At 41.0% G+C, this 144,179-nt stretch overlaps 2 protein-coding genes across 4 annotated transcripts; both read left to right on the plus strand.

The window, feature by feature from the left end:
• Positions 1–19,339: 19,339 nt before the first annotated feature.
• pou2f3 (POU class 2 homeobox 3) lies at positions 19,340–83,944 on the plus strand. Of its 3 annotated transcripts, none has more exons than XM_028808415.2 (13): positions 19,340–19,363; positions 30,022–30,081; positions 53,681–53,715; positions 61,004–61,090; positions 61,222–61,318; positions 61,538–61,626; positions 69,700–69,882; positions 72,688–72,829; positions 72,919–73,052; positions 75,053–75,214; positions 77,614–77,680; positions 81,298–81,382; positions 81,488–83,944. In XM_028808415.2, exons 2-13 carry the CDS (start codon positions 30,033–30,035, stop codon positions 81,528–81,530), a joined length of 1,173 nt encoding a protein of 390 aa, XP_028664248.1. In that variant the 5' UTR covers positions 19,340–19,363; positions 30,022–30,032; the 3' UTR covers positions 81,531–83,944. The 3 variants fall into 3 exon arrangements, with proteins under 3 accessions (XP_028664248.1, XP_051788104.1, XP_028664247.1); XM_051932144.1 differs by lacking the exon at positions 19,340–19,363 and adding an exon at positions 29,444–29,516; XM_028808414.2 differs by lacking the exon at positions 19,340–19,363 and adding an exon at positions 29,472–29,795.
• A 6,134-nt stretch (positions 83,945–90,078) lies between these two features.
• Positions 90,079–106,468, plus strand: LOC114656841 (TLC domain-containing protein 5-like). The gene is made up of 3 exons (XM_028808416.2): positions 90,079–90,242; positions 100,533–100,735; positions 104,946–106,468. Exons 2-3 carry the CDS (start codon positions 100,540–100,542, stop codon positions 105,488–105,490), a joined length of 741 nt encoding a protein of 246 aa, XP_028664249.1. The 5' UTR covers positions 90,079–90,242; positions 100,533–100,539; the 3' UTR covers positions 105,491–106,468.
• The last annotated feature ends 37,711 nt before the right edge of the window (positions 106,469–144,179 follow it).

The raw sequence follows: 144,179 nt of genomic DNA on the forward strand, positions 1-144,179 counted from the left end.
TCCGAACACAGGGTCACGGGGGTCTGCTGGAGCCAATCCCAGCCAACACAGGGCACAAGGCAGGGAACCAATCCTGGGCAGGGTGCCAACCCACCGCAGGACACACACACACAAACACACCCACACACCAAGCACACACTAGGGCCAATTTAGAATCACCAATCCACCTAACCAGCATGTCTTTGGACTGTGGGAGGAAACCGGAGCGCCCGGAGGAAACCCACGCAGACACGGGGAGAACATGCAAACTCCACGCAGGGAGGACCCGGGAAGCGAACCCGGGTCCCCAGGTCTCCCAACTGCGAGGCAGCAGCGCTACCCACTGCGCCACCGTGCCGCCTGCCAGTGAAATTGTCCTTTAAAAATGACGAACAAATTCGTTTTTCGTAAGTCTGTTATTAACTCTTATTTATGGAACCTGTTCCAAATCTAAATAAAGGTTATTACTGCAGCCACTTCATGTGAATGATTCTTCTAGGAACTAAAAATTGTCCCCTAATGGCATCGCTTGAAAGAACCACTTTGACAGATTTATTTTTTTTTACTGTGGATTTAACAGTTTGCTTTTTTTTCCTTCTTTAATGTCTTGCTCGTTTTAATGAATACGCATTTCATGAATGTCTTCTGAAAGCGAGACAATTTTAAGAGAGCATCCCACCTTTTAATTGAATTGCTGCGCGTTAATCCGGAATGCAGATCAATCAAGAAGAAGTAAATTGTGCAAGAAAGACTGCCAATTGTCCACAGTAATAGACACGGGTGCAAGAATTAATTTGGCTTCCAGAGTACCAAGGCAAAGTGTACTGTAATTTGCTTATAGAGAGTTCAAGCAAAATAGAAAAGAGGCTTTGAGCCAATGTCAATTAAAAAGTTACAATGTGGTTGTTTTGTTCCTTCTATTGCATTTGGCGGGTTTATTTATTTATAATACGTTTTATTCCTTTATTTTGCCCGTCTTAATGGCTACGCTCTTCACGATCCCGCCCTTTTAAAGCGGTATTGTAATATTCAATTGTCTCATTTTTGAGATCCGAATAGTTTAGGTGCAGGTTTATTAGCCCAGTACGGTAATACTCGTATTTGTACAGTATGTGATCGCCAATCAATTAGTCATTGTCCAACCCGCTATATCCTAACACAAGGGTCACAGGGGTCTGCTGGAGCCAATCCCAGCCAGTACAGGCACAAGGCAGGAACAAATCCCGGGCTGGCACACACACACACACCAAGCACACACTAGGGACAATTTAGGATCGCCAATGCACCTATCCTGTATGTCTTTTGACTTTTGGAGGAAACCGGAGCACCCGGAGGAAACCCACGCAGACACGGGGAGAACACGCAAACTCCATTCAGGAAAACGAACCCAGGGCAGTTTCTGGGCATAGGCGATCTAGGTAAGCGGCTAGGGCGCCCTTTAGTGCACGGGGCGCATTACTGCAGCCCAATGCAGAGACGCCTTTCTTTATTTTGTTTAGAAAAAATCGCCCGGACCAGACAGGAACACAAATGTTTATGTTGTGCGCCTCAACAGACTGTGCAGATTACGAAGCTACCTTAGGCGACGCGACATTTTTTTTTAAAACCATACAGACCTACGAACACTCTCGGACCCAAAGCGAATGTCCGACTGTATTGTTTATTGTTATTTTCACATACTAGCGATGTTTGGTCTTGACGTCTGACGACCAGCACAGTCCAACAATAACACAAACAACAACAATGATAATTATGCCAATAACAATAATCCATAACCTGTAGCTTAGAAGAGACCGACATTGTGAAATATCTTAAAGGATCAAAATGGCAACAGGACTGTCTTGAGTGAATTGCTGAAAGCTGATTTAACCCAAACTATGATCGTCTCTCAAATGAACATACATTAGAACTTGAGTAAAAGCCTACCAAATATGGTCCTCTGCTGCCCACCACCATGTGTGTGATTCGCTCTGGGCGCGCTAAAGCAGCTGTGCGTTTTGTGTTTTTTTTGGGTAGATACTTTATTAATCCCAAGGGGAAATTCACATACTCCATCAGCAGCCTACTGATACAAAACAATATTAAATTAAAGAGTAATAACAATGCAGGTAAAAATAGGCAATAACTTTGAATAATGGATAGGTAGATTGCATTGTGTGCATACATGAACATAAGGTATATAGGAATTGTGGGTAAAGATTCAGATTTAAAGATAGTAATTGTATTCTCAGTTTCACAGAATGTTGTCATTATGCTAAATTTTCAGATTATTTTTATTAATATAAACGACATGTATAGCCTATGTTACGGCAATGTCTTAGTGGAGAAAAAAATAGTATGTCCCCATCATTAATAAACACGCGTTTAGCTGGTGGTTTAAATAGAAAACTACAGAAGACATTTCGCAGGTTCAGTAATAGTCTGAGTATGTCTCCATTTTGGTTAGAAAAGCGTTGAAAGCATTAAATAGCCTAATAACACTGTCCGATTCCTACTCATTTTCTGGTGTGGCACCTCTCAAGCGCCTATTTTTCTGAGACAGTCTTGTAAACAGACGTTGCTATAACTCTACATCCTCAAATTGTGACTTCAAGATCTTACATACTTCACTGCCCCCGGTCCTGTCTCCAGGTCTTAATGTACAGGTATGTCGGTGATCATTCCTCTCAAAGTAAAGGATCGCCATGTACAACTTCGCTTAGGGCAGCAAACAAACCCTACAACCGGTATTGCTCACGGCAGTTTGGCGCTCTAGATCCTCTTTCGGAAAGTCGAATGTACCGTACTGTATATAGTAAAATCTCACTTAAAAAAAGGTGAGAAAAATGACATTTTTGTATTGGGCAATTGCGTGGAGTTTTCAATAACGAAATTGCCTTAACCTGCAATTGCTCCGTCCTGGGTATGACGTTAATCTGCATCCATCCCTGCATGTTGGCCCTTCAGCCTGCAGGGAAAAACTTGGGAGTTGGTGGCAGAATTGGCACTCCAGCCCCCATTTAAAACCTCACACTGTTCCACTCCATCTGAACTCGTGTGGTGCTGAGGTGTCACCCATTGCATGGCTGCACTCGGGTCCTAATCTGGATCCTGAGTTGGTTTGTCATGTGGTGGGTGCGGCAATGCGCGATGGCGCGTGTTCCTAACCCAACCCCCCCCCCCCCCCCCCCCCCTTCTCTCTCTCTCTCTCTCTCTATATATATATATATGCATATAAAACATAAAACATGTCTTGTAAGCATTTCAATCATTCTACTCTAGTTGTCAAACCAGCAAAATTAAATTCTGGGTCGCGCGGAGCCCAGTTTATGCCGCACTCACTGGGCACAAACAGACATTCGATCGCCGTGTCTTTTATGTTACCATTAATTTGGCCAGTGACGATGCCCCCGTGCACGACTTCGCATCGGTCAAACTTTCCAAGGGCGCATTTTCCATCATAAACACGAAGCCTAGGTTCAAGTCCAGGCCCGAAGCAGTAACTCGCACGTTGTTCCATGTTAGTCCCATCTCCTCCTTCAGAAATGTTGATGAAATCGACGACTGTAAGTTGTCCCGGTGTTTTTGGAACTGACGCTTCCTCCTGGTCCGAGTCGATGTCTCTCTGCTTTAGCGAAACGGAAAGGGCGGGTTCAGAAAAATGGAAGACTCAACATCTTACTCTTATCTTCTAGGAGGCTGGGCTCTACACTTGGATTTTGGGAGCACGTAATGATCCGTTATTACTTTTTTCTACGTGATAATATTTATAATAATCTTGAATTTATTTTAGTTTTTAATTTCTAAAATACAAATTCTTCTTTAAATGCATTTTAATGTTTGTACGATGTTAAGTGAAACCTGCCTTTAAGTTGAGTCATCAGTTGCGTATGTAATATCTAATGCTTTTAGCTTCATTTTTTTAATTGCTAGTATAGCTTGTTGCATCTCTCTATATAAAAGCAAATATAAAGTCTTATAATCTATTTAAATGTCTTGTTACGTTACACTACTTACGCGTTCCTCATTATTTCAATTCTCTCATTTTCCGCTGGTGACAGGTGGCGTTATTTAGGAGTCCACACCTGTCTACTAATGATCTTGTTTCTGAGATCCTTAGTAAAAAAATAATTTTCAAAACAGACCCTGTCCCACACTTAATCACTTTAGATAACAAAAACACTTAGTGGGGATTCAAAGAGTTATGAGTCTTATGTGTGTGTGTGTTTTATGACATAAGCAGACTGTAAGTATTCATTCCAGCATGATCTCATTTCCCACAGTATCATCTTATTCTGTGCTTGCAGAAACCTCCTAACTCATAAGACCTCTGTGTCCTTTGAAGGCTGTTGGCCTCTTTTTTGTGTGCGTCTACATCTTGCTCTGGGTTTGCTTGTGGAGCACCACAGTAGCTGTAGTTTTTTGTTTATCAGGTGTCTAAAAGTGTGTCTCTTATAAATACATTAATGTCTTTTTGATATTTCTATGCAGTAGCAGGAGCTGCAAGTGGGATGTGGTATGATTCTAAATATAACACCAATTTGATTTGGGGTAGCACAGTAGCTAATGTTTTGTGCCTAATGAATTCTGACAGTAACATGAGTAAAATTACTAAGGAGGAAGACATGGCAGCATGGTGGTACAGTGCATTGCACTCCCGCTTCATGCATCCAGTGCCTGAGTTTAAATTCCACGTGTAGTTTCATGTTTTGCCTGTTTATCTGTGAGATCTCCTTCGGGTACTCTGAGGGGCGGACATACCATCGGGGCATTCCGGGTTCCACCCTGAGCTGTATAAAATGGTCTAGCAGTGCCCCTGTGTCTAAATCACCAAGGGAGCCCCCAACCCCCAAGGTCCCCATTTGATGAAATGATGATCAAGTGTCTACATGCTAACATCAAGAGTGGACTGTGTGCTGAAATCAATTTCTAAAATGAGATCAAGTCCCTGCTCAGGGGCATGTGGGGGTCTGGCATTGAACAGTCTGTTTTTTCTCCCACTTCTCTAAAGACATGCAAGTTAGCTTACTTGACCACTCTAAATTGGCCCCATTCCTGTCCTGAATTGGCACTATGTCCAGGGCTTTTTCTTGTCTTGCACCCAGTATTGCCAAAATAGGCTCTGGACACCCATAATCATGGCTTAGCTTCAGCACCTTTAAGAATGTCCTGCAGGGGTGTTAAACTCTGGGCCTGGTGGGCCGCAGTGGCTGCAGGTTTTCATTGTAACCCTTTTCCTAATCAGTGCCCAGTTTTCACTGCTAATTAACTTCTTTTTCCCTTCATTTTAATAGCCCTGTTTTTAAGGATTCACTGCTCTGAATTGATTCAGACAGAAATGAGACGTGAAATAAGCCAACAGCTGACCAACTAAATTGGGACTTCAAACTCCAACCAATGAGATTATTAATGAGATATTGAATCTATTAATTAAACTCGTTATTTAATTCCACGGCTCTGCTGCTCTCATTTTCTCATAGCAGACATTTCCATAACTGTTGCTTTTCTATTTTTTCTAAGAACAACAACAACATTTACTTATATAGCACGTTTTCATACAAAAAGTAGCTCAAAGTGCTTTATATAATGAAGAGAAGAAAAATAAAAGACAAAATAAGAAATTAAAATAAGACAACATTAGTTAACATAGAAAGGAGTAAGGTCCGATGGCCAGGGTGGACAGAAAAAACAAAAAAAAACTCCAGAAGGCTGGAGAAAAAAATAAAATCTGTAGGGGTTCCAGGCCACGAGACCGCCCAGTCCCCTTTGGGCATTCTACCTAACATAAATGAAATAGTCCTCTTTGTAGTTCGGGTTTTTCACGGAGTCACTTGATGCTGATGGTCATACAGACTTCTGGCTTTTAATCCATCCATCATTGTTGGAACATCATGGTGCTTTGGGTAGATGGTGCCACCAACAGGACACCGGAAAAGGAAACAGAAGAGAGAGTAGGGGTTAGTACAGTTTTTGAATGAATAGTTATTATAATGAATTGGATATACAGAGTATGAGGATTAAATTACAGTGAAATTATGAGAAGGCCATGTTAAAATAATGTGTTTTCAGTAGTTTTTTAAAGTGCTCCACTGTATTAGCCTGGCAAATTCCTACTGGCAGGCTATTCCAGATTTTAGGTGCATAACAGCAGAAGGCCGCCTCACCACTTCTTTTAAGTTTTGCTCTTGGAATTCTAAGGAGACACTCAGTTGAGGATCTGAGGTTACGATTTGGAATATAAGGTGTCAGACATTCCGATATATAAGCCGGGGCGAGATTATTTAAAGCTTTATAAACCATAAGCAGAATTTTAAAGTCAATTCTGAATGACACAGGTAACCAGTGTAGTGACATCAAAACTGGAGAAATGTGTTCGGATTTTCTTTTCCTGGTAAGGATTCTAGCAGCTGCATTCTGCACTAGTTGCAAACGATTGATGTCTTTTTTGGGTAGTCCTGAGAGGAGTGTGTTACAGTAATCTAGCCGACTGAAAACAAACGCATGAACTAATTTCTCTGCATCTTTCGATGATATAAGAGGTCTAACTTTTGCTATGTTTCTTAGGTGAAAAAATGCTGTCCTAGTGATCTGATTAATATGCGATTTAAAATTCAGATTACAATCAACAGTTACCCCTAAGCTTTTTACCTCCGATTTGACTTTTAATCCTAATGCATCCAGTTTATTTCTAATAGCCTCATTGTATCCATTATTGCCAATCACTAAGATTTCGGTTTTTTCTTTATTTAATTTGAGAAAGTTACTATTCATCCATTCTGAGATACAAGTTAGACATTGTGTTAGCGAATCAAGAGATTATGGGTCATCAGGTGCTATTGATACATACAGCTGTGTGTCATCAGCATAGCTGTGGTAGCTCACGTTGTGCCCTGAGATAATCTGACCTAATGGAAGCATGTAGATTGAGAAGAGCAGTGGACCCAGGATAGAGCCTTGTGGAACACCATATAGAATATCATGTGTCTTTGAGTTATAATTACCACAACTAACAAAGAATTTTCTCCCTGCCAGGTAGGATTCAAACCAATTTAAGACACTGCCAGAGAGGCCCACCCATTGACTAAGGCGATTCTTAAGAATATTATGATCAATGGTGTCAAATGCGGCACTCAGATCTAAGAGGATGAGAACAGATAAATGGCCTCTGTCTGCATTTACCCGCAAGTCATTTACTACTTTAACGAGTGCAGTTTCTGTGCTGTGATTTGTTCTAAAACCTGACTGAAATTTATCAAGAATAGCATGTTTATTGAGGTGCTCATTTAACTGCATAATGACTGCCTTCTCTAGAATTTTACTTAAGAAAGGCAGGTTAGAGATGGGTCTATAATTTTCAAGAGCAGAGGGATCGAGATTATTTTTCTTAAGTAGGGGTTTAACTACCGCAGTCTTAAGACAGTCTGGGAAGACCCCCGTGTCTAATGACGAATTTACTATGTCAAGAACATTATCAATAAGCACGCCCGATACTTCTTTGAAAAAATTTGTTGGTATTGGGTCAAGGGCACAGGTGGAGGGTTTCATTTGAGAAATTATTTTATGTAAATCAGGTAAATCTATCCTAGTGAAAGACTTTAATTTGTTTATTATGGGGTACTGGGGTTTAGGAGGATCCTTAGTGTTGGGGAGATATACTATGTTATTTCTAATATCATTAATTTTTTGATTGAAAAATACAGCGATAGCCTCACAGGTTTTACTGGAAGTACTTAGGAGGCATTCCTTTGAGTTACCTGGGTTTAACAGATGATCAATTGTCGAAAATAAGACTCTGGGATTACTAGCATTGTTATTTATAATCTTAGAGAAATAGCAGCGCCTCTCAAGACGGACTGTGTTATTGTATTCTGTTATTTTAACTTTTAATATTTCATAGTCAATAGTTAGTTTAGTTTTCCTCCATTTACGCTCAGCTCTACAGCATGTTCTCTTTAAATCAGACACTCTTTGGGTCTTCCATGGTATAACAATGCTAGAAGAGTTTTTTAACTGTCTTTTCAGGTGCAACTAAGTCAACAGCAGCCCTCACTTTAGTATTAAATCTTTCCACCTTACTATTTACATTCTCCTTGCTATTATAGTTGGCACTATAAACGGACTGATTGGTTAGAATGTTTGAAAGTTTTAAAGCTGCTGATGAGTCAAAGAAGCGTTTTTTTAACAATATGCTTCTCATGAGTGTTTTCTATCATTATTTCTATATTAAAGAGTAGAAGAAAATGGTCTGATAGACCAATATCAATGACCTGCTTTATATCAACTTTTAGTCCTTTAGTAATCACTAAGTCTAACGTATGACCTGCTTTATGTGTAGGCTGATTAACGAGCTGTCTCAAATCAAAAGAGTCCAGGAGGTTCATAAATTCATTTACTTTTTGGTCACATTGATTATCTATATGAAAATTAAAGTCGCCGACTATTAAGAGTGTGTCATAGTTCGTAATTAAGATTGACATCAAGTCAGAGAATTCCTCAAAGAAAGACGCGTTGAATTTTGGAGGTCTATACACGGATAATACGAGAACGTGAGAATCTCCCTGAATAATAATGGCGAGATACTCAAAAGACTTGAATTTACCAAAACTGATATTTTTACTTTTTAACCTGCTTGAGTAAATGTTTGCTAATCCTCCACCTCTCTTTCCTTGGCGATCAGCATAAGTAAAACTGTAATCCGGAGGCGCAGATTCGATTAAAACAGCTGCGCCATCTGAACTAAGCCACGTTTCACTTAGTGCAATAAAATCTATTTTTTTTATCACCAATAAGATCGTTGATAAAAAACGTCTTGTTAGTTAAAGCTCTAATATTTAATAGTGCCATATTCAATGTTTCAGAGGAGCAGAGATGAATACTATGTGCGTTATTGATATATGGAACAGGAATTAAGTTATTTTTATTAGCGCCGCTCTGCGTGTATTTTTTGTTTAACCTATGATCTGTTTTTATAGTTTTAATACATTGTTCATCTAAAGTAGTAACTTTAATTAAATTATTGGTGTTTATGCCGTATTGCCTAGATTTTCTATGTGCATTAAGATTGGTTATTACAGTATTTATGTTGTGCACTTTTATGGAAGATTTTATTAAACAACATTGTCAAAATGTTTTGGTGACCTGAGAGATCATCCTTACTGAGACCTTCACCTTTCTTTATGTTCAGATATGGTGTGATGGGCACGGGTGAGCTGGTCATGTGGCACCTTGTTTTGTATCTCATTATTGTTTGACAGCTAATTAAGTAAATAAGAAACAACTAAGGGGCCTGAGTCAAGTTAATTAAAATTAAGGCAAAAGAAGTTAATTAGCAGCAAAAACTGAAGGAGAAGATGGTTAGAATGAAAACCTGCAGCCACTACCACCCTCCAGGACCGGAGTTTGACACCCATGTCCTTTAGGATCTGACTTGTGTTTTATTGTTTTATACCATTGGTTTAAACAGTTTGTCAAAAACAAGACTGGCTATAGTTCTAGAAACAGATAATAATAATAATTCATTACATTTGTATAGCGCTTTTCTCAGTACTCAAATGATCCTATCAGAAAGAGAGAAGCATAAATGACAATGTGTTCTCTGTGAAGAAATGGTAGTCGCATTGTCATTCTTATTAGCCACTTTTGTCAAAAACTAAACTGACTGCATCCTAAATAAAATGGTTTCAGTCAAAAGTAGCTGTAAGTTGAAAAGTGTGAAGACTCTCAAGCTGTATGATCTAAAATGCAAAAGGGATTTATAAGAGCTTACCTTTTTATTCTGTCTGCTACATTTGAATGGAAACAATGCACTAAAAATATTTCTTCCAAGAACGGGGTAGAGATTAAAGAACAACAAATTGAAAAACCTGGACACAGTAGCCCTCCAAGATGGAATGTGAAAGGTTAATATTTTCTATAGTTCTTTTTGTTTTGAAATGATGTCATTAAAGCATGGAGTGGTGGCTCTGTGGCTAAGGATCTGCGCTGGTATCCTGAAGGTTGCCGGTTTGAATCCCCGTCACTGCCAAAAAGGCCACAGCTCTGCTGGGACCTTGAGCAAGGCCCTTAACCTGTAATTGCTCCAGGGGCGCTGTACAATGGCTGACCCTGCGCTCTGACCCCAAGGGGTATGCGAAAACTACCAAATTCCTAATATAAGAAATTGTATAAGGCGAAATAAAGAACAAAAAAAAAAAAAATAATTGCAGTCATCAGCTTCACTGCCTTGAGATTTGATTGCGGAGCTGGTAGCTGTCTGTGTGGGGTTGGCACATTCCTCCTGTGCACATGTATGGGTGGCTTTTCACAAGGCACTCTGGCTTTTCTGCCACATCCCGGACATGCGGATTAGTTTGACTAAGTGGGTTCTGTCTATGAGGCAATGGCACCCCATCAACAGTTTGCTTCTGTTTTGTGTTACAGGCAGGGTGGCCCACTAGTGCTTTAAACGCTGTGACTCCAAACCTCATGAGTGCTACTAAAGTCTTCTTATCTGTGTCATAGTGTAGCCCTGAGCAACTTGCTTTATGCATCTGTGCTCCTTTTGTAAAGAGCTATATAAGTTGTATTGTAGCTTTGGACTTGCAAAGCATCTTGAGGCTTTGGTAACTGAAACCATACCATGTTCTAAGCCTGCTTAATCCTGAGAGGAATCGAAGGGGACTGGAGCCTATCCCAGCAAGCAGAGGTGAAAGGACAGGAACAATCCCTGGACAGAAACGTCCTAGGAATTTCAAAACCCACTTCATCTAAGAAAGGGTTGTATAAAGGGTCAAAGTCAGTCCCTGCAGTGGTGGGTGCTGGGCAGGAAGAAACCCTGGACAGAGGGCCACTTCATCACAAGGCCCAAACTCTCACACGCGCACACACACACACACACACATACCGGTGCTAATTTGAAATTGCCATTCAACCGAAGCAGAACTTTTTTGGGAATCTGGGAGGACAACTGAACTATTGAAATTGTACGACAGCTCTGTACTTGTAAGGCCCTTTCGGGTGGTGCTAACTAAAGTAATGCATTTTTTTTTTTAGAACAACGGTTGGTGATCATCTAGTCATGTTTCTGGGTTATATTTCATTACAGAAAACAACAAAAAAAAAAACACATCTATAACTCTTTCTAAGAAAAGTGTTTTGAAATGGTGCTAACTATGAAAAGGCAGTTTTTTAAAGTTGTGTTGTTTATCCTACATGTGCTCTACTAGTTAAGGAATACATAGATAGTTATAACTAAATCTCTCAGTGTATAAAGTGCTTTGAGACCGTGTTGTGTTTTTGGGGGGGATCAATATTGTATTAATCCAAAAACAAAATATTACAACTTTATTATATACAAAATATTGTATCCTTTATAACCATAAACAATAAGAGAGAAAGGAACCCATCCACATCCCACCCTATACCATTCTAGTAGTAGTTTTTTATTGTCATTTCAACCATATACAGTTAGTACAGTCCACAGTGAAATGAAACAATGCTCCTCCGGGACCTCTGTGTTACACAGAACACAGGAATACAGAAAATCTACACCTTTTAACATAAAGTGCATGTATGCATACATGTGCAAACATTACAGGACAGTGCAAAGACAGACGGTGTTACAAACAAAGACAGTGCAGTGCTGACCAGTTCACATTGATGAGATCTACAGGTACAAAATCTCAGCAGGCTGTTCCAAAATGTGACAATATCTTAATAGAAGGAACAGATATAAACATGGCACTGGAAGTAGGAATGTAAGAGCCGTTTTACTAGTTTTATAAGATTCCTAAATATTTTACTAGATGACAAAGTATAATGTATGGGAGGTTCCTATAAACCCCATAAGTAGAATTGTATTGGTATATTTTTGCCATTTTAGCTTCCAAACCCCTTTGTATCATTCTCCTTGTATCTTTGTTGCTCTGGAAGGATAAAAGTTCATTATTTCGCCTTTTATATTCCATTCTCAATAATTAATTCTATAGTTTCACAGTAGTGTTATTCCTTTTGTTGTAAATCTTTTACGACCTTCATCGTATTAGATATTTGTTTGTATTTGTGATCTATCATTGACTGAAGATTAATTTGTCACAGAATTGAACGGCTTTCTGTCGTCATGGTGATGGTCCTTTGTGACATCATATTCAACGCGACTTTCACTCTGCGTTTGATATTTCCTCTGGCTTCCGGATTCAGGTGCCATGACAATCTTATTAGGTGTTTAAGCTCCTTTATAATTTATAAAGTCTCGCGAGGATAGCAATTCTCAAATGTCCAACTCGGACAATACTATCCACTTGCAGAGCCACAGCACCATACGTCACCGCAGTTTCAGACCCGCAGTTGTAGACCCGCAGTTGTAGACCCGGAAGTGACGTTTCAGGACTGACTTCGTAACATTACTTTCGGAAGGTTTCGGCCGGTCTCGGCAAGTAAGTCTTCTCCAAGTCAGAACTGACGTCACCGCAGTTTGAGGACGGAGAATCGGAAGATAACTTTTGGAAGGTTTCGGCATGTTTCGGCAAAGCCCGGAAAGTAATGTCGGGTCAAGCACCCGTTCAGAAATTAAAAGATAAAACTGAGAAGGAAAAACAGTACAACAAACTAAATAATACACATCCTTGTGAAGTTCAGAGGGTTTCTGCCATCACCTCGTGTCATACATCAAACTAAACAATACGGATCGTTTCTGTGAAATACACTATTAACATTTACGTTGTGTTCGGGTGTGTAGGAACCATTTAACATATCGACAAAATTAAAATCGTTAAGATTTGTGTTACTTGAAAATAGTTTTTCGTTTACATTCATAAAACGAAATATACAATATAATTACAATGTTTGCACCACGTTAGATTTTAGTAAAGCATTAATAATAAAAGTGATTACATTTTTTAAAATGTACTATGCATGCGTGCAATATTGTTCTAAACCAATTTAGAATATTTAGAACATCATTTGACACTACTTCACTGGCTAAATAAGAAAACATAATTTATTATAAAGTGGTGTAGAATTTTGAAGCTTGTCCCTAGATTACTTTCTCATTTAAAGACTTAATGTTCACTTCTTAACCGAACAGGAATATGTTTATTGTTTCATTTTCATTTAAAAAAGTCGCGCCCACCCCCCAAAAAAGAAAAGAATTAAAAGTTAAATAAACACCACGTTAACATTCGTTAGGAAATGAATGGATGGATGGCTGGATGAATACAATTTATAAAATATATAACACACAATAAAACGGAACTTAAAAGATCTTAATTTAAGTTAAATATCGTCTTAAAATACTGGGAATTTTCCGTTCATCAAGAACATAGACTGAACTTTGGGAAAAATGCATTTTTATCGTATTTTGCTGACAATGCAACATTAAGTGTCGATTTCCCCAGTTTTTATGATGCAAACCACCGTAACCAGTGTTGCAGTCATTAACAATTAACTCGCCTGCCAAAGATTACATACATGTAAACGTAACGTTAACTTTTTAAACTGTTTTGAAAAACGTTTTGCAAAATGTACAGTTTTATAATTATAGTTAAGAATAACAGGAATAATAATAATAATAACAATACCGTGCTGTTTTCTGTCATATTTTGTTTGTGCTCGAAAATGCTGCGCTCGAGCTAAAAACCAAGACTTGTGTTCGATAAATGGAGGTGTTGTTTTCGGCTTGCCTAGAAATGGTAACGTCACTTCCGGGTCTAAAACTGCGGGTCTACAACTGCGAGTCTGAAACTGCGGTGACGTATGGTGCTGTGGCTCTGCAAGTGGATGCTTCTCAACTCGGATCAAAGACAAAGATTAAAAGTACCTGTCGAGTCTTTTCAAGTTGTCGTTGCTTTCTTTCATCGCAGTCCGGTTTTCGAGCTTAGAACACGCAGGTTTCTTTCTTTTAATCCAAGGCAGTTTTCAAGCTTTCAATCTTAGGCAGGTTTTAAACTTTAGTGTAGCCGCCGAAGTATAAGGCGAGATCAAGCACGGGTAAAACGTGTGCCGAAAGAAATCTCTCAGTCCAAAAGTTTGTTTTAAAATTATTTAGTGACAGTTAAAAGCAAATAATCCACAAAAGAATAAAGTAGTTACACAATTAGATTAAAAGGCAAAACAAGGAAAAATATATCTTCTCTAAACTTAGCTTTTCTTGAGAAACTTTAGTTATTTCTGTACTTAAAGGTTCTTTACTTCTTCTATACTTAAAGATTCTTAGCTTCTTCTTCTGTACGCTTTAAACGTATGGCTTTGCACTTAAATAAGCATGAGTTACTTCACACACTTAAAAGGTCCATAGGCCCGTGGGCACATAGGCACTGGCACGGTTTAAAACTTTGTGCCCTCTACTCCTTACACATGGCAAGGCTGGTCACTAAATGAGAATAATATTTAGTCAGAGCTATTAAAAATGGCAAGAATATACCAATACAACTCTACTTATGGGGGTTATAGGAACCTCCCATAGATTATGCTTTGTCATCTAGTCAAATATTTATGAATCTTATATATCTAGGAAAATGGCTCTTACAAGGAAGAAAGTAACAGTATGATGATCAATGTGAAGACATGATGTAGTTGTGTGGAAGGTGTGTGTATGTGTTATCAGTCTGAGTGTTTAGGAGTCTTATGGCTTGAGGGAAGAAACTGTTACACGTTCTGCTAGTGAAAGCTGGAGTTCTAAGGAGGATTAGTGGTTGCAAAGCACCACTTCTTTGACAAATTATTTTTTTTATAGCAAAGTTTTGCTGAAAATTCAGTTTCATGTGAATCTTTTTGCCCATCACTGCTGATCTCTTGTTAGTCTGGAGGTCTTGTCTTTAACTGATTTGGGTTCTGGAGGGACATTCACCTATGAGTGGGTGTGTTTAAATAAGAAAGACACAAAGCCATGGTGGTGAAGGAAGCCACATGGAAGGATCTTGATGTTGAGGGACAGCAGAACACACACTGAAGCTAGCTAGCTCTGGCAGAATTTCAGCTGTGCCATGCTTTCCATTTCTTAATGGTCGATTTAACTGGATATTCAGTGACTTGGATATTTTCTCATCTCCATCCCATGACTTGTGCTTTTTCATGGAGTTGTTTGAAGTGGTCTTTTTCCTTTATTGTGCTGGTTAGCCCACCATACTTGCTTACCACAGGTTGGTCCTGTCACATACAGGAGCATTTAGGTGACAAGCATATGAGAACCCAGACAGATGACCTCCACTGAAATAATTCTCTAGTCAGAATTTAGGGGTTTCCTGTTAAAAAGGATGAATAATTTTGTCAGTGTTTCTCAACCTTTAAGTATTTGTAACCCGAGTTTTCATAACAGTTTTAATCGCGCCCCCCTAACGTTTTTTTGAAACCCTAATAAAATTTATTCCTATATTTTTCGCTGCCAATACACCGCTACAAGTTTAAAACTTCCCTACGAATAGCGAAATTACACCACATATGGCAACATTAGGGGGGCGCGCCCCACAGTTTGAAAACTGCTGAATTATGTGATCAGTTCTTTTGTGTTTTATATTTCTAATTAATGTTAGACCACTTTGCAGAGATCTGTTGTTACTTTGACATTAAACTGTGTTTTTTTTTCTGTTGATCGCTGTCAAAAATGCCAAACTGTGTTTCAATCTTGCATAACAAGAAAATGTGGAAACTTCCAAAGGGGGGGGGGGGGGGGGGTGAAGACTTTTTACAGGCCCAGTATTTTGCAACAGAGTGCAATTGCAGACCACAGCACCTATGAGGTCAGTCACATAATACCCCATCATCAAGAAACACCCGCAACGTCAGTCACGAAACGCATGCCCCATTACACTGTGGTTAGGATTAGGGTTGTGTGAGGGTTATCTGATGCAAAGGTCAATTTCTGACTGACTTTGTGACCGTTACTTGACCTATGCCACAGACTGCATTTAGACCCATCTTGTATTCTGACAGAGTGTTATGGATTTTCGATGTAACTCTAGACTGCCTCCTGCTGGTTTCCAGCCATACACACCTCTGTGTTGAGGAGCTCGGCCTGATCATTTGACTGCATAGTCTGAGTGGGAGAGCAGCGGAGGTATGATGGTGTACTTGTTATGACCCGCATAATGAAATGTCAGCAGAACTCACTTTTTCAGATAATTACATTATCATGTATTATAACACAAAGATGAAAGATCTCAGATTTAAAAAGAAAACCGTACACTCTTCTGTAAGTGTGTACATTACACCATCTGCTGGAGGGCTGGCATTGCCAAGTGCTGGTCAAAGGCCCAGAAGGCTAACAAGGGCTGTAAGCCATGCAAATTCAACCAGTGTGACAGCATTGTCGGTGATTCCATCCCTGTCTGCTACCACTTGCTCCTCCGAGGCTCTGTATGCAAATCAGCCCTGTTTGCATGGGCAGCCTGCCCTAAGGTTGATTGATGGCAACAGAACAGGGTGTGTCAACAATCTGCCAGAATTTCATTTTCGTGATCGGACAGTGGGCGAACTTCCCAGCTCTTTACAAACACTGTGGAAGCCTCCTTTTACAGAATGCCTTGATGGTGCTGAGCTTGTTGTCTGATGTGAAGGGAATGCATTTACAATTAGGGTCTCTAAATATTAGTATGAGGCCCACAGGTAAGAAGCCCAGATGTTTTAACAGTCTCTCGCTGCTGGGTGATTATTCATTTCTTCCTGGAGTAAACCAAGTGCTTAAAAATAAGGCAAATATTACATTCTCCTAACAGCTATGGAGCTGACATGGTGTTCATCACTTCAAAACGTCAATTTGCCTTCATTTCTATTTGTTTTCTGCCATCACACTATTAACCTTCAGAAACTGTCTGTGGTTGTATTCCTGATTTCCAGTAGAGTTCATATGTAGCATGAGTCTAACTGGTCCTAAATGAGGCAAAGAAAAGGTATACAGGCACCACATCTCCATATGCTTTACCAGGATCCTGGACATCCAGCCTGGGACTGCGTGGTTGGTGCCTACAAGACATTGAGACAAAATGACAAAAGCTGCACTAGAAGTGATATCTAACAGGCACACGTCACAGAGAGGTAGGCCGGGGCGCAGTAGTAGTGCTGCTGCTTTGCAGTAAGGAGACTGTGGAAGATTGTGGGTTCGCTTCCCAGTTCCTCCTTGTGTGGATAGAGCTTTGAGTACTGAGAAAAGCGCTATATAAATTTAATGAATTATTATTATTATGGTTTCTCAAAATAAGACCACTGGAGTCTGACACCCAAACAAATTTGGATTTACAGAGTTGTACTTGGACCAACCTACAGGGGTTAAGGCCATCTGCCCGTATCCGGCTCTTAATAGTGGAGGTGCTGATTGAACTAAAACTTTAACAAAACTGTAGAAGGCCAAAATCTGACCAGAGAAGAAATTTGACTTGGTGATGTCCCAGAGGGTTGAAGATAACAGATTTTGGTTTTTGGTTGGATCATAAGAAGTAAAGCTGTAGCATGTAGAGAACTGGTATCAGCCCACAAAGAGGGAGAAAAGTTACGTAATACTGAAAAGAAACCAGCCAAAGAAGTCCAGAAGAAAATGCTACAAATATCTGTTTGCATCTGACTGCTGGGCCTAAGGTCATAGAACACCAGCATCTAGCCTGTGCAGGCCTTAGGCATGTAAGAGGAAAGTTCAGACTATCCACTTTAATAAAAGGATAAGTGTCTGTGTGTTCATTCTGTTGCTATGTGTCTGTCATGCCAAAAGATGGCACATCACAAACATGAACACTGCTTTTATGAATACCACATACCTAATAGCATATAACAGAGACGCATGCATTGGAGACTGGCCAGCAGATGTTAATACTGAGTTCTATGTTAATTGCTTAGATTTCCACCCGTCTTAGATGAGTAATACAGCTAGTAGAGAATAAATCTAATTGAGAGCAAAATCTGAATAGATAATAATTCAGAGGTTAGAAATACTACTGAGATCCGGTGGGATCTCGTCATAAGAGATTAAGTGTAGGGGATGGAAATCTAACCGGATCTATCCACAGGTGAAAAAAATTATGACAATGAAATTAAATCAGATAAAGAACCTCAAATTGAATGCTGTATTTTATTTAACTCAGAAGCTGGATGGCAGAGCTGTTAATGACATTGCAGCCAAGTTGACCGCATTCCAGTAAAACATTCAGAAAACCAATATGGACACGTTCAGGAAAACCTTTTGTTGTAGTTGCTCCATCGGAATAGATAGCAGGTGATAACAACGTTTTATGCTGTATTTTATGCATCCAAACACCATAAAAATATGTCCAGGACTGATTTAATGAGATACAAATAGACAGAAGTGCTAATAAACTGTATAATACTATGGCTTTCAATAAAGTCTGTGGCGTACGTCACCATTTTGGATTGACATCATTATATGAAGTTGGACAAACTAGGACTTGACAGACCAGCCGTGAATTTCCGAATTGAAAATCCGACTTAAGGGCATGTTCCAGTTAAAATTCTGACTAGGAACTCAGAAATTCCGACTTCCCACTTCAAATGGGATGTAGCAAATTACACTGACTCCAGACTGAATTATGAATCTGCTGAGAACCACAAGACATATGGATAACGAGCCTCAGATAACGACAATCTACACTGCAAGGCGGATTTGTCTTGGAAGAACGAAAGCACAAACTACCATAGAATTAAATATCAAGTTTCATTACCTGCTAGGCCTGACTTCTAATTATGAAACTTCTTAGAATGGAAACCTGCAGCCACTGCGGACCTCCAGGACCAGAGCTGAGCACCCCTGCTATAGGATAGTGTTAGCCATTGTTAGACATGGAGGTATTTGCCTACAGAGCTTTGATAGTGATTTTATGTTGCTGGTCCTTATAAAAATTAAATGCATGTTAAAATTGATTTTTTTACAAATATTGCTACTGTGAATACATTTTAAATGATGCTGTTAAAAATGTCAAGGATAAATAAAAATATCTTGCAATATACTGAAATGTAAGTTATTGCCCGTTTTTAAATATTGCAACACATTTTCCAAACAAGCATACTTCTTAATATATTTTAAAATACTAGGAAGGATATGCTATAAGATACAATTTAGAAAACCTTACCTGCACTGTAAATTCTAGTTCTAATATATCTTACAATATATTTTAGTTTAAGTTACAATGATATTTCTCAATTTTGTGTATTGCAGTATATTTTAATGATACATTAACCTGCCATTGAAAATGTCGCCCAGTAGACATCTCTTGGGTGTTTCTAAAGCTTTTTTTTTTCCTTTTATAGACCAAACCGCACAAGTTATGAACTGATTGTCAGCACAGTACTTGTATGTAAGTCATCTGAATGGAAACTGAAGCCCACGCATGCCTGTGCAGTTACCTGCTTGAACTTCTTTTTATAGTGACTCACAAGGAGTTCAAAATAAACTGAACTTATTGAGAAGGCTGGCCTTCGCTTTTTCCAGGTAAACAGATTGAACGTGAATAAACTGACTTGGTGAGGACACACTAGCTTCCATTTCTTATACTCAGTATATTTGCACATTTTTTTGCTATACTATATTAATGCTGCGGTGGGCTGGCGCACTGCCTGGGATTTGTTCCTGCCTTGTGCCCTGTGTTGGCTGGGATTGGCTCCAGCAGACGCCCGTGACCCTGTGTTAGGATATATTGGGAATGACAGACTGACTGACTATATTCATGAGAACATATGTATTTATATTTCATATATATTATTAAACAGTATTTTTTTTTAATAACATACCCTGCTTTTGCTTTTTACATATTTTATTGTATTTCAGCCTTGTGCTAAAAATCGTTAAAGTTCATTGTTTTTCCTCATGAAGCAACACTCAGTACCCAAGAATGCAAATGAAAAGTAAGATTTCAGAAAATATTCTTTTTTTTTTGTAAGAAAACTGAAATATCTCATTGAGACTCTTTACTCAGGACTTCATTTGAGCACCTCTGGCAGCGGTCCCAGCCTGGAGTTTTCCTAAGATTGACACATTAAGCTTCACACATCTGGATTTGGGGATTTTCTGCCATTCTTCTCTGCAGATCCTTTTGAGCTCGGTTACGTTGGATGGAGACCCTCAGTGGACAGCTGTCTTCAGGTCTCTCCAGAGATGCTCGATTGGGTGCAAGTCCAGGCTTGGCAGTTGAAGGACATTCACATAGATGACCCTAAGCCACTCTATTTATAGCTGTCCCCTGCAGCTCTGCCCGCATAGTAGTGAAAAAGGACAGTGAGAAGGGTCCTGCCTGGCTCCCCACTCCTGACGTCACGCTCCCCTCCTCCACAGCCCGCAGCTTCTGTCTTGGATTAGCGCATATAAATCGCTCCTGCAAGTGAACTATGATTCTTAGTATGATGAGAGAAGTCGCCAAATCAACCGGAATGTTCAAGCAAATTCTAGAAAAAAACCCAATCTAAATACGTTAAGCAGTTCTGTCATTCGCTAGCTAAGCGGATGTAAGATACGCACTGAGGCTGGCGCGTGAGTGAGGAGGGTCCCGTCCCTCTCCCCTCGGCCCACTGCGTATCTCTCGAATTTGTACAAATAAATCGGCACAGCAAGTGAACTATGATACGATGAGAGAAGTTGGAAAATCAACTGGAATGTTCAGGCAAATTATAGAAAAAAAAAAAAAACTATCTAAATCCATGAAGTAATTCTCTCATGAAAAGTGGACAGACATACAGACAGAAAGACAGATGTTGGATTTTATATATAGAGAGATATATAACACACACTTATTTGGCTGGTGACTTGCAACATCTGAGATATAACATTCAGCATTTCTTTTGGTATTCCCACAGGAACACAGGCAGGTGAAGTGACTTGCTCATGATCACACACAGTGTCAGTAGTGGGATCTGAACCCACAACCTCAGGGTTTGGTGGCCAAAGCCTTAATCACTACACCACACTGCCACTGCCATGCCTGTGTTGTCTTTGTTTTGTATTATTGAAAGGTAAACCATTGGTGTAGTCTAAAGTCCAGAGTGGAAACCTGGAGCAGATTTCCGTTAAGTACATCTCTGTACTTTGCTCTATTCAGCTTTCCCTCGACTCCAACTAGTGTCTAAGTCCCTGATTGTGCCACTACTGTGCTCCATTGTTGGAATGGTATTGCCTTGAACTGGAGATGGACAGTATATAGTTTCCTCCAGACATGACACTTTGAACTGTTTGATCTCAATTCTGTATTGGTTTCTTCAGACCAAAGAATTTAGTTTCTCATAGTATGAGAGTCCTGTAGATGCCATAAAGCCCAAAACTAGTGGAGTGTTGCAATGCGGGTTGTCCTCCTGGAATTTTATCCCATCTCTGCAAAGGTTCTCAGGAGTTCAGCCAGAGTGACTATTGGAGTTTTTGGTCACTTCTCTTACTAAGGTCCTTCTCTCAGTTTGGTTGAGCAGGCAAAGGAGGAGTTGTGGTTGTTCTAAACTTCTTCCATTTTAGACTTACAGGACCACTGTGCTCCTGGGCACCTTCAATGCTGCACAGTCCTTTTGGTCACCTTCCCTAGATCTGTGACTCACCACAGTTCTGTCTCTAAGCTCTGCAGGCAGTTCCTTTGACGTTGTGGCTTAGATTCTGTATAGGTTGCTGTGTGCCTTTCCTAGTCAGTCCTATAAATTGAATTGACTGATTTTGAGGTGGACTCCAAAGGTGAAGAATCATCTCCATGATGATCAGTGGAATGGGATGCACCTGAGCCATATTTCAAGTGACATGACAGGGGGTATGAATACTTGTGTCAGGATATTTTATTTCTTTTTAATAAACTTGCAAAGGTTAAGTGTGTGATTTAACAAAGGGGGGGGGAAATAACTTTAAATGGTTTTAGCACAAGGCTGCAACTTAGCAAAACGTGAAAGAAGTCAGGGGGTCTGAATTCTTTCTGAAGGCACTATGGTTGATCCCATAGCTCTGAGAGCTCCGCTCTCGTGGGCAACTCCTTGAAGCCTGCAGATTTGAGAGCCTGCTGCCAACAGGCATTTGGTATGCTGAGCATCCCACATTCTTTCAGCTTCTGGCAAAGTCTGAAGTTGTTTAATTCAAGTAGTGTCAAGTTTTTGGTCTTTAATGCTAATTCAGCCTGGAACAATGAGAGGTGGTGCCCACTTTGCCAGAGGGCGGAAAGTGTGCGCAAATCACCAGTATGGAATCTTCTTATATAATACACTACCGTGGCTGTCCGTTTGTCTATCCAGGATTTTAAATTACCTGTAGCTCACAAACCATTAACCTGAAATTTGGTACACAAACACTACGTGACGTCTACTATCCGCTTTTGGGGTGATGATTGACCTCCAAGGTTATTCCTCTTTTTATTTTATTTTATTGTAGAATCAACTCTCAGCAGTGGCCAGCAAGGCACCGTGTGGCGCGTGCGTACGGGCGCCGTTCTCATTCCGTACCACCTCCGCTGTCACTTCCCCTACCTCTTCATATCTTAAATCATTCTTAAGTCTGCCTCAAGTGCCAACTTAAGTGAAAAATTAAAGAAAATGTACTAAGTAATTGCAACACAGACACTGACTTAATCAGTTTTAAAGCGGAACGACGCCGATGAAAGAAAAGAAATAGAAAACAGCTAGGGAGGAGAACAGAAGAGCTGCTCAGGAAGCAGCAAGCACATCAACCTCTGAGGTAATGAATGCTAAACGTACAGAGAAAGAGAATGAAAATTAGGAATGCTCAAGTCAAGTGTATTCGCGCCGTTACTGGTATTAAAGAAGCAGCCATTTATTACAAGCAATGATTAAATCGCTAAACCATAATTGTTTTTAAAAACTGGAACCTGATTAGGCAAAATCGCTTGTTCAACCCGATATATTAAGTCTGTGGCCCTGTAAGAGGCCTGTCTAGTCATAGGTGCAAGCAGCTTATTTGGCTTAGAAAGCTCCATATCATTTCAGCCATTCATCCACCCTTTTGGTTACCACAGCTCCAGAGTTCTGGCTTGTGCGTCTTACCCTGCGTACTCCCAAAGATGAGCATGTTAACTTGATTGGCAATTTGAAATTGTCTGAGCATATTAGTAAGCCTGTAATGGACTGGGGTGCCATCCATTTCCTCCTGCCTTGCGCACAGCAATTCTGGTATCGTTGCCTCCTTCCTTGCCAACCCGAATTCAATAAGCTGACAAGAACTTAATGAATGGATAGGAATGTCACCTGTCTAAGCATTGTTATAATCAACAAGCTTCGGCTCTTTACTGCTTAATGTGTTTGCCACTGGGTGGCGCCCCAGTTTACTAAACCAGCTTTCAAATCACAATTGCATACGCTGATAAAGTGAGCACTAACAGGTTAGTGAGTCTGTGATGGCTGCCTTGTGATTTTTATTTTATTCTTTTTCTAGTCTAGTGCCTGTACCACAGTAGGTGCATATATTTGTGAATTTCCCATTGGGATTAATAAAGTGTCTATCTATCTATCTATAGTTTGCAAATGCCCAGCTATTTTCTAAACATGTCTTTTTTGTTTCATGGTTGTATAAAGATTTGATGCAGTTGTCAGCATGACTGTTTTACAGGTGCAAAGTCCTTTTGGAGGTTCAAATCCAAGCTTGGACACTGTTTGGGTCTTGCTTTGTCCACAAGGCTCAATTAAAAGCTCAAAATGGACCCACCGTAGACAGCTGCAGGAGTCTGTACCATCCAGGGTGTCTGCCTTAAACTCAATGCCACCTACTTAGCCTGCAACTGCCCTATGCAGACTAAGAAGGCTTTCTGATCAGCTGCCAAGAAGCAAACCAACGTGAACACGACTGCAGTCCATAACAGCCTTGAGTGGCAGTTAACCTAACACTCTTATGGAAGGAAACTGCAGAAACAAATCCTATGTGGGGACTTGAATAATGGAGAAATTCAAACAGAGCAGGACTGGTATGGAATTTGGTCCCAGTACTCTAAAGCTCTGGGGCTGTAATGTTAACCACAGTGCCACCCTCTTGATAAAAATGACATTCGGACAGTAAAGGTTTAATTGTGTTCATATTTCTGTCATACTGACATCCTGCATAAAGCTTGCATGTTCTCCCCATGTCTGCATGGGTTTCCTCAGGGTTCTTCGGTTTCTTCCAACTGTCCAAAGACAGGCAAGTTAGGTGAACTGGTTGCGCTAACTTGGCGTGTGTGCAGGGCCGGATTAAGGTGGGTGCTATTGATGCTGCAGCATTAGGCCCTTTCCTGAAATAGGCCCAGATGAAAACAGACGAGTGAGTGTCGAATGCACATGCACCAATGATGCCGAGAAAAAATAGGCCTTATTTGCGCTGCAGCATCAGGCCCAATTTCGTCTTAATCCGGCCCTGCGTGTGTGTGTGCGTGTGTGTGTTCGGCTAGTGATGGACTTGTGCTCTCTCCTGGATTTGTTCCTGCCTTTCCCCCTATGCTAACTGGGATTGACTTCAGCCCGCCAAACCCCAACCTTAGTCTGGATTAAGGGAGCTAGAAAATGACATATTTCTGTCACAGACATTCAGCCCATGGAAGACATTTGGTCAAAGTCGGTCAGTGAGTCAATAGGGTCACTAGTGGTGCTAAACCTGTGACCCCTTGAGTTTTACAGTCTTGCATCCTACACATGGAGAGCAGAACTTTCTTTCAAAGTGACGTGCAAACACATTGACAGAATTATTTATCTACAGTGGACTCACTTTCTACACCCTTTATTGTGCTGTAGGTCTCATTTTAAATGGATGTATTTGCCATGTTTGCCCATCAATCTACACTCCATAACCCATCTTGACAAAACGAAAGCAGGTTTTCAGAAAGGCTTGCAAATTTATTAAGAGGCAAAAACTGAAATGTCTGCTACATGTAAGCATTCCGACCCTTAGCCGTGTCACTCCAAGTTGTGCTCAAATGCCTCCTGTTTGCTTTAATTCTTCCTGAGATGTGTTGCAAACTTGATGGGAGTCCACTTTTGGTAAACTGAATTGATTGGTCATCGTTTAGAAAGGCACACGTGTACCTGTGTATAGTAGGTCCACGATTCACAATGAATGCTGGGACATATCCAAGCCATGAAGTGCAAGGAAATCTGTCTACGTCTCCACAAGCAAACTGTGGTAAGGCAAACCTCAGGGCAATGAGATAAAACCATTTCTAAAACTTGGAGTGTTCCCATAAGCACAGTGGCAGAGTGGAACTGAAGATGTTTGGAGCCACAAGGACTCTTCCTAGTGTTGACTGTGTGGCTAAACTGAGCAACCAGGCAAACGGGGCCTTGATGAGGGAGGTGATCAGGAACACAGTGGTCACTCTGCCAGAGCTTCAGGAGGTCTCCTGCTGAGATCGGAGAACCTGTCGGAAGGATGGCCACATCAGCAGCACTCCATCAATCAGGTGTTTATGGTAGCTTGACTAGATGGAAGCCACCTTTAAGTAACAGGCTTTTGACAGTTTAAAGGACGCTGGGAGCATGAAGAAAAGAGTCTCTGGCCCATTGAGACAACACATGTACTCTTTGGGCAGAACTCCAAGCACTATGTCTGGTGAAGACCAGGTGCTGCTCATCACCTGCTTAATACCATCCCTGGTGCTGGCAACATCATTCTGTGAGGGTGCAGGGATAGGGAGACTGGTCAGAACTGAGGGAAGGATGAATGCAGCCAAATACAGAAAGGTCATTGAAGAAAACCACCTCCAGAGTGCACACCACCTCCAACTGGGGCGACGGCTCACCTTTAAGTATAAAAATGACCTGAAGCATACACTTGAGTGGCCTCTGGACAAGTCACTGGCTCTCCATGAGAGGCCCAGACTTAAACCTCATTAAACTCCTGTGGTGAGACCTGAAAGTGGCAGTTTAAAGATGTGTCCCATGCAGTCCAATGGCATTTGAAATGATGTGTCATGAAGAAAGATGGGGAAACTACCCAAATCCAGGTGTGCAAAGCTTATAGAGACTTACAGAAAAAGCTGTAATTGCATCCAACTGGTATCTACAAAATACTGAATTAAGGGTCTGGATAGCTCTTGGAATGAGAGATTCCAGTTTTTTATTTTTTTTTTTAATAAATTTAAAAACATTTTTAAAACTGCATTTCTCTTTGTCATTATGGACTATTAAGTACAGATTTTGGTCAAAAATGGTAAATGTATCCCTTGAAAACTAAATCAACAACATAATAAATTGTGCAGAAAATAAAGGGGTCTGAATATTTTCTGAATCCACTGTATTTTGCAGAGAGATGTCAGAGTTAGATGGCTGGTAAGGAAACGAGCCTGCAGTTTTGTGGTTTAAAGTTCAGTGAAAGCAGTACAGCATTTCCAAACCCACTTAATCCAATTCAGGGTCACTGGGGACCAGGGTCTGACCGAACAGCACTGGGCACAAAGCAGGAAACAGCCCTGGCCAGGCTCATGCATAAATCCACACTCACTCTCACCATTTCAGGAATGCCAGTAAACCTAAACTGCATGTCTTCAGAGAACATGAGAGGGGGAATGACGGAAAACCCCAGCATGTAGCACACTGTTACTTACTGTTTCATCATGCTGCCCTGAAGCATTTAATCTGTTTAATATCATTCTGGGTCATGGCCCATCCTGGCAGAACTCTGCTCTGGATGTGGGACCAGTCTCTCGCAGGGACCACTTGTATGCATTATGCACCCAGGTTCCCATGGGGGGGCAGTCTGGATTCATTGTCCCGCACCTCTGCCTTTCATACTTTAATGGTTTCATTATTTTCAAATTACAGTAATTAAAACCCTTCCCATTGAAATTGTTCAAGGTGAGTCAGTCAGTCAGTCAGAATATTTTACACTTTGGTGTCTGGGCCATGCTATATATCAAAGTGACTTTAAGTCCACAAAGCAGATGCTCTTTCAACATTTCTATAAAGTGAGCACTAGATAGAGAAGGGTGTAGCTGCAGCTTGTAATACCTATGACATACTGTAGATCAGGTAATGCCCACAACGTCAGTCACAAAACGCCCTTTGACTCAGATAACCCTCCTACAACCCTAATCTTAACCATAGTATAACGGGGCCCTAATGTTAATCATATTCTAATGTGATGGGTGTTACATGACTGACGTTGAGGGCGTTTCGATATGTTGGGGCATTACATGACTGACCTCATAGGTACTGTACTGCTGTCTGCAATACACTCTGTTAACTAGATCAGCAAACCTTCTTGTCTGCAGTACATCACTTTAGCCACTAGGGGCCACACCACTTGAAAGATCTAACTAGACCGAGAGGTTCGTTGGGTCACTGTCACTTACAGAGTTCAATTATTAATTGAAAGTGCTATTCAAAAGTCAACACTCCATATTACTAAAATATGAGACCTAAAAGCTGAAGGCAGTTAATCCATCCATCACACACTGGGTCTTCAATTGGTCATTGTGTGGATAACAGTACAATTTCTTAGTTAATAAGAGTGCAGAAAGGCTCCATGTTTTTGGGCATGTCTTTTTCATTTTAGGTGAGACTTGTACAAGCCCACCCCAGAGAGAAGGTTCTCTTCTTGTTGTGCAAAAGATGACCCTACGGCCAAGGCTTAAGTAAAGTTATGAGAGCAGGCATGCCACATACTAAGGTTGGTGACTCAAAGACTACACTCATGTTGTGAAGAGTATACTATATGGCCAAAGGTTGGTGGACACCACACCTATATGTTCTTGTTGGACATATAATTTCAAAACCATTGATGTTTAATATGGAGTTGGTCACCTCTATAACAGGGAAGGCGTTCCGCAGGGTTTTGGAATGTTGTCCGTGTGAATTTGTGCCCATTAAGCCTGAAGAGCATTTGTGAGGTCAAGTGCTGATGTTGGACGAGAAGACCTGGCACATGATTGGTGTTCCGATTCATCCCAGAGGTGTTCAGTAGAGGTCAGGTCAGGGCTTTGTGCAGGCCACTTAAGTTCCTTCATGTCTTTATGGGCCTGGCTTTGTACACAGGGGCTCAGTCATCCTGGAACATACAAAGACCTTCAACAAACTGTTGCCACCAAGCTGATAAGCACACAATTGTATAAAATGTCTTTGTATGCTGTAGTGTTAGCAATACCCTTTATCAAAATCAATGGGCCTCCCTCAGACCCTGACAGATAACCCATTATGCGTCCTCTACCAAACTCTACAGAAGGCTATGCAATCCAGAAGTAGCATCCACCAAACCCAGATTCATCCATCAGACTGCCAGATAATGAAGCATGATTCTTCACTCCACATGTTTTCCCAGTCCCAGAGTCCAATGGCGGTGTGCTTTACGCCACTCTAGTCAATGCTTGCCATTGTGCACAGTTATTTTAGGCTTGGGTGCAGCTGCTCAACCATGAGAACCCATTCCATGAAGTTCGCGACACACAACTCTTGTGCCAGCATTACTTCCAGATGCAGTTTGGAGCTCTGTTGTGAGTGATGCCACAGAGGACTGACCATTTTTATGCACTCAGAAACCCCACTCTGTGAGTCTGCATGGTCTGCCACTTCACGGCTGAGTTCCTGTTGCTCCTCAATGTTTCCACTTCATAATAATGGCACTTAGAATTGAACAGGGTAGATCTAGCAGAGTAGAAATTTAACGTAGTGACCTGTGGCAAAGCTGGCATCTTATGAAAGGGCCACATTTAAAGTCACTGAGCACTTCATTCTGCTGCCAATGTTTGACAATTGAGGCTGCATGGCTGTATGCTTGTGCTTATGCGCCTGTTAACAATGAAACACCTAACTCAGTCATTTGGAGGAGTGTCAAAATACTTTTGGCCATATAGTGTACAAGGAAAAGTTTCTGGCAAGCCAAACACTTAGCAATAATGGATAGGCTAATATTTGTATATTTATTAAAAAATAGAAAATGCTCAAGTGCCAAAGGTCTTCTCTCTGATGCAGCAGAGCTCCAACTTGCAAATGTGTTTAATTTTATAAAATTCAGTCATCTTTAAATAGAACCTTTCATAGCAAGCACCATTGCCAAGCTGATAATATGACCAGGTTAAATGTTGTGTATGGTGACCACAAGCTGGCCAACATTTGGGCATTGTCTAGAAAAGCGGGGCAACCTCCCCCATGCTTTTTGTTGATTTCATTGCCCATTTTATAGTGCTAGTTTGTGTTTGAATATGATGATAACCCAGTTAAATGTGCAGCTGTTACCGTCCTTGTTTCATGAAAATGAAGATAATTGTACTTTTTTTCCTTAATTATCAACTCCTTATTATTACTTCCTGTCTACGTTCTGCAATAGTTGATGTGAGAAACTAGCAATTCATTAGTGCCCATTAAATATCTCTCATCTCATCATAGGGTATATATATATACATATATATATATATATATATATATATATATATATATATATATATATATATATATATATATATATATATATATATGTATATATATATATATAATATGCAAATGCATTTATTGTAAATAAAAATAGATCAGGAGCAGAAGGGCAGTTTTCAGTCTGAGAAGACAGAGGCTCCGGTTTTCAGTGAGCTTGAACGAGTTTTTATGCAAAATAGAACTCGAGCGCGATTGGCTACTAACGACGTTATGCAAATCAAGTCTCTTCATGGCGACTGATTCCAGAAGTTCTATGGGGACCCACCTGGAGGAGAACTTTTGTGCTGGTGAGGGGCATAGAGGGAGATCATTTGAATAATATATTCGGATCCATTAACCGACACTGGCTGTTAATAGACGGAGTGAGCGAAGTTAAACCGCAGCCACCCGTGTGCATCACACACACACATACACACACACACACACATCTAAACGCGCGGACGACAGGTAACCGGCTAAAAGAGTGAAACCCAAGAGGTTTGTTAGCTGTCAGTCTCTTGGCTTTTTGGAGAAAAACATCCCAAGTCTTCGAGCGTGTCTGAAAGCAAACAAGTTAACCCGGCGAGGTGAGTGAAATGGTGAAAGAGGAAAAAAGGTGTTTGAGATAGTGGTCACGGGGCGCGGGGGAAGCCGCTACCTTATGAATATTATAGCAGCATTTGCCTGCTGCAAAGTATTTGGCAGTACAATGTATTTAGAATAATAAGATAATTTTCCTGCTGCAACACACAGTGAAGGGCACTGCACAAAGAAGTGACCCTTTAGTAAAATCAGGTGTTTTTATTATTGCAGATATTATTGAGATGAGCGGTGAACCAGTGGAGCAGTCGGAGACCCGACACGAGCACGCAGGTAAGCAGGGTGTGAAGCACGGCGAGGAGAGGCGAGGGTGGACGCAGACCAGTTTAAATAAGAAAGCGAAAAAAACTACTCAATGTCAATTGACTGAGAGATGATAATTTTCAAAACTCGATATGATAGTTGGGCAAAGTTTTATCTTCCTCACAGGAATGTCACGTTTATGTTTGTGTAAATATCGGTGGGTTATTGAAGAACGGTGAATGACGCTCATCAGATATCAACAGCAGTTCATTTTAACTACTTTAAAATTAGGTCTTCCCTACAGAAATGTAATATCAATATGTTTTCTGTTGTAGAACCTTCTCCATTTTCGTTCCATAACTGAACTTGCATTTACGAATTTTTTATGTTTTGCCTAAATAAAAACGATGGGAGGCTCCTTCAGGTGTAGCCGATTGGTGTGATATAAATGTAGTTCAGTGAAGTTAAGTGAAGTTTTATTAACTCGACTGTTTATTTCAAAACATTTGTTGAACATGTATGTATTGATTTCTATACTATTTTATTCTGTACATGATTTTATTGGAAGTATTGCTCAAAGTACTGTTTTAATACCAGTCTAAAATACAATGCTTTCGATTGTGTCTTAACTATCTAAAGACGATTATTATTGTTCATAATAGTAATATTGTGAGATTAATAATCCTCACAGTAGCATCGTGACTTCTCAGTTTTCTTATTCATTAACCTTTTTTACATTGATGTGCTGAAAACGTCAATATCGTATTGCTTAGGGTGATGCACAGGTTTGAAACTGAGATGAGTCATTTTGAGTAAACCAGAAAGAAAAGGATAAACACGCGTCATATTTCGTTTGTAAGCCCATTCTTAGAATAAGCAGTAACAACTGCATTTCCAGCTGGTCTACGATTAATTTAGTCCTCTTTCCATCCATCCGTTTTCCTAACGCACTTATCCAGGGCGGGTAGCGAGGCAGCTGTCGTTTTAAATTCAGTTTGCAGTACCTCTTTAAATTTTTTATTGATGTGTTTATTTACATATATTTATTATATGTTCTTGCAACAAGTTGTGTGTTTATTATTTTATGTTTTTTAACTGTACTTTGTTTCTATATGTGTAATTTGCAGAACACTCTGCTTGTTAATGTAGGTACAGTACGCAGTATAAATAACGCTTATGTAAATGTCAGGAATCGATTTTTAACGGACTTAAGTTCTATTTTTTTTACCCTCCAAATATAAGATGATCTTAATAGAAAAACACTCGTTTTAAAGTAAAATTCTTTGGTGAAGAACTCTTCTTGTGAATAGGAGTCTTAATGTATTATTATTAATTATTATTATTATTATTATTGTTAGCAGGAGCAGCAACAGCCGCCTCCTCTAACGATGCCTTTTTGGGGGGATTACACAAACTAATTCTGCAGAGATGTGTGGCCTCCTTTAGCAAAATGTTTATGTATAAATGTTAACACAATCACCCTTATGACGGAGCTGTATAAACATTGTAGTTATGTAAAGATATGTGTGTGTGTGTGTGTGTGTGTAGATCCTGAGGAAATGAGAGTTAGCTAATCATGGTTATTCATTTGGTTTTGAACGCCGGAATCTTTTCAGGTCCTACAAAGGCTTTCCTTTGAACTTTTTCTCCAGATGTGATGTCCTGCATATTGCACTTTTTTCTCGTGATGTGCACGACTGCAGTATATACACTCTTAAGAATGAAGGGTCCGTAATGGCTGAGTGGCTCGTCGTAGAGCAATCCTTTTCATTCTGAGAAGGGATGAAGCTGCAGGTCTTTGGGCTTTGAGGAGGTTCCTAAAATGTGGAGAAAACAGAAATCTCCACGGCTCTGGAATGCCCTACCAGAGAACCTGAGCACACAACAGATTGTGGGACGTTTTAAAAAACAGTTAAAAGACTTTTCTATTTAGGAAAGCATATTGCCTCTAATTATTGTTTTATTTTTGTTTTTATCTTGTTGTCTATTTTTTTTTATGTAGCATTTTGAGGTTTACTACAAATGTAAAGTGCCTTACAGATAAAATGAATAATTATTAATAGTATTATTATTATTATTATTAGGATACAGGGCACACCGAATCAAGAAAACATGAACGTATGGAGAGCGTGGTTGTTGGTACCGTTGGTATTTCAGTCATCGGTTATTTATTTCATACGTTCATCTATTGAATCTGACGCAGAACTCAATAAATAAAGGTTCTGTCTGGACTTTACAGTACACGGTTCCTCAATGGCATCGCTCTAGAACGAATGATTCCTTAATAGCATTTTATGAGTTGTGTGGTTCTATTGCTTGATAACGCCATTTCACTCTGGGACGGGTTAGTTGCATATGACGTGGGATCTTTGTGCTTTGAAAAAAATCTTAGTACTGTATGTAGAAAAATGCAGAAATGTTTCATTTATGGTAGACTAGTTAGTAGGACACAGACAGTTTAAGTAAACCTGAACTTAGCAAGTGTTATTGTATGCAGTCTATTTAAAATCGTGACCGTTGCTACTTCTCTAATCAGTTATCATCTCTTCATGGTTATTTACTGTATAGAGCCAATTTCATATCTAAATCAATAAATATTCTTTCTGAAACCGCCATGTGGATTGGTTTGTTGGGAACCGAAAAGGTTCCCCTACGTCATCGCCCTGAAGAGTCACCAGGGCACCTTTTATTTTTATGAGTGTTGTGGTGTGTCTGATGTCCCTTCCTAAACGCATTCCTGCCTTGTGTCCGATTCTGTAGGAAGATGCACCGGCTACCCATTTGTCTAAGCAAATTAACAAATGTGCGTGTGTGTGTGTGTTTTAAGAGTTCCTGTCCATAACCTCACCTACTCGCACAAGGCCAATATGGACCTGAATATTAACGCGCTTTCGTACGTATACTCTGACAAGAATTAAGTTTTTTGTAAATGTTTAGCGATACCCACTTTTTGTCCAAAGAAATTAGAAATCAAATTAATCCGTTATGAACCGGGAACTGGTGGCAACTGCCCTGTAATGCAGGTGGCAATTGACTGCTTCCACGATATGAATTGCATAAAGGCAAAAATCAGTGAATTCGTTCCACTGTTTGTTCATTTCCTGATTTCTGATTAATTCATTTCTTGATTATTCAGATCGTGATAGGAAGTGCTGTATTTGTTTGCAGTCATTGCTATATTTTGAATGAAAACCTTTTGACGCATTTGATCAAATATCCGAATATGTCGGTGGCCTTTCTCTCAAGGGCTTGAATGCCCCAATCTCTGGTGGCTTTTCACCGAAAGCCATCTTATCCGACAGTAGTCTGCCTCGGTCTCTCATAGTGCTCTCTGAACACAAGTCGAAAGGCGCACTTTGGTGTGTTGACGCCATGTTGACTTTTGGGTGTTCCGTTTACAACGCTGGCGCCCGCCATTGTGTGGAGTTCTTAATGCGTTTAAACCAACTGTCTCTTTTAAAAACCGGGGGCGCTGAACCGGATATTCCAGTGCAAGATCCCTTTTGAAAAGTATCGATTCGATGTCGGATGTAACCTGTAATATTACCTTTAGGTCATAAGTTTTACTTGGCCATTATTATATTTCATTCGTGTATTTTCTGTTACCGTATAGTTTGAAATAGCGAATAGTTCTTTTGTTTTCTCCAATAGAATTCACAGTTGGGCAAACTGGAACTGAATTTGAGAGATGTCTCCTGAAAAGGAGAACTTGGAGTTCCTCTGTTTGCTTAGCCTGAATTGTTTTGACACACACAAAATGAATCATTTAAATGAAAAGGCAGTGAAGAGCGGGTGGAGAGAAATATCACTGTAAAAACAGAAACTCATCCTCTTTAGTATTATTTTTTTCTCGCTATTGCTCCTTTTAGCGATACTTCAAACGGACTCTCATCCTCAAGAACTACTACAGCCATACGAGCCTTCTGTCCCGATTTAATACATTTACGTGCACTCCACACTTGGATTGGGTGCAAAATGTGCAGGCGGTGGTCCAGATAACGTGTCATCAGGGATCACCGAGGCTCATATGACATTGATCTGAAATTCTCTTTTTAATTGGGAGAGTATCTGTCAGCTCCAGAAAACATAATCAGTTTTTTTTAAAATAAACCAAAACTTAAGACAAGTATCAAAAGTACGGTGTATACGTGAAACTAAACAGACAATGTAGGAGAGCCACTGTCACCTGGGGGGGTACAGATACGAAACCCAGCCTCCTGATAGAAAAATCCACACCGCAAAAAAGGTCTCGCTGCCCCTTCTGCACCAACACGATTTAACCGTTAAGGTATCAATCAGGGCCACAGAACAAACGGACCTGGTCCTAAGGACCCGTTAGCTTAAGATCTATAGTATTTAGATAGATATCACATCGCATTCGTTCCCAGGGGGAGACTTGACTTTTTGAATACTGTAACAAACAACAACACAAACTCCCAGGCACACAACAAAGTAGCAAAAATAAAACTAAATAGAAAAACAGGTTTGGCTAAAGATAACAGCAGTCCTGCGTTTACTTGCGCTTTAATAACCCAATTATTCACAGAAAACAGGTTTTAAAAATGCCATGCAAATTTCTATTCCTATTTCGGTTAGAGAAACCTGGTTAAAAGGGCCAGATTCCTCCGCGAGTAACCCCACTTTTCTTGTCCATGCAAAAACCTTTAAACGGTTAAGGTTATGACGTTCGTGGTCTGCGCATGTCCGCTGCACTCTGTCAGCCTGCGCGTGTGTTGACGTCACGCGCGCCTTGAGCAGCCACAGGTGGAAACGTCCACAAGATAAACTTCCTGAGGGAAATGATCAGACGATCGCATTATTCCTTATCAGTCTCAGTATTTTAGAGAACTTGCAGGGCTAAATTCAGCAGCACAAGAGGAATATATATATATATATATATATATATATATATATATATATATATATATATATATATATATATATATATATATAATAATGTATGATGTGTGTGTGTGTGTTTTAACAGGGTTGTGTGGTTCCTTGTACAACCATTTCTTGACAAAGCACCATTTCATTCTGAGAAGGGTTCTTTGCATATGAAGCTGGTGTGGTAGGCTGCCTAGCAGGACACTAATTAAGTATCTATCTATCTATCTATCTATCTATCTATCTATCTATCTATCTATCTATCTATCTAATTAATTAAGAAAATCTGTTGTCTGTGTTAATTTTTACAGTGCAGCTAGTTAGTTTCCAGAGCAATGCTGGAAAACTCTAAGAAAATTGGCAACTTTTTTTTATTAATCGCCCCCAACATCCCAAAGCCCCCCAACCATACCCATCCACCCAACCGCACAAGCGTTTTGCTTACCCCGATGAGCCAGAGTTGGATTTATCAACGGGTTTATGTCAAAATGAACGTCCTTTGTGGATCACTTATGTGCTCCTAAAAAATGTCAAAGTGGTTCTTCATAGTGATGCCATTGCACGGGTAATCAACGCCGCTCTTGGAGGTCTGCACTGGCTGCCTGTAATGACGCTCAGTATTGAATCCTATGGCTTGTTTGTGCTTTCGTTCTTCTGAGAAAAAATCTTTATCACACTGCAGATTTTTCATTTTCTGAGAACATCATCCATTTGTGGTCCAGAGCAGATTTGTACAACTCGGTCCTTCCCTTCTCTCTCATATTTCTAAAGATTCTTTTAACACAGATACTTTACATACACAGGTTTAAATGGAAGCATGTCATCTGAAGAGCTTTGTCATTTGCACCTCATTATGTACTGATGGCTGATTTAGAAAACAGGCACCAATTAAAACCTTGATGCAGCAGTTTAAAACTAAAATGGGCAATTAAGGGTTCTGAATCCTAACAAATGAGGTAGCTAAAACTAAGCCCAGCAAACATATCACTTTCGTAATAAATGAAAGGGTTCTAATTAAAAACTTGAGTCGGTTTGTGTGTCCGAGTTTTAGTCTACCAAGATCTCTTCCTTCAACCACCACCCAGATCAAATCGCTCCAAGCCCCTGTTCCTCCAGCAAATAAGAATTCTGAATCACAACAAATGAGTTAACTGAAACTGAGCCTAAGAAAACATATTGCTTTAGTAGTGGAAAACAAGTTCTGATTAAAAATTTGATTAAAGCAAAAACCTGTAGCCATTGTGGACCTCTGGGACCAGAGTTGAGTACACTTGTCATAGGACAACCATCCACAAAAAGAACCATCCACATGAAGCTTCAGGGAAGAAGCTCTATTTATTTAGATCCACAACAGACTCCATTAATAGCCATGCAGAGATGATAACAGATTTGTGAAATACCAGCGAGTTCCTGATTTTTGGAGGACCCTCATTACATACAGTAGCACTGGTGAAGTCTGAGTGTTCTTGATCTGTCATATCTTATTGGCTAGCCTACTATACATTTAAGATTTCTGTTTTATTCACTTATTAGGACCCTTTTTGAAGCCCAATGCGCCAATTTCATATTCAAAGAACCCTCAGAATGAAGTAGTTCTTGGTATACAGGGAACCACACAACCCAGTAAAATGCCATTGCAGAACCATAACTTTAAGAGTGCCATCCATGAGTCTTTGAAAACCGGCCCACATATAAGCACCACATTAATCACCCAAGTCACAAGCCAGTCCTCTGCTGGAAAAGACGGCCATAAGTTTCATGAATTAAGTTAATTTATCCATCATTGCTTAATTTGCAGTCTTATCAAAATCTGTACCCAGTTTGCATTTGTTTGTATAGGTTGGTGTACCCCATATTCGTTATGATGAAATGAACAAATAAAAGATAAGTCTGTGAATTTAATGTTAGTAAAAACTGCAAAACACATTGCTTCTGTCGCATCCAGAGCTGGGTCTTCTCATCCTTCCCATTCAGTCAGATGAGGCCTCTGTGACTCCTGCCAGTGATCTAAGAGGATTTGTAAACCAAATAAATAAATGAATTAGATGAAACCAAAATTATGCATGAAGATGTTTGTGTTTAGGATGCTGGAACCATGAGACAGGATCACCATACCCACTATGCCTGCATGCAAAGAGGTTCTTTGAAAAGATAACATAATACTATGAGAAATGGACTGCTATTACAATTATCTGTTATAAACATCGGCCCTTATTATCTTGCCTTTTCACCTGTACTGTTTGCTATATTTGTACATTTGCTTAGATAAACTTTATTTGTCCTTAGGAGGAAATTTTAGGTTTTTACAGAAGCTCTTTAAATAAACAAATACATATGTAGATAAATAAATAAATAGATATGCATACCAGAATGACTAAAAAGAAAGTAAACTTCTGACTTGGCAGTCACATTGAGACATTGTGCAGGTGTATTGCCGTTTGACTTTAAAGGAGCCCCCCCATAGCGTTTCTTGACGCACTTCTGCTGAGTAATTGGTTAGCTGAAAGTCCTCAGTGTTGGTGTGTCACAGAGAGAGGTTCAGAATGGCATTAAGTTTTGTTTTAATTCTCTCCTCTAATACCTCCAAGGATGCCAGAGTACGTGCCATAACTGAGCTTGCCCCTTTAATTAGCTTGTTGATTCGGTGGGTCTCTCTTGAAGTGATGTTTAAAGCCCACCACGCCACAGCGTTGAAAAACACATTGACCATCACAGAGTTGTAGAAGATGTGAAGGACGTCACTTCCCACATTAAAGGAACACATCCAACATAAAAAAATAAATAAATGCGTTGACCTTGGTTTTTGACTGCTCTGTTACTAGCACTCTTTACAAATATACACGGCCGAGTTTGCTGAAAAGAATGGCAGTGCTAAGGACACCCTGAATTCCAACCTTGATGATTATTAATTCACAAATGTTTCCCAGATCAAACCATTGTAACTAAAATAGCAAATTCAGTCTTTGTAATCTACATGCTCACCAACCCACTTGTTCATTGCTGAGCGGTTCGTCAACTGACTCACTTTTTGCACCAACCTTGTCCACAGACAGAGCTCATTGAATTCAGGTCAGGTCAGATTGGGGAGCATGCACTGATACAGCATTTTGCTGCACCCACCACGTGATGAAACCGCTTGAGATCCCGGTAAGCAACCCCCACAGGCAGAAATGGTGTCTAGTCCCACCCTCCAGAAATGACCATCTATCTGCCAAAGCCAGGTGTTATGTAGGTGTCCCCTTGGCCTGGTCCAGCCACTCTGGTCCTCAACAATGAGTGTCCTATGAGCCGGGGAATTGCGCCACATGGTCATAGTGCCGTAAAATACGCTCCCTCACAATGCAGGTAATGTGCCTCATTTGGGACACCATGAGCAACTACTCATTGGACACAAAGCCAAACCAGCGGTACCCAAGGATTCTCTGAAGAGACACAATACCGAAAGAGTCCAGTTTTCTTCTCAAGTGAATGGATAGCGTCCATGTCTCGCAACCATATACCAAAACAAGAAGCACCAGGACTCTAAAGACTTGGACCTTCGTCCTTTGAATTCACGTCATTTTAGTTCTCTGGAAATTTTTTCTTCATCTTTCCTTCTAAGCTATTAGATCATTGGTGTTTCTGGAAGTAGAATACTAAGAGTCATGCTTAATAAGCATAAATGAAAATGATATCATATAGTTAACAGATGGTAACTAACTGCCCACCTGGTGGTCCAAGAGCAATGTAATGCAGCACATTAGCAAACCCATAGTGTGGTGAAATGCAGCATTGTTCATAATGAAAGAAAATTCACTTCTGCTGTCTTAATTATTCAATGACTAGTGTCAGATTTTCACCTCAGTGGTGTTGTGTTGTGCTAGATGTTTGTGTAATGCTACATATCCTTGGTGCTCAAACAGCCATACCCCTGCCCGGTGGAAATGAAGAAGTGATGGAGGTTTGAAATGTTGAAATTCTTAATCTTAGAGCAGAGGGTCCATAACAGGTTGATGTTGAAGTTGGACAGGTCATTATCAACTATTATTTCTACATAATTATTTTGTCTACTTCATTGGTTTATAATTGAGAGAAAGTGTTTGCAGTTCATTACTGGTATTTCATGGATTCAGTTATTTCCTATATTCCTCCCCTAGCACAGTGTTTCTCAGCCCACTTGTGACCCACTTTATGCCATGTAAGTGTCTTTACGGTCCACCTTGGTGAATTTAGTGTTATCGTCCGAGTGCTTTATGAAGTCTTGGTGAATCGAGCACAATCGTCGGAGTGACCCACCACAACCCACTGACATTATAAAACAATAGGAAACTCGCAACCCACCAGCAGCAGCCCACGACACTGCTGTAGGTAAAGGGCAATAATGTTGTTCCTTGCCCCCATACAAGTGCATTTTCTTTTAAGAACACAGACATTAGTCTCCATTTTCACCTTTCGTTCACTCTACCCTGGCATTTTTAACCTCAAAAACGGAGACTTTTGAATGCGCTCTCCAGAGCTGTATATTTCTGAATATGCCAGTCCAGAGTTCTCGTGTGGAGGAAAATGGGGAGTTTTGAAATCTATTTGCCCTCTGTTTGATTCTTGCTTAGTACATGGCTCTTCCATGATTGGATCCTTCTCATTACATTTTCTCATCCTCTTTGTTCACCTTATACTTGTGCATTACTCTCAAAACTTCCACCTTATCATCAGTCCAGACAATACAATCTGTTTTTTTATTTAGGTTACTCTCATTCACCATTGCTGTTCTTCTGTGTGTAAATGTAAGCTGCAAATGAATGCCTAACACGAAGGACACTTCCCTGTCCTGTTTGTGCCCAGTGTTGACAAACGGCTTCTTTGTATATATTTTCAGTCATTTTAGTGAGGACGGATATAGGATTGCCAGATTAGAAAATTAGAAATATGGGACACTCTTAAAATCTCTCTCTATATCCTCACAGGTAGCACAGTTGTAGTGCTGCTGCTTTGCAATAAGGAGGTTGTGGGTTCGCTTCCCGGGTCCTCCCTGTGTGGAGAGTGCTTTGAGTAGTGAGAAAAGTGCTATATAAATGTAAAGAATTATTATTATTATATTACAATATATATATATTTATACATGCCCCCCACACACCAAGACTAATATATTATATAAAAGTAGAGACATAAGTTAAAAACATAACCCATTAAAATCATTGCTTTATGAGGAAAACAAAAGTAAAATCATTTGAAAATTATTTCCTGAAAGTGCAATTACATACACCACAGTTAGCTTCAAAACAGCTTCTGCCTTGTTTGATAAATGTCCATTCGCTGGAATATTCATCACGAAATTTACACTTATGTTTTGGCATCTTCGGATAGATGGATGGATTAGTTTTTAAGTGGGCCGTGGCAAGTAGTAACAACACACTCTGTTGATGCTGTATGTTGCAATGCTGATCCAGAACTGCACAGCGGCGCGGCTGGAGAACAAAACGGTGACAGTGCCGCTGTCCTCAGCCAACCATAATAATAATAATTCATTACATTTATATAGCGCTTTTCTCAGTACTCAAAGTGCTATCCACACAGGGAGGAACCGGGAAGCAAACCCACAATCTTCCACAGTCTCCTTACTGCAAAGCAGCAGCACTACCACTGCGCCACCTGTGAGGACATAGCAACTGAACAAGTTGCAAGCAGGCAGCAAACACGAGTTTCCTCGTTACATTTGGGTTATTTTCATCAACAGAATCTGTGAAAAGAAAGTATAATTACCTATAAAGTTACAACTAAGTACCATAAGAAGGTAGTGAAAATATATTTTTATTACGAAATTTGAAAATGAACTAAATACGGGACATTTGGGTGTCCCTGAAAGGTCAGTACAGGACTGGGGACAAAATTATCAAATATGGGACATGTCCCATATGTAAGGGATGTCTGGGAACCCTTAGGAGATCCTTTCATAAGCAATGTGAAAATGCTGGTGTGAACGGATGTCTTTTTTTGTTGTTGTCGTTTAAAAACTCCCATTTTTAAATGAACATTTAGTAGTGTGGAAGTGGCCTTCATAAATAACAAGACTCTTCTTTAGAAACTGCATGATTTTCCTCAACTGCGTGCAGATGTTATTTAAGTTTGCCTCAGAAATAGTACATGTTTCATTTTGTGTCTGTTTTATACACTTTTGCTTATTTGTTTAATACATTATGATGTTATGATGTCATGTTCAGTTCGTAATGCTTTTTAATAATAATGACAGCACCATATTGTGCATTGATTGCTTTTCTGTTGATTTGATGATATTTTTTGTTAAATAGCGAGGTTATAGAAAAATACTCATAAACTGTCCAGGATAGGATGGATTTGAGGGATTACTCCAAAAGACAGCATGTATGTAATGTGCTTACAGGTACAGGTGTGATTTTTTTCAGGAAACTCACTCCAGGTCTAAAATGACATCTCTGAACTGCAGTCCAAAATCGAACACACAGCTTCATGAAAAGGAAAGTTTCTTTACCTGGATGAGATGTCTTCTTATTTCTTTCCTCAGGAGAGGTCTGGGAATTTTTAGTCAAACCAAAGTTAATACTGTATACCTGTAGAGTACGCTACAAAATCCACAGTTTAGTATCTGCAAGTTGTCATTATTTGGGACAACCATGTTCATTGCTACTACTGTTGGTCCAGTTTAATAAACCACAGGGTTGTGAGAGTGAAGCATTGGGTGCAAGGCAGGAAATCACCATGGACGGTGCACTTTAGTCCATCGCAGGGCACATTGAGGTTCACACTTGATTGAAGGCCTTTAGGAATGCAGGAGGTAAAGCTGATGTGACATGAGGATTACTTGGAATCTCCACACAGGCACAAGGATATTGGAACCGTGAGGCAGCAGCACTACCCACTACTCCTGGACACAAAGAACTCTTTGACAACGTCGTGTAACATTAGGATGCATTATGCATCATTAGGCATATTAATTCATTAGCTTGAATTGGTGAAGGTCTTCCTTAACTGTTTCCTACTGTGGGACATACAAATAAATGTGCGAATTAGATGGTCCACTTTGACATAACAAGAATGATCTGCTGTTGACCCGTCTTTACAAAGGACATTCTTTCTCAATCCCAATCGATAAGAGTCACCAGAAAAGCATCCTGCTCTGAAGCTTTTTGAATGCGTGAAGAATTAACGTAGATAGTTAGATGGAGGCACAACTGGAGAATATCTCCAGCCATATTAACTGTCTAATGCAGCAAGTCTTCCTGAGTGTGGCCTTTTACAATTTCTCCTGATAGATATGCAAGTTGCATGGCAGTGATACTATCGCTTGTGCCAGGCAATCAGTTGGTACTCTTACAGAAACCAAACACATCTCTGCAGATCAACCTGAAAGTCAATAGTAGCAAGCCTGATGGCCGAGGCTGATAGTTTTGTTACTTTAATCAGCTGCAGTAAAAGGAGGACAATAAAGCAGGAGAAAATGGTGGACTTCTTTGTCCAGAGATGAAGCTTTGTCAGATATTGGACATGTGGAGAAGGAAGTGAGGGAGGTAAGACCCACAGCTAAGTTCTGAAGGTATGAAAATGGGGAAACGATGGAAAAACACAAAGTCTGAGTCTAGTGTATGAAGTGCATAAAATGGCCCTTAAAGTCTGAAGAAGAAGAAGAAGAAGAAGAAGAAGAAGAAGAAGAAGAAGAAGAAGAAGAAGAAGAAGAAGAAGAAGAAGAAGAAGAAGAAGAAATGGTTATTAACACAGCATGTCAAAAACATGATCTCAGAAATTCATGGTGCAAGAAAAAGTACAATAAAAAAACAAATCTAATGTGTACCAAGTTTAATTCTGATATAGCTAAATAGCAAATGACAATTTTAACAAAAGTGAACCTTTTTAAATAAGCTGACAGAAAGGTTAATACTTCATGTTTCTATGGATAAGCCATTTATTTTATCCATATTATCACATTTACTTTTTAAACTTTAATTACATCTTGTCCGAAAATGGGGCCTGAGTTGCCTCGAAAGCTTGCATACTGTAATCTTTTTAGTTAGCCAATAAAAGGTGTCATTTTGCTTGGCTTTTCTCTACATTCATAATGGCTAACACGGTACAACACCACTACTTTTTAAACTTCCTAATGTTTCTTATTGAATATTAGGTGCTGTTGTATTGATATTATATTTAATTATAACTATTTGCATTTTAAACGAGATTTGTAAATTAGCTAGTCAAATGAGTCCTTTTTGTCTTGGCCTTTCAAATAAAATGTAGCCAAGATTAACTTTAAATCTCATTTCTATTTATTAACTCTGAATTTAATTGGAACTGGAAATATGATACTGGGACAGAAACATTAGTGATTGAGATTTTAACTTAATTTCGAGGTTTACTGACTTGAACTGTTCATGAGCACATCCAGTAAGTGCTTATCTGAAAGATATAATTTTGACTAAAAGTATGTTGAATGTTTAAATACTCTTCAGTGGGTTGCGTGTGAGCATCTGACTGTTACTGTAAATGCAGGTGTATGTATTTAGCTAGGAAGAAGATGATTGTGGATTAACTCAGTTGATTGGTTAATTTAACATTTAAAATTGAGGTGATTATTTGTGTAAAACATAAAAAACAGGATACTAGGAAGGGGCAAACACTTTTTTACAGCATCATGAGCCTGCACACGTTTTGTTTTTGTTTTTGTATATTTGTTTAATTTCTGCCCTCTTTTATCGTTTCTAACTCTATTTCAAAACTTTGTGTCTCATGTATTATTCTATTAGTTGGTATTTAATGTTTATATACGATCGTATCCAGTGCTATTTATATGATTTTCTGTGGTTTTATTCTTATTATGTTCTTATCAAATATTTGTGAAGCAGTCTAAGTATGGGAAAGGCGATATATAAATAAATTTTACCCTCCGTGTGTGTCTATGTGTTTGTGTATGTAAAAAAAGCGTAGGTATGTGTGGTTGTGCGTTTGATTTATTCGTCTGCGTACCTGATTACTGACTGATTTTAATGTACATTTTTGTTTACGCAAAGAAGCTACACATTCTTTGTTCGTGTATTCATTTATTTTTATTGATGTGTATTTTTAACGTTCCTTTTAAACATTAGATTCCTGTACTTCTGATTATATCTATTTTTTTACTGTTCGTGTTCTCAATTTTGTTGGTAACCCTGGTGTCCCAGCTTTTAGCACCACAAGACTTCAAGCACATGGGTTGGGGTTGGTTCAGCAAGTACAATGCCAGATCAGTCGTTGTCTGTGTCTGATTTGCATGTTCTCCCCGTTCTAGTTTTGTTCGTGTTGGCGAGTACACTGGTTTCATGCCACACACATGTTTAGGAGGGATAATTCTTCGCTGGCCCCTTTTGTGTCGATTTGTCAGATATGCACGTATTTAAAGAAAGTAGACAGACGCAACGCCGGATTTCTGCACAGGCTAAAGGTGCCCCGAAATTAATCAAGGTGTATTCAACAATCAGTTTATTTGTTTTTTCAAAGAAACATTCATGCCGCCAGGCCGACCGACCGATCCCGCCCTCTTTTAAGCCCTTTCCCGTAACCCCGAAGCTCGCTAGTCTCACTTTCGCGCACGCGCACCGTCATCCTTTATTTACGCGTCTCTAGTGACGGAGGACGGCTGTTGGACCGTGTTCGGGGCAGGAGGGAAGCTGAATACGTGTGGTAATGGAAAACGAAAAGTGTGTGATGAAGAAAGCGATTTTGTCGTGTTGTAACAGTGACAGTCTTCTACAATGACCAGTGCATTATAGATTGTTGTAGGGCCGGATTAAGACCTTTAGAGGTTCTAAACATTTTGTGACCCCATATGAGCTGCACTCACGCTCAGTGCTCGACTGAACGGGATAGCAGACATGACCAAGACAAGATCGATCACGTGAGCCTCGGTGCACCTTGTGGCAGTTACCAGATTCTAATTTGGTTGTATTCCCATGATTACTACATCTCTTTAGCCTCTATTATTACTGTTTTATTATTTTTATTATTGTATTAATTTATAAATATATATACAGTATGTATATGTTTTTTCATTTAATGTGGGAGACAATTTTTTTGGAACCCACATGCACCATTTGCAGTTTTGCACCATATGGTCCATTGTAAATACGGCAATGGAAAATTTCAGTAGTGCCCCCATTTCCCTTGATGCCCTAAGCACGTGCATGTTTTGCTTAATGGTTAATCCAACCCTCCTATAGTGATAATGAAGCAGATGAAGGTGGTGATTTTGAATAAACGGTAAACTCTGACGGGACTTCTGAACTGTGTGACAAAAGCTCCGGGAAGAGCTGCCGAGGATCCCTTACTGAATTCCAGCGTGTTTGTTCATAAGTGACGGCATGTTAGTTGTAATTGTGAGTAAAGCCAACACATACACACACACACACGCCAATCCATCCAGCACCGCTCACCGAAAACAAATTACAGGTGCTCATACGGTCTGTTTTTTTCAGTTATGACGAACTGTTGTCGTTGTTTGCATTTATTGTATATAGTAAGTGAGATTGGTACGTCCTGGTCGACAAAAAAACCCTTTTTAAATGCCTAATGGACGGCAAATTACGAGTACGTTTGCGCTTTGCTGACAACAACTGACCTGCCACTTTGCACAATACTGAGAAACCGTTTTTAAAAATAAAATCGTTCTCTGCGTTTTACATGCTGTACTTGTATGGTGTTGTCTGACAACGAAGTGATAAAAACATACTGGACCTCGTGCAACTACTGAGCGGTCAGTATGTGTGTTGTTATTTATTTATTTATTTATTTATTTGTATATGTATGTATGTATTTTTGGTTTTGCCAAATGTTTCAGATCAATCAAAAAAAAAGTTAATACAGCTAGAGCTTTGAGTTATGTCAGCTTCTGTTAAAATTACGTAGATCCAGAACACTTCAATGAGTAAGGTGAGTAAGCCTTTCCTTTACATTTTAAATTATTTTTAATTATACAGAGTAGGATTAATCATTAAGCAAAATACGCATTTAGGGCATCAAGGGAAAGGGGGACACATTTTCCATTGCCGGATTTATGGACCACATGGTGGAAAACTGCAAATGGAGCAGCTGAACCAGGTTCCACAAAAAGGGGCTCCCACATTAAATTACAAAAATTGTATATATAAATACAAATAATAATAAAAATGGTAATAATAGAGGGAATTAAAGAGGTTAGTTTTATATATTAATCTTGGGAATACAACAACTGCCACACGGTCCACCGAGGCTCACGTGATCGTTCTTGTCTTGGTCATGACGGCTGTCCCGTTCAGTCGTCCATTGAGGATGAGTGCAGCTCTTATGCACGGGGGCACCAAATTCTTTTAAGTGCTTAGAGCCTCTATAGGTCTTAATCCTGCCTTGCACAGGTTTAGTAAGGACTGACGCGGGTGGTGGTTGGAGGTGCGGGTTTGGTTTGATTAGGTTCGGGGTGCAGTTGTCGGCAAATGTTTTTTTATGCATTGTTACTTTATCTGCCTAACCTGTTGTTTGGATTGGCTTATTTGGTTATTTATTGGCGGATAATTTATTTACATAAAAATGTATTCAAAGAAACTTATAAATTAAAAATGCGAACAGAGAAGACCAGCATAGATGAAGGTCCGTCTACTCTAGACCAAAGTCCGGCAATGCGAGCGTGTGTGTGTTGTTATTCCAGAAAACGCGTCAATGCTGGTCCAAAAGTGCAACGCGCCGCCTTTTTGGGGGCTTCCTCCTTTTTCAGGACGATCAGATCCCGTAAAGTGCTACTTAACGAATGTGATTATTTGAGGAGCCTGATGAAATTCGGACATTTCGCGTCAACTCCTCTCATAGTCCCAACCACCCACGGATTTGGTTTAAAGGCTGCAGTATATGGATGGACGCTCTTGAGCAATCCAAGCAGCTTGAGAAGTTCTTATGCATGTTCCTTTCTGACGGCATAGCCGTGTTATTTTGCGATTTTTTTAATCCAAATGTTTTGAAGCCTTCCTGGTAGACCCGCGAAGCAGGCTAATTGAGACACTGTGTACCAGGGTGAGCGGGTTTGTTCAGTTCGCTCCACGAGCCTCAAACTCCGCCGTCGGCTCCACCTGACACCTGTCCTGCGGAAAGGTCCCAGTTGAAGAGCAGCGTCTCGGGGGCCGCAGAACAGCGTTGCCTTGGAAACCAGGGCCAGCCTATTTGCATGAGCAGATCATTTCCATACTGGAAGTGAAGCCCTGAAAGATTGATTTTCATAATGTAGGACAGCAGACCTGGGGCGAGCGAGCAAGAGACGGGGGTCGAAATTTGCATTTCAAATTAGGATGATGTGAGGAGCTTAATCTATCCCAACAAAGGCATGTTTCCCCGTTGTTGCTATATTTTTTTTTCTTTGTGAAGCTTAAAGTTTTAAAAATAAGGCCCATTGTAGACATTTAATGGACGAGATGTTTTTTTATGCTCCCCACATTAGAAAGCTCCTCACCTTTGTAAAAGTCATCCCTAACTTACAAACTGGCAACTACACACCTTTTTTGTTATTTAATACTAAGACAAGATATCTCAATTTTTAAATGTTTTAATTCTGGTTTGGCATTCAAAAAGCATTTAGACCCCTTAGTTGTTTTGACACATTTTGTTATGTTGCAGCCCTATCCTAAACTGTTAACTTTTCCCACCACATCAAGTAATACTGAATACCACAGAATAACAAAGCAAACATTGGATATTTCCAATTTTTTGCAAATTTATTAAAAATGAAAAACTGAAATATCCCACTCATAAGCACTCGGACCCTTTTCTCTCCTCTTATTTGAAGCCCCTTTGGTAGTGATTCCAGTCTGGAGTCTTCTTGGGTTTGACACCAACAAGCTTCTCAACCCTGGATTTGTGGACTTTCTGCCATTCTTTTCTGCAGATACCCTCAAACTCTTGCCAGTGTGGTTGGAGACCTTAGGTGGACAGCTATTTTCAGGTGTCTTCAGAGATGTTTGATTGGGCTCTGACTGGTCAACCTGATGGGCATACAATGAGTTGACCCTAAGCCAATCCTGTGTTGTCTTTGCTTTGTCCAGTTTAAGGTGAACCTTCAGCCCAGTGTGAAGTCCAAGGTGCTCTGGAGCAGCTCTACATTTGAAATATCTCTGTGCTTTGCTCCATTCAGATTTTGCATGGACCCTGACTAGTCTCCCAAGTCCTTGTCACTGAAAAATCAACCCCACAGTATGATGTGGCCACCACCATGCTTCACTGTTGCTATGGTATTGCACGGGTGATGAGCAGTGCCTGGTTTCTTCCAGATGTGATGCTTAATGCTGAAGCCAGATGGTTCAAACTTGGTTTCATAAGACCAGAGAATCATGTTTCTCATAGCATGAGAGTCCATTAGGTGCCTTTTTGCAAACCCAAGTGTTGTCTGGCCACTCTGATTGGTGGAGTGTTGCAGTGGTGGTTGTCTTTCTGGAAGGTTCTCCCATCCAGATAACTCTCTAGACCTCAGCCTTAGTGACAATCAGGTTCTTGGTTACTACTTTTATCAAGGCGTTTTCCCCCCAGTTTGGTCAGTTGTTCCAAACTTATTTCATATAAACATTATGGAGGCCACGGAGCTCTTGGGAACCTTTAATGCTGCAGACATTTTTTTGTATTCTTCCCCAGATTTGTGTGTCAACACAATCCTGTCTCTAAGTTCTCTAGGCAGTTCCTTCGACTTTGTGGCTTGGCTTTTGCTCATCCTTCTGTAGACAAGTGTCTGCCTTTCCTAATCTGGTCCAGTCATCTGAATTGACTACAGGTGGGCTCAGACATCTCTATGATGATCAACAGAATGGAATGCATCTGAGCCAGATTTCAAGTGTCACAGAAAAGGGTCTGAATTTTTGTATCAGTATGAGATTTCAGTTTTTATTTTTATTAAATTTGCAAAACTTCCTAAAATCCTCTTTTCATTTTGCCATTCTGGGTTATTGAGTGTTTGATGAGTGGCACAAATTAATTTAAATGATTTTAGCATATAGGTGCCATAATAACAAAATGTGGAAAAAAAGTGAGGGGGTTTAAATATTTTCAAACTGCACTGTATATTAATTAATAAAGAAGTCGGAGGGTGCTGCTCTGCAGTTATTAAGAAGCATGTGAAGATGAATACTGTAGTCTTTAATCGCCTGGAGAGTGTTTCCTTTAATTTATTAATTAATTTTTGAACTTTCTTAATCCAGTTCACAACAGAGTGAGGCAGGCTCTGCACATGGGAGGACACCAGTCCATTTCTGGGCCACCTCACATACACACTGACGTTCCGACCAGATCTGCAAATCTACTCAATGCTGTACGTCTTTAAGGATGTGGGAAGAAAACCGCAGAAGTCAAACCCATGCAGACATAAGTAGAACGTGCAGCATCTCCTCACACACAACATTTGAATCTAGTAAGCAGCAGCATTAGCGTCTGTGCCATCATTCTTCCCTTGATTTTATTGTAATAATTATAGCTGTCAAGCAAACTAAAATCAAAGTGGGTATAAACAGGTGCCACTCATTCAGTGCCCACCATGCCTGTGTGATCAGTGACATACACCTAAGCTTTGTTTGATTTACATATTTATCACTAATACGTCATCTTTTTGCAAATAAAGCCTAGGAAATTAAATTGTTCAGAAAATAACAACCCTTGGATATTATAGGGCATAACAAAGTCCAAAAAGTGGTAAACAAATATTATAAAGTCATCTCAGATAAAGGAGCACTGGAATCATTGGCTGGAAGGGTCCTTTTAATCTGATTGGCCATCCCAGCAGTGACTCAACTGTAGAACGGCCAATAGGAGGGAGGCGGTTTGTTGACTGAAGTCTCCAGGACTCCGACTGTGTCTGGCCGTAGTTCTAAAGGGTAAATACTGTTGTTTTTCATCTTATGTTCATTACTTTTTATTTTGTTTTTACATGTATTTTAAATACATGCGTATCCTCATATGTGATGGTTCTATATTTCGTGAGTGGTGTATTCTATCCTTGCATTTTGCTTTGTGTCTGCACTTGGTGAGGAGTGCTGTATGAGAACAAAGTAGTTTGTACTGTTGTATTGTATTTCTGAGGTGGCCATTGGCCATCAGCTCTGTGCAGAGGATTACTTGTGTTCTGTTTTGTGTGTTATATTTATGCCATTATTTTGACACCCATTGCATGCCCAACCTACCTGGAAATGGGTTCTCTCTTTCAATTGCCTTTTCCAAAATTTCTTTCATTTTTGTCCTACAAGGTTTTTAGGGAGCTTTTATCTTGATTACTTAGAGAGTCTCTTCTTAGAGAGGGTCTGTTAAAGCCAATTGAGGCATTCCTTGTGTGATTTTTTTGGTTATGCAAGGAATAAATTGTTGTTGTTATATTACACGGGACTTTGCACCAAGTCTATTAAAGAAACGGTTTACTTTGAAAAATCAGCAGAAACAGTGCCACAGAAATAAAGGAAGGTAAGAAACTGTGCTTGCCATAGAGGTACTGGGAGGACATGTCGCTGATGGATGTTGTGGCCGGGTGCTGGAATGACAGGTTGCAATGACGGAAAATAGTTGGGACACCAACCGGGTCGTCCTGTTTAATATAACAGTCCAACTCAAATAAATGCTTTTCTGGCTTCAATAAGCAGCCATCTCAGGGCAAAACAAAGAACATATAACAGGCTCCAAATAGGGTCCTACACAGGAGCTTGAAAAGACACCTCCTTCCAGGCAGCTGGGCTTCTTACATAATGCAAGGAGGTCCTCGGACGCGTCTGTGTGACAATGTCTTTCCTCTCTTTAAGGCTGTTCAAACAGGTCTTTAAAGTGTGAAATTATATAACAGTGTTTTGTGTTGGTTTTTTTTTTCCAATGTAATATATGCAAACTAAATGCACTTAGAGAAGCTCAGAATTGTAAAGAACTATCAGCCTAATTTATTTGTTTATCCATAAAAATGCAAGTTTCCTGGAATCTGACTTGATGAAACATCAAACCAATGAAACAGTCCTAAGAACAATGTTTAATCCGTCTTTCCCCAATAACTCCCCGATCGGCACCACCAAAACCAGCAAGTGAGCACCAAGTAACTAAGAGGCTAAATTAATCAGTCTCACAAGTAAGTATTATAATGACACACTTTGCTCCTAGTGTTGATGGATCTAATGCACAGGTGTCGAACTCTGGTCCTCGAGGGCCGCAGTGGCTGCATGTTTTCATTCTAACCATCTTCTTCATTAGTGAGCCGTTTTTACAGCTAATTAACTTCTTTTGCTTTAGTTTTAATTAACTTGACTCGGCCCCTTAATTGTCTCTTTTTCCTTAATTAGTGGCCAAACTATAATGAAACATCAAACAAGCCACCATATGACAGAAAAAACAGAAAAATCAACAGATTTGGAAATGTCTGCTGTGGCAGAATGAGAGCAGCAACAAGCCATTGAATTAAATAACGGGCTTAATTAACAGCAAGAATCAGCTTCTTATTAAGAGACTGGTTGGAGTGAAATTGGTTGGAGTTTGAAATCCCAGTTTAGCTGGTCATCTGTTGGCTCGTTTCATGTCTCATTTCTGTATGGCTGCCATTTAATGAAGAAACAAATCAATTCAGAGGACTGAATCCTTAAAAACAGGACTATTAAAATGAAGGGAAAAACAAGTTAATTAGCAGTGAAAACTGGTCACTGATTAAGAAAATGTTTAGAATGAAAACCTGTAGCCACTCCAGCCCTCCAGGCCCGGAGTTCGACACCCCTGATCTAATGAATAGAAATCTTTTGAATATATGCTGTAAAGCGTCTTCCAGAAAGAGTCAATATCCACAAGCTAACATTTTCTTAGTCTTATTTTTTTTTTAATTACTCAAGCCCCAATATTTAGTGTGTTTCTTTTGATCCACCAGTTTTTTTCAGTGGATTCAAAAAGTACACAGGCTCCTTAATTTTCTGCACACTTTATTGTGTTGCAGATTTCATTTTAAATGGTTAATTTAATACCCATCAGTCTGCTCTTAATAGCCCATAATGACAAAGTGAAAACATCATTCTCAGAAAGGTTAGCAAAGTTATTAAAAATCAAACTGAAACCTCTCCATCATTCAGGAACTTTGTAGAAGCCCATTTGGTAGCAACTTTCAGAGCAAGTCTTCTTAAGGAAGTCTCTACAAGCTTTGCACATCTGGATTTGAGCAGTTAATCCCATTCTCCCTGGTAGATCCTGTCAAACTCCATTTAAATTGAATAGGATGGTAAACTACCATCTTTAGGTCTCCCCACCGATGTTCAATGGGATGCAAGTCTGCATGTTGGATGGGCCACTCAAGAGACATGTCCTGAAGCCACTCCATAGGTGTCTCGGATGTAAGCTTTGAGTCATGGTCGTGCTAAAAGGTAAATCATCGACCCACTCTGAGATGGTGTGCGTTCAGCAGCAGGTGCATCTCTGTGTTTGCCTCCATTGTCTCCCTGTTCCTTTACCCCCATAGTATGAAGCTGCCACCACCAGGCTTTACCCTAGGGATGGTATTAGGCAGGTGATAAGCAGTGCCTGGTCTTCACCCGACATAGTGCTTGGAGTTCTGCCTAAAGAGTTTCCTATTTCTCTCATCAAACCAGAGAATCCTTCTTCACTGCTCCGAGTCCTTTAACATGTCAAATGCCTTTTACTCTACTTCTGTCTTGCCACTTTACCATAAACGCCTGGTTGACAGAGTGCTGCTGTGATGCCTGCCCTTCTGACAGGTTCTCCCATCTCTGCAGAGGACATCTGAAGCTCTTGTACAATGACCATTGTGTTATTGATCACCTCCCTGACCATGACCCTTCTTGCCCGATTATTTGATTTAGGTGGACAACCAACTGCTAAATCTACAGTAGAATTGAGGTCACTGTGCTCCTGGGAACACTCAGAGCTTTAGAAATGGTTTGATCCCCTTGGCCTGAAATATAACTCCTCACCGTCTGATCATGGATACCTTGAACCTCATGACTTGGTTTTTGTCCTGATGTGCAGTGTGAATTGTGTGTATTTTTAAATGATGTCCGCTCAGTTCAGTTTACCTCAGGTGGACTCCACTCAAGTTCTAGACACGTCTCAAGGAGAATTTAAGCAAACAGGATGGCGCTCAGCACAATTTGGGGTGTGACAGTAATGGGTATATGAATATTTAGAGCATGAGAGATTCCATTCTGTGATGTTTAATAAATTTGCAAACCTTTCTGAAGACATATCTTCACTTTGTTATTATTATAAACCAGTGTGTTTCTTCGTGCCGGTCCCAAGCCCGGATAAATGGGGAGGGTTACGTCAGGAAGGGCATCCGGTGTAAAATTTTGGCAAATCAATATGCGGACAACAATTTTGGACGATCCACTGTGGCAACCCCTAACGGGAGCAGTCGAAAGAAGAAGAAGAAGTGTAGACTAATGAGCAAAAATGGAAAAAACAAAGTGTGCAGAAGGTGAAGGGAACTGAATACTTTCTGAATTCACAGTAACCACAGGACCTTTAGATATATGAATTCTATTTTAACTGGAAAAAAATACAGTATTACGATACTACAAAGAGAAAATTGTGTGTGCAACACAGCCGTTGTAGACCGGTAGATAAAAGTATTGAGTGGGTTGCTTTGCAAAACATTTTCTCTGTACTTTTTATTGTCCCAAAATAAGCAGTGAATATTAAAAAGTCTGCCTGGAGCTATACTGCAATGTGTGTTCAAATGTATACTATTGGAGAGATCGGGTAGCTGGCTAATTTATTGAAATATTTTTATTTCTTTTCCCAGACAATGGTCGAAATGGCTTGGATTTCTCAAGGCCGGTAAGTAGCTTAAAAGTCAAAGTTAACATCTGAAATCTGTGAAGGAAGTGAGGAGCAAACTAATCAGAAATAAAGCATATGGCCTGTAGCAGACAATCAAACCCCAGACACAATTTCACCACAGCAATCCTGGATTCAAATAAACTTATTTTTACTTTATCAAAGTATCTTCCAACAGGTTTCTTATTCCAAATCTGCACAATACAATGCACAATTCTTTTATCTCTTCCATCCTTGCTTGCTTTGTTCCGCCAAGCATTGTCTAACTGCTCTGAATTCTCGGAGTGAGGTTTGATGGCTACCATTATCCTGGACCTGGAGCACTTCCAATGCCACAGCATTGCATGAAGGCAGAAGCCTACCCCCCAAAAAAATACAATCTCTCGGCAGCTCCCTCTGGTGGCCCTTGGGGAACTCCAAAGGGCTGGCCGACAGGACTACAATTCCCAGGTTGCTTTGCAGGTATGTGCATGGGTGATCTGACGAAAGGTCTGAGAAACCTGAATCTGCCAGTCCACAAAACACCTGGGTAGTGCTCCCAAAATAAAGAAAAGCAACAATACTGGATATGTATGGTAACACAATCATAATCCCCGTCACTACCAAAAGAGATGCTACTCTGCTGGGCCCTTGAGCAAGGCCATTAACCTTCAATTGCTCCAGGGGCGCTGTACAATGGCTGACCCTGTGCTCTGACCCCAAGGGGTATGCGGAAAAAAAACAAGTAATTTCCTTCGGGATTAATAAAGTATAATAAAAAAAAAATTACATGGAGACAAAATAGGTCTCTTCCTGAAACTTAGTTTGAGACTCCTAATTATCTGTTGGGTTGCTTTTTCATTTCATTGTGGTTTGTCTGCTGGTAAAGAAAAAAAAGAATCAATTTAAAGGTTATGAATTCTTTTTTTTTGTATGATCTTTTTTATATTTTTATTTTATTAATTTTCATTGTAATCATTCCATACAAACAGATCAATTTATAACCCAACAAAATTTGAAGACAAATCAAACCCCACCCCTGAGAAGGAGAGCTTAGCTAAAGGAAAATTGCTTAAGGCTTTTTAATAAGGCAACATTAAACAAAAGAAAGGGAGAAGTAAATATCTATGTAAATAAGAGATGGAGAAGGGAGTTAAATGCGATAATAGTTATTTCTCTTATTCTAAAATAATATTGATTAAATATTGCCATGCTTTGAAAAAATGTTGTACAGATCCTCTAACTGAAAATTTGATTTTTTCCAATTTCAAATAATATAAAACAAATCGGTTTCCCACTGACTTATAAGAGGAGAATTAGGATTCTTCCAATTTAACAAAATAAGTCTGCGTGCCAAAAGTGTAGTGAATGCAATCACCGCTTGCTTGTCCTTCTCCAATTCAAGTCCATCTGGAAGAACACCGAACACAACTGTTAATGGGTTAGGAGGGATTGTGGTACCAAGGCTGTCTGAGAGGCACTTAAAAATTTTTGTCCAAAATGATGTTAGTCTAGTGCAGGCCCAAAAAGGTTATGAATTCTTTAAAAGCAAGTCTGTTAACGTTTAGGTAAAAGAAGTCTGTCCTCTTTGCAGAGGGTACTAGTTGAAGTGACGGGAAAGACAACTGGCATCCATTTGGCATCCCTGTACTACAGTTACAGTGCAACCAGAAAGTATTCACAGCGCATCACTTTTTCCACATTTTGTTATGTTACAGCCTTATTCCAAAATGGATTAAATTCATTTTTTTCCTCAGAATTCTACACACAACACCCCATAATGACAATGTGAAAAAAGTTTACTTGAGATTTTTGCAAATTTATTAAAAACAAAAAAATTGAGAAAGCACATATGTATACATAAGTATTCACAGCCTTTGCCATGAAGCTCAAAATTGAGCTCAGGTGCCTCCTGTTTCCCCTGACCATCCTTGAGATGTTTCTGCAGCTTCATTGGAGTCCACCTGTGGTAAATTCAGTTGACTGGACATGATTTGGAAAGGCACACACCTGTCTATATAAGGTCCCACAGTTGACGGTTCATGTCAGAGCACAAACCAAGCAGGAATTGTCTGTAGAGCTCCAAGACAGGATTGTCTCGAGGCACAAATCTGGGGAAGGTTACAGAAAAATTTCTGCTGCATTGAAGGTCCCAATGAGCACAGTGGCCTCCATCATCCGTAAGTGTAAGAAGTTTGAAACCATCAGGACTCTTCCTAGAGCTGGCCGGCCATCTAAACTGAGCGATCGGGGGAGAAGGGCCTTAGTCAGGGAGGTGACCAAGAACCCGATGGTCACTCTGTCAGAGCTTCAGAGGTCCTCTGTGGAGAGAGGAGAACCTTCCAGAAGGACAACCATCTCTGCAGCAATCCACCAATCAGGCCGGTATGGTAGAGTGACCAGACGGAAGCCACTCCTTAGTAAATGGCACATGGTAGCCCACCTGGAGTTTGCCAAAAGCCACCTGAAGGACTCTCAGACCACGAGAAAGAAAATTCTCTGGTCTGATGAGACAAAGATTGAACTCTTTGGTGTGAATGCCAGGCGTCACGTTTGGAGGAAACCTGGCACCATTCCTACAGTGAAACATGGTGGTGGCAGCATCATGCTGTGGGGATGTTTTTCAGCGGCAGGAACTGGGAGACTAGTCAGGATAAAGGGAAAGATGACTGCAGCAATGTACAGAGACATCCTGGATGAAAACCTGCTCCAGAGCGCTCTTGACCTCAGACTGGGGAGATGGTTCATCTTTCAGCAGGACAACGACCCTAAGCACACAGCCAAGATATTAAAGGAGTGGCTTCAGGACAACTCTGTGAATGTCCTTGAGTGGCCCAGCCAGAGCCCAGACTTGAATTCGATTGAACATCTCTGGAGAGATCTTAAAATGGCTGTGCACCGACGCTTCCCATCCAACCTGATGGAGCTTGAGAGGTGCTGCAAAGAGGAATGGGCGAAACTGGCCAAGGATAGGTGTGCCAAGCTTGTGGCATCATATTCAAAAAGACTTGAGGCTGTAATTGCTGCCAAAGGGGCATCGACAAAGTATTGAGCAAAGGCTGTGAATACTTATGTACATGTGATTTCATCGTTTTTTTATTATTAATAAATTTGCAAAAACCTCAAGTAAATTTTTTTCACGTTGTCATTATGGGGTGTTGTGTGTAGAATTCTGAGGAAAAAAATGAATTTAATCCATTTTGGAATAAGGCTGTAACATAACAAAATGTGGAAAAAGTGATGCGCTGTGAATACTTTCTGGATGCACTGTATATACGGCCACTTCTCAGGATGGCAAGCCGTCTGATTGGGCAGTGTGATCGGGGGCGCGGATTGCCACCTCTGTAAAGAACGACTCTGTCCTTTAGTTTCTAGGAGTGTTACAATGTCTTGTTTGATTATGTATTTCATTTAATTTACTCTTTTTTTTAATTTTTGCATTAGGTACCCCATACCTTTTTGTATTAGCACAGGCCTTTTGACTTTATAATCGTACCAGCTTTCTCTCACCTGGACAGATTTTTGTATTGTAATATCATCTTTGAAATAGGATCAAAATTGCATTCAGCAACTCAGAGGCGGTCTATATAGTACAGTGCCGATTTATTTAAATTGAAAATATTGCATTTTAAGTATGATTTGTAAAGTGAAGTCTCAATGGGTGTACACCATTTGTTAGAAGAACCAGTTGAACAACAAGAGGAAATTAGATGTGTGGAAACACCGTGTCATTTTCAGTACTGGAAAAATTATAAAACATAGTGGTTTATGTTGTTGTACTTGTTATTTTTTCACCTTTTTAGTATATTTTATAAAGGTCATGGGAATAAAAAGTGGTGTATGATGTCATGATGATCATTTAGCCCATAAGGTCTGAATTTTGCTTACATAATGGAAAGACCAAGTAAAAGAAATTCAGTTCCTAAACAACTGAATTCATAGGAGTAGTTTCAGGCTCTGACCGATTGTTTGACTTGGAGATTTGTTGTTTTGTTTTCCACGAGCTTGTTTCCATGTCTCTGATTTTTAATTTTGTGATTCTTGCTTACATCTCTCTACTCTCATTGGGTTGCTTTTACAGTGTCTGCCACTCTGATTTTTATTTCTGTCTTTATCCTTGCATGAATCGATCAGAATGGTCACAACAGGCTTCTGATTCAGAAGTTCATAGAGTCAAGTGGCATTAGATACAATAAGAGTGGAACTTTAATGTGGGATGTCATCGGTTTAAGCCAGGGGGTCTCCAACTCCAGTCCTGGAGAGCTACTGTGGTTGCAGGATTTCATTCTAACCCTTTTTCTTAATTAATGACCAAATGTTGCTGCTAATTATCTCTTTGCTTTAATTTTAAATGATGCACAACTTAAGACTCAGGCCCCTTAATTATTTCTTTTTTCCTTAATTAGCAACCAAACAATATCCATCCATTATCCAACCCGCTATATCCTAACACAGGGTCACGGGGGTCTGCTGGAGCAAATCCCAGTCAGCACAGGGCGCAAACACATGAACAAAACCCCAGGCAGGGCGCCAGCCCACCGTAGGGCACACACACACACACCCAGCACACACTAGGGACAATTTAGGATCACCAATGCACCTAACCTGCATGTGAATTTCCCCTTGGGATTAATAAAGTATCTATCTATCTATCTATCTATCTATCTATCTATCTATCTATCTATCTATCTATCTATCTATCTATCTGTCTTTGGACTGTGGGAGGAAACCCAGACAGACACGGGGAGAACATGCAAACTCCACACAGGGAGGACCCAGGAAGCGAACCCAGGTCTCCTAACTGCGAGGCAGCATCGCAGAGAAATCTCAAAAAGATATTAATGTACAGTATTTGTAAGAGACACACTTTTAGACGCCTGATAAACAAAAAACTACAGCTACTGTGGAGCTCCACAAGCAAACCCAGAGCAAGATGTAGAGACCACACAAAAAAGAGGCCAACAGCCTTCAAAGGACACAGAGGTCTTATGAGTTAGGAGGTTTCTGCAAGCACAGAATAAGATGGTACTGTGGGAAATGAGATCATGCTGCAAGGCAGCAGCGCTACCACTGCGCCACCGTGCCGCCAACCAAACAATATTAAGACACAAAATGTACCAACACATAAACAACCTGCGTCCATCACACTGTAACTGAAGATAAAGAAAGGTGAAGGCCTCAGTAATGTTGATCTGCTCAGATCCACAAAACATTTTGACAGCGCACTTAAAAAAGAAAATCAACAGTTTTGGAAATGTCTGCCATGGCAGAATATGCACCATATGGAAGTAAATAACGGGTTTAATTAGCAACAAGAATTGGCTTCAGATTAAGAAATTGAATGAAGTAAAGTTGGTTGGAGTTTGAGGCCCCAGTTGGTCATCTTTTGGCTCACTTCACATCAAATTTATGTTTAGGTGCTGTTTGAGGAAAAAACAATCAATTCAGCAGTCAGAGTCTCAAGAAACGTTAATTAAAATAAAGGGAATTAGTTCATTAGCAGCAAAAACTGGTCACTAATTAAGAAAAGAGAATGAAAACTGGGGGCGGCACGGTGGCGCAGTGGGTAGCGCTGCTGCCTCGCAGTTAGGAGACCTGGGTTTGCTTCCCGAGTCCTCCCTGAGCGGAGTTTGCATGTTCTCCCCGTGTCTGAGTGGGTTTCCTCCCACAGTCCAAAGACATGCAGGTTAGGTGGATTGGCAATTCTAAATTGTCCTTAGTGTGTGTGCTTAGTGTGTGTGTGTGCCCTGCGGTGGACTGGCACCCTGCCCGGGGTTTGTTTCCTGCCTTGCACCCTGTGTTGACTGGGATTGGCTCCAGCAGACCCCCGTGACCCTGTAGATAGGATATAGCGGGCTGGATAATGGATGGATGGATGGAAACTAATCATCCACAGTAGCTCTCCAGGACTGAAGTTGGAGACCTCTGGTTTAAACACATCATAGGAAACGTGCTGTATCAATAATATGTATGTATTAATATTATCATGATTGGTCATTCCTGTTGATGAACAATTGGTTCTAATTTCAGTTTTTTTAAGAGACTCCCCATAGGTCAGTGCCCACTTCTCATCTCAGACGGTTTCTCCCATGGTGCCCTTTAGAATTGCAAGGTTTCTCATCTAGCCGAAGAATGGCCCCTAGGGTCTCTGTTAGCCACTTTCTCGCACATCTTTGTGCAATAAAAGATGGCATATTACTGTAGCATTTCTTCATGGAAGTGAGAGACTGACAGTAAAATCAGAATGCGTGACCGTGTTTGTTCTCTACAGGTGTAGTTTCAATAGACTGGATATGGTTGAGAGCTGCTTCATCACATCCTTCAGTTGCGTACAATGAGGCTGAATGGGTGAATTCTGGGTGTGTCTGCTCCTGTTCCCTGTCTTTATTTGCGCCAGGACACAACAGGAAGTGGCTCCGGAGCTCGGAGTGTTTGGGGGGGGTGGTGTTAGAATTTGCATAGTGCAAAGGAACAAGCGATGTGAGCACCTGCATGCTGCCAGACTGGTTTTAATGTCAGGTGTTGTGCTTTGAGGAGTACTTCAAGTGCGCATTGCTGCAGGCGTATGGTTTAGTCACAGCCTTAACTCCAGCACAATTTAATGTTCACCAGTCTTGTCCAGACTGGATCATTCCTCTTGACAAAGTTATTTTTTTCTACATTATTTATGATTGTCAATATCAATAGTCATAAAAAATGTAAATGATCTCACCCACAATACTTAGTGGTTTTATGTTGACTCATTTGCTACCTTCTCCTTTACGAAAATAATATCTGTGGTGCGGCCAAGTATAACTCTGGAATGTAATAGCTGAAGAAGATGGCATCCCCTTAGGGTTCCATTGACTGGCACAAAGTTCTTCACTGCATGGCAACACCTCCATCCAGTCCTAAACCAAAAGTGAGCCCACATGCGAGCGTCCGACAATATGAAACTCTTCTCAAGCCAATAACTACACTGGGGTTCCACCAGGGACTTGCATGATCTTCACTATAAGCCAAAACTTTAGATTCATCTTTCCTTTTAAGGATTCACTCATCACAGTCTGGAGTTTTGATACCTAATCTGAAGGAATATTTCAGAGCTGCCGGTGTGTGTTGACTTAGCTGCACCAGCAGGGTGGGGTGGTTAGTGGTTTGTTTTAGAGGAAATGATACCAAGATTTGTAGATTAGTGACTTTGTGTCTCTATGTGAAAATCAATCTGGATATCAGCTTTCCGTCCTTACTTTCTCTGTGGGTTCCAAGCCTCAGCTTGTACAGGGAGGCCACATTGGTCATTCACCTTACAATCACTCCAATGTTTCAGATCAAGACTGAGGACATCTGCGATTCTCCACAATCCATTTCCAACCACAAGATCTGCCATGTGTCTCCTAGCCCTTCACTGCCTGGGGTAAGCTGGGTGTGGTGCCATTTCTCTGCTCCCCCTTACTATCCCTTGTAAGGTGGGCTTCTGAATGATTTGCCACTGTTTTTTCTCTCTCTCTCTTTATTTTTATGTCTGTCTGTCTGTCTCTGTTTAAGGAAATTCAGCCTCTTCACCAACTGGTTTTGGTTCCTGGCCCTCACTTGCAATCAGCCTCCCAGTTCCTGATTTCACAGCCTCAACCAGGTCATCAAGGTATGGAGAGATTCCTTTGATTGACCTTTCTTTCAGAAGTAATCTGACGATGAATTGTCATTTCTACGTCCTGAGCAGGGATGAGGTCTGTATACAACAGACCTAAATCCTGACTGCCCCCTGACTTTGGCAAGTGGAAAGATGTCAACAACTGGTTACCTATCTGCCCACTTTTTTCCCCCCACTTACAGTTTGTTTTTTGTTTTTCTTGCCTTTCAGCTTTGCTACAGTCCAACCTCTTGCCACTCACCTCCCAGCCACAAGGAACGCTGCTCCCACACCAACCTGGATTAGGCCTGACAGCACAGGTAAGAGCCCCATAGCTGCTGCCAACTTCTTCTCATCAATACATGCAAAGATTTTAAGAGGGAAGATTCATCGGCCGTGTCCTTGTGACTTCTTACAAGCAACATATTTGAAACCAGTAGGATCCCAATTATAGTTCAGGCTGTGAGCAAGATCCTTAACACTTCTCAGTTACGCTCTGTAATGAAGGAGAGAGTTGGAGTTGGAGAGAGCCTGCTGTTGCCTAATAGGACCCCCATGTAGTGACAAGTAGAAATCATAAACCCATTGGCTTCCTTATAGCTCAGCTGGGTAAGCTAGTGCTTCTCGATTACATGGCCCCGTGTTTGTGTCCAGGACGTAAAGTGGGCCCTTTGTGATTTCTTATGCATGACACTTCCTGGTATTTATTTTTTTTCTCTTCTGTTTATATAATTGCTGCACCTCCCAGTTTGCTGCCATTCTTCTTTCCCTCCCAAGTCAGTCATCCTTGCTGTGCTTCTCTCCACTAATTTCTCAGTTGAGCTAATAATTCCCATTATCACCTCTTGTGTTCACCCCTTCTTCCCCCAAGTTTTATCTAGCATTTCCTTTCCTCCCAGTCCCAGTACAGACACTTGTTTTAATTGTGGGCATAAAGTTCTGTCACCCCTCCACCCCAAATTAAGTTCTGTCTGCCATACTGTTGAACCAATGTAGATGCTTGCCTCTACACCACTTCTCAGTTTAGAAGCCAGTATCCTTTTCCATCTGTTCATTTCCATAACCTACGTAAACCAATATGGGCCGGACTCTGTGCCAGCAGAAGTAGCTGCTATGAACGAAGCCTGTCTTTTAAATGTATTCACAGCTACATCCACAATTGGCCAATTCAGTCTCCAATCCGCTAAGCCCACACATTCAGTGTGTTTTACAAAACCAGGATCAGGTGAGTAACCCGATTAAGGCAGAAACCTGCTGCCCTAAAAAGCCCCGTTTACATGCGCAAGTCCACTTATGGAGTCGTCCTTTTTTAAAACACTCCAATGTCGTTAAACTGGACAAAAAGGGGTTAAACGTCTTCATTGGCCACCATGATGCCAAAAGCGAACATGGAGCCTGTGTCTCCTGAGCAGTGTGGGAAAGGTTACTTTTTAGAATAACTTACAGTAGTGATATTACTCATTACTTAATGAAAAAACGTAACACATTATGTTATATACTGTACAGTAGATACTTATTACAAAATGCAATGTGCAACAGACAGTACTTTATTTTTTATTCTTTTGCATGAAGAGCTGCACATTTGACTGCCCAGCATCCTTTGCCCATATATGAAACAAACCAGAAACAGTCAAAATGTCATTTTCTTGTGTTTTATAAATACATTTAGTCCTGCATATGCTACGAAGTAATTCACATCCATCGCCTTATTACATCCTCGACCTGAAACCCCAATGATATTGCGGTTTGAACACTGGCAGTCGCATCACCTGGTCATGCTGTTTCAACATATCTGCAGCAAATATCGGGATGACCACTAAACTGACGCGTTTCTTGTAGGTTTATGTTACCGGATTGCACGCGGCTCACTCTTCTGCTTGGCTGTTTGATTGGATGCTGCAGAAGAGCAACATACCCATACGTGTGATCCTTGACTTGTACCCGGTGCTGCTGGGATAATAACACAGGTGTTTTTACTTCAATAAAATAAGTATAGAGTTAGGTTACTAGTTACTTCAAAGAGTAATTGGACTATGTAACTCACGTTACTTTTATCACATTAACTCCATAACTGCTCTGAGATTGTGCTACTGAGCGTAACACTGTAAGTTCATCTTATTAACTTACATTTAACAATTTCTGAAATCTGGAGACAGACAATTTCAACCAGGACAAAGAATAATGCAATCGATTGAATATTAGCCTCAGGAAATTTATCTTGTGGACGCCTACACCATTTTCTACCCGTGGCTGCAGGATACAAGTGCAAAGCTTACAGAGTGCAACAGACATGCACAGACCACAAAATCCTTATCTGTAACCCGGTTAAGGGTTTACATGGCCACATAACCGGGTTACTTTGTGAGAAATCTACGTGGGGTAACCTGGTTTCTGAGAGACTGATATCCCAGTTTCTCTAACCATGTTTCTATGAATGACCGGGATATTAAAGCACATTTAAAGGCACTCATTGCTATTATTTGAGAGGGCAGGGCAAACAAGTTGAGGGCCAAGAAATGGACCATAGTAAAAAAAAAATATGGAATAGTTTGTACACAAAAAGTCAAACCAATCTTATGTTAAAACCAAAACAGAACCCAGAAAGCGTATGTGCGAAGCAAAAAGATTCTTTAACAGGCACTCGCTAATTGTTTATCTTGGAGATCAAGAAATGGCTGTGCAGGACTTTATACCATCTCATTGATGACATCATGTGTTGCCCGCTTCTGGGTCCTTTTTGGGGAACATTGTGGTAATTGTGCTTCAAAATGGCTGTATCCACGAGAACAAAATGGTGCCAGAAAATAATGCCATAAAATCTAAACTACAAGAAAACTCAACTGAAATAAAAAAACTAATGCTGGAAATGAAATCAGCACCTCAAAAACTATAACTGCCCCAAAGTAGTGGAGAAATATTACTAAGCAAGAGAGTGAAAATTTAAAGCCAAAGTAAACTGTTCACAAAGTGAATTCTTCTCCTCCAAGGAGAGCAGAAGACCTTACAGACTCTACACAGACACTAGCTGATCTGGGAACTGTGTCCAGGCTTGGCTTCTGATGAGATGGGATCGCTAACCAGTATGCGGCAGAAATAAGGCAGTGTTGGTTAAAGATGGATCAAGAGATGAATGATAAACCATAGATGCAGTCAAATTCAATACTGGGAAATCTCAGAATCATCCATCCATCCATTATCCAACCCGCTATATGCTAACTACAGGGCCATGGGGGTCTGCTGGAGCCAAGACACGGTGCAAAGCAGGAAACAAACCCCGGGAAGGGTGCCAGCCCACCTCAGAGCAATCTCAGAATCAGACATAACAAATTTGACAAACGAGATGAGGCCATTCAGTCCATCAGGCCCGGTTGCTCAGTTGATAGCTAAGTTATCCCAATATCTCATCCAGATCCTTCTTAAAGGTTTTCAAGGTTTCTGCTTTAACTCCATGTCTCAGTAGTTTGTTCCAGATTCCCACAAATCTTTGAGTAAAGAAGTGCTTCCTGGCTTCAGTCCTAAATTTCATTTCCTTAAATTTCCATTTATGTCCTCGAGTATGTGATTCACCGTTAGGCTGAAATAATTTTGATGGATCTACTTCATCAATGCCTTGAAAATTTTGAAGATCTAAATTAGGTCCCCCTTGTAGCGTCCTCTGCTCAAGACTAAATAGGTTTAATTCATGAGTATTTCATAATATGACATGTGCTTAAGTCCTGAGATGCACAAGTGCTGTATGTTTTTCTTCTTTCCAAAATGTTAAATTAAACTCAAAGGATTGACAAGTCATTTAACCAAAAAAAAATCACACCAGGACTGCACACAAATATTTTTAGAATTTATCCACAATCTCGGATGCTATCAAGCAATGCAGAGTTGGCTTTTAGAGTGCGGCACCAGCGAGTCACACATGAAACCTTTGGAAACCATACCCCTAGTGACTGTGTGATGCATCGTGGTAATGAGAACACAAAGAAACGAAACAGTGGATTGGTAGAACAAAAACATGATGATCAAAATGATCAGCTTAAGTCCAGAGGCAGGTAACTGTAAAAAAAAAATAATAATAATTATACATGGAGAATCCTTGATGTACAAAACCTTCAAAATGATCAAAAATACCTGACATAAAAATGTATTGAAAGTAAAAATAAAAGTAATTTTGTTCGTATCGTAGCAAATGCTACTCCAGTTAAAATTCTCTTACTACTATTTCGGTCAGTATCTAGCCCTTCGTCTCCCAGTTTAGTCACTGGTTAGTAAGTGAGGTCCTGTTTCTTATTCTCTCTGCTCAGTACATCCTCCAGTTCCCATCTTGTCCCCAAGTTGGATCCCCTTTGCTGGGTGGCTCTCTGTTAGTCTTTCACTAAAAGCTGCAGGCAGGATCCAGCACATTGTTCGTTCCCACAGTGGTGGCCATTCAGAAACCTCCTGCTTGTTTGAACTCTGCCAGAATGTCACTTTATGTGTGTGTCTGTGTGCGAGATCCTCAGGCTGTTTACCTATTTCATAGGCTTTTCAAACATGGCTGCTGTGTCTACAAGCATACTGATACCTTCAGGGGGCTCAGACAACATGCGTGGGAAAATTTGAAGGTCTGTACATCTAGAAGGACATTCCAGGCTTTCTGGTTGGTAGGCAACCTTCATTTTAATGTGCCAGAACTCTGGGTGGACCCACTTTAGTGTCTTATTAAAATGTTTTCATCCTGTCAGTTATAACATAGATAAAATGGGAACAAACTGAGAATAGGGGCTACCCATGTGTAGCTATTAGTCTTTTACCTGTAAAGAGGTTTGTTAGTGGTACATGGCACCACAGATGCACTGTAGTCAACACCTGTTCTAAAGTTTTACCCATAAATCAAATGTTCATCCAAATGTAGAAATAATAATAATAATTCATTACATCTATATAATAAAACACCAAGAGACTTAAAGAAAGGTGAAGGTCCTTTTGGGAAGTGGGAAGACCCCTCTTAATTTAGATTATCATACAGGTGTCATAAGAACCCATGAGCATCTCCTGTGTACACTGTACAAAGCGAAAGAGTGATGGTTCTCATGATCATCGTGGGATAATACTTGAGCCTCACAGAACTCTTTTTAGTGCAATCTGAGGTAGGAGTGGCGAAGTGCAAGGATGTAGAAGGAGTTGGCCAAGGGAGACAGATCTTCTACTGGGTTGGCAACTTCAGAACTACAAAAGATAGGCACGTTGAATCCTCTGGCTTTTTTTTGCAACCCTTTCCTGTGATCCTCTAGGCTTGTATGAATAATCACACCTAACATAATATTTGGTCAATAGAGAACAACACCTGGAGATAAGCTAGCCAGTGGCAAAACTAGCTAGAAGAACAGGAGAACATCAAGCAACACAGCCTGGCCCCCAAGTAGGTAACCATCTCCCCTCCCACAAGGAAACTATTATGTTAAATTATTATCTTCATCACAGCTACTCCCTTATGACAGTAAGCTTAACTCAGAACAGAATTAAGAATTTATATAATAACTAGTAATACTCAGACCTCTGATCCTCGTGCAGGTCACTCCTCCGAGGTTGCTGCCATCTTTGTTGTACAGATCAATCAGCCCGTGCAATGTCCTTCATCACCATCTGATGCCAGTATGGTTCTTTTCATGACAGATATGCTGCATGCTTGTGTGGCTACTCTTGTCAGCCTTGTGTGTCCACATCACCATGTAAAGGACCTGAAGCTCCATAGCTTATACCTCCATCTCTTTGGTCGCATATAATATTTTGTTGCGCTCAGAGTGTATGATTTGCATTTGCAATAAAATGATCAGTCAGCTTGTACAACATTCATTGTCAGTTCCTGTTCAGCCAGAATGCTGTCACTTGCCATGAGAAGGACGTGAAGTCCAGTTTTGTGCCCACATTCAATTCTTGTGCCGTGTTACATGTATCGTGTTATAATGTCTAGGTTAAGACCATTGATCAAGGTTCAAGGCCCAGTGGTTCACAAGCTTTTGTGCATCAGACAGGCAGTCTTTAGCTTTTAAGATATATAGTAAGAAAACATGGGCTCAACAAAAGAGTGCTGGGCAGTCAACCGAGAGACCCATTTAATAAGGTCAAAAAATGAGTTAAAGCAAATGAAAAGGGTCACAAGGCTGCAAAATACAGCAGTGCTGTCTAAGGGTACGTAGAGAGCGCCTAGAGGGTCAGGTTGGTCTCCTGGCTCAAAGTAAATGCTGACTTCCAGTAGCTGTGGTCCTTTTATATGTTCTGTACAGAATGTGATGGGAGATTATGGTAGAGGTAGAAGTACTTTCATGGCTCTTCTGGTCCTGAAGCTTCTGGACTGCGGACAGAGAGGAAAGATGCTTTAATGCTGGTGCCACCTCTTGATTCGAGTGGTAGTGCTTACCTTTCCAGGGCCCCAAAGATAACTCCGACTAACCTGAACTGACCCTGGAGGAGGAATGATGGTGCTGTGGTTGGCACTCTAGAATCTGCTTTCAGATCAAAGCCTCATTGCCCTCTGAGTGGCATTTTGTGAATTTTTCCCTTTTTCTCATGGGTTTTATTGTGAGTGTAATTTTCAATAAACTGGCATACCATCAAGTAGGTGGAGAGCTGGAATACCCTCTGGCCACAAGCATATATTGGAATAAGTGGTCATGCAGAAGGAATGAATTGATCTTGGCCTGCTTTGTTATCCAGTGTTGGTTTCTGCCTTGCACACAATATCGTTGAAATAGACTCCCACCATAACACGAGCATATTTTAGAATTAGCAAGTATGGAGAATGAATGAATTGATAGTAAACTGCCCTGACATCCAAATAGTTTCTGTTTTGGATCCATCGCTGTCAAAAAATAGTTGTGATGAGTGATGGAGTCTATCCAGGGATATGTGAACATGGAGTCCGAATGAATAAATTCAGGAATTGATGCTGGATTGCCTTGCCATGCAGAACTGGGTTTTGCCTTGCACCCAGTTTTGCCAAAGTAGTCTCCAGCCCCCATCACCCCCATGTATTGAGAAAAAAAAAACATGGGCAATAAATTGATATTGGACTGGCATCCTACGCAGTATTGATTGATTGGAAGCCATGAAAATGCACACCGGCCTCTTTGAGCCTCTAATAGAAAGTTCAGAAAGTATTTGGATAGCTGATTGAATTAATATTGCATTATGTTAACTTCGGTTTGAATAAAAATTTCATGAAAACAAATAGCAGTAAAGTAGTTTACTTTTTAGAATAGTTCAGAAGTTTAATCAAATGGTGTCTTATTTGTATTGGACATCAATTCCTTGTCACTTGCTAATTTTTTGTAGACCTGAGATGAACTGTAAATGAATTGATCATTCCTCACAGTGCTGGGCTTGAAGGGTCAGGACCCCTCGAGTATCCTGTCTCAAATCCACTGTGAATGAACAGCAAACCCTTTAGGGGGCGCCATTGTCACCTAACTTTGCAATATACCAACCCACTCTCTCCAGTTTTTAACTGGTAAAAACACAGTAAGTGCTAAATTCACTTTGTAGGTGGTCCCCACCGCCATTTTCTCATTAAGGGCTTCAAAAGAAAGCATTTGTGGTTCTCCAGTGTTTGATATTTTGTTGTGTGTGTTTTTTAATGCGGCTTTTTCTATTTTAATATTCATATCTTGAGGACAGATGACTTTTACTTAGAATTGTTTGTCATCTTTTTACATATTTAGTGGTTTTAAAGAGTATTCAGATCCTGCCACTTTTTTGCACACTTTACTGTCTTTTACATTTGATTTTCAATGAATAAATTTGCCATTTTATATGAAGGAGAGATTTTGGCTATTAATAAATTTGCAGGGAGGCACGGTGGCGCAGTGGAAGCTCTGCTGCCTCGCAGTAAGGAGACCCGGGTTCGCTCCCCGGGTCTTCCCTGTGTGGAGTTTGCATGTTCTCCCTGTGTCTGCATGGGTTTCCTCCGGGCACTCCGGTTTCCTCCTACAGTCCAAAGACATGCAGGTTAGGTCGATTGGCAATTCTAAATTGGCCCTATTGTGTGCTTGGTGTGTGGGTGTTTGTGTGTGTCCTGCGGTGGGTTGGCGCCCTGCCCGGGATTGGTTCCCTGCCTTGCGCCCTGTGTTGGCTGGGATTGGCTCCAGCAGACCCCCGTGACCCTGTGTTCGGATTCAGCGGGTTGGAAAATGGATGGATGGATAAATTCGCAAACTATTCTGAAAACATTTTTCACTTTGTGATGATGAGTTATTGAGTGTAAATTGATGGGCAAAAATTACAAATTAATTTATTTAAAATGAAATCTCCAACACAATGAATTGTGCATTGTGTCTGGATACTTTGGGCCTACTCTAAATGAGTGCTGTATATAATAAATTTATTCTGTCACCTGTGAAAATAATCTGCTTCACTTTCCTCAGACTGTGGGCCGGTCAGGCCTGACGGGGACATCGTTAGATGGTCACTTGGAAATGCCTCCTCACCTGACAGTCCCCAAGCACTTGGGCATACCGACTCAGCCAGAGGAGCCGAGCGACTTGGAGGAGTTGGAGCAGTTTGCCAAAGCATTTAAGCAACGGCGGATCAAGCTGGGCTTCACGCAGGTATTTCTTCTATTTTGTTTTATAACTAGGTATGCCATAACCAAGAAAATAAATGAAGTTCTTCCTTCCTTCTTAAGTCTATCCATTTTCTTAATTTACTTTCACAGCCATACCTTTTCTCTCTTAAGTTCACATTGTCAAATCCATTTTGGGCCACGATGGGCCTATTCCAGTGGTACTGAACACAAAGTATGAAGTAACTGTGGAGAGGATGATGGTCCATCATAGTGCCAACTGTAGTATGGATGCAATTCTATGTGTGTATTTTTGTGTGATTTTGGGTTCTTACATTGATAGAATCTTACTCTGATGTTTATCATGCACTTTAAATACAATTTTGAAAAGTCTGAATTAGCATAAGCCGCTCTAACTCAAAATGTTCATTAAAAATGTGAGGATTTACTTCATGGGGTTGCATATTTGAATAGTAAAATGTACATTTCAGATTAAATTTTAAAAGTCATTTGTCACCCTCTGACAGAGGTCCATAGAGAGCTAAATAACAAATGATGATAACATTTAATAACATCATCTTCATAATCACTGACCTTGACATAGTCTAAAATGATACCCCACTTGCTTGCGAACCATTCACTGGTCAAGAGTTCTGTCTTTACTTCAAAAGTGTGGCCAAACAAGAGTTTCCTGTTTATGGACTTTTTTAATTTATTTGACAATTGTGGTGTGGGGCTGGGGGTGGTACCCAGCCGGGACACACAGAAGGACCGGAGGAGGGCTTATGCCTCCTCCAGACCACAAGGGGGCGACTGCCCTGGTGGCTTTGGGGACCACAGGAACTGAGCTTGGCAGCTCAACCCTATAAGGGCCCGTGGTCATCGCCAGGGGGCGCCCCGATGCCTGGAGAGCCCTGGTCCTCAGTACTTCCGCCACAACCAGAAGTACTGGGGGGAAGAAAACCAGGGACACCCGGAGTGCGAGTGCTTCCAGGTGCGCAGCCGGTACTTTCGCCACACTGGGGAGTGCCGGCGGAAGATTATCAGGAGACACCTGGAGCATGTCCGGGTGATTATAAAAGGGGACGCCTCCCTCCATTCAGTGGCTTGAGTCGGGAGCGGAAAAGGACGGAGCTCGGGAGGAGAGGAAAGGAGGCGGCCTGAAAAGAGAGAGAGGAATTGTGAGTCCTGGACTTTGGGGGTGTTTTGGGGTTGTGTGCACTGTAAATATTGAAGAGAATGATTAAACGTGTGTTGGGTGATGAACTATCGGTGTCCGCCTGTCTGTGTCCGGGCCAGTTTCCACACCATATTTTAGCAAAATACATGCTTTTTGCACATTGGGCACATGCAACTGGATGACATGACGTGAGGATTGTGAAACTTGAGTAATGTGAGATTTTTTTCATGAACACTTTTATGCTGTTTGCTATTGTCCTGCATTGGTCACAGTTGGCTCGTGTTCTATCAGAAATATTATTTCCGTTGTCCACGAAAACATGAACTTAAAAGTTTTTCTTGGTCAATCACTACAAACTACATGGGCTGTCTAACATACACAAAAATATAATGTTTTGGGTGTCACATACATTTAAGGGCATTTCTCCTGATCTTCTCCCTACATGTAATCTTTTGATCAGCCACTATAACTTAATCACCATACTCCTCTGTGTTCTGAAACATACTGTTTGTGCAATCATCTGCAACTCCTTACAGTTTTCTAGAGGACGTGCATTTGTTCTTGTAAGTTTCTGTCTAAACAGCCTCCCCAATCCTACACACACACACACACTCATCCAGGTGAGATCTTTTATGTCATTATCAAGTCCTTTGGATCAAACATTTGCCCATGCTTCTTTCTCCACCGTTGAAATCACATAGTTATGGGGGAGACTGCATATGCAGAGTGGCTGAAATGGAGCAAAAGACCTCCAGATTGTCAAAAGCCCAATTAGTGGCTTCAGGTGACAAACTTCTGTTTTGCCTTAATGGTCTAAGTTGGCTTTTTTTCCTAACTACTCACATGGGATCTGCTCCCCAAGGGAAGAGATGCCAGTTACATGAGTGGCATGACTCAGATTTGTCAAGGAAAAGCAGTGTGAGAAGAGTTCTCCACATAGGGCAATATTATGTGAGGAGAGAGTGTTGCAGTACTAATACTTGAAGATGTTGGTTTGGATACTCTCGATGGATGGACAATCTTGTTGGGCTGAATGGCTTGTTCTTATCACAGGTTCTAATAGCATTGTCACATGTACAGCATGCAGTGTAGCAGACTCAAACAAGTCCACTGCAAAGATGAGACAACCATGTAGTCAGAGGCCCAATTAGTCATTTGAGCCAACTGAGTTCTCTTTTAAATTGACTAGCTGAGATGGTTGCTCTACACATTCTACTTGGTGTACAAGCCCAAGTGGGGCCAAATGGTTATTGGAGTGGTGCCCAAGTGAAGACAACCCAGCTACACATTGTGATGGAACAAAGTAAGATAAAGTCTGTCTGTCAGTAAGAATCCACTTATGAAGAATCCATATCAGTGCTAGGAAGAGGAACTCAGTGGGTTCAGCTAGAGAATGATCACTGCTTTGGCTGCAAAAGATCACAAAAATCCGACACATATAAAGGCTTCTCTTGCCTGGGACAGATGTGAAGGTAGCTTGGGTCTGGTAAGCATGAAGTCCAAATGACTTACTTGATTGGCACATACAGTTCTTCATTTGTATAAAGGGCTTGGTCCCTAGCCCAGGTATCTTGAGGGGGCCATGTTGTTCCTCTACACTGTAGACCTTTTCCATCATTCACCTCATTTTAATTCCTTATATCTCTCTCTCTTTCTCTTTTGCCTGTCCAGGGAGACGTTGGCTTGGCCATGGGGAAACTGTACGGCAATGACTTCAGCCAGACGACCATCTCACGGTTTGAGGCTTTGAATCTGAGCTTCAAGAACATGTGCAAGCTGAAACCACTTCTAGAGAAATGGCTGAGTGATGCAGGTAAACAAAAAAGGAAGAGTGTAAAACCACTGCCTCTCTTGCTGCCCTGAACCCCTTAGTCTGAGCAAGCGTCTTTGTCTTCTCTTCAGAGAACTCCCCCTCAGATGCCATGAGCAACACTTCTGCTATGCCACCATTGATTGAGGGCTTTGGGCGAAAGCGCAAAAAGAGGACGAGCATTGAGACCAACATCCGACTTACCCTGGAGAAGCGCTTCCAAGATGTAAGCATGAACTTAGACTTCCAAAAAGCCAATTACTTCTTGTGACAACTGAAATCTTGAATAGGACACTCAGTGTTAGGACTTGCCACTGGACGATGGAGACAAGCCACTAGTTACACACTCAGATAGACAGAAAACACTGTGTTTGTACCAAGGGTGAAGTTTATCTTCTTAAAGAAGCACATGAAATCTAGAAGTATTGTAACAAACAGCCAAAACCACCTCCTCAAACACACACAAAAAAATCCAAAAATGACACAATTTGTGACTCACAAAAGATAAGAGAGCAGTCATAGCGAGGCATTCTAAAGGCACATTACAAGGGTATTTTGACACCATCCATCCATCCATTTTCCAACCCGCTGAATCCGAACACAGGGTCACGGGGGTCTGCTGGAGCCAATCCCAGGGCACAAGGCAGGAACCAATCCCGGGCAGGGTGCCAACCCACCGCAGTCCTGCAAATCATTTGAAGCCTAAAACGTATAATTATCAGTGTGTCAGATTTTCTATTAAGTTTATTATTAAATCAAACAGTGCATGATGTAAATGGAAACAAGCTAGATGGAGAACTGCTGGCTGCTTTGTCATTTAAATTTTTTTACTAATAGGGTGCCATTAAAAGACTGAATGCAGCAGTTTAAAATTGAAATAAGCAATTAAGGGTGGGAAACCTTAACATGTGAAACCACTAAAATGAAGTATCATAATGTCACTTAAGCAATAATTGACTTCTCATTAAGAAACTGTGTTGGAACAAAAACCTGCAGCCACTGCGGCTCTCCAGGACTGACTTTGCCCACCCCTGTTCTAGAACATGTACATTAAAGAAACGTGGTCTCCTCAGAAAGAGAGTCTGCTCTGTCCTTTCTTCTGTGTTACAAGACCAGTTCAGCCATTAATTGATGAGGACTCCAACTACTTGCAGCAGTGCACCACCTCCTCGTCTACAACCTAAGTAGTGACTTGAGTGTAGATGCTGTTTGGTGTGGTGAAAGTCAATAAGCAGTTCCTTGTTTTTGCTGATGTTGCATTGCAGGCAATTCTCAAAGTTCTCCTATTGTCTTTCTCCCAACCCCCCTTGTCAACACACCCCATTAATGGAGAATCATCTGAGAATTTCTGGAAGTGTCATGACCTGTAGTCCTAGGTGTGCAACTTGAACAGGAAAGGAGACAGGACTGTTCCTTGTGGTGCTCCAGTGTTGCTCACAGTCCTTGCGCCTCTCAGATGGCATACAGATAGTCCCTTATGCAAGACACCACAAGCTTATCCACCTGCATGTCCGTGAGCTTACACCTTAACAAGCATGGCTGGACGGTTTTGGAGAAATCAAAAAACATAATCCTTACAGTGCCACCTTCTTTGTCCAGGTGGGAGGAAGCATCATGGAGCACGCAGAAAATTGCATCTTCCACTGCAGTTTTTGTCCAGTAGACACATTGAAGTGGGTCCAAGTGGTCTTCGACTGGAGGACTCACATAGTCAGGGACCAACCTCTCAAAGATCTTCATGCTGTGGGACACACGGGCCACTGATCTGTAATCGTTAGCTGATAAAGGCACCTGCCTTTGTTGGAACTGGAACAGTGCAGAGTGCCAGGATCTCAATGTGCCAAACCTGCAGATAGAAATGCAAATCTTTCGTGGAGGAGTCATACTGTTTGAGACTTTGGCAGAGGTGGGTGCTGCCCGTTCAACAAACAGAACCCTGATTTTGCATGAGACTAATATTTCACTTGATACCATCCGGCCCATTTTGATTTTCCATATTGTACAGATATTTGCACCATGGTAGGCCAACCATTGGCTGGCTGTGGACAGTAAACTTCACCATTCCCTCTCTGACATTTGGTGCTACACCTTGAGATAGTAACATAGTCATTTAGTAGCAGACATGGTAGCCACAGTGGCTTTATAGGAGCTGGAAACTCAGTGGTGAGGTTTTAGCAGCAAATGGGGCTTTTGGATCTTTCGTTGAATTTTTATCTTTTTCTCCAGAACCCAAAGCCAAGCTCGGAAGAGATCACATTGATTGCAGAGCAGTTATCCATGGAGAAAGAGGTGGTACGGGTTTGGTTCTGCAACAGACGGCAAAAGGAAAAGCGAATCTGCTGCCCTATGTCATCCCCTGTGAAGCCCCCTATCTACAACTCTAGGCTGGTAAGCAGATATTTCAGGTTATGATGGGCTCAAAGACAGTATGGCCCACTGGTGGTGAGAGTTTCTGGTTTAATTACCGCCACCATCTCCCTGACCTTAAGTGAGTCACCAAACCTAACCTGCTCTCCAAGTGCAGAAACACAACAGTGAAATTTGTTAGTCACTTTGGTAAGCAACGTGGTGCCCAAGTGGCTAAAATAGACACATTTAAAGAATACTTCACCCAAAAATATTTTGTTACCCCATGTAGTTTGTGGTGATGGCTGAGAAAAAAATTTAATCTCATGTTTTCATGCAGAATTAAAGAAAAACATTTGTGGTAAATTGGAACCCACCCAATGGCACCCCATGCAGTACAACAGCAAACAATGTGAAAAATGTTCATGGAAAAAAGAAAATTTCACGTTAATGATGTTCCATAATCAACGTGTCCAGTCATATGATCACAACACGTGCAGTTACGCGTGGAAAAAGCAGCGTACGTTGTAAACGGACAAACACATTCCCATTATTCTGTACTTCTGAATTGAGGACAGGCCTCTTGACCAATGAATTGAGTGGAGAGTATGCTCAGTACGTGAGCAGGAGTGACCTGTCATTCAGATAGATAGATAGATAGATAGATAGATAGATAGATAGATAGATAGATAGATAGATAGATAGATAGATAGATAGATAGATAGATAGATAGATAGATAGATAGATAGATAGATAGATAGATAGATAGATAGATAGATAGATAGATAGATAGATAGATACTTTATTAATCCCAATGGGAAATTCACAATATGTATATATTATGTCTATACATAATATATATACATACATATATATAGATATATAGATATGATGACAGTTTGCTTCTGATGAAGAACTGGTTGATATTAAAATTAGCTTAAGGTATCAAAAGCTGACACTGAAGAAAACTTGTCTCATGTAAAACTTTGCTATCTTTGGCGAGGTATTTCTTAGGAAATGTCCAAATGTCTGCATCTGCTAAATTTCAGTTGCCAGCGTGCCTTTTGAATCGGCACCACTACTTGAATGGAAAAAAACCACAGTGGTCACTGATGTCTTCCAAGACTGAACTCCAGAACTTCATCTCCACTCTATGATCCTGTGTTTATCTTTATTGTTATTTTTTTTTTAAACAGAGAGCACAAAATCAGAAGGGGTGAAAAGTTTCCAGCCCGACAGAACTGAACATTTTAAAGCTGCTTAAATGTAAACGCTCTACAGCTGGGGTTTTTACTCCAGGGTCTGCTCTCTCTTTACAGAAGAAACATAAGAAATCTGACAAATGAAACGAGACAGTTTAGTCCATCAGGTTCATGTGTTTAGCGAAGCTGTCCCAGTACCTCATCCAGATTCTTCTTAAACATTGTCAAGGTTTCTCCTTCAACTCCATGTCTTAGTAGTTTGACCCAGACTCCAGCAACTCTTTATGCAAAGAAGTGCCTCCTGGCTTCAGTTTTAAATGCACATCCCCTTCATTTCCACTGATGTCCTCAAGTACGTGATTCACCCTTCAGCTGAAAGAGTTTTGCTGGATCTGCTTTATCAACGCCTTTGAAGTTTTTAAATACCTGGATGAGGTGTCCATGTAGCCTTCTCTGATCGGACTAAACGGGTTTAATTCTCTGAGTCTGTCACAGACGGACGTGTCCTTAAGTCCTGAGATGCTCCTGTGCAAGTATTGTTATGTCATTCTTGTAATGTGATGACCAGAACTGCACACAGGACTCCAGTTGTGATCTATACCAGTGCATTATATAGTGCAAACATAGCGTCCCCTAATTCAACAGTATCAGTATTTGCCTTTTTAATCACTTCTGCATGTTGTTTATGTGATGAAAATGTATCAACCTAAATCCTTAAGATCCTTTTCAGAGGACAGTGTCTATCATCTTGTATTTATAACTGATGTTCCTTTTGCCCACGTGTAGATCTTTGCACTTTTCTGCATTAAACTGCATTTTCCAAGTGTTCGCCCAGTTCTGTAGGTTGACCAGGTGATTTTGAATTTTTGTTGCTGCCTCCTTAGTGTCTGCCACTCCTCCAATTTTAGTATCATCTGTGAATTTCACAAGTTTATTAACTATGCTGTAATGGAGTCAATGTCATTAGTATAAATTTGAAAAAGTAACGGACACAGGACAGACCCCTGAGGGACTCCACTGATGATATTGTTCCATGTGGGACATTCTCCCCTTATCTATACCCTGTGTCTTGTGCCGGTTAACCAAGCAGAGATCCAGTTTTGTAGGTTGTCTCTGATGCCTCCAGCTTTTATGGTAGTCTGTTGAACTCCAGCTGCTCAGAAGCCCTGACATTTAGCACTTGATTCACTCCAACTCCATCCGCCTCACTGCTCTTTTCTTTCTTCTCCTTTACTGCAGGTTCCCACATCGGGGTCTTTCAGCCCACTGCCCATCCCACAAGTGCACAGCAGCACCCTGACTGCAGGTAACCCTTTGACCAATCATTTTTGTCTTCTGACCCAGATAATCACTTCTCTTACCAAGTTGCCTAATTCAGGGTTGTGGGGAGCCACCGGCAACAACATTGAGCATGTGGTGGGTATGCCAGTCTGTCACAGGGCACACTGTAGCACAGCTACATTCACTCGTACAAAGCCAGGTCAGCCACATTAAATACTGCGCTCAAGTGACATAATGGCACAGCTGGTGCTGTTACGTATTGAAAACATTTGGTCACCATTTCACATATGGCACTGTGGGTAAATGGTATGTCACCCGCCATGTTTCTCTGAGTTTTCTCAAACTGTCTGGTTACTGAATATAGCGGAAAGAGAAACCACCAGTGTTCAGGCCCGGTCTTAGGTATTATGGGGCCCTAGGCGAAAGGGGGGTCCAGGGGCCCCCCCTGGAAGCTCTGCGAAATGCGAGAAAATTAGACCAAGGAGACGTTTTCTTGTAACGTTACGAGGTCATCACCCTGCGTCCCTTTTTTGCCCGGAGTAGTTAGCTGATACAATTTAGCCAGTTTGAACTGTTTCCACTGGGCACCACATGGCGGTATATAGCTAAGCCCAGCTTAGTTTTTTTGTATTTTTTGTTTTTTTAGTTTTTTTGTCCTTTTTATTTTTTGGGATATTTGAAACTTTTGGAATGCATTGCGAGGGGAGGGGCGGGCCGGGGGCCTGGCCGCCGTTGATCCGGGGCCCCCCAGACGCCGGGGCTCTAGGCGGTCGCCTACTTCGCCTATGCCTAAGGCCGGGCCTGCAGTGTTAAATTAATACATGAATTGTATATGTGGAAGTAATGTTTATGTAAGCACAGTTAAGGCAGAAAGGAAGGCTGAAGACCTTACCTTGTCAGGTGTTTTATTTATATCAAAGAAAAAACATCAGCTACACAATAGCAGGACCTCTCCACACACCTCTCTGTTCTCTCACTCGAACACCCCCAAAACTGTTAGTCAAGCAATATTCAAAAAGGAAAGAGCCATCCATTAAACCATCTGTCTTCTTAACCAGCTTATCCAAGTCAATGGTACGGGAAAGATGGAGGCTATCCTTAGACCCCTCGCTGGTTTGATTGGTGAGTCGGAGGCAAAGTGGCCTTAAACCTTCAGCCAACAATTGCCGTACTTACGGCAGACATTGCAGATGCAAATTTAGAGCTTCTCGAATTAAAGTAGCTGCTTCGTACTGTAATTCGGCCCAACGTTTTCTTGCACTCGTGAAAGCCACAACTCTGAGCTGCTCTTTGCTTGACTTAGAAATAACTTTAACTCCGAGGCATGCGCACATTGCGACTGCGCCTCCTCAATTACCATAAAAATAAAAGTGCTAAAGAAGGGTTGCCAATACTGGGTTTTTAAACCAGATGAGTTGAATCGATCCCTGCCTGGTCTTCTGTTTTTATATATATTTACATTCGTTTGATTGTATATTGACATGGGGATGCTGCGGACAGTGAAGAAGTTCACTACTTCTATCGCAGTCAGTAACTGCGCAAGTCGGCACGGGAGATGCGGTCACCTCATTGGCTTGCAGCAGCGTCTCTCTTGTCCATCACCTAAGTATCACGTGACGCGCCCATTCTCTAACTTCGACAGGTTTTAAGCAACAGAGCATCCCACTCACAGGCGACAGTTAGTTTGTCATTGACTATAGTGTACGAGCATGCGTGCCCCCGTGTTCCAATTTAGTAGTACACTTGCAGTATTGCACTTTGCATCCCTTATTAACAAAGATGAGTGAATAAAAACATGATATGTATATTAATTTAAAAATGAATAACTGGCTGCAGAAACTTGAATTTAAAAGCTGGCTAAAAAGAACAGTGCTAATGGAAATAATAAATAGGTGAAAACAGTTTGGATTAAAAGTATTTTATTGAGTTTTGTTATCTTTTGTGTGTGCGTATGTGTGTAGAATTTGGGTTTATTTGAGCACGGGATCTTTTTTTGGGTAACCCTGCTGGCAACACTATGCCAAAGTGGTTCTTCAGAGCGATGCCATAAGGGCAGGGTTCTTCAATTATATCCTGGGGGCTGCAGTGCCTCCAACTTTCAGCTTCAACCAATTTCTTAATTAGAACCCATTTATTTATTACTAAAGCAATATGTTTTTTGGTCTTAGTTTTAGCTAACGGGATGTCACAATTCGAAACCTTTAATTGCCTGTTTTGGTTTTAAACCATTTCATGTAGTTTTTACATTTGCCTGTTGATAATGAGGTGTAAAGGACAAAGGAGCCACTATCTCTTAATGTGCTGTCATTTAAAACTGTGTACATGAGTCACAAAGTATCTGATGTGTTAATACAATGTTTAGAAATAAAGGAGAGAGAACAGAAGGACCAGAGCTGGTCCACCAAACACATGGATAATATTCTCGAAAATGAAAAGCCACAGGGGCGGCACGGTGGCGCAGTGGGTAGCGCTGCTGCCTCGCAGTTGGGAGACCTGGGGACCTGGGTTCGCTTCCCGGGTCCTCCCTGCGTGGAATTTGCATGTTCTCCCCGTGTCTGCGTGGGTTTCCTCCGGGCGCTCCGGTTTCCTCCCACAGTTCAAAGACATGCTGGTTAGGTGGATTGGCAATTCTAAATTGGCCCTAGTGTGTGCTTGGTGTGTGGGTGTGTTTGTGTGTGTCCTGCGGTGGGTTGGCACCCTGCCCGGGATTGTTTCCTGCCTTGTGCCCTGTGTTGGCTGGGATTGGCTCCAGCAGACCCCCGTGACCCTGTGATCGGATTCAGCGGGTTGGAAAATGGATGGATGGATGAAAAAGCCACAGTGTGATAAAGATTCATCTTGGAAGAAAGAAAGTACTAAGAATTAAATACCAAGTCTCATTATCAGCAAGGAGTTGATTCTAATTGGGAAACTGATTTGAACAAAAACCTGCAGCCACTGTACCAAACCCGGGGGCATAGTTGAGGACACCTGCCATAAGGAAACCATTTTTCGTTTGCAAACATAGCATCTACATGAACGTTCCGGAAAGAACCTTTAATTATTTAGATCCATGACAGCCTCAATAAACAACCATTAATAGATAATAAAAGATTTGTAGAAGCGATTGGTTCTTGATTTTAAAAGGACACAAACACATTAAATTCAGTTTTTCTTTAGAATCCTACTAAATACTCTACTATACATTAAAGACCACCGTTTCAAAACGCAAAGAACCAATTTCATATGCAAAGAACCCTTTACAGAATGAAATGGCGCTTTGTCATGTAATGATTCAACGAGGAACCGCACAACCCAGTAAAGTGCCATTAAAGAACCGTTATGTCGAAGAGTGCACCAGCGATTCACCAATCAAAACGCATTACTCGCTAGATCCCGCCCTCTCAACTTTGACAAGTGAAGACCGTTTCAATTTCGTGGTTCATATTGCACATGTCGTCAATGAAAGACAAACGCAACAAAATCACATTTATTTATGTACACACATCATTGTATTTGTATTTACAGTTACGCTTCACATTTATTTGTTTGCGTATTTATTTAATTTTGAGCTAAATATTCCTCTATACACAGCAACTCTTTGAACAGTGTTTTGTTATTCTGACACACTTCTCTCTGTCTTCCTGTCGATTACTTGCTCAGTGTCGTCCAGCTCGTCCCCGGGCAGTCCAAACAGAGAGTCTTCGCCTACAGGTATCTCGTCTTCACAGTCCCTTAACACTGCAGGGTAAGTCAAATATGGCCATTAAGCCGCAGATACTGTAATCGCACCCTAACTGTTTGTCCAGACAGCTATGTCCATTCACTTATTCACCTCTGCTTTGTGTTTTAGGTCCTGGTATCGGACGTGGAATCACCCTTCATACCTTCACTAAAGCGCCTCAGCAGCATTTTATCTCCTCCTGACAAACAGCGCCCTCTACCGAAGTCGCTGGATCCTCGCGCTGTTTATAGGGAAAGAGACCGCTGAAGACGGACTGAGCTGCGCGCACTAAAGGGTGATCGGCGCGGGTATTGGGGTCGGAACATAAAATTGAAAATGTGATCTTTTTAATTTATTTAGTTGCAAGCGGCGCTGGATGTGAGGGCTGGTTGCTATCAAAATGTCATTCTGTTTGTGTAAACATTTTTGTTTTCTTTATCCAGCTGTCACATACTGAGCCCCCAAGGAGGCGTGTGCACACTATGGCACGCATTAATTTTTGGAGAGCACGGATCATTTTTAATTTTTTTTTCAATAATAACAATAATAAGTGAGATTCACTTACCGCACCAGGTGAGCGTACTCTATTCATTTTTATTACTTTTTTTGGATAAACTGGAATGTTTACAGCCGTTGCTATGAAGGAAAATCTCAGCCCGGTTTGAGGCAGCCGCATATCTCCAAAGCCACTTTCCCTCCTTGAGGTGCACCCATGGCTTGGACTTTCAACGTGATTCAGACGACTTCAACATGTTAGATGCTTTATATGCTCCCGGTGTAACGCGGATCTCCTTTTCCAGCCATTTCTAGGCAAACCACCTGTGGTGACCATTAGCCAAAGTGCCTCAGGGACTTCACCATTTAATAAGTGCCTGACCAGTGGGTTACAGATTCTCAGATATTTCACTTCAGTGTATGCTACTGCTGCCCAACCATTTGTATATATGAGTAGTTTTAAGGGGAAACTGTCCCTCCATAGTTTGCAAGATAACTTGTAGACCACTGGGTGCTCTTAATTTGTTTGTGTGTGTTTATGTGACAAAGAGAATATGACCTCATAACACTTTGAAATGAAGGTGGGGTGGAGGGTGGGTGGGTTCAGGGATTGTGGCTTTTATTTTTCTATACTGTTCACTGTATTTTATTAGTTTTGCATTCTGAAGCAAGAGACTACAGCCCAAAGATGTTCCTCCAACATCATATGTGTGTGTGTGTGTGGGGTGGGAGTTGAGCTGTCCCTCTTATTTAAATGTAAATCCTTAATAAATATAAGGTGTTCATAAGGACATTTTTGTTTAATTCTAAGAGATGTTCACTTTCTTCACAAGCTTTTCTCTCTCCACTCTTCCTTAATACATGGACTTGAGGTGCTATGGCTGCACTTGATGGTTTTGTTCCACATTCAATAGATTATCTTTGATTGGCATTACCCACACTCCACTAGATTGGTTCAGATCCTACCTCTCAGGCCGCACTCAGTTTGTTCAGCATAAAACTTTCACATTCCAGCCCACCGCTGTTACTTCAGGTGGGCTTCATCCTGGGGCCCCTCCTTTTCATTATTTACCTCCTTCCCCTTGGTAATATCTTTCGTAAATATAACATTAGCTTCCACTGTTATGCTGATGACACCTAGCTCTATCTCACTAGTAAACTTACTGCTTCCTTTCCACCCTCCTCACTTATTGATTGCACAGCAGAAATCAAATCCTGGCTTTCTCCAGATTTTCTTAAATTAAATAGTGACAAAACTGAGGTTCTCCTCATTGGTACAAAATCAACATTATCCAAAACTGATCATTTTTCATTTGCTATTGATAATTCCTCCGTCTCCCCTTCCCCACAGGTTAAGAGTCTGGGTGTCATCCTTGACAGAACTTTATCCTTTCAGTCCCAAATCAATTACATCTCCCGGTCTGCATATTTCCAGTTGTGTAACATTAATGGTATTCACCCCTCCCTCACTCCCCACACCACTGCTATCCTTGTTCATAGCCTTGTCACTTCTCGTCTGGATTATTGCAATTCCCTTTTCTTTGGTCTTTCTCACATATCTCTTTGTAAGCTTCAACTTGTCCAGAATTCAGCTGCCCACATCATTACTAGAACCCCCTCTAGTCACCATATCACTCCCGTCTTGCAGCAACTTCATTGGCTTCCAGTTCAGTTCCGAATTCAATTCAAAATTCTCCTACTAACTTCTAAGGCTCTCCACAACCTCATCCGTCCATATCTGTCTGACCTCCTCCATGTTGCCATTCCCTCCTGTACCCTTAGATCCTCTTCCTCCATCCACTTGACTGTCCCCTTTGTCCATCTTACCACTATGGGGAGCAGAGCATTCATTTGGAACTCACTACCATCTGAGATTAGAAATATTGAGTCATTTTCACTTTTCAAATCTAAACTTAAAACTCATTTGTTTAAGACTGCTTTGTGTCTTTGATTACAATTGCTCTGTCTGATTTTAACTTTTGTATTTTACTTTTGTTTATAATCTGTGTTTTTTCTATTGTTCGGTGTCCTTGAGTGTTTAGAAAGGCGCCTACAAATAAATAAAATGTATTATTATTATTATTATTATTATTATTATAATGGATGAGCTTGTCCAGCAGCAGCAGTTTTTTTGTTCATTGTGCAGTCTATTGGTTTAAATGCTCCACTTTAAGATTTACAGCAGCATTTTTTAATTACACCGATCTGCAAAAAAAAAAAGTTTTTCTTTTGCCTCCATCAAAACTTTCTGGTGTACTTCATACTGAATCCAAATCTGGCAATAGAGTTACTCTATCACAGTGGTCTCAACCTTTATTACCCCAAGGCTCCCCAGAGAACCACATGAATATGTGAGAGACCTCTAAACAAAGGTGCACATTTTTGAACTTGCATTTATAAATAAAATTAAACTTGCTGCTATAGTGCTGATACATGGCATTTAAAATAGCTAGGATGATTTTAATTAAATAATTATTTTAGTATTGCATGCATAACAAAGAATAGTTCATTTCTTTAATTTATATAATAACCAGCGATTACCAAAATGCAAAATTTGTCACTGCAGATATTTTCAATAACAACACAGGTTGCTCACCACTCACTTGGTTTAAATGTTACTCTTTGAATGAATCATAAAATTATTATGCATTTCTGAAAATAATAAATCAAAAGTAAGTTAATTGCTGCAGGCATTTTTTCATAACTTAATTGCAGAAGCTATTTTGTTTTCCTCTAGATTCAGCGCTGGAGTGTTTTCCGTCTGCGACAGCCACATTTAACACGAGAGGACATTCAATGGTGTTTTCTCTCCACAGGCAACAAACAGGTCAGCAGAAAAGAGAAAAGCATTCTGTAGGTTAGGTTAGCCCAGCGTTTCTCAACCTTCAAGTATTTGCGACGCAAGTTTTCATAACAGTTTTAATTGCACCCCCCTAACATTTTTTTTGAAACCCTAATAAAATGTATTCCTATATTTTTTGCTGCCAACACACCGCTACAAGTTTAAAATTTCCCTACGAATAGCGAAACTACGCCACATATGGCAACATTCGCGTGCCCTTTTTTGTTACTTCGTGTTCCCACAGTCTGAGAACCGCTGGGTTAGCCTTTATTGTCACATACTTATCACCTACATTAATAAATGTAAGAATACACAGAATATTATACAACTAAAAAACAAAAAAAAATCCTCTCTTATTATTTAATAATTTAATTGATTGTGAAACTCATGAAAATTTGTACGTGTAGGATGGTGACATACGCTGAGGAAAAACACCTGTGTGGCTTTAAAAAGTGAGCACAGTGGTGGTAGAAGTGGTGTGAAGTCAAGCTACACTACTGGTCAAAAGTTTTACAACTTCTCAGTTTTTTTCAGCTTTTATGGAAATGCTTGCAGTTGAATTTTAATGTTTCATGAAACCAAGGCATAAAACAAATAAATAATGACAAATAAAAAAAAAAAAATAAGTCAAGGAATCACTAACAAAGTACAAAGGTTTATTCCAATTTTGGATTCATCAAAGTAGCCTGCACCTTTTACTCATATAACAGCCAAACTGTGGTAACCCTTATAATTCAGAATGCCAGTCACTCTGTGCAAGTCACCAACTCCGCCTCCAGCAGAAGAACCCCAGATCATCAACTGTCAAACATGGAGGAGGAAGTGTGGTGTCGCACACTGAGGAACCATCATCATCTCCAACTTGACGGCGTACAAACACCCTGCATGATGAACTGAAGATTTCAAATTTTGACTCATTGATCCATAAGACGTTCTTCCAGTCTGCAGCAGTCCTCTGCCGGTATTTCACGACCCTATTTTGTCCTTTAAGGAATGGCCTTCTTACTGCACTCACCCTGTCAAACCTGCAGCACTAAGTCTCCTCTTCACAGTACAATCTGACACTTGATTTATGTTGACCTGCTCTGTTAAGTTGTGCTTGAAGCTGCTGTGCCGTGAGGTGCCTATCAGGTGACCCTCAGGAACTTGTCTTCTCATTGGCTGGTGACTTTGGCTCTACCAGATCTCTTCCTATCAGAGTTTTGGATTGTGTAGGACACCACTGGACTTGCTGACTGACTTTTTTTTTTTTATTACAATTTCTGTAAATCAAAGGCCTACACTTCTAAGGGTTGTAATACTCGCTCCAATTTCATTTGTTAAATGCTGTTTTCTTGCCATTATCACTGGACTGTTGTCCAAGTAGTACTTCAGAGCAGGTGTTACAAACTCCAGTCCTGGAGGGCTGCAGTGGCTGCAGGTTTTCATCCTAACTCTTTTCTTAATGAGTGTTCTGTTTTTACTGCTAATTTACTTCTTTTGAACTAATTTGAATTGACCTGCTCTTGAAGACTCAGACCCCTTAATTGTTTCTTTTTCCTTAATTAGCAGCCAAACAATAATGAGATACAAAATGAGCCAAAACAACTGGTGTCCATCATACAATATCTGAAAATAAAGAAAGATGAAAGTCACAGGAATGTTGATCTGCTCAGGTCCCCCCTAAACATTTTAACAGAGCTCTTAGAAATAGAAAATCGACAATGTCAGAAATGTCTGTAAATGCACAATGAGAGCAGCAACAAGCCATGGAATTAAAGAATGCGTTTAATTAACGACAAGCATTGGCATCTCATTAAGCAGCTGGTTGGAGTGAAATTGGTTGGAGTTTGAGGCCTTCACTCAGTTGGTCTTCTCTTGGCTCACTCACTTCACATTTAATTTCTGTTTGGGTGCCATTTAAGAAAAGAAATAAAGCAATTCAGAGGAACGGTGAAGAAATTCAAGGGAACAAATCTTGAAAAAGCAATTAAATTATAATGAATTCACAAGAAGTTAATTAGCACAAACAGGGCACTCATTAAAAAAAGGGTTAGAATGAAAACCTGCAGCCACAATGGTCCTCCAGGACCGGAGTTGGTGACCCCTGCTTCAGAGGGTGTAGTGACACAGTCTGTTCCAATTCTGTTTTAAGACAGACAGAGTTTTTAAGTAATCTACAGAAGTTGGGACACCTGTGCAAACAGCTAAGATAAAGCTCTTTTTAATGGCCCTTTAATCTGTTACATCACTACGTGCGGTTCACAACCTCAGAGGATGCATACCAGCAATGTGGAAGGCTGTCCTAGTGATGGTCAGCAACAACAAAAACAGTATCTGGCTGCAGCTCCAGGAAAGTGTGGAGCTCCACGCTCAACAGGAAACCCGTGACCTCCATTATGGGGTCTGGAGGGCATCACTAGACAGCAAACACGCTACCTCCACACCCAAAATCATGATATTTTACAATGTGCCTGCTAAGACTATGGTTAAGGTTAGGGTTGTGGTGGGTTAAGGGGACTCAAATAATGGATGTCCTTACACTATGGTTAAGATTGGTTGGGTGGGGTTATCAGACTCAAAGTGACAAAAACAAGCTTACATAGGGGTCTCGTGTTTCCTGACTAGCGTGGAGCTCCACAGCCTAATACAACACAGCATTAAAATGATCCACACAACTGTAAATAGTAAAATGAAAAATAAAACTTGGAAAAGTATTCGATGACTACAAAAATACCCCACAATAAGGATAACATCATTCAAAATGATTAAAATAAATGCACAAACATTTTAATAAACCTCTAACTATAACAAATATAGTCTATAAGAATCGATCTTTTCTATACTGTATTTTTTTGTTTTGTAGCTGTAGCAAAGGACAACTGTATCTGTAATGTGTTCAGGACGTATAGTGTTCACTCTGGAGTGTCGGTCAGGACACTGGTGAATGATGCGGAGAATTCCACACTTCAGCTCAGAATAAAATTGATTTATTTGAAGATGTACACCTGTATTTGAATAGGTACAAATACATGCGTGCTCTCTGGTCATTAATGCACACTTCTTATTCATTCAGGACACTACTGACTCTTAGTTATTACAAAATATTTTTCTATGTGGAAATGACTACTGTAGTACACGTGCATCTTTTTCACTTTTTTTGAACATCCCATAATATGTGCTCTGGTGCAGGCTGGGAGGTGCACCTTGAAACGTGAGCCATGTCTCTTAATTTAAATGCTGTCTCTCTGACAGTAGCTGCTGGAAATGTATGTTGTCTTTTTACATATTTTGTTAATTTTTTAATGTGTTATTGCATGTAAAATATTCTACTGTATAGATCTACACAAGGCCTTGATGGTGCCATACGCTTCACCAGTGACAGAGCAAAGGTTTTGAACTGGGAAGGGCAAGTAAGCAAACTACACCATCACCACCACCACCTGCTAAATTTATAAGGTGGGTTCATTATAAGGTGTTCATAAGAAAATAAGAAACGGGAGGAGACCATTCAGTCCATCAAGCTTGTTTGTTTAGCCAACAGCTAAGCTGTCCCAATATTCCATCTCATTTCTTCTTAAAGGTTGTAAGAACATACATTTGATCAGCAAGAGGAGACCATTCCGCTAATGTGTTGCTCATTTGTTCAGGTAATAACTAAAATGCCCCAATATTTAATCGAGATTCTTCTTAAAGGTTATGAGAACATAAGGTTGACAAATGAGAGGAGACCATTCAATTCTTCAAGGTCAATGGATTTGAGTGGCGGGTGTTGGTAGCTGTTGGGATAATTACTGACTCCCTCTGACCTTAAACTGTGCAAATTAAATGTGCCGCTGAGTACTTGTGAGATTAATTGTATTTCCAGCACGTCTCCTCAGTTCTTGTCGCTTGACTGCATAGCCCATATAGAGCCTTGGGTGGGGATTGGGTCGACCTCAGCCTCTGGAGCATGAGGCCCTTAAGTTACGGAAACGGCACCCCTCTATGTCCATAGTGCTTGGATTTGGAAAGGGAAGGAGTGCTAGTCACTTGAGTTTTTCATAAATGGTGCTCCTTAGTGTCCATAGCATGCATTCAGTATTATTAGACTTTGAGTGAGGAGCACCTGTCCCTTGAGTTCAGTGGGAAGGGGGAATTCCAGATCGCACACCACTTCATTTTGATAAATGGGGACCCTTTGTGTCCATTGCTGCACATTCAGTATTATTAGATTTTAAAGATAAGGGACCTGCACTTGCTGGTCAAAGCCAATCTGGAGTCCTTGGGTCGGCCCCAGTGACTGCAGCATGTGTCCCTTGAGTTACCAAAACAGCGTCCGTCGGTGTCTATATCAAAGTGGGGAGGGGGATTCCGCATCGCACCCCTTGGTGTCCATATCGCTTAATTTCAGAAAGGTCTGGAGCATGCAAACCCAAACCCTGACTGAATTTTATAAACGTTTCTCATAGGTGTTCATAGTGCGCATTCAGCATTATTAGACTTTGAGAGCCAGAGGCCACCGGGACTAGAGCACTTGCCCCTGGAGTTACCAAAACGGTAGGCCTACCCCTCAGCATCCATGGTACGGTGGCTCCAGATCTTATGCCTCTTCAGTGTCATAAACGGCCCCCCCTCGGTGTCCAGAGCATGTGCCCCTTAACTTTCATAAACGGCGCCCAGGGCCGGATTAAGAGCTTTGGGGGCCCGTAGCACATTTCAAATTTGGGGGCCCTTTTGGTCTGCATCATCTGAAGTTTAGATTCTGAACAGTTCAAACCGGACTAAATAATTATTTTACTCTCGATTATAATAAGAATCTTATAATATTTATGTGAATTTTATGTGTTGGGCCCCTAAAGTTTTGTTGTGTAAGACATTTACAGTTTAAAAACGTAAAGATAATATTTTTAAAGACCAGTTTTTCAATGCTACACTTTTTCATTAAATATTGGGTCCACCATTTGGGGGCCCCCGAAATTGCGGGGCCCGTAGCATATGCTACATGTGCCTATTGGTTAATCCGGCACTGACGGCGCCTCTCGTGTGACTGTGCCCTTAGCGGACGCCTAATGGGTTGTCTGACCGTGCAGCCCCAGCTCTAGACCAAAGTGGTAAGGGGAGGGGGCAACTGAATATATCTGGCAGGTGAGAGGTGTGAAAACTCTCAAATATCCACCAATTAACTGTATATCCGAAAACGTAGGTAGGGTGGAGCTAAATGACCCACTGGATCCGTGCTGTTTGCTAAATTACAGTTATTGTGAAATAAAGCAATGTTTTGTTTTTTTGGAGAATGCGGAGAATTCTACGACCATTCATTACCAGCAGATGGTGATGTTCTGTTATCTGGCGAGCGTAACGTCAGTCCTCCCGCAGCAGATGACGCTGCTTCGGCTGTTGCCAGGGGTACCGGGCTGCGAGGATCATTCTTTTCCACTGGAGGGCGTATGTGAATAAACACTGAGAAGCTAAGCTATGGCTTCGTTACGCGGCAGGCCGGTAACGGAGAGTGCAGAATATGGACCGAGTCTCTGAGCTCTGAGCTGCTGGAGAGAACGCGAGAAGTGGATTCGTGCCCTGATACGGGTAAGTGCTTCAGTCGTACGCTCGCGACGATTTCATTTCTTTCATGCTGTGGAATCGGCGGTGCACACAATGCCAATCGCAGAGCGAGCGGCGTGCTGCACTGACTGTCAAAGCGGATCCCATGAAGTGAGTAATGATAGGGTCCTAACAAAAAAAAAAAAAACATGAAAAACAAGGATCACATCCAAGAGGGCAGGGATTTCGCTGCACTGGAGTCTGAACGCGAATAACAAGGCTTGCAAGAGACGTGGCCGGGACGCCAGCCCGTTGATGAGTACCCTTAAATCGGCTCATCCTGACTCGCAAAAAGAGTGGGGCAACGTGGCAAAGTGTGCAAACACCTTATGGGTCAAATTGTGGACCCTGGATCCGTAAAGTTCCTGGCAGTGGGCTGGCAGCTGGGTTCAGGGATTGGGGAAACTGTGTGGCAATGGAGAGATTAGTGACTGTTCTCAAAATGGAGCTAAGGGTCTTTAAAGTGATTTGAATGCAAACACATTGAGCCAGACTCATTATGATGTTCCATAAATAAAGTTAATAATACCATGAAAAATCAAATTGTCACCACACAAGTGATCCATCCAAAGCAAGTCCTTCAGGCCAGCTGCTACAAAAAGATAATCTGGTGGGATCAGAGTTAGCCACTTGAGCATTGGTTCTATGGCTTTGTGACCCGGAGTGACATTGAAGTGATTATCTTGTACAGCTTGAGAAGCAGAGATCACATGACACAAATGATGTAAACTGGGGTGGTGGGCACATGATTGGCATCAGGAAGCAGAAGGATGATACAGTGCCTGGGGGCTTTGATCGAAATGAGAGGATTTTGCACTGGCATGGTGGCATATGAGGATGAGAGGCTGAGGTAACAATCCATATGCAATTGGAGATCCATTAACTGAAAGAGGGGAGTATAGAGCACATGGGGATGAAGAGGAAAGGCATCTGCTCCTCATACTACTGGTGATATGGTGGCTGAGAGGAATCTCACACATGGGATGAAGCATAAGCAGCATCTCACATATTCATACAGTGCTTTTACCCTGCAAGTTAGTTAGTTGCATTTGGATAGCGATTTTCAAGACAGTGGGGAGCCACTTCCGCCACCTCCAATGTGCAACATCCATCTGGATGATGTGATGGTAGCCATTCTTGTGCCAGTGTATTCACCAAACATTTTCCGTTAGGAAGTGAAGGCACGAGAGAGATAGTTAGTCATTAAGGAAAAGGGGATGATTATGGGGCTAAAAAGACCAGGTCATGGTGGGAAAATTTAGCCAGGACATCATGGTACACCTTACTCTTTTCAAAGGATGCTCAGAACTTTTTATGACTATGGAGATCAGGACCTCAGTTTTACATCTCATCCAAATGACAGCACCAGCGTTTATAGCACAGTGTCCCTGTCACTACACTGGGGTTTTGGGATCCATATACAGATCACCATCACCACCACCACCACCACGTCTTCCTCTTTGGAAGGATTTTACTCATTTTTCATATACAGTTGGTGATCAAACGCACAGTGCCCATGGTCTTGTACTCGGGTGAATAGCATAGGCAGCATCTCTCACACTGATGCAATACTTATTATGAATATTGGAAATGGGGGGATTTCACTCCAGAAGTACTGGGCATAGGAAATTCATCACACAAGACACTCAGTGCCCATAATCAGAATTAAGTGATCTTGCACATGATGAGAAACACGTGGCATGCCAGTATGCTGCTCATCTTCCTTGTTCAGAATGAAGGGGCTTCACATAAGGAGTGATGCGTGTAGCCATTAAGGTGCCCATGGTCCAAATGAAGTTCTCAAATGCTTGTGTGTGGATCACATAGAAATTTAGGGAAATGTAATATGACACACACAATTGATTCTGTGCTGGCAACCATCCATAATATCGAAATGTAGGGATTTTGCCCAGGTGAGATGGGCATAGACAACACCTCACATACAATTGGTGATACAAGGCCGATCCTCTCAAGCTGAATAACACAATCTCACATTTGAGATATGGCATAAGCTACACATTGCATGCAGATTCGCTTCCCGTGATTTGAGTAGAGGAATTTCACACAAAGAAGTAATGGGCATAGGCATTCCAACCCATACAAGTAGTGATTTTAAAGCCATTGTCAGTGATCTTGTGCTTGTGTGTGGAGTACGAGGGGATGAAAGGGTGATTCATAATCTGTCGATAGGAGTATCACATTGGAGTTTTGTGTGTAAGCAGCACATTAGTGACTCAGCATTCAGCACTCATGATCTGAGTGAAAGGCATCTCATGCTGACGTGATCGGTGGTTGTGAGTGCCCATGGTATCACCATCCATCCACCTATCCAGTTTTGTAACCTGCTTATCCTGCGGTTTGTTCCAACAAGCTTTAGGTGTAAGGCAGGAACACCCGCAGATCCACCTAACCTGCATGTCTTTGGACTGAGAGAGGAGACCCCTGCGAATTCAGAGAGAACCGAAGACTTGAACCCTGTGCCACCATACCCTATGGCAGCACACCAAACAGAATTGGCCATACAGCAGTTACCCATAAATTTAAGGCCACCCTTGGGAGAAAGAGGCATAGGTAGTGCAGCTAATAAAGGCTTATTTAGATTTATTTTTATGTCTTCTGCATGGAAGTAATTTCAAGTTATTTCACCTTTGCAGAAAGCTGATTCAGCCATTCACCAACAGCATGTAAAACTGATGATGCAGCAGGCGGCACATCATGTTCAGGCCCTCGGCTTTAGTAAAGGCCTGCTTTGACGCAACATGTTGCACACTTTCATTGTCATTTGAATCTTTGATGGCTTTTCCTGGGTCTCATAATCATGCTGGTGTTAGGGGTGCACCAAGCAAGCACAGGGATACCCCCAAGGAGCGGGTGCTGGGCCCTCTCCTCTTCTTTCTATACACCTCCTCACTAGCCCCCATCATCTTGCCTCGTTGCTTCTATTATCAGTGCAATGCTGATGATGTGCAGCAGTACCTGCCGTTCCAACCAGAGGACCAAATGTTTTCAGCTGGAATCTTGACATGTCTCACTGATACTGCAACCTGGATGAAGGAACACCATCTCATGCTCAACCTGGCAAAGACAGACCTTCTTGTTATCCCAACTCGTCCACCTAATCAGCGCCCCATTTCTATTAAGACAGGCTTATTGCTAACACCTGCCTATTCTGTGTGTGACCGTGGGCTGGTGATCGATGACCAGCTGTCCCCCACTGACCATGTCTCCTAGTCTTGTAGATTCACTCCTTACAATATTCGCAGATTCAGACTGTACTCCTGGTCCAGGCTTTGGTCTGATCTCATCTGGACTACTTTAACTCACTTCTGGCAGGATTTCCCTAATGTGCTATCGGGCCTCTGTAGATGGTACAGAATGTGGTGGCCCGTCTTGTATTTAACCAGCCGAGGTGGGCACATGTCACTCCTCTCTTCAGGTCTCTACATTGGCTCCCTTTAGCAGCACACATTAATTTCAAATCCCTGATGCTTGCCTACTTATTATGATCGGCAGAGGTACCAGCATGTGTCACCAAGCTGCTACAGATGATTCAAAATGCAGCAGCACATTCTGTGTTCAACCAGCCGAGGCGGGCACGTGACACTCCGCTTTTCAGGTCACTCCACTGGCTCCCTGTTGCAGCACACATTAAGTTCAAATCCTTGATGTTTGCCTACAGTGTAGTCATTAGGTCAGCGCCTATATACACGTAGTTCCTTCTCGACCACTCAGGTCTTCTAATGAATAGCGTTTGGAGATGCCACCTCAGCGTGACATCAAATCTCAATCCAGACTCTTCATTGCATAGCTCCTGGCCAGTGGAATGAGCTGCCCACCTCACTTTGAAATTCTGACTCCCTCAGTGTGTTTAAGAAGTGTTTGAAGACCCTCTGGTTATGTAAATGTTTGTGTAACTGATCACTTAGGTTTTGTAATCTAGGACTTGTAACTCACTTGCATTTTGTTCTGAGCTCTTCACTTGAGATGATCAATTTTGTAACCTTGTCCTGTCACACTTGTTCCAGAGCTGTCCCCAAGACTGACATTTACTCGATTATGTTGGATAAAAGTGTCTGCTAGGCAAATAAATGTAAATGTTTGACTGCTTCACTAGAAATATGGAGACAAGAACGGCCTATTCAGCCCAACAAGCTTATCCACCCTGTTCATCGAGATTGTCCAAATGATGTCAGTCTTGCTGCTTGTGGTTATCAACTGATAGTTATACGATTATGTTATTGACATTTTTCATTCCTATGTTCAGGTTAGGTCAGTTAGTTATGTTGATAGTTATTCCTTTTCGTTCTGTTCAGAACATTGGCTCGGCACTGTAAGTTTCCATCTCTCTGTATCTTGGGCTGTCCGCTTTGCCTCTCCGATGGTCTCGAGTTCTAACTGTAGGGTTCTTCTCTATGTCAAGACTGGTCTTCCTCCTTTACCTTTTCCCTCAAGGGTAGGAGGGGGGGGTTCCATTCTAAGGTATGACCTCTTTGTCTGCTCCCTGCATAAGGTTTACAGGCTCCACTTCCATTTCCTTGTCTGGATGGTACTGATGATTGGCTGCTGCTGGGTTCTCCACCAGAGCTTTTGGTTTGAAATCCGCTGTGGCCACCTAATGTGCAGGATCAGTCGTAGGGCAGGTGTTGATAAAGACTTATAGGTTGTGATCAAGATGTTTCCAGGTCTCTGCCCCATTGAGTAACATGGATTTAACATTTGTGTTAAACACCCTCAATTTGGTATGAAGACTAAGGTTCTTATTGCTCCACACTGGTTTCAGGGCAACAGAGCCTTGGCATGCTTTAGTGATCCGGGCATTCACATCTTTGTCTGTCCATCCTGTTTTGCTAAACTCACTGCCCAAGTATGTGAAGCAATCCACATCTTCTTCGGCCTGTCCATTGATGGTGAGTGGAGCTTTCTGGAGGAGTTCACTTGCAGGCTGTTTGTCTTCATGTTGTTGATCTCCAGTCGTGAGGACCTGATAACACTGTATAGTCTGTTGGTCTTTGCCTGGATGTGCTGGTGGGTATGCAACAATAGTCCAAGGTCATCAGCAAAGTACAGGTCCTCCAGCTTCCAGGCCACAGTCCACTGTGTGCCCCTAGGCTGGCCCATTGTTGTTCTCATCATCCGATCAATCACGAGCAAGAAGAGGATTGGTGATGGGGGGCAGATCTTCATTGTGGATGGCTTGGCTACTGGTGTATTTGTAAGGTTGATTAGTGATTTCAAATAAGTCGGTTGTGGCTGGGTGTGTGAGCGTGCCAGGTGACAGACTGGTACCCCCTCTAGGCCTGCCAGGATAGGCTTCATCCTCGCAGGAACCTGCAGTGAGTTAAGTGGGGTTGAGAGTATATGTGTGCACGTTGTGACATACAGCATTCACTTCAGAGACTTGTTTCTTGATGGCTATTGAGCTTTCAGTTCGCAACGTCAGCATTTATGTCTTGTCAAAATTCCTATAGTAGGTTCTTGTGATTTGACAAGTTGTATTAGAATTTAAAATTTGGTCAATTATATTTTGACTAGTTAAAGTGGCATTTTAATGATCAAAAACTATTAATTCAGACGCTGTTAACCTAAGCAGTCAAAATGTAATTATCGCACTTTGAAGGATCCATAAAAGTCCATGAGTAATTCTTATGTTTTTCCTAGTTAAAACTGGAATTGCTGTTATCTGAATTTCACGTCTGACTGTTCAACATATAAATATAAATCTTATGCCCCTAGTCTCTGTTCTGAATAGTCAAAATAAAATTGTAGATTTTGAAAATAAGAATTAGCACAAGACTTTGAGCAATAGAATGGTTTTCTTTGTGCCAGCCAATGGTCTGATGAGACCAAAATTGACTTTTTTGGCCTTCAGATTAAACCCTATGCTTCTCTGCAGCAGGCCCTGGAAGAACTGTGAGGTTTAACTGAATACAAGAAAATAATGAGATATTCTGGGGGGTGTTTGGAACCTGACAGAGTCTGCAAGAAACCCGCAACTTGGGAGGTGGTTTGTTTTTCATCAAGGCAACAAACCCAATCATAAAGTCAAAGCTATACAGGAATGACTTTAAAACAACAACGTGAATGTCCTGGAGTGGCCGAGTTAGCGTCCAGATCCCATTTCAATTGAGAATTTGTGGCTGGACGTGACAAAGGCTGTTCACCCTCATTCGTCGTGATATCTGACTGGGCTGAGCAGTTTTGTGAAGAAGACGTTGTGGGAAAATGGTAGAGCTGATCGAGAAAGGAAGACCTGAGCACCCAGACTTAAGTCTGTCATGGCTGCTATCTCTTCAATACAGTGGAACCTCAGTTTGCGAGCATAATTCGTTCTGGAAACGTGCTCGTAGTCCAAAGAACTCGTATATCAAGTGAATTTCCCCATAAAAAATAATGGAAACTCAGATGATTTGTTCCACAACCCAAAACTATTCATATAAAAATGATTAATACAAAATATAAAAATACATAAAAGAAATTAACCTGCACTTTACCTTTGAAAAGAATCATGGCTGGTGTGAGTGAGTTTCTAAACTCTTGTGGGATTGCACCCAACGTGACGACGCGCGGAGGGGCGTCCCACAGCAATCGCAGTCTCCCAGCGCTGTAGCAGTGCACTGTAAAACCGAATTCGAAAAGATCGCGGACATGCTATAAGCGCCTGCCGTAGATGGGTGATACAAGGAACAAGGAACATTCTAAATGCGTAGGGCCCTGCCTGACTGCTGTGTCTGTGTATAGGAGAGCGGCAGATCCCGCTACAATAAATAACCGCGCTGTTGGTGTTTCAAGCTGAATAAAGCTGGTGTTGCTAAAGTACTGAGACTCTGCTTCGTGTTTTAGGGTGCAAGACGGGGACTCGCATGTCACAGCGAGCACACACACACACACACGCAAGCGTGCGCACACACACACAGTCACAATACTAATGCTGCAGTAAACACTATACGCTCGTACGGATGTTGACTATATGAGTGAGGCACGCCGACTCAGACGGAGAATAGGAGACAATTGCCCACAATCCCGCAGCGAGAGAGAGAGAAGAACCATCAGCTCAGTTGTGATCACATGACGCTCAGCTGACAAAGCGTATACAAACTACTCGTACTGCAAGACCTTGCTCGTTTATCAAGTCAAAATTTATTAAAAATTTTTGCTCGTCTTGCAAAACACTCGTAAACCGAGGTTCCACTGTACTGACTTGAAAGGGGCTGAATACTTACGCCATCACTTATTTTGTGTTTTAGATTTGTGATTAGTTTAGACGACTTTGCAGTGATTTGTGACATCAAAGGGTCTTTTTCTGCTGGTTACTGTCAAAAAAGCCAAATTAAATCCACTGTGATTCCTTGTCCATATTACTAAACGAGAATGGTAAACCGGATATGGACGCAGGGACCTGCCCGTGGATGCAGGAGACATAGTGCGCAGGCGCCACACAAAGCCCCCCTCCCCAGAGTGAAACGGGAGAGACTACGAACGTGCGCAGGCGCCACACAAAGCCCCCCACCCCAGAGCAAAACGGGAGAGACTACGAACCGTCTGACATTCCGCAAGCAGGATAAAGCGAGGTCAGAAATAAAAGACAGAGTAGGAAACAAAGTAAAACGTAGAGCAGGTTACAGATGATGAAAACTGGAATGCAACAGCTTCAAAAAAACCTAGGCACGAAACACATGCACAGCGAGATATAAAATATAAAGGCAGAAACAACGACAGTTAAACGTCCACACCACACAGCGGAGGCAGACCCGGAAGGTGCAGGCGCCTACATCGTGCGTCGGAAGGCGTGGGAAAGTACGAAAGGCAAAGGCGCCTACACAGCATGGTGAAACCCGACATAATACGGAAGGCGCAGGCGTTGCCGCCATATTGTGAGTGGCACTAATGTGTAGTGAGGGCGCAGGCGTCACCGCCATATTGTGCGTGGCACTACTGCTGAGTAAAGTTAGGAATAATGTGCTGCTTGGTGTGCCACACAAACCCCCCCACAGACTACTGAGTCCATGGAGACTACGAACGACATAACCACACAAACAACAGGAGTTAGCGCCCAACCCCAGTGTAAAACGGGACAGAATACGAAGTCGAGAAAGGTTCACAAATCAAACCCGACATGATACGCCACCCCAGAGTAAAACGGGACAGACTACGGAGTCCAGAAAGGGTCACAAATCAATTGGAGTACGGAAAGCGCCAGACAGTACGCAAACACACTACACATGCATGATCCACGCACCTCTAATAACCCGCAAGCAAAAACACGATATGGTACAGAAACCCCACAAATACGGACTCCACAACATATTTAAATCACATTACAGTGATACAATATTAACAGTGCAACCACACAAGACACAGGCACAACACCTGCAGGAAATAAGAATAAACGAACACTCCGTATTAAAGGTTCGTCATCCTCACACGTGAAGACTATACAGCATAAGTTAATCATCACATTACAGTCATACATGTTTAACAATTCAAGCACAGAAAACGCTACGTATTAACAGTAAGTGCAATCCATTATCCATATTACTAACGCTAAACAAGGAAGAACTAATGGAGTTGCGCTCACGCCTCCAAAACAATACACCAGATACCACTGTTAACGCGATGGGCTATATAATGTCCAAAGAATATTGATGTTGATCACATAAATTACCAAGTCATTGCATTACTTCCTGGAGAAAGCTGCCTCTTTCGAAGTACTGACAAAATTGATTCTGAAGACATTGAACATCTTAATTTCCCTTTACAATATCTGAACACTATTAACCCAGCTGGATTGCCACAACACAATCTTAACCTTAAAATCGGAACAATTGTCATGCTATTAAGAAACCTTAATACTAAACAAGGTTTATGCAACGGTACACGTTTAGTCATCAACACCATGACAGACAACGTTATTGAAGCAAAAATACTTACAGGATCACATTCTAACAATACTGTTTTAATTCCTAGAATTGACGTTACAAGTTCTGCCCTTGAATTGCCATTTACACTTGGGTGACGCCAATTTCCCAATAAACCTGCATTTGCCATGACAATCAACAAATCCCAAGCACAGACCATGGACAAAGTTGGCATATACCTCTCTGAGCGCGTATTTGGACATGAACAACTTTATGTAGCCTTCTCATGAGTTCGGCGTTCATCTGACATTAAAGTTAAAGTTATAGATACTCCAATACCAAGGAAAACTCATTCAAGGACAACAAACCATCTTTACTACAGATTTTGTATATAAACAGATATTCCAATAAATCTTTGTGATTTACTATACAATGCGTTCTTTACTTCCTATCCACCATCTGAAACTGCGGAGGCATAAACAGGCACGGGTTTCAAACCGAACGAGCTCAACTGACGGAAATACGCCTACAACGTGCGTCTCAAACGCGAGAAGAAGCAGGGCAAGCACGGGTTCAAAACAACACAAGCTCCTACAACACGCGTCTGAAACTACGGCTGACCAGCGGGCACGGGTTCAAAACGCCAGGGGTAGGCGAGCGAAGTGAGCAGGGGGGCGGAGCCCCCTTGTATAACACTAAACTTTGAAACCTTTCAGGGTTTAAGGGTTGATTTTTATATGCACCATACAGTCACCATAAGAACTGGTGTTGTTACATGGTGGCTTTTTCCATTTTTGGCACCTGTTGGTGTGAAAACTGATCTTTTTTTGTTTCTTTTCTTTGCCAGTTTATGGATTTCATCTGCTACTGTATGATGATCGCATGTCCTTTAGCATTTTTAACAAACAAACAAGCACAAGAGCAGAATTATGACTTGACCAAGCAGGACAGTAGTGGTAGTATCTGAACTTACTGAAGCAGCACAGAGCAGCTCAAAGAAACAGCCTGGTGAGCGGCCATCCCTGACGTATTAGTGATGGGCCGATGCGGGAGAGCAGCTGCCTATAGAGCTGTCAGGTATTACTGAGAGGCGTCTGGCCAGGAAACATCCATGTGGATAGCTTGTTTGACAGCTGCGTAAAAAGTATAGTTAAGTAAATAGTAAGAAAAAAAAAAACGTGTTTGTGATCTAGAGCATTTGAAGTGTCGAGTTGACTTGGCATGCTCTTCTGAAATGGCAGCATTTACAAATATCAAGAGGCCCAAGGAAGGTCAATATATTATGTGTTATGAAGTAGGGGAGAGAGAAAACAATCCCAACAATTCTACACAGTGCATACAGAGGGACATTGACTGTGCTGGCATACCCCCAGGTGGCCCAGGCTGTCTTTATTTCTAATTTTCTTGCTTCTTTCTTCAGAGCAGAGATGACATCACTGATTCTACAGGTGGCCTGCAGCCTGATTGGCTGGATCTCCACCTATACCACACTCTGCCACATCAATGAGCACCGGGGCTACGAATGGAACTGCCGCCTAGTAACACTGCTGCATGGGCTACTGGTGGTCAGCATGACGGCCTACGTTGGCTTTGTTGATGGACCTTGGCCTTTCACGGATCCAGGTGGGGCTTCTAGACTAGTGGCAGATGGTCCTGTTTATTTTTGTTCAACGTTTGTTTATTATGTAGTGCCTTGTCTGTCTGTCTATTATATAGTCCCTTTCATATCTATCTATCTATCTATCTATCTATCTATCTATCTATCTATCTATCTATCTATCTATCTATCTATCTATCTATCTATCTATCTATCTATGTATTATATAGTGTCTTTCACATATCTATCTATTTATCTACCTATCAATCTATTATATAATGTCTTTCACATCTATTATATAGTGCCTTTCACATACAGTCATATGAAAAAGTTTGGGAACCCCTCTCAGCCTGCATAATAATTTACTTTCAACAAAAAAGATAACAGTGGTATGTCTTTCACTTCCTAGGAACATCTGAGTACTGCGGTGTTTTCCGAACAAAGATTTATAGTGAAGCAGTATTTAGTTATATGAAATTAAATCAAATGTGAAAAACTGGCTGTGCACAAATGTGGGTCCCCTTGTCATTGTGGTGATTTGAATACTTGTCACTGCTCAATGCTGATTACTTGGTTGGATGAGCTCGTTAAGCCTTGAACTTCATAGACAGGGGTGTCCAATCATGAGAAGAGGTATTTAAGGTGGTCAATTGCAAGTTGGGCTTCCCTTTGACTCTCCTCTGAAGAGTGACAGCATGGGATCCTCAAAGCAACTCTCAAAAGATCTGAAAACAAAGATTGTTGAGTCTCCTGGTTTAGGGGAAGGCTACAAAAAGCTATCTCAGAGGTTTAAACTGTCAGTTTCAACTGTAAGGCATGTCATCAGGAAATGGAAGGCCACAGGCACAGTTGCTGTTAAACCCAGCAGGTCTGGCAGGCCAAGAAAAATACAGGAGTGGCATATGAGCAGGATTGTGAGAATGGTTACAGACAACCCACAGATCACCTCCAAAGACCTGCAAGAACATCTTGCTGCAGATGGTGTATCTGTATATCGTTCTACAATTCAGCACAATTTGCACAAAGACCATCTGTATGGCAGGGTGATGAGAAAGAAGCCCTTTCCGCACTCACACCACAAACAGTCACTTGTTGTATGCAAATGCTCATTTAGACAAGCCAGATACATTTTGGAACAAAGTGCTTTGGACTGATGAGACAAAAATGGAGTTATTTGGTCAGAACAAAAAGCGCTTTGAATGGTAGAAGAAGAACACCGCATTCCAATAAAAACACCTGCTACCTACTGTCAAATTTGGTGGAGGACAATGCGTAGAATGAAGCAACAAGGAACACACATCATGATTTGAATCTCACAAATAACAGAGAATCTCGTCTGTCTGATGTCTCATATTTTACATACCATAACAGACTGGAAACAAAGAATTAAAGGGCGCAGAGATTGTTGCTAAATTCATAACAGCACCCTTCAGTCAGGCAGCATGCTCCTGGCTCTTAGAAAAGGGGTTGAGCATGACTGCCCTGGAAGATTGGCACTCAGTTGGTAAATGTGACATGGGCTGTGATTTTCAGGCATTCAATCTGATGTGGTGCAGTGAAGCAAACGACAAATCTGACATCGGCTTTTGGTAAACTGGTGACTTGAAATTGCCCCCATGTTACACGTATGTGTGTGAGCATGCCCAGTGATGGGTTTTCACCTTGCCCAGGGTTGGTTCCTGCCATGCACCCAAAGCTTCTGGGATATCCTCCATAGTCCCAACCCTGAACTGGACTAATTAAGTTTGAAAATATGGTGTCAGGCTGATTTGTTGAGATGCATATCAGCACCTCCAGAACAGGGTGGAGTACACTCTCCAGTTTGGGGAGAAGGTGTTCTGGGTCTTGCTGCCTTCTCCCCTCACTTGTGAACAAGAGATCAGCAGATAAATTAGAGTGGCATCAGCAGTTATACGGATATTGTACCCTTCAGTCACGGTGAAGAGAGTGCTAAGCAAAAAGGCAAAGCACTCGACTTACCAGTTGATCTACATTCCAACCCTCACCTTTGAGCACAAGCTTTGGGTAGTGACCGAAAGAGACTGATCACAAATAGGGAGCGAGGGTGAGGAGTGCAGATATTCATGAAGAACTCGGAGCAGAGCTGCTGCTCATCCACATTGAAAGGAGCCATTTAAGGTGCTATTGATCTGTCTTATATAGTGCCTTTCACATCTATCTGTATCCATCTATCTATCAATTATATAGTGCCTTTCATATCTATCTTATAAAGTGCCTTTCACATCTATCTATTATATAGTACCTTTCATATCTATCTATTACATAGTGCCTTTCACATCTATCTATCTTATATAGTGCCTTTCACATCTATCTTATATAGTGCCTTTCACATATATCTACATCCATCTCTCTATTATATAGTGCCTTTCATATCTATCTTATATAGTGCCTTTCATATCTATCTTATACAGTGCCTTTCACATATATCTACATCCATCTATCTATTATATAGTGCCTTTCATATCTATCTTATATAGTGCCTTTCACATCTATCTATTATATAGTGCCTTTCATATCTATCTATTATATAGTGCCTTTCATATCTATCTGTCTGTCTCTGTTATATAGTAATATATCTATCATATAGTGCCCTTTCTATCTATCTATCTTATATAGTGCCTTTCACATCTATCTATTATATAGTACCTTTCATATCTATCTGTCTATTTTATATGGTGCCTTTCACATCTATCTATCAATTATATAGTGCCTTTCATATCTATCTGTCTGTCTGTTATATAGTAATACATCTATTATATAGTGCCTTTCATATCTATCTGTCTATCTTATATAGTGCCTTTCACATCTATCTATATCCATCTATCTATTATATAGTGCCTTTCATATCTATCTTATATAGTGCCTTTCACATCTATCTATATATTATATAGTGCCTTTCACATCTATCTATCATATAGTGCCTTTCACATCTATCTATTATATAGTGCCTTTCATATCTATCTATCATATAGTGCCTTTCACATCTATCTATATCCATCCATTATATAGTGCCTTTCACATCTATCTATCATATAGTGCCTTTCACATCTATCTATTATATAGTGCCTTTCATATCTATCTATCATATAGTGCCTTTCACATCTATCTATATCCATCTATTATATAGTGCCTTTCACATCTCTTTTTTTTTATTTTATTGATTTTATTGTTTTATTGTAATCATTCCATACAAATTGATAAATTTTTACAAAAAATAGGATTGAAAACAAATCAACCCCCACCCCTGAGAAAGAGAGCATGGCCAACGGAATAAAACTTGAAGCTAGTAAAAATAAATAAATAAATTGATGAGTTTAATAGGTGGATAAAGATAAATGGAGAAGAAAAGGAAATGTTATGAGAATCTACTTCCTCTGTGCTTTAAGAGCTTATTCTAAAATATTGTTGATTAGAACCTGCCAGGTTTTGAAAAAGTTCTGCAAAGACCCTCTACTGTCTATCTATCTTATGTTGTGCCTTTCATATCTATCTATTATATAGTGCCCTATCTATCTATCTATCTATCTATCTATCTATCTATCTATCTATCTATCTATCTATCTATCTATCTATCTATCTATCTATCTATCTATCTATCTATCTATCTATCTATCTATCTATCTATTATATAGTGCCCTATCTATCTATCTATCTATCTATCTATCTATCTATCTATCTATCTATCTATCTATCTATCTATCTATCTATCTATCTATCTATCTATCTATCTATCTATCTATCTATCTATTATATAGTGCCCTATCTATCTATCTATCTATCTATCTATCTATCTATCTATCTATCTATCTATCTATCTATCTATCTATCTATCTATCTATTTATCTATCTATCTATCTATCTATGACATGCTGGAGAGATTATGTCTTTGATATATACCCAAAGTCCAGACAGGGCACTAGTCCTACACATATACTTGGAATACCCAGAGACACACAGACACTAGGACAATTCTCCACACACATTAGCTGAACGGGAATTCGAAAAGGAAATGTAAAGGGATCTGGGTGTAAGGTTTAAAAATGGATTCGGGCATAGCTGTAGGTCAGCGAGGAGAGTGTAGAGATACGTTGGACTTGGCATCTAGACAGTAGCTGACGGACGCACGCTCTCTCCTGTAATGTTGCTCCACATTTGTTGCTGAAGATGTTAACAGAGCTGCCTTTATTAACTTGCATATGTTTTTGTGTCCTGCAGGTTCTCCCAACAGCCCTCTACAAGTGCAGGTGCTATGCTTGAGCCTGGGCTACTTCATCTTCGACATGTGCTGGTGTATCTACTTCCAGACAGAGGGGCTGGTGATGCTGGCCCACCACACCATGAGCATCTTTGGCATTGTACTGGCCCTGGCACTAGAGGAGTCTGCCATTGAAGTAAATGCTGTTCTTTTTGGCAGCGAGATCACCAACCCACTACTGCAGGCGCGCTGGTTCCTTCGCAGCGTGGGTCGTTACGATTCTTTGATTGGAGATCTGGTGGACGCCGCCTTTGTGTTGCTCTTTGCAGGCATGCGGATTGGCGTGGGTGCCCGAATGCTGTATTGCGAGCTGGCATCACCCCGTCCCCGTCTGGTGGTCAAAGTCTGTGGCGTGGCTATGTATGTCCTCTCCTGGGTGTTTATGGTGAGCATTGGACGCTTTGCCTGGAAGAAGAGCAGTCAAAAGTACAGGAAGTGGCAAGAGCACAGGAAGGTGGCTGCTGTCCACGTGGTGGCCAATGGCAATGCTAAGAAAGTGGACTGAAAGAGAGGCAGCCATAGTTGGCTTAATTAGCACAATAGAGCAGAGTAGGGGAAAGTGACATTTGCACTAAACTGACACTTCAAGCCTGGAGTAGCAGTAAACTGACTAGTCTACAGCGGGAGGAGGCATTAATTCATAACTCTACAGGTGGGGGGTTTGTCCCTCACGTCAAGAGTAGGATGGGATAGGGTGGAAATGGGAGTCGGGGGGGGGTGGGGTCATATTTATTTATTTAAATGTGTGTAGCAGTTTACAGATTGGATAGGATGGTGTTAAAATGGTGTGCTGTCACCTGTCCTGTGGGAACACTGTCACATGACCTTTGCGGGACAGTTTACTTGAACCAGATAAGGGCTTCTGGAATAATCCATCTGTGGAATGTGGGGACTGGATAAGTGGCATGTCTTAGTGTGTCACCCTGTTCTGGCCGGGTGATCCTGACCGTGTATGCATTTGAGTGGTTGACGCGCTGGGGATGAAGAACATCAGGTAAAGTTTAATAATTGTGGACAGCATCCGTTTTTTTTTTTATAATGTACTCTTTATTTATTTGTACAAATCTATTTGATGTACCAATGAGGCAGGTTGAGTGTAAATACATCTCAACGCTTTCTTCTATGGACCTTCACAGATTTTCTCTGGGTCATCCAGGCAGAGCTGGGAGGCTAAGAGGCTTCATTTATTTGGGTAGGCTGCTCTCCATTAAAATAATGAAGCGTAATGAACAAAAAGATGGGGTGTTTGGGAATTGAGTTTGAAATTTACTGTGGGAGGCTATGTCATGCACAGGTGTCCCGCAGGGCCCTCGACTGTTCGACCACTTTAAGCACAATTCATCTGAGCCCATCCACATTTTTACATTGCTGACCTTATGTTAGGGGCCTTCTATTTCCACCGATGGTGGTGTGTTTTAGAAATACTGGGAGACATTTTAGCTTCTAACACAGTGATTATTAAAATGTGTTTGATCCCTTCTAACGGTTTCTGTGTACATTTATTTTTGTACATCTCCAGGTATGTTTAGGTGAAGCATTTATTATAAAACACTTGTAACTCAAAACTCAACTCAAAATTGTCAACACGTGCATGTGTGTGTGTGAGAGTTGCCCAACAGTGGGCATTAACACTGTTTTTATCAATCCCATACCAAATAGCATATAACAAAGGCATACAGATTGCATGATGCACTGCAAGCATTAACACTGAGGTCGGCGTTGATTATTTAGATTTCAACTGAAGTGCTATTACTATCTACTACTAATAATAATAATATATTTTATTTATATGGTACTTTTTCCATGCTCAAAGCACAGCACAAATATTCTAAAACGTACAAAGGAAATAAATGCACAGAAAAAGATCAAATTGGTATCACTGGATACAAGCTAACATTAAACATGAAATTGTGGATTAATAAATGAAACTTAAAGCTCTAAATTAGAATAAGAGACAACAAGCAGGAATACTAATAATCACTCTATTATATAAAAAAAAATCCTGGGACAAGACGAGATCTTTTTCAAGTCCCGTGAGTTGAGACCTTGGCCGTGAGATTTTTTCAAGTACCAACCAAATTCAACCACACACACGGTTCTCTCACCTCTCATTGGTGTGAATGCTTTTAATAGACACAGTTCCTGCACTCTCAGCTCTTATAAATTTTAACATTTTCCTCACTTTAAGTTCCCAATTAAAAAAGTCGTATTATGTCCAAGTCTTATTGAAGAATTTCATCACGAAGGGTTATCAACAGAAAAAATGAGTACACGGGCAATCCTAGAAACGAGAAAGTCAAACGAATTAATGCCAAAAATGTTGATTGGTTACACGGCAAATTGGTTAAATGCATAACAATAGACTGTGCTGAGACAGTTGGTGGTGATGATGCGGAAGATGAAAACATCAACTTACAATATCACGAAGAATACCTACAACCGTTAACAGCGTACAGTCTTCCACCACATGAATTACTGTAGGAAGAAGGATGTGTCCAAGAAAGGTAATGTAGTACATCTTCAGGGGATAACATTAGAATTCAAAAAAGTCATTTTATTTAATAGAGAGAAAGAAACAAAATTCACTCACGGGCAGTTATATGTTGCGTTGTCACAATGAAAGTCCAAACGCAGAATCAAACTTCAATGCAATTTTGATGAAAATTGAATTCAACAAATTGTTTTTACTGAAGTTTTACAGTAAAAGTGTTAAGTTTTAAAAAGTGTTTGTGTGTTAATTTCAAAGCCAAACAGAACGAAATTGTATTGCGCAACGAATATCTCTTAACGCAACATGAAACATAATTTACTTTCAAATTATTACGTTTTACTATTTTTAAATATGGTTGATTACATGGTGTAATGTAAAAGAGTTAGTTCTATTATGCGTAAGTAACAATTCCCATAGCAATAACAATCTGTTTAAATTGTACATCTGCATCCCCATACGCGAGTGGCAGAACACAAAGAGGCTGGCGCACAGAGCAGGCCCGGGGGTTGTTGGCGAGCGAAGTGAGCAGGGCGCCCCCTAGTTATTATTAAAAATAGTTCTTTACATTGTATATGGCTGTTTTTTCACTACTCAAAGCACTTCAGTGAGTGTAGAGCCACTCCAACCACCACCAATGTGTAGCATCCACCTGGACAATGTGACGGCAACCATTTCTGCACCGGTACGCTCACCATACATTAAAGTGGTGACAGTTAAAGACAGGGGATGATGAGGGGGCAGAATGACTAGGCTGCGGTGGTCAGTTTATCCTGGACGTCAGGATACACCCTACTATTTATGAAGGATGCCCAGGGATCTTTTATGACCACAGAGAGTCAGGACCTCAGTTTTACATCTCACTTGGAGGACGGCTCCATATTTACAGTAGAGTGTCCTCATCACTGTACTGAAGCATTTGGATCCACATTCAGACCACAGGGTAAGCGTCCCCTGTTGGCCTCACCAACACCTTTCTTCCAGCAGCAACCCAAGCTTCTCCTTGATGATCTCCCATCCAAGCACTGGCCGAGTGTGAATATGCTTAGCTTCAGGTGGATGGCCTGTTATGAAGTGCACAAAATTACAAAACAGAATCATAATATAAATTAAAATATTTAATTATTCCTACACTTGGGGTGCTGACGGTTTAGTAGATTTGCTCATGGCAATGTAGACAGAATTGGTGACCATGATATGACATCCAACACCTTAGCCATCATGGAGCCACACAACTTAATCCAGAAACACTCACTCATTTGTTTTTCCACTTTCCATCTCTACTTGGTCTCAACTGTAGGATAACCAGAAGAAACAAGAGCTGGACCACCACCACCACCCATCCTGACGATGGTCATTAAGTGTGGGAGAAACAAACTCCTTCAGATCACTTCCAGGAGCTGGAACAATTCACTGCATTCTCTACACATTTTTGGCCCCCTAAGTGATTCCATGTATTTTTCTGATTTTGTTTTAAGTTCCTTCATGGCAGCACATAAACATGAAGTTTTTGTAAGACACATGGACACACCAGCTTGTGTGTTAAGAGTTATTCCAAATGTGGTACATAAAAGTACATTGTGTTAAATGCTAAATAATGCCATGGGGTCCTGTGGCTGTTTAGCAGGCATAGAGGAGTCTGCTGCTAGAGGTCCGCAGCTAGAATCTAGTGGAATTTTCATACCTTTGGAAATGTTTTGAAAATATGCTGAAATAAAAATGATATATTTTGTCCAAATACTATTTTCACTCAAAATTTGCACACATAAAACTGACAGGCAAGATTGTAGTTACAAACAAGCTGGTAGAATACTCAGAATCAGCTCCTCCAAATCTGGGGTCCCAGTCTTCATCTGGAAAAGAATGGCTTGTTCACTTCAGGTAAAGGGGAGCGCGGCCGCTGCACGTGGAGAAGTTCACATAACTCGGGGGTCTTGTTCACAGGTGGGTGTAGAGGAGATCATGCACTGGTACAATGGCAGCAGTTTTACAGATGTGCCCGACCGTGGAGGTGAAGCTTTAGCTACAGTAAGTTCTCAGACAAAGCTATCACTTTCACCACCATCGTCATCTATGGTCACAAGCCCTGGATAGTAAATCAAAGAATGAAATTCTGAGTATAATTAGCCCAGGGTTCCTCAATCACAGTCCTGGAGGGCCACAGTGGTCGCAGGTTTTCCTTCCAACTAGTTTCCTAAATAGAAGACATTAATAAAACTTGGAATGTAACTATTTGGCTTATTTGTGACTTCATTCATCCAAGAGAAGTTTGAATTGCACAGTAGAGTTTCCTTCTCTGAGAACATCATCCATGTGTTTTGTGGACCAGAACAGATTTAAATTTAACGCTCCTTCCAATTCCTCTCTCATTTATTTCTCAACATTTTCTTAACTCAAATACGTTATGGTGCATATGCACAAATTTAAAAGGAAGCATGTTATCTGGAGAGCTGCTGGTTTACTGGTTACCTGACTTTCATTATTAACTAATGTCTGGTAAATAAAAGTGGCCAACAATTAAAACTTAAATGCTAAAAACTAAAACAGGCAATTAGTCAGTCAGTCATTTACCAACCCACTATATCCTAACACAGGGTCTTGGGGGGTCTGCTTGAGTCAATCCCAGCCAGCACAGGACGTAAGGCAGGAAACAAATCCTGGGCAGGGCGCCAGCCTACTGCAGATAGGCAATTAAGGGTTCTGAATTGTAATGGGCATGATAACTAAAATTAAGCCCAAATAACATATTACTTTAGTAATAAATAAATGGGTTCTAAATAAGACACTTGGTGGCAGCCTCCCTGGCTGACAATGGTGTCTCAGTTTCACACAGGGCTCCATGGGAGATGGAGTTCTCCACAATCCTGTTGGGATCTGGGGTGGCCGCCAGGGGGTGCTGCATGGGTCCTGGAGACGGCCTGGACGACTCAGCAGCCCCGCCCGGAAGTGCAATCAGAAACAGGTGATCAAGCACCTGGAGCACTTCCGGGTGGGCTATAAAAGGGGCCAGCAACCACCACTCAGGAGCCAGAGTCGGGAGGAGGAGGACGAAGCTAGACGGGAGGAGTGGTGGTGCCAGGAGGAAAGGACTGTGTTGTGTGCTTATTTGGACTGTGTTATGCCTGTGGGGCTCACGGGGAAGACGTGCCCCACAGGTGAAGAAAAATGAAGTCTTTCTTGTGTTTTACACGTGCCTCAGTGTGAGTCTGTGTCGGGTCGGGCGCTATACAGCATCCTATATCACACCAGCAAGGACTGAGTTCAAATTAGGAAACTGGCTGGAATGAAAACCTGTTCCCACTGTAGCCCTCCAGGACTGTGAATGAGGACCCCTGAATGCGGCTCCTGTGCAGGGAGCTCTCAGCGCACACGTGTGAGTGGAATTCTCATCAGGAGGACTTTGACTGCATTTCTCACAGATCTTAACTTCTCCTTCTAATCTAACTTTCTGTTGTCTTTTTGCTGAAAGGTTACTCATTCAACACAGCTTCACGTTTTAGTCAACTGAAACAGGTTTTCTCTTTTGTATATTTTACTGGTGTTAGAGATTTCATTACAATGTGTAAATTAGAAATCAGCAAGACGTACAGTAGAGTACCTGGTTCAGAACTGAGACGCTCTTCTCTACCCATCCAGAGGGCAGAGAAATGAAAAGAATGAATGCTGAGACACCCAAAAGGTTAGCAGACATTCAGCATGCTTGACTAATTAATGACGTCACTACGAAAGTGCCTGCCAGATTCTCAAGAACCTTTGAGCTGTTCCTCGTAAAATGATTTTTTTATCTACTTTTAAGTAAAATAAGATATGCTTTTTCCATTGTGTGATCTTAAACGGGTTAAGATTCCTCAAAATTAGCATTTATGACTCAGAAAGCCTGGGATTGCAGCCAGCTTGCCTATTCATGGACACGAAGTGGAGTAGGGTGGTATGAGTGTAGTGAGGGGCAGCAAGACTGAAGAGGGAGAGAAGGAGACCCCTGCCGGTGGGTTATATGTGAAATGAACTTGGGGTTCCCAAGCACATTAAGTCCCAGTAGTGACTCAAAATGCCCACTAGAGTGGGGAAGACTGTCAAACCCTGACTTGTCATGAAAAGGGCAAATTTAGAATCCTTATAAATAAAAATATTCATTTTTCAGAAAGGGCGGCACAGTGGCGCAGTGGGTAGCGCTGCTGCCTCGCAGTTGGGAGACCTGGGGACCTGGGTTCGATTCCCGGGTCCTCCCTGCGTGGAGTTTGCATGTTCTCCCCGTGTCTGCGTGGGTTTCCTCCGGGCACTCCGGTTTCCTCCCACAGTCCAAAGACATGCAGGTTAGGTGGATTGGCGATTCTAAATTGGCCCTAGTGTGTGCTTGGTGTGTGGGTGTGTTTGTGTGTGTCCTGCGGTGGGTTGGCACCCTGCCCGGGATTGGTTCCTGCCTTGTGCCCTGTGTTGGCTGGGATTGGCTCCAGCAGACCCCCGTGACCCTGTTTGGATTCAGCGGGTTGGAAAATGGATGGATGGATGGATTTTTCAGAAATCCTCTGAGGCACAGAAATAAGCTCCGAGGAGCACAACAGGCCAAAGGAGTTGCCTGAAATAACAACGGCAATCCAAAACCAAACAAAGTCTCAAAACCCAAATCCAAATAGTTGGAAAACAGAGCGCCGAGGTCAAAAATCCAGTAAATAGCAAAAGCACAGAAAAATCACAATGGAACTCACCAGTGCCAGTGCATTCAATGAACTGCAGGGGACTGTGGGTTTTCCTCAGTCTTTATAGGGCTGAGGGCGGTTCCTCAATGGTGAGTGGCAAGTGGCCCCACCTCTTGGGGAACCACCCACACAACACACAGAACATGACAGAACAAGCATAACTAAAGAGAAACACAGAATAATACAGAATAACTAATACCAGTGACACTATTTACACAAACAAAAAAAAGCAAAAATAGACAAAAAGCACATAAAAAAGGAATGTAAAGACTAGCCTGGCTGAAATGTAACGATATGTCACCCTCCCAGTTGTAGTTAGAAGACCACCCACTGGTTTCAGGAATTCTCTTTAGCTCCACTGGATACACTGGTGCTGTTTGTTGCCAGCTTCTCCATGTGAGGACGTGAAACAGGGGAAATGAATGATTTTTCACCAGTTACTATTAAAAACAAAGTGGATTAATTAGGCAGTGATAGGGTCAGACTGAGCTGTTAGACAATTATTGTGAATCAAAGACTGCCCATTAATAACTGAAGATTTTATTAAAATAAGGTTGGTGCAAAGGCACATTCAGTGCATTTACATGTACCTTAATTAGAACATTCGAACAATCTCAGAGAGCCCTACAAAGCTCACCAGTCCTATCCACTTCATTCTTCAAAAAGGACATCAAGACGAGTTTTGAAAGTCCCTAAAGTCCTGCTGTCTACCACACTACTTGGTTGGCTATTCATGCATCCATGGTTCTCTGTGTAAAAAAAAACTTTCTAATGTTTGAGTGAAATTTGTCCTTAACAAGTTTCCAACTGTGTCCCCATGTTCTTGATGAACTCATTTTAAAGTCACAGTCTTGATCCACTGGGATCATCCATCCATCCATCCATCCATCCATTATCCAACCCGATATATCCTAACTACAGGGTCACGGGGGTCTGCTGGAGTCAATCCCAGCCAACACAGGGCACAAGGCAGGAAACAAACCCCGTGCAGGGCACCAACCCACCACAGGACACACACACACACACACCAAGCACACACTAGGGACAATTTAGGGTCACCAGTGCGCCTAACCTGCATGTCTTTGGACCGCGGGAGGAAACCGGAGTACCTGGAGGAAACCCACGCAGACATGGGGAGAACATGCAAACTCCACACAGGGAGGACCCGGGAAGCAAACCCCAGGTCTCCTAACTGCGAGGCAGCAGTGCTACCACTGCGCCACTGTGCCGCCCACTGAAGGAGATGGGAATTGTAAATCTTCACTGTTGAAAGAACGGGAGGGCAATTCATTTGACTCAGTTTCAAGGGGAACACAATGTGATATGGTAGAGACCTTCACTGTTCCCCTTATTTAGATTTTCTTCACACTCTGCCCACGACTCTCAGAATGTGAAATGATCCTGCCAGGCATGTACTGATGGTCTAGATTGGGCCTTTTGATGTATGGCTTGCCTGTAACTGCTGTGCTCTGAGTTATGTTTATCACCTCTGAGCTGGCACAATAGCATTGTGGTTAGGGCTTCTCCAAGAAATTGAGCTCACTTCCAAGCCCAGTGTCATATATCACAAACATATTCATCTCACATTAAATTCACACTCTCAATTGTCCTGGCATGAGTAAGAATTAATTCATGGATGACCTGCAGTGGACTATTATCCTGTCCAGGACTGGTTCCTGCTTTGTCCCTGATGATGCCATTTTAAGCTCTTGTGGTTAAAGCACTGCAAGTTAATTCTTCCCTACACCTGACTGTGTTATACTCAGCGAGAATTATGCAACATCACCAACATTTTTCAGTATGTTGGGGTGGCACTCAGTATAGCTCCTTCATAGACGTTTTGTTTTTTTTTATTTATACAACACTCTTCACTGTAGCAAGCTTATGGGTATAATACAAATTTACAAACATAAAACTGCACATTAATTTAAACATACAGAGTTTATGTTTCCCCACCTATATCTTTATATATTGTAGGACAGGACAGGACATCCCAGACAGGGAGGACTATGGTTTATTACCAGGACGGGAAGCCAGACCAGAAAGACTGATGGTTTGGCTGGCAAGGCTGGTATAAAATAATGGATGGGCCAGCAAATGCTGGGAGTCGGTAGCACTGGTCCTCTCATGGTAACCCAGTTGGGACACTGGCAGGGGTGCCTGGGATATGGAGTCTGGAAGTACAGCCCTGTTGGGGTCGGTGGCGTAGCTAGAGGCGGGCGGAGGGGGCGGTCCGCCCCGGGCGGCACATTTTTGGGGGCGGCATTATTGGCCAAAAGGCTCAGAACACTTCACGTGTAAGCAGCAGGGTTCGGAAAAATATCACTCATGAATGAAAAAAGTCAAATTCTCTGGTTTTCATCCACAAATGCTTTAAAAGTCATTTTCCTTCTGACACGGCAGTTGAAATTTATGAGGCAATAACAAAAATAAACAGAAACATTACACCGATAATAATTTCTAGGAAGATAAGCAACTAATTCACAATGTATAATATCGTTTCGTTATCAATCCGAATGCGTTCTTGCTCATCTCCATCTATCACTTGTAATCCACACCGGTTCTGGTTTTAATTATTATATTAAACTAATAATCAGAATGCGGATTATCAGTGCGTCTATATTCTTGTCTAGTTGATGCTTATAAATAATTATATGTGAAAAAATATTGCTGTTTCTCTGTATATAAATAAATTTATGCAAAATGTATCTTAATTTTTCTCTATACGTCATTTTAATTTTCTATTTAAATAGGTTAACATATTCAGATACGCTGGAGGGCGGCAAATTGAAGCCCCGCCCCGCCCCGAGTGGCGCGAACTCGAGCTACCCCACTGGTTGGGGTCTCTACATATCAATAAAGGGTGCCAACAGGGTGGGAGAAAATGAGACGCAGCCTTGTATGCATTCCCGGGTCCAGCATAAAAGGAAGCCTGCTGCCACACATGGACGAATTAGCTCAGCAAAGGAGAGAATGACAAATGATTGGTGATTTATTGTTCATTTATTGCATTATTGTGGCTTACGTCTGGAGAGGATTGTGAAAAGTTCCTTGGGAGACAATAAAAAGCTTTTACTTTATCCTAATAACATGTGGTGTATTGCAGGGTCTATGATTTCTGGCTCTGTGGTACCCAATATGCAAAGCCATCTCACTCACTCACACACTATTTCTCCATTTACTCAATATTTCCCGTTTAGATTAAAAAGGTGAAATTCCATCAGCTAAAGTCCAAATAGGTCTTGGAGTTCTCGGCTCTTTCTCTGTCATTTGCAAACCTCAAGTCCGCAATCTAGGTGTTATCTTTGATAGTAACCTCTCTTTGGAGAAACAAGGTAATTCTGTAGTCAAGAGTTGTTTTTTCCAGCTTCGTCTATTAGGTAAGATCAAGCCTTTTTTATCTTCTAGGGATCTTGAGAAATGCTTTTATCTTTTCTCGCCTTGATTACTGCCACTCGCTGTATTCTGGGATTAGCAAATCCCTGATAACACAGGTTACTGTTGGTCCAGAATGCTGCCGCTCGCTTTCTGGTTGGGGCAAGAAAGTCTGACTCTGTTTCTCCAATATTAGCTTCTTTACACTGGCTGCCTGTAAGTTTTCGAATTGATTTTAAAATCTTGTTGCTAGTTTTCAAATCTTTACATGGTCTTACTCCTGCCTATTTATCCGAATTGTGTGTTTTACACCAGCCATCCAGAGTGCTTAGATCTTCTGGTCAGTTGTCTCTTGTTGTCCCTCGTACCAAGTGTACAACTAAGGGGGGCAGACAGGGCTTTTGCAGCTGCTGCTCCTCGCCTGTGGAACTCTTTACCTCATCATAGAAATGAGTCGTCTATAATGAACTGTTCAAAACAAGATTAAAGACTCATTTCTATTCACTTGCATTCCGTGACCTTCAGTAATACTGATGGTTTCCTCATTGTGATTATGTAACATTACTTTTATTTATTATTTATTTATCTTTATTTCTATTTATGTTATTTATGTTAATTACATGTTTTTCTTTAATCCTAGTATTGTAAAGCACTTTGGCCACAGCATTCCTATGTTGTTTTAAATGTGCTATATAAATAAAGTTGACATTGACATTAACATTGACATTGACATCTATGGCAGTAGGTATTCACGAAGAAAGAACGTTTCAATAAATCATTATTTAAGGATTAAAAACGCACGAAAAACTAAATGCCCCCAAAATCTCAAAAATGCCTTGATAGATTAGAATGAACATTGGGGACTTTCTAGAAAAACAAAATTTAGCTGACGTGTGTCCTTTAATTTGTTGATATTTGTCATAAAGCTCTAGCAAGTAGGACATACTAACGCATTGCGTCCCCTGTTTTGTCATAGAGAAATGGGGCGTGTCGGTTTATGCAAATGAAGGCGGTCTGCGGAAGAGGAGAGAAAGGAGCGAAGTACGGCAAAGTTCACAGAAGACGCATTTAACAAGTGATTGCCAGGCGCTGGGTCTGTGAGGGCAGTCAATTTTGCGCAACTGATCCGATAAGTTAGGTTTTTAATATATTTTCCCGCCTCCCCACCCTTCATTTTATCTGATTCCTTGCGCAAATGTCGAAATGGAGACTACAATTCCCATCAACCAGTGCGCTGCTCCCGGTGATTTCATTCGCGCTCACAAAGTTTAAAGCAGAGACAGCGTCAATAAAAGCGCTTAACTAGTGTTATCCAATACGGAAAGGATAACTGTTTTATTGTCTCACTGATTTGCAGTGTTTATCTTTGAGCGATGTTTCTCAAACTGTATGACCGTGGGGCCCAGTTTTACCTTTTTAAGTTCCGCGACGACCCCCAAACGGTATTTGAAGAGGCGGGCGATCCCCCCTTATTGAACTGAGTGCGATTAGTAGGGGGGGATCCCCTTAGAAACGGGGAAAAATATCACAAAGCGCAGTCCATCAGTTCGGCGAACCGGTGGTGTGTCACATGTGACAATAAATCTGCCATAAACTGATTAAAGTTGTTTTAAATCAGGCTTTAGCCTTCCTTTTTTACACTAACACTGTTGTCCACCTGCGTAATCATAATTACGTTCCCGATATAAATCAAACATCAGCATTAAGCGCTTTCTGAAGTAAACAAATAAAGAGAAAATAATAAAGTAAAAGACCGAAACACCACTAATTACCCAATGGAGCTAAACCAGAATTAAGCAGAATGTAGTGCGATATGTCCTAGAGCCGATAGAGATTCTGTTTTTCAGAATGTGATAAAAAGAGAACAGGACGACGTTTTTGAGTGAGTAAAAGTTGTTTTTTTGTTGTTGTTAGTAAACGTTTATTGAAATCCATTGTATACTGAGTTTTTAATAATTTTTAGGTATTGGTGTAAATGGAGAGTCGAAGTTTTTGCAGTTTTACCTTTGAATGAACCAACTTTAAATCACCTTTGTAACATTAATGAACAGCGCTTTAATACGGCTTTCTGCTGCAGTCTCTTTTGCACCGAGACTATCAAGGCCTGTAGGTAGCAAGTTCATCAGTAAGCGGCTAATAATATTAGGCTCTGGTAAAATTCAAATATTGTATACAGAAAAGCATTTAGTTAGTTACATAGTGGGTTCAATGACACAATAAATGAGGGCCGTTATTTTAGATCGTTTCCCGGGCGAAGTGGATAAAAAAAAAAATCAGAAGATTAATAGACGTTCATAGCCGAAATGCAGGCAAATAATTCAACGATCCAGCTGCGCTGCAGTAGCCTGTGAGTGCCACAGAGGGGCACTGTGTCACCAATGTGCCGAGTCACCGTGCCGCGTGCAACAGGCTTATGGGAAGGCAACGTCATGAAAAACAAGCAGCTATTTTAGGAGCTGCCAGCAATTAAGGGCTGCAGATTAAGACACAGGCCAGCCTTTCCAGCACTAAAACTGTGACACGATGTGCTGTGATCGTTACAGCCGTAAGTAATCGTCCAGGCTAAACTGAAATCGTGTGGAAGATCTGGATGACTGCGGGCGCCTTGTGGAACGAGAAAGAGCACACAGTCTACAGTTAACACCTCGGTGATTAATCCACACCTTTACCCAAAACGACCTTGCTCAATTCAGTTTGTGTTGCGCCTTGGGTCAAATCCAAGAAGCAGATGGAAAAACAAAAAAACAAGAAGGCCTACATTAAGACAGGGCTGGCAACTCTGGGCCTGATTATTGCATCAGACAGTCTTTTCATTAATGCTTTAATTCTTGTGTTTCATTCAAACCCTTACATCATTACTTGACTTACTGAGCTGTTTCTGTCCTCTTCATGCAAATTTAGGACTGTCTTATGATGTATTCCATCTACCCCACTGGCATCAGATGCCATGGTGACTCAATGGTTAGCGCTGCTGCCTCACAGTTCCAGAGAGTCATGGGTGTGATTTCTGGCCTGGATACTAGTTGTGTGGCATTTGCACATTTCCCCATTTTGTACCTGTGGACTTTTCTCCTGCTTTTCTAGTTTATCTCCCAAGTCCCCAAAGATATTCAGGTTAGGTTAACTAGTAACACTAAGCAAACCAGTACAGGTATAGAACCTAAAGAAAATTATTTTACACTGTTAAAATCCTTTGTCACATTAAACGATGGAAATGAAAATAAATTGACTATAACTACTGTAGCTGCGTTTTCCCAAAGTTTCCAAAATTCAGCAGCTCTAACTCAAAAAATGGGATTCAACAAAGGCCTGACACGCAGAAATGATTCCACAGACAAAATATCTTCGTTTTTAAAAGTTTAGTTAAGTTTCAAAGTAAAACAGTTCACACAAAAAGGAAAATTAAAATAGCAAAAAATGGAAAAAGTTATAATAAGAAAAGTTCAGTTCTAAGCTTAATCTTGTTACATCTTAAATCGTTACTAATCATTTATAATTTCTGAACCGTTTCAAAGCGGTCAGAAAACTGTATGCTTATCCCATTTCTAACTTAAAAATGGATCTTTCAAGTCCCTGTTTGCTGGGACCTGTTCTAAACACAACTAGATCTATTATCACACTGTTTCTCAGTTATAGCACGAAGATTCTATCTCTTACTAACTTATAGGGGGAAAGACCATACCATTGTCTATGACTATGGAAGAAATTATATTCTATTCAAATTAAGCAAACTTTAATATAAGTTTAACTCAAAACTTTAACTTTCTAAGATTGGCTCTTACAACTACAGTGCAGCAGAACGTTGATTATCCAAGGTGCCACCTCGGATAACTTAAAACAAACAGCCGTAGCCATTGCAGATTATAAATTATGGATGAAAAAGATTTTGCCAATTTATATGGTATGGTACCACTTTTCAGCCTCTTTTCATACATTAGTAGTGTTTTTAGTGGTCCTAAAATTTTCACATTGGTATTGATACCACCTTTTGGATCTCAGTACTGGTGAAGTGAAACCCACCCTGTCTTACTCCAACCATTGCACCTCACTATGCACCGCTTCCTTCTTGATAGCTATGAAGTTCCGATCATGTAAAAGCAGTAAATTGTTCCCTGTGAAGTCCTGATCACATTGAAGTAATATGCGTTAGGTGCACGGCAAAGCTTTTATGAATTATTGTGTGAGAAAAATAGTGTATTACACATTCTGGAAACCTGGAGCCACCCTAACCCCGACACAGACAGGCAGAGACACGAGCACAGCACTCATTTATTTACAAGTAGGGACACACTTTTCCCTCGCTCCCCACAACAGCACACTACAATGCACCAAGCACAATACACAGTTGTTCCGAACACATTTCTCCAGTTTTGATGTCACTACACTGGTTACCTGTGTCATTCAGAATTGACTTTAAAATTCTGCTTATGGTTTATAAAGCTTTAAATAATCTCGCCCCGTCTTATATATCGGAATGTCTGACACCTTATATTCCAAATCGCAACCTCAGATCCTCAACTGAGTGTCTCCTTAGAATTCCAAGAGCAAAACTTAAAAGAAGTGGTGAGGCGGCCTTCTGCTGTTATGCACCTAAAATCTGGAATAGCCTGCCAGTAGGAATTCGCCAGGCTAATACAGTGGAGCACTTTAAAAAACTACTGAAAACACATTACTTTAACATGGCCTTCTCATAATTTCACTGTAATTTAATCCTGACACTCTGTATATCCAATTCATTATAATAACTATTCATTCAAAATTTGTACTAACCCCTACTCTCTCTTCTGTTTCCTTTTCCGGTGTCCTATTGGTGGTGGCTTGTGCCACCACCATCTACCCAAAGCACCATGATGTTCCAACAATGATGGATGGATTAAAAGCCAGAAGTCTGTATAACCATCAGCATCAAGTGACTCCGTGAGAACCCTAACTACAAAGAGGACTATTTCATTTATGTTAGGTAGAATGCCCAGAGGGGACTGGGCGGTCTCGTGGCCTGGAACCCCTACAGATTTTATTTTTTTCTCCAGCCTTCTGGAGTTTTTTTTTGTTATTTCTGTCCACCCTGGCCATCGGACCTTACTCCTTTTTATGTTAACTAAGGTTGTCTTATTTTAATTTCTTATTTGTCTTTTATTCTTCTTTTCTTCATTATGTAAAGCACTTTGAGCTACTTTTTGTATGAAAATGTGCTATATAAATAAATGTTGTTGTTGTTGTTGTTGTTGTTTTCTTTTCCTTTCCTTGTTCCACCTCCATTGTCAAGCTTCATCCCTCTTCCTCCAGACTCTGGCTCCTCGAATGGAGTGAGGCGGCTCCTTTTATGTTACACCTGGGAGTGCTCCACACCGACGTATATAGATAGACGCCGCATTCATTGTGTTGCCCAGTCGACACGATACGTCAGCGCGTACGCCATATTGCGAGTGGCAAAAGTGCCATTTAAACTAATGCAGGTAAACGTGGAAACCGGGTTTTCTGATGAAAAAACAAAAACGTTTAAAACAGTATCGTTTACATACAACAGATTTTGGCAAATCGTTTAAATGCAATTATTTATATCCATTTATACACTAATAATGACAATTATTAAATAATAATAATTATTATTATTATTAAATAATTCCTCCCATATAAGTAACATTTCTCGGACTGCCTTCTTCCATCTCCGAAACATTTCTACACTTTGTCCTGTTCTTACGCAACACAGTACTGAAGTATTGGTTAATGCCTGAGTCACCTCACGTATAGATTACTGTAATGCTATTCTATCTGGCATCCCACAAAAACGTATCCATCACTTACAACTTCTTCAAAATTCTGCTGCCAGGATAATAACCTGCTGTTCTAAATCCACTGAACATATTACACCTCTTCTCTCTCAACGTCACCTGCTCACTGTTAACTACAGAATACAATACTAAATACTGCTCTTAACGTTTAAAGCTCCCCACAACCTCACTGACCTCCTCCAGACTTGCACTCCTCTCGCTCACATCTCAGATCCTCATCTGCAGCTCGACTTTCTGTACCGCACATCAAACTCTGTGCTATGGGAGCTCGAGCGTCTCTCCTAGTGCTCCTCAGCTCTGGAATTCTCTTCCCTCTCATATACGTCAGCTCGATTCAATAACACATTTTAAAACTACCCTCAAAACTTATCTTTTCAAACTGGCACACCAATTGTGAATTTTGCACTCTTACTGCCAGTTATCTTTGTTTGTCTTTCTTTTAACAGTGAAATGATACACTCCATGACAAAAATAAACAATTTTATTGTATACAAATTGGCTTAATAATTTCTGAAAACATTTCACTCATTCCTCTCTCAATCTCTCTCTCACACACACATACGCAGACTTGCGCACACATGGTTACTTAAATATTTGCAGGATAGGATCTAAAATCCATGAAACAGAACTGTCTTATAGCTTTTTCCGTGTGTTGCCACTCTGTAATTTGAGAGTATTCAGTCTGCCAATATGGTGCAGCCTTAGTTTGTAGAAGACACAACTAAAGACATGAGCATAAAACGATGGCTGTCAATTTCAAACTGTGTTTCCTCAATGAGCTCCTTGAGAAAAAACACATCATCTGAACCAATTTCAGCCCAAACAAACTGACTGATCAAAGATCCACTGACAGCTTGCTCTAATGTCGACTGTCGGATAACACGCTCAGCTACTTTGACCACCTCGACTGGACCCTCAGAAGGAATCATCAAACCTCCTTTGTTTTTTAATGTGAGCAAGTGGTAGCTTTGATTATATGATGCTGGTACAGCATCTGTTACCAAACTAGCATGGCACACATCACAGGACAGCTTTCTCAAAATCCCGTCTAAGGGCTACCTCCCACTGTTTCCTGAGGTGGATTTCTTTGGGGAACATTCAAAGTTTGAGAAATGTTAAGAGCTAACAACAATCTACTGTACATAATTAGTGACTAAATACGTTTAGCCAAAACGTTGTTTGGAGACTCACTTGAGCACATAAATGCATAGCTGTTCTAGCTTAGCCTGGCGTAGCTAAAGTAAAGATTATAAAACGGGATTTTCTAATGGCCAAATATAACCAAAACAATTGTTCAGCTTTACCTATGAAATGTAATCCCTGTGATCTGGTTTGGAGCATGCAGCGGTTTGTACAATCCCAAACAGCACATGCGTGAGGCATCTTTATCCATCACCTCAATCCATAGCAGTGCCACTCGCAATATGGCAGCGACGTTGACGTACGATGCTGCTGATCATGAGGCGTCTAGTAATTCTATGTCTATGGTGCTCCAGGTGGCTGATCAGGATTAACTGGAACTACTCCCAGGTGTGATGGAAACCCCAAGTAGGGTTCTACAGCTCCCCCTGGTGGCCCCCACGGAACCCAACAGGGGTGTGCCAAACTCCAACTCCCAGCATGCCCTGCAGGAATCTGTGGTGCCACAACCACCCAGGAGGGCTGCCCTTTAGCGTCCCGGGGAAGGTAGTGATTTGTGGATGCTTTCTCCCCTGGTCCTTGCATCCAGCTGGCATCCCAACCGGGTAATGGGCATGGCTGCCTGTCACAACATACAGGTTCATCTCTGATAATGTGGAGCCTCAGTAAATCAGGCCACAGGTAATCAGAGTTCTTCTGTATTGTGTTTGTAAGAATTACTTATGAACGCTTTGAAATCACTTCCATTTTTTTTTAACTGACCAGTAGGAGAAAACCACCACATACAACATACTATTCGACATTTTTGCCCACCTTCATCCCCTTCATTTTTGGTCCTCCTTACCCAAAAAAAAAAACTTCATTTTTGGACCATATTTTGTGTAGGAAAATACATTCCTATGATAAAGAGTAAACCAATAGGTGTCTTCAGCACAAATGATCAGAAGAACCTGAAGTCATGCATGCCACGTCAACTGACTTGAGGGGTTTCACCCCATCATGGGATACGAGGGATCAAAGCTACATCTGTGATCAAACTGTGGTGCTGCCTATATCAGGGCAAGGGGATAAAACCATATGTAAAGCTCTGAGTGTCTCCAGGAGCACAGTGGTCTCAATGACTGTGAAATACTTTTGAATCCCCTAAATTTGTACTTTTGAGTAAAAGGTATATGATGGCATTTAAGAACTCTCAGAGCATGAGGATAAAGATTCTTTGAACTTTTTGGCTGGTGAAGAATGGTGGTGACAGCATCATGCTATGGAGGGTGATTACAGACACATACAGTACAGAGAGGTCCTTGAAGAACACCAGCTCCAGCGTGCACGTGACCTCACACTGGAGCAACGGCTTATCTTTCCCCAAACAAGGACCTGAAGCATACAGACAAGACAATGCTGGAATGGTTTCGGGACATATCTCCTTGGGTGGTCCTCCAATATCCAGACTCAAACTCCATAGAACATCTGTGGAGAGACCTAAAGATGGCAGTTTACAGATGCTTCCTATCCTATTTAACGGAACTTGTACCAGGAAGAATGGGTTAAACTGCTCAAATCCAGGTGTCCTTTGTACTTGAGTGGCACTCCATCCAATGGCAGGGCTTTCTTTATGGCTGATAGTGTCAGGCTAGACTCTAACAGGGACTGTTTTGTGGTCGGTGAATCATTGGTACAGTGCATGTAAATCTTTGGTTGTCTAGGACTACATTTATAGGCAGTCACTAAAGATGCAGGCTTCCAACAGGATGAATAATTCACAATAATTCAAGTCATTCTTGAATTTAAGTTTTTCATTCATTCACATTTTTTTCAAACCTGTTTGTTGCAGAACAGAGTTGTGGGGTGCTGGACTTCCCTCGATTATGTGCACAAATCAAGAATTAACAGAGCCCCAGACCCTTGACACGACTACATCCACACAATCCCCAGTTGTATTGAAGGCTATTTGTGCCAAAATGTAATGCAATCCATTGTTTTTACTACATTGCAAGGCAATGCATATGCATGTTTTTTATTGTGTCAAAAGTAAAAATATATCAACTAAATGATTGATTGCTTTTCACTATGGCAGTCAACATTCGTGTCATTTTGAAATACAAAACACAGTTGTATTACATTTTAGTTCATGGTTCTTGCCGTGTGCCACCCATGTGAATTCAGTTTTACTTTATTTAAAGAAAATAATATTGCATACAATCAAGTCGAACTTATGCAGCAAAGACTTTATAAAACTATGAAAACAAAAAATGAAAAAGAAAAAATATCTAAAAAAGAGAGTTCAAGCCCCATATTTTTATGGCCAATGATTTTATCTCCATCTGTGTTTGTAATTTCTGTAAAGCGTCGCAAGTGTGGATTTGTTGAACTAAGATCTTATTAGCCTTCTCTGCATGTTCATAATAATGCTGTTGCAATTTAAAGATGAGTTACTCTGTTTCTTTTGTTGTCGAGAGGTTCAATTCTGATTGGAGAGCCTGTCTTTTCCTGTGAAGTGCCTACTTTTGGAGATCTGGTGTATTCTTGATCTATTCTACAAATTTCGCTGATTAACTCTGATGCCTCCTTGGTCTCAGAATTTATCTTTATGGGAAAGATATGAAATAACCTGTCCTCTTAAAACGCCTTCGGAGTTTCCCAGAGTATTCTTGCAGAAACCTCTGAGGATGCACTTGCCTGTAAAAAAAAAATAATAATCAATTGGAGGTGAATTCTGTAAAGTTCACATCTGCTAATGACAGGGGGTTAACATGCTAGCTATGAAATGAGTGCATACTCTCTGAAAAATGCTCGTTCTTTAATGGCACTTTATGGTTCTTTACTGGGTTGTGTGGTTCCTCATAGAACTATTTCTTAACCAAGGACCATTTTGTTCTGGGAAGGGTTCTTTGCCTATGAAGTTGGTTCTTTGTGCTTTGAAAAACTTCCTAAAATGTCAAAAAAGACAAAATCTTTAATGAATGGTGGGATACAGGACATGAATAGATTAAGAAAACCTGGAATTAGCCTGTGTTACTGGAGTGAGAGTCCTCTTAAATTCATTACCCATATTTCATAAATCTGTTACCATCTATCTGTGGCACTGTATGGATCAAGTTACAGGTGTAATAAATTAAGGTTCTTTCTGGGACCTTCGCATTGATGGGTCTTTTGGGAACCAAAAATGGTTCCCCTATGGCATCACCCTGAAGAACCACTCTGGCACCTTGATTTTTAAGAGTGTAGGGCAAAGTGATTCAAGCTTGAAGATCTGAGGGGCATGATTAGAAAAAAACAATCTTAATACATAATTCGCCTGCCTCCTCACTCACTCACTCACTGACGTCAGTCCGAAGCCGAATGCGCAGTCACCTTCTGCGCCGCTGCCCAAAAAACCTTACGAGACCAAAATCCAACCCCAACATTGCGGCAGGCAGCGGATTTAGCCTACGCATTATACAACTGTCTTCAACAGGTACATTCATGACTTAAACATTTCAAAGTTCGTCTCACTTCCAACTTATACAAATGCCTCTAAAGAGAAAATTTGCTTCATCGCGGCAGGCGGCGGATTTAGCCTACACATTTCGGGATTATTATTCTGAAATCCCAAATCCTTTCCGCCCAGGCGTAGGATATTAGCCCCGATCACAGCCAACCCTCACACTCAAAATAATACCTAAGAACATATTATTATTAAGTACTTTCAGCGGGCGAGTGATGTGAAGGTGCAAGTTAAAGATGGGCCACATCAAGGGAAATTACTACCAAACAGTGAGAGTGTCTTCACAAAAAATGTAGTCTACAGAGAGATTTTACAACTTTAGTTGCATACTGACAGGCCTCCAGTATACAAACAAAAAACGTTGTCATAGATAGCATGTCTTTTTTAAGTGTACAGTATTTTTTGCTGTGATAAAGTCATACATATCCCAAACCTCTTAGTTAATTATCATTACTTACATCACTTTCTTATTTATTTCTTACTTATCATTTGTTCTTCATACACTACTGACACAAACTCGTGCCCATTTCATCTTACATTGTCGAAACGGGCTTTTTGTCTAGTAGGGTCATAATTACAGGATTTGATAGTGGGCAATGAATTATTATCGATAAAGAAATAATCAATTCTTGAGTAACTATGATGTACTGGTGAGAAGAAAGAATATACTCTTAAATTTAGATATCAGACTCATGGAGATTCTTAAAAGTTATGATCAGTTACAAACCGTGTGATTGCCTTTGCAATTTTGAAGTCACTGCCACGGTAGCTGATGATCCTTCCAAGACAAGACCACAATTCAATCGTGCCAACATGAAATGTACTCAAATGATCAATCAGCATCCAAAGGTGTGGCGAGGGGCATCTACAGTCAGGGACTGAGGCGTCGACTTTTAAACGCTCCTGTGTTGTAGTGGCAAGTGTAAGTATAGTCAATGTGGAGTGGGAAACCGAAATGGCAAAAAAGTATGTCTCGGGTCTCACTGGAAAAATGTATTCTTATGATAAATTGTCTAAAGTTGTTTTTTTTCTTTTTTTTTATATATGTTAAATTAAGCAGTGTGGTTACATTTTCAAGATGTGGATTGTTAGTAAGGCAAGGCAAGTCAAGCTTTATTTATAAAACACATTTACAACAGCCAAAACTGAACAAAAGTGCTGTACAAGAAATGGTAAAAGAAGCAGTTAAAATATATATATATATATTGTGAAGACAGAAAAATAGAAACACATAAAGGTTTGGGACCCAGTCCCATATACTGAGGGTCTTGTGGAGAGCAGTCTTGTGAAATAAAACAGACTCCCATGAGATATCATTTGAATAGAACAGGGAATTTTTATATGCGACAGACAGGAAATGACAGGGATAATTGACAATGACGTTGAAATGGTGATCCGGAGGTGATAAGACGGGACAAAGGTGGAAGTCTAAAGAAGTCGTATCTTCAGCACCCGGAAGAGGACTGTTTCTTGAATGGATTTTGAACGGAGTTTAGGAAGGTAAGTCTTTTAATCTTCCATTTTCCTGGAGGGTAAGAGAGAGAGGCTGCATCAGGCCCATTGACAGCCCCCTATTCGCGCATGTGTGACAATATATATATATATATATATATATATATATATATATATATAGTGATAGACGGCCAGGAACCCTTCCCCATCGGGACACCTGGAGGAAGGAGGAACCGGGAGAGCGGCACTTTTCCCTGGGCACCCGGAAGGTCCTTGATCCCTGGGGGACAGCGCTTCTGAGACACCAGGAAGTACTGACGGACTGGAGTGCTTCTGGGTGCAAGGGCAGCACTTCCGCCACACTGGGGAGTGCTGCCAGAAGTCCGTCATCAGGCACCTGGATCACATTCGGGGCTAGATAAAAGGGGCTGCCTCACTCCATTCGAGGAGCCAGAGTCAGGTGCAAGAAGGACGGAGCTTGCGCGACAGGAGTGGAGGCGGCTGAGAGAACCAAGGACTGTGAATTGTAAATAGTTTTGTAAATATTGCTGTAAATAAATGTGTGTGTTGTGATGTTTATTCACAGTCACTATTTACAATTAAGTGCCACACAACCCCAAGACTCCCCCAATGTCCAGGCCTCTCACTGTGCCCTTCTCTCTCTTTCTTTATGCCTCTTCTTGATTCCTCCCAGACCTTGTCCTTCTCCTCACCCGACTCCAGCCCTCAATGAAGGGAGGCAGCCCCTTTTATAAGCACCCGGCTGGGTACCACGTCCAGCCGCATGCCACTATATATATATATATATATATATATATATATATATATATTGTGACAGATAAAGGCACTGTCGACCCCTTGAACCCTCAGACCAGACGTCAGACACCAGATAAAAGTCCAAATATTTAATTTATTATTATAAATAAGTGCACAAAGCACCCTTCACTCCACTATCCTCATACAATACGCAATAAACAATAACCAATCCTCCACTCCCAGACGCTTAGCCACCCTCCCTCCCAACTCAGCTCGACGTCTGGGATTACCCATGGTCCTTTTATATTCCCTGACCCGGAAGTGTCTTCAATCCCTCAGACCATGTGATTCCTTATCACTTCCGGGTCAGATAAAAATCCTCTTCTTCATCCCGGAAGTACGTCGTTCCTTTTGTCCATGTGACCTGGATGCACTTCCGGGTTATAGGGCACGTAGTATTCCCTGAGCCTCCCTACAGCGTCCCTTGGTGGTCCCCATGGTATCCAGCAGGGCTGGTTATAAAAACTACAAGGTCCATGAGGCCCTGCTGGAATTCGGTGAACTTCCATGCTGCCGGGAGAGCTCCATCTGGCGGCCTGGGGGTATTGGCCGGGATGACTGGCCGGCCATATACCACTATATATATATATATATATATATATATATATATATATATATATATATAAAATTATATGCTGTATATATCACAAAACTGCAAGCATAACCCACCATTATATAAGAGATAACTCAAAATACCCAGATCCATGCATGCATATATTATAATCATGAATGCACATGAACCAACATACACAAACATAATGTCAGACCTCTTGCTTGGTCAAATGCCATTGAGAAGAGATAAGTCTTTAATGATGAGTTAAAAATGGCCAATGCTGGGGCAGATCTAACATAATATAGTATGCCATTCCAGACAAAAGGAGCAGCCACCACAAAAGTCCAATACCCCTTTGGCTTCAGTCCCAACCTCGGCACAACTAAGAGTATCTGACTAGCAGACTGCAGTGGTCTTGTTGGCACATACAAGTGAAGAAGCTCAGAGAGGTAAGACAGGGCTGTCCCATTCAAACATTTATAAACAAGTAATTGAATTTCAAAATCAATACTGAAGTGGACTGGAAGCCAATGGAGCGAGGTCAGTATTGGTGAAATATGGTCACCCTTATGAGAGCCTGTCAATAAGCGAGTGGCAGCATTCTGGACTATTTGTAGGAGTCATAACAAGGCCTGATCAACACCTACATACAAAGAAATGCAATGGTCCAAAAGAGATGTTATAAAAGCATGGATGGCTGTTTCAAGATCATTAAAATAGAGAAAAACTTTTACCTTAGCTAAACGTCTTTGAAAAGTCTGAATTTATCTGTTTATCAAGTTTGAATGAGCTGTCAAAGATCATGCCTAGGTTTCTAACTAAAGCTTTATGATATATGGGAAGGTGTCCATCCATCCATCCATCTTCCAACCCGCTGAATCCGAACACAGGGTCACGGGGGTCTGCTGGAGCCAATCCCAGCTAACACAGGGCACAAGGCAGGAACCAATCCCAGGCAGGGTGCCAACGCACCGCAGTATGGGAAGGTGTCCAAGAGCAAAATCAGAGATACTCAAAGTTTGAAGTTTTAAAAACTGCAGTCTTAGTTTTATTATCACTGGTTTTGATATCATTCAAGAATGTATGGAGGGTCTGTATTATCTCACGCTGATTTGATGTTAGTGGCAAATAGATTTGAGGGTCATCACCATAGCAGTGAAAGGAGAAGCCATATTTCTTAACAATGGAGCCTAAAGGTAACATGTATAACTAGGATGGAACCTTGCGGAACGCCACACGTAAGAGGGACTAAAGAGGATGAAAACTCACCCAAGTGAAAAGAAAAACTCCTATTGCTTAGATAAGATTTAAACCATTTAAAGACATTACCTTGGATGTCTACATACCGTTCAAGGTGTTTTTAACTAAATACTGAATACAGTGAAACATCTGTTATCGTCTCCAAGCTTGGTTTCTTCATAGCTTTTTATTCCTACCCTCCGTGATAAGAGAGAAGAAAATTAAATCATCCTTTACATGTCCAGCTTCCACACATTCAGTGAGATGACAGGTCCCCTGCCTTATCAACTCCCTTTTCACCTTCCTTTTAAGCAGAACCCACCCGTGACGGGAATCGCCTCTTTATCTCCAACTGTTAATTCAGACCCCCGGAGAACATGCAGATGCCACACAGGCAACAACCAGCTGCGAGATTTGAAGTGAGGACACTGAATCAGTGAGGCAGCAATCATCCCTATTAGCCTACAATTCTGCCTGCCAAGCTTTATTGTTATCAGTATAATAATGATTATAAAAACCATAATACTAATGCAGTTAAAGTCTGTTACCAGGCCTGCATTTTAATTTTAAAACAAATATATTTAAAGCAATGAAACACTTCATTTGGCAAAGGCAGGCAGCCTAATGCGCCCAGCAAATAATAAAAGTAAACGCAAGTGGAACAAACCACACAAGAGCAGTGCAGGCCTTTGTGGTATTTCACACTGATGAGTAATTCTGAAACTGCAGAGGGTGCAGAACTAGAAACAAACAGGCAGAATAAAGAAAAGGCTCCCATATACAGCAGGCAGTAGGCCACAGATGACCAAAGCTTACAAGCACTTCTTCACACAAAATGCGTTGAGACGGTGGGTCCGACTACCCAGCTATGCAGCTGAAGCAGACATCCTGCCTTGGTGAGATGCTGTGGTCTCCAACCCTGAAAAATGAAAGGTCTCCATTTAGTTGTGGTGTTTTATTTTGTTCAGACTTGGTCCATTTGGAGGGTGTTTGCTGGGTTACTTTGTATCCCCCAAGAAAATAACATAATAGCTAGGAGCTACTCCAAGCCTGTTGTGGAGCCCTGACGAATTGTACTCCTTGTTCATACATTTGAGGCTGGTAAGTTTAATTTAGATTTTCTCCAAAAACTATTACAGCCGATTCTAATTGTATGTGAGATCATGACGCTGACGTTTGCTCAGTTTCGTCTAAGGCTGGTCATTAACACTTTATTGTTCACACTGTTGGATGTTCATCAGAAATTTGCTGCTTCACAGGAACATTTTAAAAAGAAGTGCCATGAAGGTGCACGGCTTGATGGCTCAGTGTTAAGTGCTGTTACCACAGAGATCCAGTGTGGCCTAGGTGCACGTTCCATGCCTGGCCATTGTCCATTTGGAGATTTCATATTCTTCCCATGTCTCTGTGAGTTTTTCCTCCCACATCCTCACAGATAGGCTGATTTGAGTCGATGTCACGTTTTGTGACTTTAAATTCTTGGGTGTGTCAGACTGAATGGCAGCGGGGCTGCTGATCTTTTCACCAGACGGTGTCAGTTTACACAACTGAAAATCACTGGGCACGTCAGATTTAATGACTCTAGGCTGACCTTCTAGCCCAGTCCTGCATGCCCCTTTTTCTGACAGCCGATACCATGCTGCCTGATGGAACTGATGCTGTAAGAAGAGTTAAAAGGTACAGCAAGATCAACTGCAACCTTTGCCCTTTTTTCTTTTGTCCATTCTGTTTTAGTACGTAAGACTCAAGACATCAGAGAGAGAAGCTTCTCTGCTATTTGTGAGGTTCTTCTCGTTACTCGTTTTGCACTTCCAAATGAGTATTCATTAGTTGTCAGCTCTCCAGCACTTACGACAAAAGTCAAAATCAATCCCATTTGATTTATTGGGACGAGTCACAGACTAGTTGGACTAAGTCGCTAAGTATGTCACATTACATGACCAACCTTCATAGAACCACAACTCCTGTCATTGAAGGCTACGAAAATCACTAGCAATGTTGTCTAATGTGACATAGACCTAAATGATTTCAAATTAGGGATGAGCAGGACCAGCAAATGCTACCCCATTTAGATTTGCCTCTTGCCTGGTGGTCCCCACATTCCTGAACTGGATCAAGCATATTTGACAAACTTATGTCATACCATGGAGAATCTAAAGGAGAGCGGTTAAGCCTTTCTCTCTGTCCATGTTCTGAATTGAGTCAACCCAATTGCTGAGTCTTGGTGGGATACACTGGCGCAAAGCAGAAACCACCCTGGGATGTGCCACAGGTCCATCACAGAACAATCAAATAGACTGCCTATTATGTCACAATCATTAGATATTTTCCTCACCATGCAAATGACTCCTTTACAACATCACACTGATGTAGACACCATAATGACTCATACTGAATTAAACCGACCTCATGCTGTCTTGATTCGGGGAGTTGAACATTTTTTTATTTTTCCTTTAGCCCACTTCTCAATTTTGAAATCCCATTGTGGAACAGATTCTTATTTTGGCATTTATTTGTAAACCGGACTTCATGTTAAGGGATTAAAATGTATTTTGCATTGTTTCCAGTGATATTTTGTGATACGGTTGTCAAGACGCAATGACGGTTGTCGCGGAGCGTGGTCCCGGAGATTGTGTCATTAACGTCATCGATTCAGAACTATAAAGATCAGTGTGTTAAATGCATCAGCATTCAAGTTTGCAGATGACAACTCGAAAACCCAGTGTGTGTGTGTTTGTAGTAGTAGAGTTACGTAGATTTACCAGTTCCTGACTTTCAGCTTCTGTTTCTTAATTTCATTCTTGGTTAGGACTGCTGGCTTGTTTTAACGTTTCCTCTCCTGGTCATTTCCATTAATTCTGTTTGCCTGTCCTAGTTTCAGATATATCACATGCAAACCTAAACTGAATCAGTAGGGTTTAGTAATGAATGGACAAAATCAATGGTTAATTTATATAGCATCCTTCACAGAGACCAGGCAGACACGTTAAATAATGGTGCTTGAAATGAGGTACATTTTTGTCACACAAATTTGCATGTTTCTCTAGATGCCTTGGCAATTTCAAACTCTGTCCTTCAACAGACAATCTGTATGCAACTGGCACCTTAGTATTGCTCCAGAAATTAACAAAAAATTAGCAAAATTAGAAAATTACATAATATATAGTCAAGTCAAGTTGCTTTATTGTCACACCAACAATACACTTTATTGCAGCATACAGTGGTATAAAATTACATTCCGAGAATCACAGTACTACATACACATAAACACAGGACAAGTGCAAGACGAGTAAAGAACTATACTATACATATAACTAAATAAATAATAGGTAATGAATGGATACTAGTAATATAAGTAATAAGTAAACTGTTGCAAACAGACCTGAGGGGAGGAGGGCAGCACAGAATTCAAAATCTGGACAACCAAGGGACCTGGTCGAAGTAATTCTGATGCTGTGGCATCTTCTGCCAGGTAGAGAGAAAGAGACCATGGGAAGAGCAAGAGTGGTCCTTCACAATGCTGGAGGCTTTGTGGATACAACACTTAAGTTTGTCATTAATGGAGGGCAGAAAGTCCCCAATGATCTTTTCTGATGTGTGTTCTATCTTTGTAGCACCATGTGATCAGAGACACTACAGTTCCCAAGCCAGACTGTGATGCAGCTGGTCAGATTGCTCTCAGTTGCACCTCTGTAGAATGTAGTGCGAATGGGATTGCTAGGCTTGCCTTGCACAGTTGCTGAAGGAAGTGGAGACACTGTTGCACCTTTATGGCTACGGAGATGGTGTTAATTGTTCAAGCAAGGTCAACTGCCAGGTGCAGAGCAAGGAATTTGGTGATTTTAACCAATACCACAATAGAACCCTCAATATGCAATGGTGCGTATATATATATATATATATATATATATATATATATATATATATATATATATATATATATATATATATATATATATATATATATATATATATATATATATATATATATATATATATATATATATATATATATATATATATATATATATATATATATATATATATAGGATGGCACGGTGGCACAGTGGGTAGTGCTGCTGCCTCTCAGTTGGGAGACCTGGGGACCTGGGTTCGCTTCCCGGGTTCTCCCTGCGTGGAGTTTGCATGTTCTCCTCGTGTCTGCGTGGGTTTCCTCCCACAGTCCAAAGACATGCAGGTTAGGTGGATTGGCGATTCTAAATTGTCCCTAGTGTGTGCTTGGTGTGTGTTTGTGTATGTCCTGCGGTGGGTTGGCACCCTGCCCGGGATTGGTTCCTGCCTTATGCCCTGTGTTGGCTGGGATTGGCTCCAGCAGACCCCCGTGACCCTGTGTTCGGATTCAGCGGGTTGGATAATGGATGGATGGATGTGTATATATATATATATATATATATATATGTATATATATATATATGATAGATAGATAGATAGATAGATACTTTATTAATCCCAAGGGGAAATTCACATACTCCAGCAGCAGCATACTGATACAAAAAAACAATATTAAATTAAAGAGTAATAAAAATGCAGGTAAAAACAGACAATAACCACATTTCAAACCTATGGATATAATACTTCAATCTACACCCTCTTTAATATCTATATGTTACCACTGGGTCATATCATCCACAAGCATGGAGTTTCATTCCATTGCTATGCCGATGATACGCAGCTCTATGTGAGACTGGATTCGACATCTCTTACACCTCCATCAACTTTTTCCTCTTGCTTGGATGAGATTGAGGCCTGGATGTCCAAGAACTTCCTCAAGCTGAACAGCACCAAAACTGAAGCTCTTTTAATTGGCACCCCCCATCAACTTTGTTCCTCTGTAAATTGTATTTCCTTTTCTGACCGTACCATTACCCTCTCCCCTTCTGTTACAAATCTGGTTGTCAAGTTAGACTCCCATTTGTCATTTGATACACATATCCATCACCTTTGTAAAATTGCATTCTTTCATCTCCGAAACATAGCCAAACTCTGTCCCTACCTCTCCCTCTGTGATGCTGAAAAGCTGGTTCATGCCTTTGTCTCATCCAGACTGGACTATTGTAATGCACTCCTCATCGGGATACCCAACAAGAGCCTGCAAAAGCTCCAACAAATTCAAAATAGTGCTGCAAGAATCCTGATGAGGGTGCGGAAATATGAACACATTTCACAAATCCTTCGATCACTTCATTGGCTCCCTATCCATCTCCATATCGAATACAAACTCTGTTTGTTTACTCACCAGTGTATCCATGGAAATGCTCCACAATATCTCAAGGAACTCCTTATACTACAATCCCCTACAAGAAACCTCCGTTTTGCAAATACCTACCGCCTTCGCCCCCCTGTGACCAAACTTCATACAATGGGAGACCGAGCCTTTGCAGCCGCTGCTCCACGGCTCTGTAATGCCCTACCAGAGAGCTTAAGAACACAGCAGATTGTGGGCTGTTTTAAAAAACAGCTAAAGACTTTTCTATTTAGGAAAGCTTATTAACAAGAATGCTATAATTATTGTTGTTTTATCTCTGTTTTTATTTTGCTTTCCCTTTGTTTAAACTTTTTATGTTGCACTTTGAGATTTACTGCTAATGTAAAGTGCCCCTATAAATAAAATGCATTATTGTCCATCCATCCATTATCCAACCCGCTATATCCTATCTACAGGGTCACGGGGGTCTGCTGGAGCCAATCCCAGCCAACACAGGGCATAAGGCAGGAAACAAACCCGGGGTAGGACACCAGCCCACCACAGGGCACACATACACACCCACACACCAAGCACACACCAGGGACAATTTAGAATCGCCAATCCACCTCACCTGCATGTCTTTGGACTGTGGGAGGAAACCCACACAGACACGGGGAGAACATGCAAACTCCACGCAGGGAGGACCCGGGAAGTGAACCCGGGTCTCCGAACTGCGAGACAGCAACGCTACCACTGCGCCAATGTGCCGCCCTGCATTATTGTTATTATTATTATTACACTGTCAAGTAAGCGAACCAGCAGAACAATTAGATAGATAGATAGATAGATGTGAAAGGCACTATATGATAGATAGATAGACAGACGTGTCATTCACATCAGAATGACTATAAAGTAACAATAATTCAAAAGAAAGAAAGCATCTTACTTGGTTATCACAGTTCCAGTGAAGTATGATGCAGATGTATTGCTGTTTGTATAAAGGAGCCCCCATAGTGTTTCTTGGCACACTTGTGCTGAATAATTTGTTGGCTGAAAGTCCTAAGTGTTAGTGTGTCACAGAGAGAGGATGTGCAGCATTGTTCATAATGGCACTCAGTTTTGTTTTAATTCTCTCCTTCGCTACGACCTCCAGGGAGTCCAGAGTGCATCCTATATCTGAGGTTGCCCCTTTAATTAGCTTACTGATTTGGTGGGCCTCTCTTGAAGTGATGTTACGAGCTCTGCACACCACAACATAAGAAATCTCCCCGGCCATCACGGTTTCATAGAAGAATGTCACTACCCACATTAAAGGAGGTCAGTCTCCTAAAGAGAAAGAGCCTGTTCTGCCCGTCAAACCTGTCATTACTGTGAACCCCCAAGTACTTGTAGGAGTGGACCACCTCTCATCCACCCCCTGAATAGTGACTGGACATAGAGGCTCTTTGCTGCAGAGAAAGTCAATAACCAGTTCTTTGATTTTGCTGATATTAAAGTGGAGATAATCCTTTCTACACCAAGAAACAAACTCTTCCACCTGAAACCTGTACTCTGTTTCATCCCGCTTATCAATACCCCAAATAAGTGCAGCATCATGTAAGAATTTCTGCAAGTGACATGACATAGTGTTATATTTATAGTCTGAAGTGTACAGAGTAAAGAGAAAAGGAGACAGAATTGTTCCTTGTGTTGCTCACATCCGTATCAGAAACACATAATTAAACATAATTATAGAATTACAAATGAAGCCAGTAGGAATAACATAAAGATGTGAAAAATACCGGCTCAAATTGAAAAAAAATAAACCAACAATTAAAGAAAACACCCATAAGCATGGACCAACATATAATATCCACTTTGTGGTTTAACGTCCAGTAATTTAGCCACAGCGCTATATTGCCAATGTATTACAGTAGAATAAGAACCATTCTCCTTAACTTTTGGGGGTGCTGTACTGGCAACGTGTGGCATGATATAGGAACCAATCCTGCACTGGGCCAGTCCCGTACCAGATACTCTCATAGAGTGCTCATTATATCACAGTCATTAGCCATTATCCTCTCTGCCCCATTTAATAGAGCACCTTTTGTGTAGGATCTCAAATCCTTTGATACCACCCATTATATTCGTACAAAATAATTTACTTGTGTGTTCAACAGCAACTTTAGCCACCTATCCATTTCCAGAAGAGACACATCTCTACATGTTTAACACAGCCCATTAAAGATTTTCACAAGGCGGCTAATGTCCCATCAGGTGAGATGTTGTGTATAGAGGAAGATAAACATGATAGTGACGTGTAGCATCAACCAGAAAATATTTAGTTTTTATTCAAGATAGAGAACTGGGAGACAAGAAGGCACTGGAGCACAAAACAAAGGTTATTAACCATGTCATAAAAGAGTTGTGTCCGGAATCAACCATACTCTGGCAAATTCAAAGAACGCAGTCAAAAAGGAATCTAACATGCTTCTCATGACAGGTCCTCACAATGCTGAACTGGATTAAGAGCATTGGTTAATAGATAATGGTGGTGAAAACAAATTACAAGAAAAAGGAGCTAGGAAAATAGTCAATCAAACCTAAATTTGAGCAAAAAATTAAAGCTACAAAATACTTCAGAAAGAGTAGACTAAAATCTAATTAAAAAGCAGTTACAGTACCAGATGCTTGGAGCCTTTTTATGTAATACTCAACATGCTATGAATAAAAAAGTGAGGGCGTGCAACCAGAGGACAACGCAGACGAAGAAGAAGAAGAAGAAGAATGTCCTCCCTCCTTCCCTTCTAATGCATTGGAAATTAGAAAGAAAATGATGAAATTCTGGACAATCTACTTAACAGGATGGATGAGATTGTTGGGCTGATTGGCCTGTTCCCATCACAATTTTTCCAATGGTTTTTTGCTCTAAAAGTATGGTTATGAGGGGATATGGGCATCTTTCAATGAAAACTTTAAGAGTTTGCTGGTGACAGCCATGGAAATATCTTTGCTGTGGTTAAAGAATATTCATGAACCCCTCTGCAATGATCTGTTGTTGTGATTCACTCAATCTTCTGATGAGGCTTAAGATGTGTGCACAGAGAAAAGCTGTGAGAGAATGGAGAAAAACTCACGTCTCTAATATGGAGACCAAAATTGAACACTGTACTCCAGGTGAAGCCTCACTAGTGTGTTATATAACTTAACCATAACCTCCCTTGGCTTGTACTCCACACATCATGATAACCTAACATCCTATTAGCTTTTTTGATCACTTCCGTATACTGCTTTGATGTTGAAAGTGAGAAGTCCACTTTGACTCCTGAGGTCTTTTCTCATATGGTGTAAGTTTCAATTTTCTGATCTCCCATTGTTTATTCTTATCTAACATTTTTACTTCCTTACTTTTTTATATTTATTAACATTAAATTTCATCTGTCGCAAATCTACCCAAGCCTGTATTCTATTCAAGTTCCTCTGTAATGATTTAGCTGACTTTACATCATCTGTCCTTCCATCTACTTTGGTATCATCTGCAAACTTAACCAGCTTACTGATTATATTCTCGTCAGATTGTTTATGTCTATTAACAAGAGCAGCGGCCCCAGCACTGACCCCTGAGAGATACCACTTTCAACACTGCCTAATTTTATAAAAGTTCCCTCATCATGAGCTCTTCATATCTGTGAGGGTTTTTCTCCCACACCTCCAAAGACACAAAGTTTAAATTAATTCATAATTTCAAATTGGCCTTAGTGTCGGTAGGCCTAAATAAGCCCTTGTGATGGACTGGTACCCTGTCAAGGACTGCTTCCTGCCTTGCACCCAGTCTTGCCAGGATAGGTTGATGCCCTCTGCAATTTTAAAATGGATTACTTCAGCTGCTACGTAATTACGCTGAGTTTTGATTCAGTTTTGTTCAATCCATTTCCTTTCCATAGTGTGGAACTTAAACTGCAGTGTCTCAAATGCTTTAGGCTCCTGCGTCAATGACATCCGGTACCGGGAAATGGTAACTTATAACTATGATAAACACTAATAACTTTACACCAAGCAAATACATACACTTTGTAACTGGCATGTTATACGTGTATTTGTACCTTTTTAGCATACCTTGATTATTATAATTCTTATATATTTATATATATTTGTGTTGTTCTGTCTGCTGCTATTACCCTGCACCATGTAATCTGCATATTTCCTTTGTGATTAATAAAGTATCTGTCTATCTTTACATAGCACCTTTCCTATCTATCTATCTATCTATCTATCTATCTATCTATCTATCTATCTATCTATCTATCTATCTATCTATCTATCTATCTATCTATCTATCTATCTATCTATCTATCTATCTATCTATCTATCTATCAGGGTGAGTGTGGGTGTATGTGTGAGTGGGCCGAGCTGTGTCCTGCCTGTCACTCAATGCTACCAGGATAGACCCTGGCCCCTTGCAAATATGACTTGGATCAAATTGGTTTGAGACTGACTGACTTTTTAGTGACAACATGAGAAAGTACAGTGTGGCTCTTTTATTTGTATGAATTACGTTCCATGCAACTGATATTTTTATGGCAAAAATCCGATTATTTCCATGAATACACAGGATTTCAGTGAGGATAATGTAGTTAATGCTAGATAATACTAAAGGGTATATTTCTAGTTCATCTTGCTCAACTTTTTCTTTTGCCTGCCTGATAACGTAATGATGTATAAAATATCATCTGAAGATGCCCTAATGTACGCACCCTGCCAGGCTGAGGCAGCAAATCAGACGCAGAGGTGACTGCACTTATTTTTCCATTCTGAGCTTCAGTTTCAAAGGCCCCTCTAACCTCGGGATGAGTAATGCCTTTCCATAAACGTGTCATTGCATCATTTAGCAAGGCTGACTTTTAGGGTTGACCACTGTATTTTGGCAGCATACAGATTCCTTCATATTTCCTCTTGGGGACAAGGAAGAGAAAAAGCAAGAAGCAGAATTTCATTATGAAGCGTAAGTGGGCACTCCCTGTGGACAGTTTACAAACAGAATTTGTGAAGAGCTTAGTGGTCTTTAGAATTGTGATATATAAAATATTATCTAATCAGGCGAATTAACATTTAAACCTAAAAGTTAATGTTTGATTTGATATAAAAGTACAAAAAAGTGTTCAGCTAAACTGAGTGTGAGGAGGAAGGTTTATATGCAATGCAGGTCACGTCTGCAACCAAGTGAAGTCAGCCGAGGCGTCTCTGTTGGATTTGACAATGTTGGCTGTAAAAATAAATTATTAGCTACTGCATCGATTCAGCTAACGGCACGACTGACAAAAATTAAGTAATCCTTTCCAATGCCAGTAAACACCCTACTGGGAACACTGGCCCGACAGCAGATTTGCTTTTCTCCCTGTTCACGTGTTGAGCTATCAGTGAAACCTCTGCTTGTGCAAATGAGAGTATTGGATATAAAAAGGAAATGTCCTGCTTGCATATTATTAGGAAGAATGAATTCCAAATGTGAATAAAATTAAAAACTGAAAATTCATATGAGACACGAAGAGTGAAATTAGTTTTTTATTATTATTATTTATACAGCACCTCACTCCTCTTAAATATTTATAAGGAAATTATTTTGTGATTGATTTTGTGAAGTTTAGGGGGGTTGGGGCATAATTCTCCATATTCTTTAATTCCTAGAGCTATAATCATCTAGAACTCTGTTACTTGTATGGATGCTACTGAATTCTGAATTTATAGTGTTATTTATCTTTGTACACATCTTAAATGTTAGATGGTAAATCAAAAAGTAAAGGCAATTTGAAAATTACACAGTAGCTGCAACGGACAGAAGTTGACGTGATACAACACATTTTTCATGGCTTATGGGTAATTCGAACACACACAGTGGGGAGCTCTGCCATTTGTCTTTATTTGCAAAACTGACACTAAAATTCAATTTCCAGGCAATTGTGAAATATGAAAGACCCTAAACGTTTCATTTATTAGTTTTAAGTTTTGTTTTTTTTTTGAGTGTGTTAAACATACTACATCCTAAATCCTCACTCACATTTCCGTGTTTACATGTGTTCTTTTCTGCAGCAGCGTAATCCACAGAAACCATTCCACACCAGTGAAATAAATACTATTTATACTTTTCATTCATGTCACCATGCAGTACATTTTTGTAAAAATGTGACAGGCTATATATATATATATGCTAATGCTAATAAAATATTAGTGTAGTGATCTGCTGGACCTCTGTAATTTTAGTCTCATCCGAATATCTCCCAAAAGCCTTATAGTGAGAAGTACTATGTTATTTTGTATTTAAGATCTTTTGTTAATTAGTAAATGTTTCCAAAAACCCTTTGTGGCCAGACATGGGAAGAATGGACCATTGCAACTGAAGAATAGTTGAGACGCTAACTGGGTCATCCCTTTAATTTCCTTTTTCTTCCTTTTTTAACTGAAAGTTACTGCCTTCTGGTAACAAAACAAAGTGGCCTCAAGGGCAGAGAAATAACACAAATAATAAGGCTCTATATAGCCATTTCTTTAACACAAATAATCTCCCAGGGAGTTTTGGTTCAGTCAGGTCTCGGTCTCAAACGATGCCTTGTCCCAGGGACTCGGGCTTCTTATCTCGGGTGGACGGGAAGGGGCGGGGCTAATTGTCCTCCTGGGCAGATTCTATTAGCTGCGGGTAGAGAAGAAGACAATACAGCAACAGTGGCCCCTCTCGTCCTGGTGAATTAGCCAGCCAGGAGATCCTCTGATGCTCATGTATGACACCTTTGTAACAAAAGTAGTGCTTAATCTCATTCGTAAATTAACAGGGTGAACCAACCCACTTGTCATTTTTAACATTGTTCCTTACTGGGACTTTTGTCTGCAAATCTGCCAAAGAGAGACAGGAGTTGCTCTAATCAGATCACAAAATATGCTGACACACTTGGAGAAAATCATAACAATAGTAATGATAATAATATGTCAGTGTTTCCATATGAATATAAAAATTATAAATTAGCACAAAAGGGGCTCTTTGTAGTTTGAATGAGTTGACTAATCAAACTTGCTATGTAATCAGTCACATCCTTTAAAGTGGAAAGGCGAATTGCCTCTTAGTACCAGCAACGACAATGGCAGCCGTCCAGAAAAGTAAGCAACTCAACTAGAGATGCCATTTGAAACAAAGTCTCCAAAGAATCCAAATCATGTGCCTCCATGCTCTTTGCCAGGAGGACATGAACCACTTGGATTATCTCAGTAATCAACAATGAATAGAAAAACCCAGGCTGCTCAGAGGAGAATTAATAACCCTTCTTCGTTTGGTGCAGTTGAATTTGAAAGAGGAACACAACAGAATTCTGCCCAGGTTTCACATTATTCGTTTTCTGATAGCCCTCTGTTTCTACGCCACTGCTGGATTTTTGTAGCGCATTGGTGATGCACTTGCACCTTGCACTCAGCAAGGTTGCCATGTCTAAATCTGTGCATGCAGTGAATGGATTACTGTTGCACCATGCATGCAACAAACCCTGAGATTGTGGGTTTAAATCCCGCTACTGACACTGTGTGACCATTACAAGCATACCTGGCTAGGTGCAGTGGATGGAGCACTCATCCCTTTTCACACACCCCAGCCTCTTGAATCTACACCTGTAGAAAAGGATTCTCAACCTTAAATGTCCAGGTTAAATGTAACTCACCATCAGGGACATTTTGCAGACTTTGTGGCCAAGTGGCTTAGGAGTACACATGATGCTTCTATATCTGGTTCATCTCTGGAGTGTGTTAGATGGCGAGGGGTGGTATGTTTGCCGGTGGCTGGTTACTAAGAGAGAGTGGGTGCTCTCTTCACGAATTCCTGCTATCCATAGTGTTGAATCACCAATCCATGGCTGAGGAGAGGTAGATCTTTGCACATTAAAGCACACACACTGTTGTAGAACACTCTCTGGGCATGTGGAAGATGCAATTCCAGTGCCTGCACAAGTCTTTGGGCCAAGGCATCCACAAGCCTTGGAAAACAACATTTCTTTGTTTTTTGACCACTCCTCCATAAGTTGTTTGAACTTATCTTTTGTGATGTGTTGCTTTTTTTTCCTATCGCTACTTACCATTGTTTCATTTTTTTTCAAGGAAACTGCATGGCGTTTTTATCTCATTTATAGATTTTTGACTAATACGGTACAATTTTACCTATTAGTGAAAATGTTAATTTCTTTGTTTTGGGTGTTTTTGTGCATTTATACTGGTGTAGTTTGATAACATAACATATATTTGGAACATTGAAATATATGCAATCGATGTTATCGAAACTCTGCTTTTCTGACATGGATGCTGTCAAGGAGCCCAGCAAAGAAGTACTTTAAACTTATTTCTTAAATGCCGAATAACTAAGCGCTTCAGGAAACACTTGTAAAACTCACTCCTTCTTTGCCTACAATGTTCATTATTCACTAAGATTGATGGTTTTCAGGAAACGCACCCCATGTCAATAACTTTTCACAGACTGTGTCTTCACATCTCAGCAAAGATTACAGACCCTTTTACCTTCTGCAAATAGTCCATAAAAATAATTCCAGGTTAAATTAGTACCATGCAAATCACATTTCAGTAAAATTATTTCATTTGAGTGATATGGACAGGACTAGAATTACAGAGGTCCTCCAGTAATTATTACATTACCGTAACTCTTGGTGTAAAATGACTCCTATACAAATAGGCCTTTAAAGCACAATACTGTGTTTTCTCCACATGAAAACGAACTATACGGAAAGTCGCCACTGTCAAGCCTCTCCCCACTCCACCATTACTCAGAAACCACCACATCCTAGCTGAGGTTATGCACATTTTCTCGTTAGCGTACTTTATTTAAATACTAAGTGAGAGGCAGATGCATGATAAACTAATGTATGAAAACGCTTGTGTCAATGCTGGAATTTGTTTCAAGATTGTTTTTTGCAAAGCACTGAGTTTCTC

Source organism: Erpetoichthys calabaricus, chromosome 9, assembly GCF_900747795.2.
Source record: "Erpetoichthys calabaricus chromosome 9, fErpCal1.3, whole genome shotgun sequence".
In the NCBI taxonomy this organism is placed as follows: domain Eukaryota; kingdom Metazoa; phylum Chordata; class Cladistia; order Polypteriformes; family Polypteridae; genus Erpetoichthys; species Erpetoichthys calabaricus.

What these genes read in the sequence shown, in the direction of transcription:
- pou2f3 (XM_051932144.1), top strand. Translation starts at nt 29,459, where the DNA reads ATGGCGACTGATTCCAGAAGTTCTATGGGGACCCACCTGGAGGAGAAC. An exon ending in CTATCTACAACTCTAGGCTG is followed by an intron (nt 75,215 to 77,613) that starts GTAAGCAGATAT and finishes CCTTTACTGCAG; the next exon opens with GTTCCCACATCGGGGTCTTT. An exon ending in CAGTCCCTTAACACTGCAGG is followed by an intron (nt 81,383 to 81,487) that starts GTAAGTCAAATA and finishes TTTGTGTTTTAG; the next exon opens with GTCCTGGTATCGGACGTGGA.
- LOC114656841 (XM_028808416.2), top strand. Translation starts at nt 100,540, where the DNA reads ATGACATCACTGATTCTACAGGTGGCCTGCAGCCTGATTGGCTGGATC. An exon ending in TTGGCCTTTCACGGATCCAG is followed by an intron (nt 100,736 to 104,945) that starts GTGGGGCTTCTA and finishes TGTGTCCTGCAG; the next exon opens with GTTCTCCCAACAGCCCTCTA.